The 144,179-nt window shown below is 37.5% G+C and overlaps 1 protein-coding gene across 1 annotated transcript; it reads right to left on the bottom strand.

The window, feature by feature from the left end:
* Nucleotides 1-90,900: 90,900 nt before the first annotated feature.
* On the bottom strand, nucleotides 90,901-137,260 carry LOC721629 (uncharacterized). The gene is given in 9 exon segments (XM_077994101.1): nucleotides 90,901-91,018; nucleotides 95,608-95,755; nucleotides 99,910-100,041; nucleotides 101,971-102,165; nucleotides 104,701-104,823; nucleotides 109,936-110,073; nucleotides 118,432-118,554; nucleotides 120,207-120,326; nucleotides 137,101-137,260. Coding segments are annotated over 9 exon segments (1,257 nt in total).
* Between the last annotated feature and the right edge of the window lie 6,919 nt (nucleotides 137,261-144,179).

Here is a 144,179-nt window from a genome sequence, read left to right as displayed (position 1 = left end):
AATATCTAGTGTCAAAAACTTACATATAATATGAATGTCTCTTACAAATTAGGGACCTCAACTGTTCCCAATTTGGATTGTTTTTCTTTGCCATGTGTCTCTGTCTTAGCAAGTATAAGAGTGTGTGTGTGTGTGTGTCTCTCTCTCTCTATATGTATGCATATGTATATTACATATATTATGTTATATAATATATGTAGGTATATTATGTGTACATATATGTTATATAACACATATAGGAATATTATGTGTACATATATTATGTTATATAATATATGTGCATATAATATATATACAAAATATATATTTGTAATAATCTTGAGTATATAAAGCCCATTCTAGAATATTAGCTAAAGTTCCTGTACATAAATATGAGATTCATTATGCTCATATCTTCAAATATTCATTTGTATATTTATTAATTTGTTTGGTTATTTTTTGCAACTTCATTCCACAAATTCGAGATGCTTACCAAAATATACATAAATACACAAAGATAAAATAAATATCTGTTGAGAATCACGTAGAAGGGAAAATATGGTAATAATATAAAATAAAAATCATATTTTTTGGAACATTTAAGAAGTGAGTTGCAAATTTGGCTCTACCCTACTAAGCTGTCAAAGCAAATGGAAAGTGCTTAGGTACAAGATCACAACTTTCTTAAGACCAAAGTACCCCCAGTGTTCAGAGAAATCACAGCTTTGAAAATGCTTTGGCAGGAGGACATTTCTTCCACTTACTCTCTTTCAAGAACAAATAGAAAGGAACCAGACAGAACGTTGCTTAAGAAATGTTTATAGGTTGGCCTTAACTGAAAGATAATTTGCCAATTGAGGCCTCAGGAGGCACTATCCACTAGGTGTCGGTTGTCTGCTACCTGGAGCCAGGTTTTGTCTTGTCGTTTATTCTCAATATAGCAGAGCGCTGAGGCCTGCAGGGCACTTAAACAGAAAAATTACCCTCCTACAAAGCAGACAAAGCAACTGACTGACCAGGAAACATAAGCACTTTGGGTGTCTTTAGCACATAACAGTGTAGTACCCTGTCTAGTTACAAACTTAGCTATCATTCATCCAAATGAAGGAATCTCAAATGAAGGTATTTCACGATCTAGTTCACTCATGTTGAGGTGTGTGTTAAGGCAGTACTTCCATCTTTATTTTAAGATCTGTTGGAGGTACTTTTTTAATTCATAAGATTACAGGATAAAGCACAAAAACACAAATGTGCAGTTCAATGGACGATCACAAATACTCATTCATAACACCCATGTCAAAAATACAGTGTTGCCAGGACTGACTTCCCCACAATGCACTCTCCTGCTCATTGCCTCTTTTATCTTCCCTAGAAATTATCATAACTGTGGCTTCACATGTGAGGGTTTCATCCTGAGTAACTCTCACCTGAAGCGTCAGAGGAGTCAGAGTATATGACTATGGGTCGAGTTATTTGGGTTAAGCAAAACTATATAAATATTTTTAAAATGGCAGATCTGAAAAAAGAAAAAACAAAATATACTTGGTAACCATATCCTCAGAGTGTCTAAGTCTGTGCATTTGTAAGGGCTCTTCAATCTAGTGCCTTAAACTTCATGTCAATAGTTGTTTTTGTGATAAGTAGTTAATTTAAGGTCTTTGGCTTTTAGGAAACTGTTTACTTTTTGGTGAGCAGGAAAACCACTTACTTTTGAGATAGGAAATTGCTGAGCATAAATGAAATTGTGGAACTTTAGACAATGAGTTTGACACTGTGAACACAGTAATCTCAAGTCTGCTCTGATCTTGGCAAACGTATTTTCTAATACTGACTTGAGTCTAGCGTTGCTGGGGCAAGGGGGGTTATCACCAAAAAGATCTCTTTGGCTACTTTCACTGTCTTTAGCTGTCAACCAAACTCCTACATAGATATTTTTCAACCTAGAATTTAGATCAGTTTGTGTTTGCTGTTAGTACTATAAATTAGGAAGTAAAATAATTGCAACATTTACTGTTTAATTGCAGTTCTTAAAAACTCCAGTTCTCAGCTTTAGTACTTTTGCTACCAGTATTGGGCCTTGGAATGATCAGCATATCCACTCCATAATAGGCAATAATAACTTACTTTGACTTCAGTCGGCCCCAGTGAAGCTAGGAGGGCAGATACAGGTGCCAATCATGGTGTCACAGATGCCACGATTCAGGCACTTACACATCTTTTGGCAATATGGACTATACGTGCCTTTTGGGTATCCTGTTAAAGAAGAACAAAACCATATGTGGTATTGTAACTTACAGCAATCAGTGTTTAAATTCACACCAGTAGACATGTGGTTAACTCAACATTCCAATTTCTACTGGTATTTCAATCACCTTCAAGCTGTTGATTCAAGGCATGGAGCTATCTGAGGATAACTGAGATGATACAGATAATTATTAGTATTTGATGCTGCCTGTTAATAAGGTATGACTTAACTTTGCGCTTCCTTGGGAATCTACCTACTTTTAAAAAGTGCTTAGACAATTCACTGAACAAGGTTATCTGATTTCTACCTAGATAAGTTCATTATTTTACATATTTAAGTGCTATAGTTTGTCTTGTCTGGAATTACCTGGGTTTAATACATGTAATAATTGAAAACGAAACCAAATATAGAGGATGCCTCTTCATTTTCTGTTAGTTTTTCAATTTTCTACTTTCATATCCAGGGAGGTACGGCCTACCATGATGATACTGTGTAAGAGATAAATAATGGCCAAAGAATGCTTTTTGTTGAGATTCAAAATTTTATAATCCACACTCATATCCTATCTTCAAACCCAAAATTCTCATCTTGAGTCTCAGATTTGCTTTTAGACTCAAAGAGTAACTGCTTCTTTCCTCCTTTTTCATTCCAGTTAAAAATGAAATTCTCCATTATGGAGATGGAAACCAACACTTAAAAACTGTTCATACCAAAGGTTATTTATCTGTACAGCTGTTGTATTTCTTTACTGCTTTCTGTGAAAAACAATGGGTTTATTTCATATTCCCTCCTGTCATTTCCTCCCATCAAGGGATGTCAGTTTTCATAGCTAATTGCCCTCTTTTTTCGTGCACAGCATTTTTTTTAGTCCTCCCAAGTAGTTCTTTTTCTCTCTCACTTATAACAATTTGAGTGTACTGAAAACAAAATCAATGAGGGTACCTAAAAACAAAATTAGTGATTTTTTAAAAAAAGTCTCCATCTCCTTCTCTTCTACCATTCACCAAGATATAAAATGCTTCTTTCACATCCATTTGGGTCAGTTTTGAGAACATAAGTATTTACAGTTTTTATTAAATTACTAATATAGTAAAATACATGTGATGCTGAAAAAGAACATTTGGTTGCTTGAGATTAGAGAAAAATGCATGAAACAAGCTGAAAATATGGCAATTGAAACCTTAAAGTCTGATGTGTACTGCTGGCCTGTTGCTTTCAAAAAAGGAGATTAAATTAATAAGAGTTGACTGGTGTAGAAAACTCTCCAGTGGTATTACTGTGAAAGGAAAGATAACATGAATTTCTATGCAAGTAAGGAAAGGAGCAACACAACGAAGAGTGAAACTTGTGTTGTAATGGAGGAAAATGTTACGCTTTAGATATAATCACAAGTATCAAAGAATCAGTATCTCAGTTGAAAGGAAAAAAACAGCTTGTGTAATTGATGAATTTAAATAACTGATATAGGTGAAGGTCTAGATTTTGAGATAATTTTCATGTGAATCAGTTACTTAGAAAACATAATTTTCCTCTGATATGAAGCTATTTTCCAAACTTTCTTAATGACGGTTTTATATTTCATAGAATCACCCTGTGTGGTTCTTTCTTCATATCTATATGTGTATATATATATGTGTGTGTGTGTATATATGTTATATATATATTTGAACATCATCTGATTTTTAGCCTTCAACTTAATTATACTTTTGAAATTGGGAAACTGAATGTGGTAAAATTAATGTACTAATAAGTGAGCCATCTGTTTGAAAAACAGTATCTGTGCTAACCTCTTAGTCCCCAAACTCATTAAATTTGTATCAAGAGTATGATATGTGTTTATAGATGTGCTGATGACGTTTGTTTTCCAATAGTAAATTATTTTATTGACAATTTCACTTTCCTATTCAATTCTGTGCCACGTGAAGTTTGAATTCTGGAATCACGCACACAGCATTTGCTAAAATGTTCGCTAAATTTAACAAGAAAACAAGAAAACGCACACCCAGGATTTTACTTGGCTCGTCCCTTCCCTCATTTCCTAAATCCATTTTGATCTTTACTTGGCCTTTACTCTATCCTTTACAATTCTTTCTTCCTGGAAATTTTGTATTTCTGCCAAGCTGTGTTTAGTTACTTTCCATTATAAGGTGACTATCTTTTCCCATCCTTGCACATCCCCTTCTCTTGAATTCTCATTCCAAGAAGCTTGGATGGGAATTTACAGTTTTGATTTGTTTAACTATTAAAGGTTAAATGCCAAGCCCCTTTGCTACTGTATAATATTATTATGTGAATGGCCTTTGGTACTATGATTAAAAACTTAAAACAAACAAGGCTATGACTGCATCCTGACATACATAGCTACCAAGAAATGAAAAGCGTGCATCTGTTTTCCAGAGTCTGTTTTCTCAGTATTTGACCAGGTTACTCAGATACACCAGCCATTGTTATGCTGTTTGGCTTTATTCTTAAAAGGAGATACTGACATTTGGTCTGTCTGAGTTTTTATTGCTATGAGCAATAGCATTAAAGCTCAAGTTCTGTGAATGTCTTGATATCTTTCTCTTGGCACTGGTGACTACTGTGTGGCCCATGCTTTTCAAAGTATTCTATACCAAGTGTGGGGGTGTTCTTATGAATACTGTTAAAAGAAGTGACCATAGTTATAGAGGACTCTAATGCCTTAAATAGCCTTAAAGAAAGTGACTGTAAATAGAACGTATTGCATACAGGTTGGAGAAATAAAAGGTTTCCAGGGTCTGTGGTCACTTTAAAACCTCTTATTGGCCATAAAATACATAGCACTATGAGTTTACATCTAACAGGAATTGTTGTTTTTCCTACATGCTATCCACAAGTTAGGATGGACCCATCTAGCCTCTGAATTATAAACAAGTGATGAGATTCTACTGTACGTTTGTCTGCTTCCTCTGACCTCTGCTGAGAGGAAATTTGGATTCTCCATTCTGAACTTAGGAACATGAAAGCCCAGTTGTTCTTGGCTGCCGAAAGTTTTGTTTCTAAGCCAGCTACACCTTTTATGGATATTTTCTTGAATCTTTTTTCATAGTCCTGTAATTATAGTGGATGTTGCCAAGGAGTCCTTGCAGTCACATCCAACCACGTGTTGCATGGAAATAAGCCAATTTGACTAGTCAGGGAGCAGTTCCCTGACTCAGCCAGCCTCACTTTTTATGAGGTAAAGCTACCCTCCTACACCTAAAGGTAGCTTGCCTTCTGAAATAAAAGTGCAACTCAGTTACATGTAACTTGATATTATTTTATTAAGACAAAACATCCTTGATATAAAGAAGAAATTCTTTCTGAGACATTTGAATCAAATGTAGGAAATAACTTTCTTTCTTCCAATACAAGGATGCTTGAAATTTGCCATGACCAGAAACTAATAGAAATTGACTAATTTTATATTTTAGTTCTTCATTTTAAGTTTGAATAACTTCAGTGGTTATAGATCCCAAGCAATCAGTAATTGAACACATTTTCATACATGCTTAATTGTGTTTTTAGCTGGTCATGTTTAAAATTAGGAAAAAATAGGGAAGTAATATTCAAAATATATACTCAATGGCTTATAGAAAACTAAAATCAATAGCTTGACCAGGAGTCTATATTTTTGGTTTGAGGAGAAAAATCCCCAAATTATTCATACCCTTGTAGACTTAGGAAAGTAAAAGGAATCTGCTATAGCAATGACTAGAGAAGAGAGTAGCAGTCGCCAAGTTGGGGGAAAAATTAAATCTATAAAAAGTACATTATAAATAATTACAAGCTTAAAAAATAAGTAGCTGGCTGAACATTTTAACATGCTCTTTGGGACTTTTTTTTTTTTTGCATTCTTCTATAACCATTTTCAATGTTAAAATATCCTTAAAAAATCACTGTAAGGTGTTTGGTCTAGGGACTATTCTTTTTTATTACACAATAAGGAGCCAACTGGCATTTGGTCATTTAAGCTAGTCACCATTTTCATTTCAGAATAACAATTTGCTTAATTTAATTTAATTGTTCCTAAGCAGACCCTGGAATTAACTTACTTTGTGAATCAATTGAAATATATAGTAGTTTGTTGTATGTCGATTTATAAAAATAAGTTTATGTTTTCTCATTTTTTTCTTTCTCTTTTTTTATCTCTTTCTTTTCATGTTGGATATTTGTGAAGAACTTGGGGATATTTTGAATAGACAAGGCAAAATAGAAGAATGAGTTACACACAAAAAAAGTGTATGTTTTCAACTATTCAAATATAAATTCTTACAGAATTTGCTATGAATTAGAAGCTTGAATTAACATTTGTCCTTTGGTATTCTGAGTGCTGACCCACCCTACCAGTGCCTCTTCAATAAATTACAGCTGAGCACAGAACACGCACACGGAGAAGACAGTGGTTTCCATGGTAGCCAGGCAGACAGGTGCATCTCCCTGTGACTGGGTGACAGTCCTGATTCTTGGCTGAACACTGACATACCTGGTTACAGTCCTTTCTATATGTGCCTGGTGGACAAACTAAGGGGAAGAGGAAATGTAAGCCCAATGAATTAAATTTGTCTGCGTAAATATAGCTCTAAAAGTGAAAGCAGGGAAAAATTTATTAAATAAGACCATTGCCTACAGAAGTGTGCTGCCCTTTGGGATTTAGGTTTCATTAAATTTATTTGGGGATTACTTCACTGTTTGATTTTGTTTTGTTCAGTCAATTTGTGACCGACTGTCAAGGGCCAGTTGCAATTTTCTTGTCACGGAAAAAATCATACGGTAATGTCAGGTAAAATCAACTAAAATAATAGTATAATTCATGAGGGACCACATATCTGGATAAAGATTTTTTTTTCTGGTGCAGCCAGTTTAAACTCTCAAGGTTGTTTCTCTTTGCACATTAGCATGCATTGTATTTGTGTCACCTGTCAGCCACTCTGCTGGGTTCTGCTGTTTTCCTTTTACAGACTGTGCAACGAAAACTTCCCTCCAATTTTTAAATAACGTCATGACCAAAAAAAAAAAAAAAAAAAAAAAAAGGGTTTCTGGGTAGTTTTCAGCAATAAAATGAAGTCAAGTAGACGTTTTGAGTTTCATGGTTGTATCTTCATGAGAATTCAAGCAAATTCAGTGAAAAAAAAATCAGCCAAGTTGGTCTTTAGGTCCCACAGACCTAAAATTGAATAATAATCATTAGACCAACCATCTTATTACCTTGGTGCTTTAGCATCAGGAGTACATGAAAGAATTAACATTATTGTTTTGTTCACTGCATCCATGTTTTTGTTTACTGTTCTTGTATGCCTGTGGTATCTCTTGTATTCTTAGCATCCATTATCCCTAATAATATTTAATCTTACAGTTTTAAGTAAAAACAACAGTAATGTAGAAATTCCATTGGTTGCTTGCTTAGTATTAAAAACAAAGTGATAGGGTTCCAAGATGGCCGAATAGGAACAGTTCCAGGATACAGCTCCCAGCATGAGCGACACAGAAGACAGGTGATTTCTGCATTTCTAACTGAGGTACGTGGTTCATCTCACTGGGGTGTGTCAGACACTGGGTGCAGGACAGCGGGTGCTGCCCACTGAGCGAGAGCTGAAGCAGAGCGAGGCATTGCCTCACCCAGGAATTGCAGGGGGGTAAGGGAATTCCCTTTCCTAGTCAAGGGAAACTGTGACACACAGCACCTGGAAAATCGGGACACTCCCACCCCAATACTGTGCTTTTCCAAGGGTCTAAGCAAATGGCACACCAGGAGATTATATCCCGTGCCTGGATCAGGGGGTCCCACCCCCACGGGGCCTCCCTCATTGCTAACACAGCAGTCTGAGATCTAACTGCAAGGCGGCCTTTGCTGAGGCTTGAGTAGGTAAATAAAGTGGCTGGGAAGCTCAAACTGGGTGGAGTGCATGGCAGCTCAAGGAGGCCTGCCTGCTCCTGTAGACTCCACTTCTGGGGACAGGGCATAGCTAAACAAAAGGCAGCAGAAACCTCTGCAGATTTAAATGTCCCTGTCTGACAGCTTTGAAGAGAGTAGTGGTTCTCCCAGCATGGCGTTTGAGATCTGAGAACGGACAGACTGCCTCCTCAAGTGGGTCCCTGACTCCCAAGTAGCCTAACTGTGAGGAACCCCCCAGTAGGGACAGACTGACACCTCACATGGCCGGGTACCCCTCTGAGATGAAGCTTTCAGAGGAACGATCAGGCAGCAACATTTGCTGTTTAGCAATATTCACATTTCTGCAGCCTCTGCTGCTGATACCCAGGCAAACAGGGTCTGGAGTGGACCATCAGCAAACTCCAATAGACCTGCAGCTGAGGGTCCTGACTGTTAGAAGGAAAACTAACAAACATAAAGGACATCCCCACCAAAACCCCATCTGTACATCACCATCATCAAAGACCAAAGGTAGATAAAACCACAAAGATGGGGAAAAAACAGAGCAGAAAAGCTGAAAATTCTAAAAATCAGAGTGCCTTTCCCCTTCCAAAGGAATGCAACTCCTCACCAGCAATGGGACAAAGCTGGAAGGAGAATGACTTTGACAATTTGAGACAAGAAGGCTTTAGACCATCAAACTTCTCTGAACTAAAGGAGGAAGTTCGAATCCATCGCAAAGAAGCTAAAAACCTTGAAAAAAGATTAGATGAATGGCTAACTAGAATAACCAATATAGAGAAGTCCTTAAATGACCTGACAGAGCTGAAAACCATGGCACGAGAACTACGTGACAAATGCACAGCTTCAGTAACCGATTAGATCAATTGGAAGAAAGGGTATCAGTGATTGAAGATCAAATGAATGAAATGAAGCGAGAAGAGAAGTTTAGAGAAAAAATGAGTAAAAAGAAATGAACAAAGCCTCCAAGAAATATGGGACTATGTGAAAAGACCAAATCTACATTTGATTGGTGTACCTGAAAGTGACAGGGAGAATGAAACCAAGTTGGAAAACACTCCGCAGGATATTATCCAGGAGAATTTCCCCAACCTAGCAAGGCAGGCCAATATTCAAATTCAGGAAATACAGAGAATGCCACAAAGATGCTCCTCAAGAAGAGCAACCCCAAGACACATTATTGTCAGATTCACATAAGTCGAAATGAAGGGAAAAATGATAAGGGCAGCCAGAGAGAAAGGTTGGGTTACCCACAAAAGGAAGTCCATCAGACTAACAGCGGATCCCTCGGCAGAAACTCTACAAGCCAGAAGTGAGTGGGGGTCAATATTCAACATTCTTAAAGAAAAAAATTTTCAACCCAGAATTTCATATCCAGCCAAACTAAGTTTCATAAGTGAAGGAGAAATAAAATCCTTTCCAGACAAGCAAATGCTGAGAGATTTTGTCACCACCAGGCCTACCCTACAAGAACCCCTGAAGGAAGCACTAAATATGGAAAGGAACAACCGGTACCAGCCACTGCAAAAACATGCCAAAATGTAAAGACCATCGATGCTAGGAAGAAACGGCATCAACTAACGAGCAAAATAACCAGCTAACATCATAATGACATGATCAAATTCACACATAACAATATTAACCTTAAATGTAAACTGGCTAAATGCTCCAATTAAAAGACACAGACTGGCAAATTGGATAAAGAGTCAAGACCCATCAGTGTGCTGTATTCAGGAGACCCATCTCATGTGCAGGGACACACATAGGCTCAAAATGAAGGGATGGAGGAAGATCTACCAAGCAAATGGAAAACAAAAAAAGGCAGGGGTTGCAATCCTGGTCTCTGATAAAACAGACTTTAAACCAACAAACATCAAAAGAGACAAAAAGGCCATTACATAATGGTAAAGGGATCAATTCAACGGGAAGAGTTAACTATCCTAAATATACATGCACCCAATACAGGAGCACCCAGATTCATAAAGCAAGTCCTTAGAGACTACAAAGAGACTTAGACTCCCACATAATGATAATGGGAGATGTTAACACCCCACTGTCAACATTAGACAGATCAACGAGGCAGAAAGTTAACAAGGATATCCAGGAATTGAACTCAACTCTGCACCAAGCAGACTTAATAGACATCTATAGAACTCTCCACCCAAAATCAATAGAATACACATTCTTCTCAGCACCACATTGCACTTATTCCAAAACTGACTACACAGTCGGAAGTAAAGCACTCTTCAGCAATTGTAAAAGAACAGAAATTATAACAAACTGTCTCTCAGACCACAGTGCAATCAAACTAGAACTCAGGATTAAGAAACTCATTCAAAACCTCTCAACTACATGGAAACTGAAAAACCTGCTCCTGAATGACTACTGGGTACATAACGAAATGAAGGCAGAAATAAAGATGTTCTTTGAAACCAATGAGAACAAAGATACAACATACCAGAATCTCTGGGACACATTTAAAGCAGTGTGCAGAGGGAAATGTATAGCACTAAATGCCCACAAGAGAATGCAGGAAAGATCTAAAATTGAAACCCTAACATCACAATTAAAAGAACTAGAGAAGCAAGAGCAAACATATACAAAAGCTAGCAGAAGGTAAGAAATAACTAAGATCAGAGCAGAACTGAAGGAGATAGAGACACAAAATGTCCTTCAAAAAATCAATGAATCCAGGAGCTGGTTTTTTGAAAAGATCAACAAAATTGATAGACTGCTAGCAAGACTAATAAAGAAGAAAAGAGAGAAGAATCAAATAGATGCAATAAAAAATGATAAAGGGGATATTACCACCAACACCACAGAAATACAAACTACCATCAGAGAATACTATAAACACCACTACACAAATAAACTAGAAAATCTAGAAGAAATGGATACATTCCTGGACACATACACTCTCCCAAGACTAGGAAGAAGTTGAATCCCTGAATAGACCAATAACAGGCTCCAAAATTGAGGCAATAATTAACCAAAAAAAGTCCAGGACCAGACAGATTCACAGCCGAATTTTACCAGAGGTACAAGGAGGAGCTGGTAACATTCCTTCTAAAACTACTCCAATAAATAGGAAAAGAGGGAATCTTCCCTAACTCATTTTATGAAGCCAACATCATCCTGATACCAAAGCCTGGCAGAGACACAACAAAGAAAGAGAATTTTAGACCAATATCCCTGATGAACATTGATGCAAAACTCCTCAATAAAATACTGGCAAACCGAATCCAGCGGCACATCAAAAAGCTTATCCAACATGATCAAGTGGGCTTCATCCCTGGGATGCAAGGCTGGTTCAACATACGCAAATCAATAAATGTAATCCAGCATATAAACAGAACCAAAGACAAAAACCACATTATTATCTCAATAGATGCAGAAAAGGTCTCTTACAAAATTCAACAGCCCTTAATGCTGAAAACTTCAATAAGTTCGGTATTGATGGAATGTCTCTCAAAATAATAAGAGCTATTTATGACAAACCCACAGCCAATATCATACTGAATGGGGAAAAACTGGAAGCATTCCCTTTGAAAACTGGCACAGACAGGGATGCCCACTCTCACCACTCCTATTCCACATAGTGTTGGAAGTTCTGGCCAGGGCAATCAGGCAGGAGAAAGAAATAAAGGATATTCAGTTAGGAAAACAGGAAGTCAAATTGTCCCTGTTTGCAGATGACATGATTGTATGTTTAGAAAACCCTATAGTCTCAGCCCAAAATCTCCTTAAGTTGATCAGCAACTTCACCAAAGTCTCAGGATAAAAAATCAATGTGCAAAAATCACAAGCATTCTTATACACCAATAATAGACAAACAGACAGCCAAATCATGAATGAACTCCCATTCACAATTGCTTCAAAGAGATTAAAATACCTAGGAATCCAACTTACAAGGGATATGAAGGACCTCTTCAAGGAGAACTATAAACCACTGCTCAATGAAATAAAAGAGGACACAAACAAACGGCAGAACATTACAGGCTCATAGACAGGAAGAATCAAGATCGTGAAAATGGCCATACTGCCCAAGATAATTTATAGATTCAATGCCATCCCCATTAAGCTACCAATGATTTTCTTCACAGAATTGGAAAAACCTACTTTAAAGTTCATATGGAACCAAAAAAGAGCCTGCATTGCCAAGACAATCGTAAGCCAAAAGAACAAAGCTGGAGGCATCATGCTACCTGACTTTAAACTATACTACAAGGCTACAGTAACCAAAACAGCATGGTACTGGTACCAAAACAGAGATACAAACCAATGGAACAGAACAGAGCCCTTAGAAATAGTATCACAGATCTACAACCATCTGATCTTTGACAAACCTGACAAAAACAAGAAATGGGGAAAGGATTCCGTATTTAATAAATGGTGCTGGGAAAACTGGCTCATATGTAGAAAGCTAAAACTGGATCCCTTCCTTACACCTTATATGAAAATTATTTCAAGATGGATTAGAGACTTAAATGTTAGATGTCAAACCATAAAAACCCTAGAAAAACTTAGGCAATACCATTCAGGACATAGGCATGGGCAAAGACTTCATGTCTAAAACACCAAAAGCAATGACAACAAAAGCCAAAATTGACAAATGGGATCAAATTAAACTAAAGAGTTTCTGCACAGCAAAAGAAACTACCATCAGAGTGAACAGGCAACCTACAGAATGGGAGAAAATTTTTGCAATCTACTCATCTGACAAAGGGCTAATATCCAGAACCTACAAAGAACTCAAACAAATTTACAAGAAAAAAAATGAACAACCCCATCAAAAAGTGGGCAAAGGATATGAACAGACATTTCTCAAAAGAAGACATGCATACAGCCAACAGACACATGAAAAAATGCTCATCATCACTGGCCATCAGAGAAATGCAAATCAAAACCACAATGAGATACCATCTCACACCAGTTAGAATGGCAATCTTTAAAAAGTCAGGAAACAACAGGTGCTGGAGAGGATATGGAGAAATAGGAACACCTTTACACTGTTGGTGGGACTGTAAACTAGTTCAACTATTGTGGAAGACAGTGTGGTGATTCCTCAAGGATCTAGAACTAGAAAGACCATTTGACCCAGCCATCCCATTACTGGGTATATACTCAAAGGATTATAAATCATGCTGCTATAAAGACACATGCACACATATGTTTATTGCAGCACTATTCACAATAGCAAAGACTTGGAACCAACCCAAGTGTCCACCAATGATAGACTGGATTAAGAAAATGTGGCACATATACACCATGGAATGCTATGCAGCCACAAAAAAAGGATGAGTTCATATCTTTTGTAGGGACATGGGATGCAGCTGGAAACCATCATTCTGAGCAAACTATCTCAAGGACAGAAAACCAAACACTGCATGTTCTCACTCATGGTGGGAATTGAACAATGAGAACACTTGGACACAGGAAGGGGAACATCACACACCAAGGCCTGTCGTGGGGTGGGGGGAGAGGGTAGGGATAGCATTAGGAGATATACCTACTGTAAATGACGAGTTAATGGGTGCAGCACACCAACATGGCACATGTATACATATGTATCAAACCTGCATGTTGTGCACATGTACCCTAGAACTTAAAGTATAATAAAAAAATAAGTATAAAAACAAAGCAATAGATGAAACATTGGGTGATTAAGGCAAAAAAAAATCTTTTTTTCTCCCATTCTTGATTGGAACATGCACAAATATAAAAGCATTAGGTGGACTCTGACTCAGTATCTGAATGGTTATTTTTATATCTGCTGTGAGTCTAGACATCTTTTTATCTAAGAGTCACTAATTGTTCAAATATTTATCAATAAAGTATTCATCCTGAACTTGCCAGATACACCAAAAAGTACACCACGTGGCTTTACTGTCTGGAAAGTTTGGTTAATAAGTGGCTAAGAAGAGAACTGACCATGCTATGTCTGAGGTAGCTGGGAGTGGATGCACGTGATGTTCTTACTTCCTCTATCTCATTGTCATTAAACACATGAGGGCATCAGCTACATTCCACTGTGCCTTGATGAAAGGAACCACCTCATGGGAGGTTTCTAACATGAAAGGCCAGTAAACAATAATTTTAAAAAGTAGAAATATGTTTCACTAGAGGCTTCTGAAAGCTTTAGAAACCAAGAGCTGAAGTTATTACAAATTCTTCCCATCATTGGGAAGATCTGTTTTTGCCACAGAATAAATGAGCCTAAAACTTGATCTTCCCATAGCAAATATGCCCACAAATCACTGTGTTCTGAGGAGATTGTACTAAAAAGAGAAAGTGGCTGTGCTGAACACAATAGGGTTTGTGTAATAAATGCTAGTATTCCAATCTATTTAGCCATTCCCCAACTCGAGGTATGGAGCTGAATGGCATAGGTCTTTGAAGGAAGGGTCGTTTGGGCTGGTGTGCTTTGAGAGAGAGAGAACTGTCGTGCAAATTGTGCTGGTCTGAAAGTATCCAGTGAAGACAGCCTGGTCCAAAGGAAATTGCAGGAACTTTGGGTTAGGCAGGCCCAACACTGCCATTGACCTGATCTCTGGTATTAAAGTTATTTGAGCTCTAAGACCCTCAGTTTTCTATTCTATAAAATGAGATTAATATAATCTATCTTACAGATTTTTATGAGGAGTAACACAGTTGAAATAGTAACATATAGGAATCTCATAGTGCCTCAACAAAGTTTATTTCCTTTCCATGAAAACCTTTATATTTAAAAATCAGAATCAACTGTTCAACAAAGGTGCTGTATATGGACGAGCAACATAGAAAACGTCAGCAAAATTATTGAGGAAAATCATTTAATATTTAAAGACCATCTTTACATGTATCTGCTATTCAGGGAAAATTATTTCTTAAAAACAAACATTGAAATTACTTGATGTAAAGTTTCAGAAACACATATAAATTAAATGTATCCATATTCTCATTAATTTCCAATGTCCGGGGCTTTATGAAACTATTCACACATGTTAATCACTTCTCCATACCAAAAGGAACCCAGGCGCATCTTTAGCTTTGAATTGAAATACGGAGGAATCAAAATTGTAGAATATAGGAATAATTTACTCCTGAGCAATTTGACCTCTTAGTGCTCTCATAGTTCTCAAGTGGATTTTCAAACCTAACTGAAGGAAGTTACAATTTGTTTTGCAAAGCAATAATATGAAAATGGAAATAAAGACATAAAAGCAAGAAAAAACATTCTGAATATTACCCAAAAATAATTTTTGAGAATACAGTATTTCTTATATTAGTCATCCTGAAAATTGTCCATCAATTATTACCCAACTAAATACTAATGACTTTGAGACTTCAGAGGAAATCAAAGCCTGATAGCTTCATGGTCTCCGCAAGAGATGGTAAGTAACAAAAACAAAAGCAATCACTCTTGTTAGTTTATTGTCTCATGCTTCTAGATGGACTACATTGTAGTACACGGTTTCAGTTAATCTTACAAGACATGCAGAATTCTGAATCTTTTCATTCAGCCAAGAAATATTCTCTGAATACCTACTACGTGCCAGGTTCACAACAGTGAGTGAAACCAGACATAATTCTTGTACCCTTTAAGCTTGTCATAGTGAAGAGAAACACGATTAAATAATCATTCAAATAAATACGTAATTTAAACAAGTAAGAAGGGTGCAGAGTGCCCTGAGGAAAATAGTATCAGGGACCCCAATTTAGACTGGCAGGGGTGGGATGGAGGTGTTTAGTTCCAGATATTCTCTCTGAGGAGATCACTATTTCACTGGCATCTAAAACACTAGACAGAGTGTAAAAGCTTACATAGAGATGGGCCGGGCGCGGCGGCTCAAGCCTGTAATCCCACCCCTTTTGGAGGCTGAGGCGGGCAGATCATGAGGTCAGGAGATCAAGACCATCCTGGCTAACACAGTGAAACCCCGACTCTACTAAAAAATACAAAAAATTAGCCGGGCGAGGTGGTGGGCGCCTGTAGTCCCAGCTACTCGGGAGGCTGAGGCAGGAGAATGGCGTAAACCCAGGAGGCAGAGCTTACAATGAGTGAGATCGCGCCACTGCACTCCAGCCTGGGCGACAGAGTGACAGAGAGAGACTTTGTCTCAAAAAAAAAAAAAAAAAAAGAATATATAGAGATAAGGGGAAGAGGAGGAAGAAAGAGTAGGGAGGAGGAAACAATTCCAGAGGGAAAACACTGGATACATATGAGTTACTGATATGACTCTTAAGGATACATAGGCAAAGGTAAATGCATGTCAGACAATGATCAACTTACATTGTTATAAACATTTTTTGGGTCTTCTTATTTTTTCTTTTTCAGCATTAGAGAAAAAACTGTATTAATCAAATGACAACATTTTTTCAGCAGGCTCAAATTAAGCAAAACTCTATAGAATATACATCAGTTTTAGTGATGTCCTATCAAAAAGCAGAATGAATTATAATTATGATAATATTTTAGCATATTATCAGATATCCACCTGCAGGAATTCCCATGTGTAGTGGCAATACATTTTTTAAAATTATTTTGTTTTTTATTTCAATAGGTTTTTGGGGAACAGGTGGTGTTTGGTTGCATGAATAATTTCTTTAGTGGTGATTTCTTATAAACATTTCTATATTAGTGTCCTACGGCTGCTGTAACAAATTACCACTAATATGCATTTACAATTTAGTGTTGTTAAACAATATAAATATATTATCTCATGATGTGGAAGGTCAGAAATATAAATCACATTATTGAGGAGGACTATGTTCCTTCTGGAGGCTTGGGGGAAAAATTGATTTTCTTGCTTTTTCCAGTGTCTAGAAGCCACCAACATTCCTTAGCTTGTGACATCTTCGTCCATCTTTGAATCCAGCAGCTTAGCTTCTCTCTTCTCTGATCTCCTTATAAAATCTTTCATAATCACATTGGGCCTACTCAAATAATCTAGGAAATTCTCCCCATTACATGATGCTTAACTTGATCACATCTGCAAAGTCCCTTTTCTATGTAAGGTAATGTATTCATGTTCCAGGAATTAGGACATGGGCATCTTGAGGGGCCATTTTTCAGCCTGCCATGATCTCTGTATTCTCAACTGTTTTAAGTAGCTTCTGATTCGTCTCTTAGAGACCATGTAATCATGTAGGGTAGTGTTCTTAACAATAGCCTGATGTACAACTCTTTATAGACATGAATACAAATATGATATTTTTAAAAACTATCTGACATAAAACTACATGGACAAATTATGACCAATTATTTTTAAAATTTTACTTAGTTAATGGATGCAAAAGAAAAGTTTTAATACAATGTCACATTGAAAAGGACTTAAGATTCTTGGGATAAGGTCAGGAGCCAATACAAATTTTGAAAGCAGCTTGAGACTTTCAGAGACATGTAAAAGGAAACTCAGAAAGAAGACCTGTGAATTAAAAAGAAAAATTTCCCAAGGTAAAACTTAAAGAAATGAAGGACTAACTGTAGATCACAGTAGAAGTCTATACACCAGAAACTACTTGCCTCCTTTAGTCGTCTGTATAACATTACTGCCCTGTTTTTTTAAAAAAAGACTTTAAGGGCACCCCACTATCTAGATAACAGCATGTGCCTTTTGCGTGAAGTCTTCTTTAAGCAGTTGCTATTGTGCATATAATATGACAAGCAAACACTAAATCACTTGCACGAATGACCTGGCCAATAAGTGACAAAACCAGGAACAGAACCAGGTTACTCTCAGAAATGAGCTCTGAGCTTTTTCCACTCTCTCAGGGCTTCTTCTTAGGAAGTGAGAGGTACAATATTATATAACCTTGAAGAGATCACAAAGGCAGATAACAGGCGAAGTTGTGGTTTAACTTGCTGGGTAGGAAAATCAGCCTGAAAAGCTTTACATTAATTTCTAATTCATCTTGTTTACTAATTAGCCATCCATGCCACCAGAAGAACTGGTCAGACCAGTTCGAAATAATGTAGCTAATACTTCTGCCTAGTTAAAATCATTCTGGGGAACTAGATGAACACAAAACCTCTATTGATAGCATCTGTATAGATTTAAGGTATTTCTCCATATTAAAGGTATATTTTACTCTGAATTAATCTGTTAATGTATTAAAAAATAATAAATAGTGACTGTTTTGACTTAGAATATAAATCATTTTGACTATGAAGATATAACCTAAATATGGGTAAATACCCCAAAAAATTGGAAAGGGAAAAATTATTGTTTTGATTTATTGACTTCTCAGTAATTTCACTGATTTTCATTAAAATTGAGAATCAGCTTTGCTAAGATTCAAGTTTAGACAAAGTCAACTAGAGAAAGAAGTTAGTTAATCTTCATAAATATTGCACCTCGCCTAGTTAAATACTTGTACTTTATGCTTCTGAGAAATAATAATTATTTTCTTCAAGGTGACTTCTGAAAGGCGATTACTTTTCCATCAAATTTAAAGATAAATGAGATATTAACTAGAGAATTTAAATAATATATCCTTATTGAATTATTTTATTTATGGCCTTATCTAATATTGCCAATGAACAATATTTCTAGCTGGCAAATATTTTATGAGATGGTATATAGAAACAGTACATATAAGAATATGCAATGAATTGATTTTTTGTTAAATTAGGACTGTTTTAGAATTTGACATGGCATGGAATACCAACTTGTAGTAAGACCCTGTTCAGCCTGGCAAGAAGATACATTGTGTCTTCTTGTATCTTGTGTCTAAGATCACATTCCCTCCACTGTGCCAATTACAAAGTCCATGGCCATATATACCAGCACAATGTCTCTAACAAGCTAAATAAGCATATGCAGAAAGAAAAGTGTTTTGGTTTGTTAAAAGAACTATCCAACACCCTGCCGGTTTAAAAAAAAAAAAAAAAAAAAAAAAGCCTATGACTTTCACGATGGGCAGAGGGGTGTATTCAAATTTCATTTAATATTTTGCTTTCCACAAATTGGGATTGACCTTTTCTGGTTTATGACAGCATTTTTTGCCCAGGTCTTTATCAGAGGCCTGGAACCACTGGGGTGATAGATCAGCTGTCATCCATCCGTTCCTCAGAATGTCTTTGTATTAAACTAATGGTCCAGCAGAGCAGCCAGTCTGACAGGCAGGTTATTTATTTGCAATCTGGTAAAAGAACTGACAACTTCATTGTTTTAATTGTTCATTTTTCATCGGTTGATGCATTAGCTCACCCGGATCTTTATGCCTCAGTCAGAGAATAAATACATGGGAGTCACGACACCAGAATGACTGGGTCCCTCTTAAAGTTCAAGAAGCTGCAGCTAGCCTCAGTGCTAGCTGTGATTACCAGCAGCCAATGTGCATTTGGGGACTTTTTTGGGCTTATCTCTGCTCTGCATCTCTTTCCTCTCTTTCAGGAAGACCTATGATGTCAGCTACTGATCTGATTGTTTCTTGAAACAATGTTCCTGGTTCTCACAGCCTATTAAAGGAGAAAGACTGGAGTGGGCTGAGAGTCTCCACAGCTCAATGAGGGTGGGGGCCTGACAGACAGTCATAGAAGTAGAGGCCTAGAGTCCTCACATATCATGATATCATGGAGAATAGATTTAGTTCAGGCCAGTGTCTCTCAGAATCACTGGCAAGCTTTTTGCTAAAAGTGCATGGCCTGGCCTCCCCTGGGTGATTCTAATTTAGTGACTCTCTGGTGGAAATTGTATATGTATACATATATATATGTCTCTCTGTGTGTGTGTGTGTGTATATACATACACTATACACTATATATACATATATAGCATATATATGTACATATACATATACACATACACACTGTGTGTGTATATATATACACATACACACTGTGTGTGTGTATATATATACACATATACTGTATATACTAGATGACCAACTAGGAAGCATAGTTTTTTATATATATATACACACACACACACACATAAAATTATGTTTCCTAGTCATCCAATAAATAATGTCCAATAGACAATTTTTATTAGCCATAAATATAAATGTATATTTATGTTAAATATAAATTTAATGTATACATATTTTTGAATCCTATAATTTAACTGTTAGTTGAGAACCACTGATCTGGAGTCTAGACCAGCACCCTCAATCTACGGATATAAGATATGTAATAGATTGAATCACTGAATCAAGGACATAGCTAATTAGTAGCAAAGCTAGAACTAGAACCCAGGCATCTGGACCTTTGGGACAATGCGCTTTTTATTCTCAATATCAGATACTATTCTCCAGAAACAACTGAGACACTGGTTCTATCAATGGTTTTTGCACATGCTAATGTATCAAGGCACAATAAGGATGTCTCCATTTGCTCTCAAAGCTCATCTCAAAAGTTGGCCTTTAGAAAGCAGAGGACAACTCAACAGTTCAGTTACAACCATGGAGGGGGTTCCTGTGAAACTACTGGCACCCACATTTTATTATTACTTTACTGCTTTCCTTCACATTAACATTGAGAACACTTCTAGGAGGGAGGCAACATTTTAGTGTTCTCAATGCATCTGACACCTCACATAGAGCCTAAAATATGGAAGGCACTCAATCAATGCTTGGAGGAGAGAGAAAGGAAAGAAGAAAGAAACAAAAGAAGGGAGGCAAGCAGGCAAGCAGGCAAACTTCTCTAATACAATATACATGATCGTGTAAAAAGCTTGTTCTATAAAAAGTCAGAACACCGTCTCCCTGTATGCTGTGTTTATACATTCATTTGATTATTAAACAATTATTCAATATTTACTATGGATCACGATCCTGTGCTTGGCACTGATGACATAAAATTGAATAAAATTAGTGTTTGCAGCCGGGCGCGGTGGCTCACTCCTGTAATCCCAGCACTTGGGAGGCTGAGATGGTGGATCACCTGAAGTAAGGAGTTCAAGATCAGTCTGGCCAACATGGCAAAACCCTGTCGCTACTAAAAATACAAAGATTAGCCAGGCATGGTGGTGGACACCTGTAATCCCAGCTACTTGGGAGCGCTGAGGCAGGGGAATCGCTGGAACCTGGGAGGTAGAGTATGCAGTGAGCTGAGATGGTGCCATTGCACTCCCGCCCCCATCAAGAGAGAGAGACTCTGTGTCAACAGACTGATTCAGGAAGATATGTGAAAAATTAACACAGAACAATCTGACAAGTGCTACTAACAGAGACTTGTAAAAAGGATGAAAGCATCCTAAATAATAGTCAACCCCATCAGGAGGGAATTAGGGTGTCCTTACATGGTAGCATTAGAATTGGGGCTAGAAGAGTGAGTAAAAATTCACCAGTCAGAAGAAATAGTGTAAATAAGTAAAGTATTTTATTGAAAGTCATAATTACATTTGCTTCATGGCTACAGGACAGGATTTGGGGACATGTCTGATGTTGGAGAGTTGTGTGGCTCCTTAAAAGTGACGAGTTTTTAACACCTTGCTGAAAGCTTAATCTTAGGCACGTAGGTGGCCATAGGAATGTCATGATCAGACTGATGACAAAGTGCATATTGGATTGGAGGATGGTAGCCCAATTGGGGCCATTGCTGGCATTCCAGCAAGAGATAACATGAAGCAGAACCAGAGATCTGGAAAAGAACGGGGACAGAAGCTATGCCAAAAGATCTTTTTGAGGTGTTACGGAAAGTACCGATGACAGATTGTGTAAAAAACCAGAGGAGAGGCTCTATCTGTTCCTAACTATTTATTCCATTGTTTGTTGTCATTGTTTATTCTTGCCATATGACCTCTCTCTTCTAAAATGGTCTAAGATTCTCACATTCTAGTTATGAATAGATTAAACAATATTAAGACACTGACTTTAGAAGGCTACAGCAAATAGTCACATCTGAATCAACATGCGGACTTCCTTATGTTTATAAAAACAGGCTTTTTCAGCTTGCCTTTTTAGTAGGAGCACTGACTAGAGAAGGTACAAGACAGAGCAGAGGCATTGTAAGAGATACAGATTGTGGACGTTCCAGGGGCTGAAGGTTGGGAAGCAACATGAGCATGTGAATCAGAAAAGAGGGATGGTCCTAAGGCAATGGCTCTAGGACAGGTCCTGAAAATAAGCTCTACCTGGTTCATTCCTTTTAGGCTTGCTTTCTGAGTATATGCTCATCTAGGAAACAATTCCTAAGGAAATGTTCATAGTGTTTCAGTGCTGAATTCAAAGTGATAATGTTCCTTTTTGCAATGGGCACCTTATGTACTATTGTTAGCATGGCATCCCCAAGGGCACTGATGACAGCTGCTGTTTCATTTGTGAAATTTGCTGGTTGCTGTACTCCAAATGTGTGGATAGTGCCCATAAATACCTAGCAACAGTTTCCCCTATCAGTGCTCCAGACAAAAACTGAACGATGAATCTAAATTCTGAAACATTAAAATTTTAATATAATGCTAATAGATTATATGAATACTCCTGGAAGATATATACCCATCCAGTAAAACCAAGGGTTAATTTATTCACGCATGTTTTCCATTTTTTCTTGTATTTTCTCCAGCTGCTAAAAGGTAAAAATAAGTAGCATGGTCAAAATACCTGTGGTGAGGATACTAACCATCAGCAAATTTTCAGAATGCATGAACTCAAGGGAGGAAGGGGTAAAAGAGAAATTTGCAGAAATAGAAGGTAAAAATGATGAGATATCAGTTTAACAAAGTAATACCATGGAGACTAGAGGAAAGGATCACAATGAAAATAGTTGACATTTTCTGAGTATCTACTATGTGTCAGGCATTGTTCTAAACTCTCTGCCTGTATTATCTCATTTGATGACCAAAACAACCACTTGAGGGAACAACTATTATTATTTTCATTTTACAGAGGAAAGTAAGGAAACTAATGTGAAGTCATTGGTCTAAAGTTTATATAGTCGGAGTCAGCATTCTTACTCCTGATAAGATACTGTGTCCCAGAAATTACTACAAATACACTAACAGAAGACTATGAACATACCATATTGATTTATGGGCACTTGCAGAAGGATCTATGACCCATGTCCTTACTTCATTTCAAAGAATCAGTATAGTTCAGTGAGAAGAGGTCTGGAAGAACTGCTGAGTTATTGATTCTTGCCTGTGTTACCCTAAAAATGTTACCTTGTCTCTGAGGACCATATTGCCCCATTTAGTTTTAAAATTAAAATATTTTTGAAATAAAAATGATCAGTAAAGCATCACTAATAACAGGAATCTGGTACAATCTACTCATTGTGTGTATATAACAAGTTGGTCCTGCTATATGTAAAACCATAGTAACTGACAAGTTAGATTAGATCCTATAATTTTCTTTCCTATGAAACAGTTAGCCATTAAGTTTGAAATGCTATGTGACCAGTAATGACTTTCTTCAAGATATGTGGAATTTAAAGGACAGGAGTTGTACACAAAAAAAAGGAATACCCATGTTCAATGCCCTGAGTTAGTGGATTGCAGCAATCATACTTGAGGCAAGAATTCTCCTTCAAAATGGTAATGAAAGTGTTAGCAATATCCACTTAGAACTCAAACAGGCTAGGTAATGAGCAATATGGTAATTAGACAAGAAGGGGCCAGGAAGAGGAGGTGCTTACTTAGTAGGAAAGAAGCTCTCGAATCCAAAATACCTGAGTGTTTGTGATTCAACTCAAGAATCTTAATGCTCCCTGAAATGTATATGCAAGAATACATTTAGAATACTTACAGAATATGGGAGGTAAAAGCAGCATAGTTAATAGTAACTATCTCCTCTTTTCAGAGTTGCTACCAGAGAGAGGCACTTGCTTTTATACTATGATCCTGGAATGTTAATTTTGAGTATCCATATAAAATAAATCTTTAATAAAAAGATTTATTTATATCATCATGAAGGTCAACTGAAAGTCAACAAATAATAATTCAATATACTAATGAAATTTCTTTATCAGAGACCAGTTCAAATTCTGACCTGCGCAGGTTCTGTTTGGCCATTTGAGTATTATCCCCTCTTTATCACTATGGATAAATAAATGGAAAAAAATAGAACTAGAGAAGTACCAGTTAACGTTACTTTGCATGATGCAATACAATCTAATAACCATAGGAGAGTAAGTAGATTCTTGTCAGTTCAAATCACAGAATCATGTTTTCAGGTCATGGCTTGTGAAAACATATGCCCTTTTCTTGACACTGGTATTTTAAAGAAGGATATAAATATTCACACATAAGTGTCTAATAAAGATTCATTCAATTTGCAAATATTAATTCAGTGCTTAATATGCCACAGGTACTAAGGTTATGTGGGAAAAGCTCAAAGTTGACTAGATGTCAGGGGTTTCTTTATTTCAGTCACTTCTTTGTCTGAATTCCTTACGAACAAGAACAAGATGCTTGAGGCAATTGTACCCTAACTTTTATGAATTGTTCATCTCAACTTCAGCTACTTTAACTGCCAACTCTTCAAAATAAACTCCAATTCAATTAGTAATAAAATATTATAACTCTCAATGAAGCTCTCTCCCTTCCTAGTGGCAGTTTACTTGGTCTAAAGTAAGAGATTGAAATGAACTATGTACTTCATTTTATCACTCTCTTTTTACATATTGTCTTGAATAAGTCACATTCTTTCTTAATAATTGGAAAGCATTATCGTTTGTGTCCTGGGAATGACTAGAGAAGCTTTTAATATTATTAAGTCTGGATCAAATCAATCCAGTGTAACTTGGGCATGGGACTAATGTTTCTTTAACCACACCCCCTTCTTACCAATTATTCACAACTATATTGGTGGCCCTGTTAGAAAATCCTTGCCATCTATGATCAGAGGTTGCAGAAACAGGCCACTGTTATACATTTTGCTGACAACCTTTGAACCAAGCTGCCAAGTCAAAGCTTATTGTACAATCTTAAAATCCAAATGATGATTCATTGTTTGCAAACAGAGAGACAGATTACCATTGTTAACTTGACCTTAGCCTCTAACTCTGAGTCAAAAATGCTTAAAGACCTGGGCATCTTAACGGGAGCAAGACATAAATCAAATTACCTTCAACACCACAAAGCAATGAATGGTTGGCATCTTACAAACTGCAAAGTGCAGTGGGTTTTCCTTGGAAGATGAAGTTGAAACTGATGACAAAAGACCCCATTACTTAATTGAGTTTAATAAAATATGAAGGAACAAACTTTGCCATAGGTTCAAATAGTTTGATGAATAAATAGGGTCATTCTGAGAGCTTGCTAACTGCATAGTTCTTGGGGACAAAGTTTTTCTGATTATGAGTGAAACAACAAAAGGGAAACTATCCGGAAACGTAAGTAATATTGTCTCAACTTCCTTGCTGCAACCAAATGAAATTAGTTATTTATATTTTGTAGTGGGTTTACTTGCAAGATTTAGATGAAGATGAGAGGGGAGGGAGCAAAAAGGTTGCTAACAGGGAGACAAGGGGAAAGAATCTGGTCTGCAAAAGACAAGCTTAATTTTGGTAAATGAAAGCAGTGCAGTGAAGTTGGTTAGGCGGGAGTTAAGGCCGGGCCAAACATGATCTTCAAATAAAAATTTTACAAGTATGTTAAATTTCATCATGTCATGAGTTAGACTACAATTTCCTTAAATGTTGGTTGAACTGAACTGAGGCAGTGTGGATCCACAACTGAGGAAAAGAAAGACTTGGAAGTTTCAATAATAACAGGTCATTATTGCTTTTGGTGTAAGATACCAACTCTGTTTTTTCCACTGAGTTTTAGCTAGAAACCAGAGGTAGAAACTAAAATGCATATATGATTTTTTGAAATGCTTATAAAATTCAGTTTTGGGGTTTCTTTTTACTTTTCCAATATTTGAGCAAAAGTTTATGAAATTGTTCATATTTATTGCATTCACTTCCTTATATACTCAAATGAAGTATATTTGAGTATATAATGCTCAAGGCTGTAGGCTTTGTCTTGAATTTCTAAGACCATTTGCTATCCATAGAAGTCCCTGTATTCCTCTTGTAATGAATCCAGTTTTATTTTTATTGTTATTTTTTTTGTTGTTTGTTTTTTTTTTTTTTTTTGAGTTGGAGTCTTGCTCTTGTTACCCAGGCTGGAGTACAATGGCACCATCTGGGCTCACTGCAACCTCTGCCTCCTGGGTTCAAGCGATTCTCCTGCCTCAGCCTCCTGAGTAGCTGGGCTTACAGGTACCTACCACCATGCCTGGCTAATTTTTGTATTTTTAGTAGAGATGGGTTTTTGCCATGTTGCCCAGGCTGGTCTCGAACTCCTGATCTCATGATCCACCTGCCTCAGCATCCAAATGTATTTCTATTTTTATTTATTATTATTATTATTTTTTTTTGAGACAGAGTTCCACTCTTGTTGCCCAGGCTGGAGGGCAATGGCGCCATCTTGGCTCACTGCAACCTCTGCCTCCCGGGTTCAAGCAATTCTCCTGCCTCAGCCTCCCAAGTAGCTGGAATTACAGGCACGTGCCACCATGCCCAGCTAATTTTGTATTTTTAGTAGAGACAAGGTTTCTCCATGTTGGTCAGACTGGTCTCAAAGTCCTGACCTTAGGTGATCCGCCTGCCTTGGCCTCACGAAGTGCTGGGATTACAGGTGTGATAATCAAGTGTTTTAACCCTCTGTTCAAAATGTGTGCAGCTCATGATGCTGCTGTAGAATCTTTATTTCCATGGGCATCCATTTGATCATAGCACTCAGATTGGAGGTGCTCCCAGACATTCACTCCCGCTCCAAATTCTTTAGAAATCACATTATGAAACCATAAAGCTTCCAGCCTTGGAATAAAATCCAGTTTTTAAAACCAAACTAAATCAAAGTTAAATGTTGAAAAAGTTTAAGATCGTTAAAAGATAACACTGATTCCAATATTCTAGAAGGTTATATTTGTTATTTACTTTTCTGCTTCAGACCTGGGAGAGGGTAGGACTCTGTTATGAGTCTGGATGTGAATGATGATTCAATATTATTACTCTTGATGTCTCTATAAAAGCAATGGTTTTGTAAAACATTATTGAAAATTATTCTAGAAAAAACTATTTTTTCTACACAAACAGCAAATAAGTCCTTCAGAAAGTTCTTCCCAAAATACTTTGTAATCCAATGTTTCCAACCGAAGATGATATGTTCCAGAAACACTACAGATATTTCTCCTTTTAATAGTCTGCCAAAGGGTAAGCTCTTGTGAAATTTGAAGTGTTTAAACATTGGCACAAGCTAGTTATTTAGAAGCACATTGGCATTTCTTTGTGCCTCTGGAGAATGCAACTTAATACAAAGTGGCATTCAAGCACACCTGAGGATGCTAACAGCATGCATATGCACCTAAGGATACTAGCAGGATACAAACACAACTAAGGATGCCAGTACATTCATGTACCTCTTATGTGACCTTATCAACCTGCTGTCAAAAGCACTGGTTGAAACATAAAAATGTCAGTTTTTCATGTGATTATTTTGTCTAACCTAACTGGTCTGATTTTTTTCTTTTGAATTACTGAACTGATTAGCTACACCATGGTATGAGGTAGAGGCTGTCGTTTAAAAGATTGGAACTAAACAACTTATTTCCCAAAATATCAACGTAAAGATGTTTTTAAGTAGATATTTTGAAAGTTGACACTAGAATAGGATGTAAGAAACTTCTTATTTGAATGTATGTTCATTAACCGGAATTTTATTCATTTTTAACTGCAGGAATTTATTGGATAATATGGGGGGAGTTGAAAACTACAAGTGTGACACCCCCATGTTCATGAGGTGGAACGGCTCTGTCTACTCTGTTGCTGTCTTTGACTCCAACCCCAGTCAGGGAGGCACTGAGAAGTCCTTCAGATAGACTGACAGTCACACACTTGATGACAATTCCAGCCACAAAAATCCACCTAAACAAGTTGAAAATGGAAAATAACAAATCAGCTTCTTTCTCTCTCTTTTTTCTTTTTTTTTTCTTTTTCTTTTTTTTTTTTGAGACGGAGTCTCGCTCTGTCACCCAGGCTGGAGTGCAGTGGCCGGATCTCAGCTCACTGCAAGCTCCGCCTCCCGGGTTCACGCCATTCTCCTGCCTCAGCCTCCCGAGTAGCTGGGACTACAGGCGCCCGCCACCTCGCCCGGCTAGTTTTTTGTATTTTTTAGTAGAGACGGGGTTTCACCGTGTTAGCCAGGATGGTCTCGATCTCCCGACCTCGTGATCCGCCCGTCTCGGCCTCCCAAAGTGCTGGGATTACAGGCTTGAGCCACCGCGCCCGGCCTCTTTTTTCTTTAATACAGAACCTGTTTCTGTGTACTACTTTAGTATATGGCAAATTAACCAACTTTGTTTCTAGGCTTCTGGGCATATACTTTTCAGCCACTTGGAAACCTTTAATTTTTAAAAATAGTTTCGTCAATCATGTTTAAAAGCATTTGACCCTCTGTCAAATTATTCATTACACCTCTAACATGAAGCATGGAGAATTTTATGCACAATATCTGTTATGGAGAATATAGAACATAAGAAATATTCAGTCCAAAGGTTATTTTACACAACTGATAAGACATTACTTCACAGTTGGAGCTTTTAATCCAAAATCACATTTTTCAACACAAAAACTATAGCACAAGGATGAAATAAATTCAAGTTTATCTATACAAGTCTCTTTTCTTTCTGATTGGTATAAATGCATTTTTATTAAATTATTTTTTTATAACAACATTCACACTCAGGAATTCATCCTATATACATAACTCATTTCTCACAAACAAAAATCATATCCATGTAAATAACTAACTCATTTTTCCTAGTTCATATATATTTTCCTTTTGTAGCAATGCCATATTTTTAAGTTCACAAATTGGCGGCTAATGACAACAATCCCACTTCATTTCATCTCCTTTTTCTCAAATAATTTAATTAATAACTAAAAATGGAAATAGGACAATCTAAAAACTCAGAGATCACAGAATAAGAAATGATTGAGGCCTGTAAGTTACACTGATTTTTATCTGGTTGGGGTAGGAGACAGGAAGGAGGGGGCTGTGTCTTCACAGTCTAACAAAATCCACATATCCACAAAAGCTGGAATGTGGATTTAGAACATACTATTCTAAAGCTTGAAGCATAAGTGACAAAAACAAAATAAAACAAAAACAATCAAATGAAACACCCAGAGAAAACACAAACCGTTACATAAAAACAAACAAACAAAAACACAGTGCTACTCTAGTACCTCTAATACTACTTCACCATCTTATTTTTCTACATCTGGAATTTTGCATTTACATAGAGCCAGAGATGGTCCATGAAAGCAGGCACAGAAACCACCTATGAAATATTCAGTACTTGAAAATACATCTCCTGCTCACCACTCCTTAAAGTATCCCCTTAAGAGAAGCTCTCCTTTGATGCACTCTCCACACCTCGGTAGATATATTCAACTAATATGAAAATTCAGAATATTTCACTCCCTGTAGAGACTGCTGAGACAAAACTAAACATAGTTAGGTGGCAGGTGAAAGGAGGAAAGAAGCACTCAGATGGGAAAAACATGGGGATGGTTGCAGCGTCAGTAGACGTGTCTTGCCTGCTTTGCGCTTTTCCAAAACGGGCTTGTCACTTGATGGGATAGTTAGTTTTAGGTCATGTACAATATATATGGCTATCACTGAAATAACCAGGTTTTCCTCAAAGGAAAGTGAACAAAGCTGGTTCAGTAAACTAGCCAGCTTCTGTTGTAATTATTTTCAATCTGCTACTTCGGGTGTATATTTAACCTAGTAATAAAAATATTTTGTTAGGAAAAAAATACTTGACATTTCAATTCTGGGCATTTTGTTCTTTGCTAAAAACTGAGAGGAAAGGGTGGGTGTTGTAGTTTAGAATAAAAATAAAAGAATGGGCAAATTGTGATAGACAATCTCTAAGGAGAAAGGAAAAAACAGGCTTGGAAGGTTAAGTAAAATTTAGATAAGACAATTCAAGTTTCTTTATTGAAGTTCTTTAAACTAATGCTCACAGTAACGAAGAATTAAAAAGAACATTGTCCAAACATTCAGTCTAATTTGTATGATAGAAATACTAATGTCTGACCACCTTATTTTATAGAGTTTTTATAATAAACAAAAATTTTCAAATGATATAAAATTATTATAGCAACGACTAAGCGCTTGCTTAGATATAGCACTGGTTTTACTCTCATTAGTTTATGGAAGCCAGGTCAGTTTGCCCGAAGATGACTTTTCTGGTCACTCTGCTTCCATTTTTGAAAGTAAAAAAAAGAAATTAATAGGGACAGTTAAATAATTAATTGGAGTAAGTTATCACAGACCTAGAATTTTTTTTTAAACTACTGCCAAGATACTATTTCTTTCCTTTCATAGACTGGCAAAAGTTACAAGGTTTGACATACACAGTATTTGTCAGAGTCAAAGCTAAATGTACTTTCACACCTATATGGTGTGAGTGTAATTCAGTGAAACCTTCTTTTCTGAGGGGGATAGACATAGTTTTAAACAAATAAGCTCTATAATTATGCAGCTAGGGAATTTAACATATAGAGAAATTATATCTGTGCAAAGAAAAAAATGCAAGATTTTTAACTGCAGCATTGTTTTTAATAGCAAAAGACTAAAAACAATCTAAATATTTATAAGGGATTTATTAATGCCTTTTAGGGACATACAAAATAATACTCTGAAACCATATACAAGAAAAGGCAGGTCTGTGTAGACTGATTATAGAAAGATGCCTACAATATATGGTTAGTGAATAAACAAAGAAGCAAAACATAAAATAAATCTTTAGTGAAATCACATTGTGCAAAAAAAATATATATGATAAGCTTAAATGTGGAAAGAACTCCAGCACACTTTGAAGGTGGTTATGTTTGGGGGGGAGAGGGAACCAGCAGGGAATCTTTCACTGTACACACTTATGCATCCATCATTTTTTCAAATTATTCTTTGAAAACATGTGATAATATCACATATTTATGATATGTATAAGATATATGAAACATCAAGTTTGAGGAGAAAATAATAGCATTTACTTTTTTTTTTTTTTTTTGAGCTTGAATCCAAATTTAAAAGAATGAAGGAGCTATGGCCCTCTTGTGGAGAACTTCAGTAATGCACCTTTCTTAAAAGTCCCAATGTCTAAATTTATAGGTAGAAACAACTAGAATTTTATATCATTTAATATGACAACATATATAAAATTCAATGCCATTGAATGTAGTTCTTTCAAAATCTTGGAAACATCTTTGTACAATTCGAACTTACGATACGTTTTCTGTGTGCAACACGATGGTACCTACATAGTTGCATTTCATGGCAAAGGTCTGAGCACGCCAGCTTGCTGTGAGAGTATATTTGCTAGCATACATGATTCAATTACAGCAAATGCTGACCTCTAATAATTACAAAAGCTTGTTGCTAATTAAAAAACAGTCGTTGCTTGTGCCAATCTCTACACTAAGATCTATGTAGACAGCTGTCAACTCGAAACTGAATCACTGTATGTGAATAATGAAGGTGCTTATTTTCATGGGCTAATCTAAAACATTTCTAACAAGAGAAAATATTTCAAAACTATATATGGCTATGTCAACCGCTGAATTCCCTCGGTCCGGTTGAAGGCGTGCAGAGTTTCCTGTCAACTTGTGCTCCGAAGCAGAACAGTCTCCGACCCGACCACTGTGGCTTGCTCCATATTAACTATTGGCTACCTTGGAAATGTACCGTCTCTCATTGTAAAACTCCCCAAAGGGCAATTCAAATCACATTTAGAATTTCCTATTTACATTGCAATAGCCATGGCAGAAGTTTGAATGTCACAGTACAAATCTGGTACCAAATGCTGAACATGTTCAGCGGATTCAGTTTCAGAATTCACTTCGCATGAGCATATTTTCATCAAGTGAAAGAGGGAGGGAGTGTCATGGGATAAGATCATGATATGAACTCTGGACTTAACTCTTTATCATCTTTAACAAGTAAACTAGTGTTTTCGCCTAGGCAAAAAAGAATTTACCAGACTAGATTACATAATAACCCTGCCTTTTAAACTCTTATGCAGAAAAATCAAGTGAGAACAGACCACTAGTGTTTTCAGTTAAATTTCATGTGTGATAAAGGGAAATTTGGTTAGGACAGCTTAGCAAATAGAGGCAACTTTCTTGAAGAGGCAATTATTTTCCTAGACAACTAATGAAGGTTGTTAATTATTTTGCTTCCTCAATAGGAAATATATTAGGACATCATTTTTATCTTTTAATTTTTTTTAATATATGAATTTATAGAAGTAGATTTTTCAAAGTAAATAAACTGACATCATTTTCAGCAAACTTTGTTTTGTGTGCTTTGTTTTGCCTTTAAAAAATTCTAATAAATGATCTTCAAGAAGAAAATGTTATTCTAACTGAACACAGTCACACGCATGCATGGGATCTTAATCTCCAGATTCCTCAGTTCACCCAACTGAGGTGAACTTGAATGAGCTCATCTAGACAAAGCTGGAAGTTAAAACTGGCATTGAGTAATGCTATTTCATGTAAATGGCTGGGTGGTTGAATTCACCTCTGCCCAATTTTTCCTGTTTCGGACGTGTACATTTATTTGCAGTAAATGGTGATATGCCTAGCAATTTATTACAATCTAACATTAAAACAATTTATTCTGACCTGTCTGAAGCTTGTTTAAAGATAAACTGTACCAAAAGACAATGTGTAATTATCATAGACTTCCAGGCTCAGGAAAAAATATAGTCTTATTATTTGGAATTTAAACAGTTATGGAAAAAATAACAGAGGCGTCTCTTGGCTAAGATTGTCTTTGAACAGTCCTGAATTTGGAGACATAAATTTTTGCCTTAATTTGAAAACTGATAGAATCCACATGGGTCTTGAACTATGTGTGTCCAAATATATCTGAAGAGACAAGATCTATCATTTTGTGGCCTATTCTCAACTCAGGTAGGAGAAAATAAAACATAGCTTGTTATTCACTATACATTGGGGAGAAATTTATTTTTCTTTAAACTTTTGAGTTTATTAAAACACTTGAAACCAGTCACTTATATTGGGTTTTGATAACAGGTTCGCATATTAGATTACTCCATTGGATTGAAGCTTACACTTTTTTGAAGAACTAGGACAAATATTTTTGGATACCCAAACTTCATTCCATAAGTTTTGTTTCTAGTATCAAACCAAACAAGAAAGGGGAAAAGCAGCTTTTGTTAGATGCCAGCTTCAAAAAAGATAAAAGGTAGATTAGAGAATCATATAAATTAAGATAGTTACTCTTTAACAATTTTTATGGTGGTCTTAAGCATTATTCAGTACCAACTTGTTTAAGCATATTATTTTAAACCTCAGTGCCATCTAGTTAAAGACATTCTATAACAGCCTTACCATACACAGTGTGTACCATGGTATAATGGGAAAATAAGGGATTGGTGAGATTTGGCTTCCATCCTAGCTCTGCAAAATAAAGATGACAATACTTACCACACATTGTGCTGTCAGGCATTAGAGATAATGTTCAAACAACAGCTGGCCCAGGCCCTGGCATAAAGCTGGCAACAATAGCAATAAGTAACTTTATTCCTAACAAGCAAGTAAGTTAAAGGACAAAGGTCAAAGACAAGAGCCTAGAGCTGCCAGAAGAAAAAGTATAAAAGTCACTGTTAGAACTCATCCTTCTTATGCAAGTTCTAAACTTTAATTTTTAATTCAACAACCATGTTTCCCAGCCTTTACTGATGTTCTATTAATGGATAGATTTTCCAAAAGGAAGAAATTACTCAGCCAAATTTTTCATTATGTTTCTCATTATGTAGAAACTATAGCGCATCAGCATTTAATGTGAGTGGCCCTTTCTTGTTGTTGTTGTTTGTTTGTTTGTTTTTGAGACGTAGTCTCGCTCTGTCACCCAGGCTAGAGTGAAATGGCATGACCTTGGCTCACTGCAACCTCTGCCTCCTGGGTTCAAGTGATTCTCCTGCCTCAGCCCCTTAAGTAACTGGGACTATAGGCATGTGCCAACACATCCAGCTTTGTTTTTTGTATTTTTAGTAGAGATGGGGTTTCACCATGTTGGTCAGGTTGGTCTCAATCTCCTGACCTCGTGATCCACCTGCCTCGGCCTCCCAAAGTGCTGGAATTACAGGCATGAGCCACCATGCCAGGCCTTGAATGGTTCTTTTATAACATAAGCCAGATCATGTTACTTCTCTGCTCAGAGCCCTTCAGTGGTGTGCCAATTTCATTCAACTAAAAGCCAAGTCTTACAATGGCCCCCAAGACCCTATATAGCAACCCTTCCCCTCTACTTCTCTGACTTCATTTCTATAGCTCTTGTCTCCTGTGTCTCCACTTCTGACTCACTGGCCTCTGGCTGTTCTTAACTTCCTCATCTTGACTCAAATCCTGCCTTCTCAAGGAGGTCCACCCTGACCACTCTATTTAACACTATAAAATGTTTTACTTACACTGTGGTCCCAATCCCCTTTACATTACCCTGTCCTACTTTGTCTTTTTCTGGTAGTATTTATCACCTTCTATTGTGCTATAAAATGCACTTATTTATTATGCTTATTCTTCATTATATATTTCCTCTTGCTGGAATATAAAAAGAGAGTAGTGCTCTTTATTTTGTTCATAGGTGTATCCCAACTGATCCCAAGATTAGCATTTGGCACCTAGAAAAATGGGCACAGAATATTAACCAGCAATTCATGGAAGAGTACACTTGAAGAGACAATGTATGAAAAGGTGCAAAACCTCACTGGCAATCAGAGAAGGCTGATACAAGGTAGACAATAAAGTAATGCAACTACAGCTTTCACATAACTGATTTGCTTACTTTGGAGAACAATTTGAAATTATTTAACAAAGTTTACAATGCAGTATCCTATGACCCAGCAAATTCACGGCTGGTAGAAACCCTAAATAAACCCTACCACATGTGCACAAGGGGATATGCAGAGAAATGTTTGTTGAAAAGCCATTGGCCATACTAGACAATTAAAAACAACCTCTATCTCCCTTTAGAATGGAAAGCAAAGTTTTGGCTCATTCATACAAAAGGGCATTTACACATTTAAAAGAAATGGACATTGTCAACATATATAAATACAAACTAAATTCCAAAGCAATGTTGAGTGGAAAAACAAGTTGTGGGTTGAGAATTATAATATGATGTTGTTTATTAATCAGTGATTAAAAGCCAACAGAACAAGACTATAAGTTGTGAACTGAATACACTGTTATCTTCTTAACTCTGTATAATGCTCTGCAGCTTATGAAGCCCTCCCACGTATTCCAGCACATTCTCTGTCTCTTGGTATCAAGTACTTTCCTTCTCACCCGGTTTTTGAGTCAGCTCCAAGTTTAGATGAAGTTCAGTGATTTTGCCCCAGGTACAACGAATAGCACGTTGTGACTCGGAACTCTGCTTCCACATTGGTTTCACATAAACAGGCTTGTTTCAGTTGACTACAGCAGGGAGAGAGCTGCCCTAAATTTCCAAAGTTACACACAATGTTTGCATTAAATAATTTAGGTCATTACAGTTCAGCCATGACTTTTTTAAAGGGCTATTTTCATAGACGTTATCTTGTTCTGTGTGACATATCTCTAGCAATAGACCATTTACTTGTTATTTGCAGATAGAGGTCTCAATTTTTGTGGAAATAGAACCACACTATGGTTCCCAAATGCTAGATTATCAGAACCAAGATTTCTAGATATAATCTAAATTTTTGAAGCGTTAATTACATAAACAGTTCACTTGGACATTTTCTAGAATTGCAACAACTTCGTTATTTGAAACAGAGCAAAAAAAAAAATCAATTTCTAAATGCTCAATAAGTACATTTTTTCTGTTTGAAACATTCCAATTTTTCATGAAATGCTTTACTTAAGATGGAAATGACCTAGAAGCTTCCTGGCTCCCAGCGTAAATTCTTCCCTTTTCACATGTGGACGTCTCTTTTATAGTAAACACTGACAGGATGAGATTAGGTTGGTCCTCTACAAAAGAAGACCAATTGTTTAGAGGAAACTGTCTACATTCTTCAACTTCACCTAAAGGCCTTCTCACTATAACTCTTAGTTACAATGGTTCTGATCTGATTTTCCTAAGCCAAATGTTAGCCAGCTTGGTTTCTGGGGTTATTAACCTGAGTCCATAGGTTAATCTCAGGGGTTTCATGATCTCTCTGAAATTGTTAGTAAAAATGAATGTGTATATATGTTTTCATAGGAAGAATTTCCCTAGCTTTCAACAGATCCCCTAAGATATTTAGCTCTCCCTCCCCCAAATTCAAAACTAACATTTTAAAAACTGGGCACTGCTTCCAGAAGTAGCTTTCACAGAGTGCAGAAGATGCTGATTCCTTGACTCAGTCCCCAGGAGATCTGATTCTGTTAGACTGTGGTGAAATTCAGGAATCTGCATTTTGAAAAAGTACCTCAATACATCCTGATGCATGAGACCACACTAATGTACAGAATAAAATTGAATTTTTATAGTGTTGTCTTCAAATCACTTCCCCTATCTAATCTTTCTTATCTTATTTCTTCTATGGCTCATGCTGCTTTACATACATTCAACTCATTAATTCTCTCATTTATTCTCGAATTCAAATAGTTACTAAATTCATTATAGGGGTTATGTGCTAGGCCTCAAAGATACAATGGTTGGCAGATACTGTAGCCTCAAGAAAACACTAGGTTTTGATATGTTCACATCTTATCTCCTCTTCCTGCACCAGATAAGTGCTTATTAGTTCTAGGAGACCCAGTTCAAACATTAACTACTCTGTGTAGTCGTTCTAGATCTGTTGGGACAGATTACTTAGCCAAAGAGAAAGGTACCTGGGTTCAACAGAGGTGCCAGCCTGCTCCACCCAGAGAAGTACACTTTGGGAGAACCAGTGGGGAGGAGCCTGAGCTGCTGGAACCTATTCCCTATGGATTCAGGGCAAATAGGTGTAGAAAAGTAAAAGACCTCTGGACTGCAAAAGTGTTTCTCTTCACTGAGTAGAAGTGTGGTGTCCTCTCCCCCAAAGAAATATATAAAGCAAATTTTAACTGTGTCCTAACTTATTGTGTAATGTCTTCACTATTCAAATTCAATGTATATCTTGCTGAAAGATGTGAAGTGGCTTATTGTGCAACAAATTACTCAATTGGTTAGAAAATGGCCAGATACTATTTATGAAATATTTGTACTGGTTGGAAGATGGTCCCTCTAAATCATCATGGGAGAAATTAAATAATTTACCAAAATTAAAAAAAGAGTGCCTGAAGGTAGAAATACCCCTAAGGACAGCCAGAAACAAAGGAGAGGAGAGGACGGACCATCATCATCCCTGGAAACTCTGCTCTGACCTTAATTACACTGTCATGCAATTACTGACTTTGGGTCCTGGTGCCTGGACTCTTCCTGTTCAGGAGTTACACAGAAATCTTCATTGTATCTGTCTGGTTGTCTCCAGTTAAAAAGGCCAAATTCCTAATAATATTTGTTGAGTAGATGAGAAAAACATTATATTTTAATCCCTACCAAGAGTACAGTTGTCTCTCCTTATTTGCGGTTTTGCTTTCTATGGTTTCAGTTACCTATGGTCCTGTCGTCTGAAAATACAAAATGGAGATGTCACCGAAGTGGTGAGGCAGAAGCAAGCTTGCTTCACTTTCCCCCCAAAAGAGCAAAACAAATACACAATGCTGAGATTATCACTAGCAACATCCCAAAATTTAAATGTGCTAGGGAGGCCAGGTGCGGTGGCTCTCGCCTGTAATACCAGCACTGTGGGAGGCCAAAGTGGGCAGATCATTTGAGCCCAGGGGTTTGAGACCAGCCTGTGCAACGTGGTGAAACCTTGTCTCTACTAAAAGTACAAAAAATTAGCCAGGTGTGGTGACACACACCTGTAGTCCCAGCTACTCGAGAGGCTGAGGTAGAATTGTTTGAGCCCTGGAGGCAGAGGTTGCAGTGAGCCAAGTTCGTGCCACTGCACTCCAGTCTGGGTGACTGAGTGAGACCCTGTCTCAAATAAATAAATAAATGAGGAAATAGCTCCTGGGGCTACAGAGAATCAAGAGTCTTTGTTCAAATGGCAAAGAATTGGACTTTTATATCTGGTAGGCCATTTTCCTATTCTGCTAGGCCCCAAGCCTGTGGAAAATTCCCCCTCCCTCACTTGGGGCTACTATACTAGAAAAAGAGAGATTGAAGTGGACATCCAGCTTTCCCACTGTGTTGTGTTCCCTAGCAGGAGACCTGTTCCCGCCTCAACCCACAGGGAATATTTGCAGGGCCTGAAGGGAAACATATCCCTGAGGACAGCTAGAGACAAAGGTGGGAGGCGGGACTACCATCCCCAGCCCTGGAAACTCTGCTCTGTGTCTTGCCCAAAAGATATGACAAATCAGAGTGGCCGTTCAGCAGCCCCAAACCTTAGGAGGTACATTCCAAGGGTCCCCTAGGCATAAAACTCTAGCCAGCCTTCCCATACTTCTAGCATATCCCCTTTGGGACCTCCCAAATATGGAATGGGTAGCATTCCAAATGTTGCTAAAGCCAAAGCAAATCTGGCTTTAAGACTTCATCTATTGCTGAAAAGGAGGCAGTGACCTAGCAAAAAACACATTCAATTGCAAAAAAATCTCTAAGCAAACATATCCAATAAAAACCCAAACAGGCCAGACAGAGAAGACTGAAATAAATAACTTCCCCTTTAATACAAAGACACAGATGTACATCCACAAGTAACAACAGCAAATTGTTGGAGAGGAACCACGACCTTCCCAAATGGCCAAAGCAAGGAGCCAGTGATTGCTCCTAATAAGATAGTAACAGGTGAGCTCTCAAGATTTCAAAATAGCGGTTTCAAGAAAACTCAGTAATATCTAAGATAACAGGAAAATAATTCAGAAGTATTCAGAGAATTTTAACAAAGAGATTGAAATAATTATTAAAAATCAAATAGAAATCATGGAACTGAGAAATATATTTGCCGAAGTAAAAAATTTATTAGAGGCTCTCAGCAGCAGAATGGATTAAGCTGAGGAAAGAATCAGTACACTCAAAGACAGGCTATTTGAAAATACACGAAAAATAGTCAAAGGCAAAAAACAATTAAAAGAAATGAGGAACACCTATAAGACGTACAGAATTACATCAAAGAGCAAATTTAGGAATTGTTTGTGTTCAAGAGGGAGTTGAGCAAGAGCAAAGGGGTAAAAAGCTTACTCAAATAATAGCAGAAAACTTTCCAAAACTTGAGAAAGATATAAACATCCAAGTATAGGAATGTTAGAGAACATAAAACAGATTTGACCCAGGTAAGACTACTTCGAGGTATATAATAATCAAACTCTCAAAAGTCAAGGACAAAGAGAGCATCCTAAAAAGCAGCAAGAGAAATAAAGCAAATAACATATAAAGAAGCTCCAATTTGTCTAGCAACAGATTTCTCAATTAAAGCCATACAGCCTAGGAGGGAGTGGGAGGATATATTCGAAGTACTGAAAGAAAGAAAGAAAACATTATCCAACAATACTGTATCCAGCAAAGCTATCCTTCAAATAAAAAGGAGAGATAGTCTTTCAAATAAAACCTGAAGGAATTTATCACCAGCAGATTCACCTTACAAGAAATGCTAAAGGGGGTGCTTCAATATGAAAGAAAAAATATTAATGTGCAAAAATAAAACATTTGAAAATATAAAACCCACTGGTAAAAGTAAGTACACAAGTACTTGTGGCATGCAATTCACGTAACTCTAGTATCAAGACTAAGAGACACATATGTCAAAAACAAATATGTCTTTGTGACCAAAGACAAGTTGTCATCTGTTTAAAATAACTTGCTATATCTATAGAATGTTTGTTGTAAGCCTTATGGTAATCATAAAGCAAAAACCTAGAATAAATTCACTAAAAATAAAAAGTAATGAATTAAAGTATACTACCAGAGAAAATAATTACACCACAAAGAAAAGAGAAAGAAGAGAGGAGCTACAAAGCCACCAGGAAACAAATAACGAAATGACAGTAGTAAGTCCTTACTTATTCATAATAACCATAAATGTAAATAGACTCAATTATCCAATGAAAAGACATAGAGTAGCTGAGTGCACAAAAAAATAAGACTCAAATGTATACTGCTTACAAAAAACAAATCTCACTCGAAAAGCCACAAATACCCGGAAAGTGAAGGGAGAGAAAAAGACATTTCATGCAAATTGAAACGAAAAAGGAGCAGGAGTAGCTATATTTGTATCAGGTAAAATGCATCACAAGCCAAAGACTGTACAAAAGACAAAGAAGGTCCAAAGAGTCAATTCAGTAAGAAGACATAGCAATTATAATGCCTATGCACCCAACACAGCAGCGCCCAAGTATATAAAACAAACATTAATAGATCTAAAGTGAGAGAAAGCCTGCAGTATCATAACAGGAGGGGACTTTACCAACCTACTTTCAGTAATGGACAGATAATCTATGCAGAAAATCAACCAAGCAGTGTAAGAGTTAAACTACACACTAGACCAAATAGGGTTAACTGACATATACAGAACTTTTCACCCAGTTGCTGCAGAATATACATTCTTTTCATGAGCACATGGAACAGTCTCCAGAAAAGACCATATCTCAGGACACAAAACAAATCTAAAAAATTCCAAAAAAGTATAATTATCTTAATTATCTTTTCTGACTACAATGGAATAAAACAGGAAGTCAAAAACAAGAGAAACCTTGGAAACTATATGAACACATGTTAATTAACGTACTCCAGAATGATCAATGGGCCAATGAATAAATTAAGAATAAAATTTAAAAATATTTTGAAACAAATGAAAAAAGAACTACAACATATAAAAATCTATGGGATACAGTAAAAGCAGTGCTAAAAGGAAAGTTTATAGCAACAAATGAAAGTAGAAAGACTTCAAATAAAGAACCTAATCATGTACCTTCAGGAACTAAAAAAGCAACAAAGAACTAAACTCACATTTAGTAGAAAGAAAGAAATAAAAGACCAGACATAAATGAAATTGAGACTTAAATAAACACAAAATAGGCCGGGCGCGGTGGCTCACGCCTGTAATCCCAGCACTTTGGGAGGCCGAGGCGGGCGGATCACAAGGTCAGGAGATCGAGACCATCCTGGCTAACACTGTGAAACCCCGTCTCTACTAAAAATGCAAAAAATTAGCCGGGCGAGGCGGCGGGCGCCTGTAGTCCCAGCTACTCGGGAGGCTGAGGCAGGAGAATGGCGTGAACCGGCGAGGCGGAGCTTGCAGTGAGCCGAGATCGCGCCACTGCACTCCAGCCTGGGCAACTAAGCGAGACTCTGTCTCAAAAAAAAAAAAAAAAAAAAAAAAAACACAAAATATCAGCAAAATGAAAAGTTGACTTTTTGAAAAGATAAACAAAATGAACAAGCCTTTATTTAGACTAAGAAAAAAGAGAGAAGACCCAAATAAATAAAATCAGAAATATTAGAGGAGACATAACTGATACTACAGAAATTCAGAGAAGCATTACAGACTCTTACAAACAAGTACATGACAACAAATTGGAAAATCTGGGAAAAATGGGTAAATTACTGGAAATACATAAACTACCAAGATTGAACCATGAAGAAATAAAAAATCTGAACAAACCAATAGTAAATAATGAGATCAAAGGCACAATAAAAGTCTCCCATCAAAGAAAAGTTCAGGACCTGATAGTTTCACTGCTGAATTATTCCAAACATTTAAAAATCTAATACCAATTCTACTAAAACTCTTCAGCCAGGTGCTGTGGCTCACGCTTGTAATTCCAGCACTTTGGGAGGCCAAGGCGGGTGGATCACCTGACGTCAGGAGTTCGAGACCAGCCTGGCCCCTGTCTCTGCTAAAAATATAAAAATTAGCTGGATGTGGTGGCATGCATCTGTAATCCCAGCTACTCAGGAGGCTGAGGCAGGAGAATTACTTGAACCCAGGAGGCAGAGGTTGCAGTAAGCTGAGATCACACCACTGCACTCTAGCCTGGGCGACAGAGCAAGACTGTGTCTCAAAACAAATAAATAAACAACTCTTCAAAAAAAGTGAAGAAAGAGGTAGCTCATTCTACAAGACCAGTATTACCCTGGTAGTACCAAAACGAGGCAAGGATACAACAACAAAAAGAAAACTACAGTCCAATATACCTGATTAACATAAATGCAAAAATCCTCAACAAAACATAAGCAAACTGAATTCAACAACACATTTAAAAGATTATTCACCAGCATCATCAAATGGAATTCATTCCAGGGATGCAAGGATGGTTTAACATATGCAAATCATAAATGTTATACATAACATTAATAGAATAAAAAAAAATGTGATGATTCAATGGATCCCGAGAAAGCATTCTATAAAATTTGACATTCCTTTGTGATAAAAACACTTAACCAACTGGGGATAGAAGAAATATAATCTCAAAACAATAAAGGCCACATACGACATACTCAAAGTAACATCATACTAAATAAGGAGAAATTGAAATCCTTTACTCTAAAATCTGAAACAAGACAAGGATGCCCACTTATACCATTTTTGTTTAACATAATACTGGAAATTCTAGCCAGAGTAATCAGGCAAGAGAAAAAAATAAAGTGCATTCAGATTGGAAAGGAAGAAGTCAGATTATCCTGGTTTGCAGGCAATATGATTTCATATTTAGAAAATCCTAAAGATTCCACCAAAAAATTCTTAGAACTGATGAACAACTTCAGTAAATTTGCAGGATATAAAACCAGTATACTAAAATCATTAGTATTATATGCCACATCAGTGAATAATACGAAAAAGAAATTAAGAAATTTACAATGACTATAACATTATAAAATACATAGAAATAAATTGAACTAAAGACATAAAAGATCTCTCCAAAGAAAACAATAAAACATCGATGAAAAACAATTGAAGAGGACACAACAAATGGAAAGACATTCTGTGATCATGTAATGAAAAATTTAATGTTGTTTAAATGTCAATACTATCCAAAGCAATCTACATATTCAATGCAATCCCTACCAAAATACCAGTGACATTCTTCAAAGAAATAGGAAAACAATCCTAAAATTTCTACAGAAGCACAAAAGACCTTGAATTGCTACAGCAATCCTGAGCAAAATGAACAAAAGTGGAGGCATCACACTACGTGACTTCAAAATATACTACAAAGATACAGCATGGTATCTGGCATGGTAGTGACATAAAAAGAGACATACAGACCAATGGAACAGAATAGAAAATCCAGATATAAATCCACACATTTACAGTCAACTCATTTTTGTCAAACACACAAAGAACACACTTTGGGGAAAAGACAGGCTCTTCAATGTATAGTGGTAGGAAAACTAGATAATCATGTGCAGAAGAATGTACATATGTATACGGTGAAAGATATGAAGATTTTGTATATGGAGATATACAAAAACCAACTTAAAGTGGATTAAAGGACATAAATGTAATAAGACCTGACACTACAAAACTATTACAAGAAAACACTGAAAAGATGCTACAGGACATCGGGCTAAGCAAGGGGCAGGACCTCAAAAGTATAGAAAACAAAAGCAAAAATAGACAAACGAGACTATATCAAGCAAAAAGCTTCGATATAGCAAGGGAATCAACCAATAAATGGAAGAGACAATGCACGGCACGGGAGAAAATGTTTGTGATCCATCCTTTTGACAAGGGATAAACAACCAGAATATATATGAATCTCAAAAATAAACAAACAAACAAAAACCCAGAAAACAAATAATCCAATTAAAAATGGACAAAAGATCTGAATAGTAATTTCTCAAAAGAAGACATAAAAATGGCCCATAAGTGTATAAAAATTACACATCATTAATGATCAAGAAATGCAAAGGGAAACCACAGTGAGTTATCATCTCACCTCAGTTACATTGGTTTTATCTGAAAGACAAGGAATAGCAGATGTTGGCAAGATTGTATAGAAAGGGGAACCCTTTTACACTGTTGCTAGGAAGGTAAGTTAATAAAACTATTCTGGAAAATGACATGGGAGTTCTTAAAAATACAAAATATAGAACTACCATAGGATCCAGCAATTTCACTACTGGATATATATCCAAAAGAAAGGAGATCAATATATCAGAGAGATATCTACAGTCTCACGTTTATTGCAGCACTATTCACAATAGCCAAAATATGGAATCAACCTACGAGGCCAACGATGGATACAGAACCTGTGGTATATTTACACAATGGAATATTATTCAGTCATAAAAAAGAATGAAATCCTGTCATTTGCAGCAATATGAGTGGATAGAACTGGTGGTCATAATGTTAAGTGAAATAAGCCAGGCACAGAAAGACAAGTATCTCATGTTTTCTCTCATATGTTGGAGGCAATAAAGGTGATCTTATAAAGAGTAGATTTGTGGTTACCAGAGGCCATGAAAGGCCAGGGTTGGAGGAGAGGGAATAAAGTGAGATTGACTTATATGAACAAAAATATAGTTAGATTATGGAAATAAGACCTGGTGTTTGACAAATCAGTAAGGTGACTATAGTAAGCAATGATCTGTTGCATATTTCAAAATATCTAGAGGATAATAATTAAGATATTTCCAGTATAAAGGAAAGATAAATGTTTAAGGAGACAGATATCCCACTTACCCTGATCTGATCAATTTATATTATATGACTGTATCAAGATGTAACATATAGCCCCAAAATATGTACTTCTTATGTATCAAACATTTAAGAAAACTTGAAAATTCTAAATTGAAATCAATTAAATAAAAATTCTAGAAGTAAAAAATTCGTAAGTTTTAAATTGCATGCGATTCTTAGTGTGATGAAATCTGACACCCTCCCAAATCTTTCTGCTCTCTCCCACTGGGAACTTGAATCATCCCTTTGTTCAGAGTACTCGCCCCATAGACTCTACCTGCTTCCTAGTCACTTAGTAGCCTCCTAAGTTTTTAGATTGACTCTGGCAGTATCACAATGTTTGTGACCAAGTAACCCTTATTTTACTTCATAATGACCCCAATGCACAAGAGTAGTTATGTTTGCATATTATTATAATTGTTCCATTTTATTATTATTGTTAATATCTTACTGTGCCTGTTTATAAATTAAACTTTATTGTACATATGTATGGATAGAAAAAACATAGTATATATATAGTTTGGTACTATCTGTGGTTTCAGGCATCCACTGGGTATACTGAAACATATACATTAAGGGTAAGTGGGGACTACGGAATATGCATTTTTTATGAGATAATCTTGAAACTCTAAAATCCATGAGGAAGAAAAGTAAAGGATCCCCATGTTCAGAATCCTAACCACAATGATATTCTATAGGTCAAGGTAGTTGGGGTAGGAGCTCTTCATTAAGTCTGGAAATGGTCTGAAAAACTAGCTTCTGTTGTGCCAAGGGATGGGGACATTGGCCCCAAGTGACCAGAATGATCTTCAGCTCGGTGTGTACATTGTAATTTAACCCAGAATTAGTTGTATCATTCTTAAACAAACTATCTTCAGCACAGCCACTGAAATTTTACTAGATTTGGAAAGAAACCACAGAGAAAAACCAAGGTTCTATCTAAAGTTATTCTTAAAGCCTTTTCAGAAAACCTCCAACTTGCAATGATATAAGACAGCACTTTCTGAATCTTGGACACAGCGAGGACAGTTGAGGATTAAGCTGCAGAGACCGCGCCTTATATAGAAAATTATCTCAGTAACACTTGACCAATACTTATTCTTCTATTAGTTCAGCTGCTATTTATTAAGCACTCCTTTCATAGCCAGGGATAAAAAAAAATTAAAATCTGATTTTTGTTCTAATTGAGTGCCTAATTTTATTCCTAATCTTGATATTTTTAAGTATTTTATATGTCCCTAAGAATAACCTACAATACAAGTAATTCGTATATTCTCAGTATTTTTATTTTGCATGTGCTGTGAAATTTGTAAGATCTTGAAAGATTTTTAAATTCTGTGAAAACATGTTTCACGTTTGTAAAAATACCAAACATTCTCTTCTATAAAGCATGGCACTTTAGAGATGTGCTTTTTGAATTCGGGCACCTTTCAGATTTTTTACTTTTACTCAGTTTGAAGCTACTTCGTTATCAAATAAAATATTTCCCCCATGTGTTGAGATGCTAGGTTTCCATGCTGTTTATATATTCAATGCAATCCCTACCAAAATACCAATTACACTCTTCAAAGAAATAGGAAAACAATCCTAAAATTTCTATGGAAGCACAAACAAGGAGAAGGAGAGTAAGAAGAGGAAGACAAAGGATATGCATTTACACATACAAAGATGAAAAAGCACGGACACAAATCACTTCAACACCAGACATGCATATGTTCATAAATGTGTGCTGAGGTTGATAACCACAATTTTCCTTAACTGTTTACCCCAGAAACAAGATTCTGGAGGTCAGTAGATGGAAACAAACTGGCAGATATGTTTTCATTTATTTATACATGAACTTAAACTTGAATTCATACTTTAAAATTTTGATATTTTACATAAAAATTATTCTTTCTGACTTTTCATATTATGAATATCAGAAGTCCTAGCAGCACAGGGCCAACCTTTCTGCATAGCCACAGACAACTGAGTTGGGAAGCAGTTTAGTGTCTGGCTCTAATGACAGGGCATGGAGTCTCCAATTCATACCATCTCATCCTTCTTTAACATTCTTAAAGCCTGGGAGGCTTTCTAATTTGTAGCTTATATTTAGTGTGTATATAAAAACTATATTTTAGTTTATATTTAGCTTATATACAAAAACTATATTTTTAATGTATGAAAAGTGGTCTTGTATATAATATACATTCATAATTGACTGTGTTCCAATAATCCCAAAAGGTTGAAAGATTTATTCCTGATTGGCTGTAGCAACTCTTTCAGGTGCAGTTAAATAGGGAAGAAAGAGAGCCGATAGGGCAGTTGATGGGAACGGGAACCACCCCAGATCAGATGACCGGCTTCTTCCTTCCCAGGGAGGGCTTCAGGGTGCTAGTCAACCAAACTGATAGGAAGCCCTGGCACCTTTGTCTTTCACTCCTCTGTGGATTTTTGTTGTTGTTGTTGTTGTTGTTTGTTTTTTTAGGGGCCAGAAGCAGGTGGCTAAATTTAGCACTATCTAGGGAAATGTGTGTTAATCTCTCCCAAGAGAGATGTGATTGTCTTTAACAGTGGTTCTCAAATTTTAACAAGCATCAGAATCACCTGGGAGGGCTTCTTAAAACAGATTTCTGGGCCCCATTTCCAGAATTTCTTATTCAGTGCATGGGGTGGAGCTGAATAACTGGCATTTCTAACACGTTTCCCAAGAATATTCATGCTGCTGGTCTAGGAACCGAGTTTGAGAGCCACTTGCCTATTGACATCTGTAAGGAATTTTTTAGATTCTTCTGGATGCTTTAAATGCTATATTTATTCAGAAAAGGTCAATTAAGGTAGCACCTGCTAGCAAAGTTCTTGATGGTATTCACTTAGCAGAAGCTGAATTCATGAAGAACTACAAATAATTATTAGCTTATATTACCACCTCTTACATGTCTGCCCCAGTAATATCTCCCGTGAGAATCCATACACTACCTATATTGTAACAGAACAAACGACCAAAAAATAAGAGAAAATACTTCAATTATCATTTCCTTTTTTGTAAGAGGCCATTTCTTTGATTTTTTTTAATTGAAAAGGATCTTTGAAACCACATGGTGGCAGTGTAATCACATGAGTGAGTCTCACGGTGCCAGAGTTGAGTTTCTGAACCCATTATAAATTGAGATAATTCTGAAAGCTAAGCATCTGCGATTTTGGCGTAAAAATTATTGGCCTGTAAAGTATAAATGACAAGTTATAGTCATATACCTCTACAAAAGGCTCAAAGCTTTCAATATTTTTACAATGCCTTAGACAGAATATGTTTTTCCCCTTTGCTGTTTCACAGTCACAAGAACAGCAACAGATCATTTCATGCATGAGCTATGTAACAAATTCAATCCAAAATAACTTGTGCTTCAGTTTAGTAAATTACTGTGCGATAGCAGATTCACTTCTACGTTTTAGTCATTTTTGAAAAGTAAATTTATTTTTTTCTTTAGTATTGTTTAATTTTAGGTATTTGCTTACTCCATGTTTCTCCCAACCAAGTAAAATTGAACTTCCTTAGATTTGATTACTAAAGTATCTATTTAGGTCCTTCCTTTCTTTTTTTTTTTTTTTTTTTGAGACTGAGTCTGGCTCTGTCGCCCAGGCTGGAGTGCAGTGGCCGGATCTCAGCTCACTGCAAGCTCCGCCTCCCGGGTTTACGCCATTCTCCTGCCTCAGCCTCCGGAGTAGCTGGGACCACAGGCGCCTGCCACCTCGCCCGGCTAGTTTTTTGTATTTTTTAGTAGAGACGGGGTTTCACCGTGTTAGCCAGGATGGTCTCGATCTCCTGACCTTGTGATCCGCCCGTCTCAGCCTCCCAAAGTGCTGGGATTACAGGCTTGAGCCACCGTGCCCAGCTTAGGTCCTTCCTTTCTAAAGTAAGATTTTTAACGATGGCATTGAGTCTTTGGTTGATTTTATTTTGGCTGGTTGACTATTAGTCTGTGTGCTGTAATCCAGATAGTTCCAGTGTAATATAAGGACACAGAATTCTTAGAAGAACAGGGTGCTGTTCAAGTGCAGGGCATATTTAGCTCTTCCACTCCCTGTTGTATAACAAAATATTCCACACTATTTGCAGAAGTGGCAGTTTCCTTTAGGTAGGAGGGCCGGTTTAATATTAAATATTGAAAATCCTCCCTTATTTGCATCTTGATATAGTGCTTTTCATCACCCAAGCAACAGAAACCATCAAATAAGACCTTTGCAGGTGCCAATAGCTATGGGTGTCAACAGAAGAGAACAATTAATCTAGAAACCTCCCTTGCAATAAAAGATTTCTGAGGTCCACTTTGCTGACAAAATCTATCTTTTCCAAAGGTGATGGTTCTTAAAGACATCAGTATATGGACTTCAAAAGAAGAAGAAGAGGAAGAAAGAAGAAGGAAGTAGGAAGAAGGAGAAGGAGAAGGAGGAGGAGGAAGAGGAGGAGAAGGAGGAAGAGGAGGAGGAGGAGAGTAGAAAGAGGAACAGAAGGAGGAGGAGGAAGAGGAAAAGGAGGAGGAGAAGGAGAATGAGAAGAAGAGTAGGAAGGGAAAGAGAAGGAGGAGGAAGAGGAAAAGGAAGAGGAGACGGTAGAGGAGAGGGAGGAGGAGGAGGAGAAGGACAGTAGGAAAAGGAAGAGAAAGAAGAGGAGGAGGAAGAGGAGGAGGAGAAGGAAGAGAAGGAGAAGAGTAGAAACAGGAAAGGAGAGAATAGGGGTGGAGCAAGATGGCCGAATAGGAACAGCTCCAGTCTCCAGCTCCCAGCGCGAGCGACACAGAAGACAGGTGATTTCTGCATTATCAACTGAGGTACTGGGTTCATCTCACTGGGGAGTGCCGGACAATCGGTGCTGGTCAGCTGCTACAGCCCGACCAGCGAGAGCGGAAGCAGGGGGAGGCATTGCCTCACCTGGGAAGCGCAAGGGGGAAGGGAATCCCTTTTCCTAGCCAGGGGAACTGAGACACACAACACCTGGAAAATCGGGTAACTCCCACCCCAATACTGTGCTTTAAGCAAACGGGCATACCAGGAGATTGTATCCCACACCTGGCCGGGAGGGTCCCACGCCCATGGAGCCTTCCTTATTGCTAGCACAGCCGTCTGCAATCCAACCACAAGGCAGCAGCGAGGCTGGGGAAGGGGTGCCTGCCATTGCTGAGGCTTAAGTAGGTAAACAAAGCCCTGGGAAGATCGAACTGGGTGGAGCCCACAGCAGTTCAAGGAGGCCTGCCAGTCTCTGTAGACTCCACCTCTGGGGACAGGGCACAGCTAAACAACAAAAACAACAACAATAAAAAGCAGCAGAAACCTCTGCAGATGCAAGCGACTCTGTCTGACAGCTTTGAAGAGAGTGGTGGATCTCCCAACACGGAGGTTGAGATCTGATAACGGACAGACTGCCTGCTCAAGTGGGTCCCTGACCCCTGAGTAGCCTAAATGGGAGACATCCCCCACTAGGGGCAGACCGACACCCCACACCTCACACAGTGGAGTACACCCCTGAGAGGAAGCTTCCAAAGCAAGAATCAGACAGGTACACTCGCTGTTCAGCAGTATTCTATCTTCTGCAGCCTCTGCTGCAGACACCCAGGCAAACAGAGTCTGGAGTGGACCTCAAGCAATCTCCAACAGACCTACAGCTGAGGGTCCTGACTGTTAGAAGGAAAACTAACAAACAGGAAGGACACCCACACCAAAACCCCATCAGTATGTCACCATCATCAAAGACCAGAGGCAGATAAAATCACAAAGATGGGGAAAAAGCAGGGCAGAAAAGCTAGAAATTCAAAAAATAAGGGCGTGTTTCCCCCTCCAAAGGAATGCAGCTCATCGCCAGCAACGGATCAAAGCTGGAAAGAGAATGACTTTGACGAGATGAGAGAAGAAGGCTTCAGTCCATCAAATTTCTCAGAGCTAAAGGAGGAATTACATACCCAGCGCAAAGAAACTAAAAGTCTTGAAAAAAGAGTGGAAGAATTGATGACCAGAATAATTAATGCAGAGAAGGCCATAAACGAATGAACAGAGATGAAAACCATGACATGAGAAATACGTGACAAATGCACAAGCTTCAGTAACCGACTCGATCAACTGGAAGAAAGAATATCAGCGATTGAGGATCAAATGAATGAAATGAAGCGAGAAGAGAAATCGAAAGAAAAAAGAAGAAAAAGAAATGAACAAAGCCTGCAAGAAGTATGGGTTTATGTAAAAAGACCAAATCTATGTCTGATTGGGGTGCCTGAAAGTGAGGGGGAAAATGGAACCAAGTTGGAAAACACTCTTCAGGATATCATCCAGGAGAACTTCCCCAACCTAGTAGGGCAGGCCAACATTCAAATTCAGGAAATACAGAGAATGCCACAAAGATACTCCACGAGAAGAGCAACTCCAAGACACATAATTGCCAGATTCACCAAAGTTGAAATGAAGGAAAAAATCTTAAGGGCAGCCAGAGAGAAAGGTCGGGTTACCCACAAAGGGAAGCCCATCAGAATAACAGCAGATCTCTCGGCAGAAACTCTCCAAGCCAGAAGAGAGTGGGGGCCAATATTCAACATTCTTAAAGAAAAGAATTTTCAACCCAGAATTTCATATCCAGCCAAACTAAGTTTCATAAGTGAAGGAGAAATAAAATCCTTTCCAGATAAGCAAATGCTTAGAGATTTTGTCACCACCGGGCCTGCCTTACAAGAGACCCTGAAGGAAGCACTAAACATGGAAAGGAACAACCGGTACCAGCCATTGCAAAAACATGCCAAAATGTAAAGACCATCGAGGCTAGGAAGAAACTGCATCAACTAACGAGCAAAATAACCAGTTAATATCATAATGGCAGGATCAAGTTCACACATAACAATCTTAACCTTAAATGTAAATGGACTAAATGCTCCAATTAAAAGACACAGACTGGCAAACTGGATAAAGAGTCAAGACCCATCAGTTTGCTGTATTCAGGAGACCCATCTCACATGCAGAGACATACATAGGCTCAAAATAAAGGGATGGAGGAAGATCTACCAAGCAAATAGAGAACAAAAAAAAGCAGGGGTTGCAATACTAGTCTCTGATAAAACAGACTTTAAACCATCAAAGATCAAAAGAGACAAAGAAAGCCATTACATAATGGTAAAGGGATCAATTCAACAGGAAGCTAACTATCCTAAATACATAAGCACCCAATACAGGAGCACCCAGATTCATAAAGCAAGTCCTTAGAGACTTACAAAGAGACTTAGACTCCCATACAATAATAGCGGGAGACTTCAACACCTCACTGTCAACATTAGACAGATCAACGAGACAGAAAGTTAACAAGGATATCCAGGAATTGAACTCATCTCTGCAGCAAGCAGACCTAATAGACATCTATAGAACTCTCCACCCCAAAGCAACAGAATATACATTTTTCTCAGCACCACATCCCACTTATTCCAAAATTGACCACGTAAATGGAAGTAAAGAACTCCTCAGCAAAAGTACAAGAACAGAAATTATAACAAACTGTCTCTCAGACCACAGTGCAATCAAACTAGAACTCAGGACTAAGAAACTCAATCAAAACCGCTCAACTACATGGAAACTGAATAATCTGCTCCTGAATGACTACTGGGTACACAACGAAATGAAGGCAGAAATAAAGATGTTCTTTGAAACCAATGAGAACAAAGATATAACATACTAGAATCTCTGGGACACATTTAAAGCAGTGTGTACAGGGAAATTTATAGCACTAAATGCCCACAAAAGAAAGCTGGAAAGATCTAAAATTGACACTCTAACATCACAATTAAAAGAACTAGAGAAGCAAGAGCAAACACATTCAAAAGCTAGCAGAAGGCAAGAAATAACTAAGATCAGAGCAGAACTGAAGGAGATAGAGACACAAAAAACCCTCCAAAAAATCAATGAATCCAGAAGTTGGTTTTTTGAAAAGATCAACAAAATTGATAGACCTCTAGCAAGACTATTAAAGAAGAAAAGAGAGAAGAATCAAATAGACGCAATAAAAAATGATAAAGGGGATATCATCACCGACCCCACAGAAATACAAACTACCATCAGAGAATACTATAAACACCTCTATGCAAATAAACTAGAAAATCTAGAAGAAATGGATAATTTCCTGGACACTTACACTCTCCCAAGACTAAGCCAGGAGAAGATGAATCCCTGAATAGACCAATAGCAGGCTCTGAAATTGAGGCAATAATTAATAGCCTACCAACCAAAAAGAGTCCAGGACCAGATGGATTCGCAGCTGAATTCTACCAGAGGTCCAAGGAGGAGCTGGTACCATTCCTTCTGAAACTATTCCAATCAATAGAAGAAGAGGGAATCCTCCCTAACTCATTTTATGAGGCCAACATCATCCTGATACCAAAGCCTGGCAGAGACACAACAAAAAAAGAGAATTTTAGACCAATATCCCTGATGAACATCAATGCAAAAATCCTCAATAAAATACTGGCAAACTGAATCCAGCAGCACATCAAAAAGCTTATCGACCATGATCAAGTTGGCTTCATCCCTGGGATGCAAGGCTGGTTCAACATACGCAAATCAATAAACGTAATCCAGCATATAAACAGAACCAAAGACAAAAACCACATGATTATCTCAATAGATGCAGAAAAGGCCTTTGACAAAATGCAACAGCCCTTCATGCTAAAAACTCTCAATAAATTCGGTATTGATGGAACGTATCTCAAAATAATAAGAGCTATTTATGACAAACCCACAGCCAATATCATACTGAATGGGCAAAAACTGGAAGCATTCCCTTTGAAAACTGGCACAAGACAGGGATGCCCTCTCCCACCACTCCTATTCAACATAGTGTTGGAAGTTCTGGCTAGGGCAATCAGGCAAGAGAAAGAAATCAAGGCTATTCAGTTAGGAAAAGAAGAAGTCACATTGTCCCTGTTTGCAGATGACATGATTGTATATTTAGAAAACCCCATTGTCTCAGCCCAAAATCTCCTTAAGCTGGTAAGAAACTTCAGCAAAATCTCAAGATACAAAATTAATGTTCAAAAATCACAAGCATTCTTATACACCAGTAACAGACAAACAGAGAGCCAAATCATGAATGAACTCTCATTCACAATTGCTTCAACGAAAATAAAATACCTAGGAATCCAACTTACAAGGGATGTAAAGGACCTCTTCAAGAACTACAAACCACTGCTCAGTGAAATAAAAGAGGACATAAACAAATGGAAGAACATACCATGCTCATGGATAGGAAGAATCAATATCGTGAAAATGGCCATACTGCCCAAGGTAATTTACAGATTCAATGCCATCCCCATCAAGCTACCAATGAGTTTCTTCACAGAATTGGAAAAAACTGCTTTAAAGTTCATATGGAACCAAAAAAGAGCCCGCATCTCCAAGACAATCCTAAGTCAAAAGAACAAAGCTGGAGACATCACACTACCTGACTTCAAACTATACTACAAGGCTACAGTAATGAAAACAGCATGGTACTGGTACCAAAACAGAGATATAGACCAATGGAACAGAACAGAGTCCTCAGAAATAATACCACACATCTACAGCCATCTGATCTTTGACAAACCTGAGAGAAACAAGAAATGGGGAAAGGATTCCCTATTTAATAAATGGTGCTGGGAAAATTGGCTAGCCATAAGTAGAAAGCTGAAACTGGATCCTTTCCTTACTCCTTATACGAAAATTAATTCAAGATGGATTAGAGACTTAAATGTTAGACCTAATAGCATAAAAACCCTAGAAGAAACCCTAGGTAATACTATTCAAGACATAGGCATGGGCAAGGACTTCATGTCTAAAACACCAAAAGCAATGACAACAAAAGCCAAAATTGACAAATGGGATCTAATTAAACTAAAGAGCTTCTGCACAGCAAAAGAAACTACCATCAGGGTGAACAGGCAGCCTACAGAATGGGAGAAAATTTTTGCAATCTACTCATCAGACAAAGGGCTAATATCCAGAACCTACAAAGAACTCAAACAAATTTACAAAAAAAAAAAAAAACAAACAACCTCATCAAAAAGTGGGCAAAGGGTATGAATAGACATTTCTCAAAAGAGGACATTCATACAGCCAACAGACACATGAAAAAATGCTCATCATCACTGGCCATCAGAGAAATGCAAATCAAAACCACAATGAGATACCATCTCACACCAGTTAGAATGGGAATCATTAAAAAGTCAGGAAACAACAGGTGCTGGAGAGGATGTGGAGAAATAGGAACACTTTTACACTGTTGGTGGGATTGTAAACTAGTTCAACCATTATGGAAAACAGTATGGCGATTCCTCAAGGATCTAGAACTAGAAGTACCATATGACCCAGCCATCCCATTACTGGGTATATACCCAAAGGATTATAAATCATGCTGCTATAAAGACACATGCACACGTATGTTTATTGTGGCACTATTCACAATAGCAAAGACTTGGAATCAACCCAAATGTCCATCAGTGACAAACTGGATTAAGAAAATGTGGCACATATACACCATGGAATACTATGCAGTCATCAAAAAGGATGAGTTTGTGTCCTTTGTAGGGACATGGATGCAGCTGGAAACCATCATTCTCAGCAAACTATCGCAAGAACAGAAAACCAAACACCGCATGTTCTCACTCATAGGTGGAAACTGAACAATGAGATCACTTGGACTCGGGAAGGGGAGCATCACACACTGGGGCCTATCACGGGGAGGGGGGAGGCGGGAGGGATTGCATTGGGAGTTATACCTGATGTAAATGACGAGTTGATGGGTGCTGACGAGTTGATGGGTGCAGCACAGCAACATGGCACAAGTATACATATGTAACAAACCTGCACATTATGCACATGTACCCTAGAACTTAAAGTATAATTAAAAAAAAAAAAAGAAACAGGAAAGGAAAGAGGAGGATGAAGAGGAGGAGGAGGAAGAGAAAGAGAGTAGTAAGAGGGAGAGAAGGAGGAGGAGGAGGAGAAGAAGGAGGGGGAGAAAGTGGAGAAGGAGAAGGAGAAGGAAAGTAGGAAGAGGAAGAGAGCAGGAGGAGGAGGAGAAGGAAGAGGAAAGAAGAAGGATGATGACGAGGAGAGTAGGAAGGGGAAGAGGAGGAGGAAGAGGAGAAGAAGCAGGAGGAGGAGATGGAGGAGGAGGAAAGGGGAGGAGGAAAAGGAAGAGGAGGAGAAGGAGGAGGAGGGGAAGGAGAAGAAGGAGGAGGAGAAGAAGGAGACAGACATGGAGGAGGAAGAGAAGGAGAGTAGGTAGAGGAAGAGAAGGAGGAGGAAGAGTAGAAGAAGGAGAAGAAAGAGAAGGAGAGGAAGAAGAGGAAGAGAAGGAGGAGGAGGAAGAAGAGGAGGAGGAGGAAGAAGAGGAGAAGGAGGAGAAAGAGAGTAGGAAAAGAAAAGGAGGAGGAGGAGAAAAAGAAGGAGAAGTAGAAGGAGAGAAGGAGGAGGAAGAGGAGAAGAAGAAGGAGGAGGAAAAGAAGGAGAAGGAGGATAAAGAGTAGGAAGAGGAAGAGGAGGAGGAGGAGAAGGAGGAGAGTAGCAAGAGGAAGAGAAGAAGGAGAAGGACAGTAGGAAGAGGAAGAGAAGGAGGAGGAGGAGTGCAGGAAGAGGAAGAGAAGGAAGATGAGGAGAAGGAGCAGAAGGAAAAGGAGAGTAGGAAGAAGAATAGAAGTAGGAGAAGGAGGAAAAGGACGAGGAGAAAGAGAAGGAGGAGGAGGAGAAGGAGTGTAGGAAGAGGAGGAGAGGGAGGAGGAGAAGGAAGACGAGAAGGAGGAGGAGGAAAAGGAGGAGGAGGAGAGTAGGAAGAGGAAGAGAAGGAGGAGGGGAAGGAGGAAGACGAGGAGGAGGAAGAGGAGGAGGGGAGTAGGAAGAGGAAGAGAAGGAGGAGGAGGAAGAGGAGAAGGAGACGCACATGGAGAAGGAAGAGGAGAAGGAGAAGGAGAGTAGGAAGAGGAAGAGAAGGAGGAGAAGGAGAAGGAGAAGGAGGAGGAGGAGGAGAAGGAGAGTAGGAGGAGGAGGAGGAGAAGGAGAGTAGGAAGAGGAAGAGAAAGAGGAGGAGGAGGAGAAGAAGGAGGGGGAGAAAGTGGACGAGGAGGAGGAGGAGAAGGAGACTAGGAAGAGGAAGAGAAGGAGGAGGAGAAGGATGAGGAGGAGGAAGAGGAAGAATTGGAAGAAGGAGGGACACAAAAATGTCCCTATATAACCTTCTGAATATATTCAGACTTCTCACACCACCAGAAGCATTTAATTCTGATTCTGGCTGCTGAACTTACATTCTAGATAAAAGGTTTCCTTTGGGTATTTTGAATGAGACACAGTACTCTCTGGGAATACACCATGACAGAAATTTCCCCAAATGCAGGGATCTGAGGGGGGAAGGTGTATTAACCTAGAAAAAGATAAGACTTAAGATCTAAAATCATCCTTGTAAATGCAGACTAGAGAAGTCATTAAAATGTTTTTTTTGAAGATATAGCTATAATATGGACACCATGTGCTGCACTTTATTGCCACATGTGTTAGGTGGAATAGGAGCTCAGAGAGCCTGTAAGAGCAGTAGTGCTTCACAGTACAGCAACAGCATCTACAGTTTCAAAGGTTACAGCTCCCCAGGTCCTCATTGCAATTGATGGGCTGCACACAGTGTTCAGAATTTCTCATTTGTCCCACATCATTCAGGTTTTTCACCTGCTCTCCTAGTTGAGTTATTCCATACTCAGTCTGCTTGTTGCATATAAGTGCTCAAATTTCATTCTCTTCCAAATCTCAAAATTAAATATTTTAAAGGATGAATATTAAAATATGAAAATATTACACTCTGCAAAAAATTAATGTCATGCATACATTCAGCCATATACAGATTCAAGTGTATGTGAGATAGGCACTATTATTCTCATTTTGGATATAAAGAAATTGAGTCTTAAGAAAGGTCGAGTAACTTTTCCAAGATGACACAGTCACTAATCCCAGCAGGGCTGGGATTCTTATGTAGATAGGTCTAATAACTTTAAATCTCATATTCTTAATCACTAACAGGGTTTGAAGCACTTCTCAGTTGCTACACTTCCCACCTTCCAAACTAGTTATTCTTTTTCTTCTAGACACTTTATCCATACGAAAAAGTTATTTCAATATTCAGGCAACTTTTCCCAAAGAGAAACAAATATTCTATATTTTTTGTCCCAGTCTATATAACAGGCAGTCTATAAAAAGTAGAATCTTTCTCCATGTAAATGCTACTGATTTTTAATAATGACACATGTTAACCATTAAAGAACATTCCATGTAATATTTATATGCATAATATGTATTAGCAATATGATGTTAGACAGTTACAATTTTATCAAAGTATAATTACTGGGATTACTACACGAGCTATAATTCTTTTTGACAATTCAATCAGGCTTCCAAAATTTCAAAAGAAGTTTAACTTGCCTCATGGATTGATTTATTCATTATTTATACCTTGTCTATTTCAAAAATGATTTAAAATAACTCACACACACAAAAGAGACCCATAAAATAGAATCGTTAAAGCAAGGATGAAAGAACAATTGTCATGCAATAAAAGGGACAAGAGAGTTATGCCAGAAACCTTAGATTAAAGAAAATTACTGTGATCAGGCATGCTTTAGCTGTGAGTTCCTAGATATCAAAACAAAAACAAATGAACAAATTAAAATATAGTTCCTTACAATAAAAATACTAACTTTTTAGAAAAGACACATATCTTTGTGCAGTTAAATGTAAAATGTTTTGCATGTGGTAAGAGGTAGAAGTCAAGATTAATGTTTTTTCTTTATGAATATTCAATGAACCCAGCACCATTTATAGAATATATCCACTTAATGTACTCACTGCACTGCAGTGTTCTCCCTGTCATAAACCAATTGATCTACATAAGTGGGTCATTTTCTGGACTTTTTATTATGTTTCAGTGTTCTCTTTATTCATATTTGAACCAATAATGTATTATGTTAATTACTATAGCATTATCTAGCATTGAAAGTTGTCAGCTCTGTTCTTACTCTTCAAGATTTCTTGGCTCCTCTTGGATCTTTTTTTTTTTTTTCATACATTTTAGAGTAAGCTTACTGATTCAAAATGCTGCAGAAATCTTAATTATGATTGAGTTAGAATTATATATCATTCCCAATCCTTGGCCATGGTATATGCCTCTATTTTTTTAGGTCTTCTGTAATTTTCTCTCAATAATATTTTGAGGTTTTATTTAGGCATTATACATCTTGCATCTAATTTGCTTTTCTATTTTATACATATCTAATATGATTATAAATGTCTTTTAAAACTTCATTTTTGTTTGTTTTTGATATACAGAAATACAATTAGTCTATTTATTGACATAGTACCTAGTGACCTTGCTAAAGTTACTTATTAGATCTAATAGTGTATAGCTTCTTTTAGATTTCATAGACAAATAATTATGTCATCTAGGAATAATAGCAGTTTAATATCTTTATTTCCAGTAAGTCTTTTTCTTATTAGGCTAGACAGGACCTCCAGCGAAATACTGAAAAGTGGTGAAAGCAGCATCCTTGTCCTGTTTTCCTGATCCCAGGGGATGCTTTCAGCATTTTGCCACCAAGTATCATCTTTGCTATATGTATGTTTACAGATGGTCCTAAAAAATCTGATTTAAGAAGTTTTATTTATTTCTTCATTTGCTAAAATAAAGTGTGTATATGTGTGGGTGTGTTTTATTGTAATGAGTGTTGAATTTTATCACACACCTTTTTGTATCTGTTAATATGATCATATAGTTTTGTCCTATTTTTTCACTAATAATATGGTGCACAACACTGATTAGTTTTCAGTTGCAAAACCATGTTTGAATTCCTGTTATAAATCATCTTGGGCAAGGCATATTATCCTTTATATGTATTGCTAGATAGGTTGTAGAATTAAATGTAAAAGGTAAGACAAGAAAGGTTTGAGAAAAAAAATAAGTGAATATATTATTGGCCTTGAATAGGCAAAGGATTCTCAACAGGGCTCAAAAAGATGAAACACAAAAATAACAAAATGATAAATTCTGCCATATTAAAATTAAGAACCTCTTCACTAAAAGACATTATTAACAGAGTGTAACTGTATGTCACAGTATGGGAGAAAATATTTGTAATACATATATCTTACAAAGAACCAGATTCATAACATAGAAAGAAATTCTACAAACAAACAATAAGAGGCAGAAACCATACATTAAAAATGGGCACAATACTGGAATAAGAATTTCACAAAAGAGAAAATCCAAATGACAATAAACATAAGAAAATGAAATAGATGTCATTAATTATCAGGAGAGTATAAATTAAAATCACAATGAGTTAACATTACACACACACAGCTAGAATGACTAAAATGAATACACATGAAATCAAATGTTTTCATGGACAGAACAACTGGAGTGTTGGACATAAAAGGACACATTTATGTAAACACTTCTGGAAAACTCACAGTATCTTACTAAATGTCAATATCTGCATGCCATATGATGCAGGAATTTTACTATCAGGTGTATACCTCACAGAAATACATAAGGTACTTACAAAATCTTTGTAAAGAAATGTTCGGAGCAGGTTTGTGTATATTAGTCAAAAACTGATGTTAGTTGTTTGATGATAGTTTCTTAAAAGTACAGATTGACTTTACATGTTGTCATTTCTTATACTGATTTTTGATTTAAAAAATTAAGCACAAAATAGTGAATCATTGTGCCATGAAGGCAATTCTCTGGGAAATTAATGAGGTCTCTCTATACAGTTTTCTGATAATCAAATTTAATTCGGAGATAGGATTAGCAGTGTTTCTCTAACTTTAACATGCATAGAACTGCCTAGGAGATTGACTCAAAATGGAGATACATTGCCTCTACTCCCAAAGAACCTAATTCAGCAGGACTGAGGAAGGGCCAAGGTTTGTATTTTTGACAGGTATTCCAGTAACAACATTTGTAAAATACTGAACTAAAACTGTACAGATGTTTTTTTGCAAATCCTAGTACGTATGTATGTTTCTTAACTCAAAATAGAAGTTTAACTGCACATACCTAGGATATTTGGTACTTTTATTTTTAACTTCTCTCAGAATGAGAGTGAACAACAAATAAAGCTTGAATATAGAATCTCATATTTTAAATATCTTTGGAAAATAAAAAATACATGAACTAAAAATAATCACATATAGTTTACCGATTCTAATATAAAACTTCTATTGCAAGCAGAGGGTTAGGTTACATCTGTTATAGGAAAGGGGTCTGGATCCAGACCCCAAGAGAAGGTTCTTGAATTTCACATAAGAAAGATTCCAGGGCGAGTCCACGGTACAAAGAGAAAGCAAGTTTATTAAGAAAGTAAAGGAATAAAAGAATGGCTACTCCATAGACAGGGCAGCCCTGAAGGCTGCTGGTTGTCTATTTTTATGGTTGTTTCTTGATGATATTTTAAACAAGGGGTGGATTATCCATGCCTCCCCTTTTTAGACCCTATAGGGTAACTTCCTAATGTTGCCATGGCATTTGTAAACTCTTTGGGAGCGTAGCAGTGAGGATGACCAGAGGTTACTCTCGTGGCCATTTTGGTTTTAGTGGGATTTGGCCGGCTCCTTTACTGCAACCTGTTTTATTAAAAAGGTCTTTATCACTTGTACTTTGTGCTGACCTCCTGTCTCATCCTGTGACTTAGAATGCCTTAATCATCTGGAATGCAGCCCAGTAGGTTTCCGACTTTTTTTTACTGAGCTCCTATTTAAGATGGAGTTGCTCTGTTTTACATGCCTCTGACACATCTACAAAAGTTGTACAATTAAATGTCACTCTAATGTAAACATCTCCTCTCGACACATGCACACACTTAAATTGCAATCCAAGTAGCTAACTTTGGATCCGCAACAATAAACAAGTTAAACAAAGTAACGAACAAAACAAATCTCAGTAAGATCACATTGGTTTCTTAGGATTTTGTATGTTCCTGTGTCGTGTCTCTCACTGTAGTTCACAAATCTTCATTTGGTTATGGAAGTGACCACGGGATGGAAGGCATGATCCTGAGTTGGAGGGAAGAATAAGCAATAGCTCTCAAAGCACAAAGGGCCAAATAACCTGTTTTCATGCAAATATACTCATAACAAACAAAGCAAGGCAAAAGGAATCCTGAAGACACAAGATCTGTAGGCAGAATAATTGATAAAACTGTATTATTCTGAAACTGCCCAAGAGGCATCAGCAAGTCTTTATAGGTCCTTTATGATCACTGTTATAAGTGATCATATATATCACATATATGTTATAACTGCTGGAAATAACACACGGCAGTAATAAACCATGGGTAGCTACAGAGGCAGGCATACCATTTACTTTACCAAACGTGGTTGATTTTTCCTCTGTAGTCTCCTCTTAATAATATGAGCTCCAAAGTGAAGTCTGTGTCTAGATTTATGAAGTAAGTAAAAATGGGGAGGTCCCAGCTCTTCATGCACACCAGAAGCTCTGTAATCATGCAACAGCTTGCTGGGCAGAGGATGTGGCTACACCTCTGTTTTCCATACATTAGCTAGGCCTGTTGGTGCTCATTAAATTCTTAATGAAGATGACAACACCACAACTGATGGAGGATTATACATGCAGCTATCCCAGGTGTAAAATTATGGGCCAGATTTTGAGCCCTCTATTGCTGAGCCTATGGAATTTTTATCAGAACCACCACATAAAAAAGATGCATAAATATGCTTATTAACATCCTCACCTAGATTTCCCTTCCATTGTCTTCCACATTTCCCTTCCACATCTCCTCCTCTGGGTAGTGACCTTTGGAATAATCAGCAACCTCAGTAAACAACCATAAGGTGGTACCTCAGAGTGCTAAAGAATAACAAGGATGCTGGAATGCTGGCACAAGTGAAGTAGGAAATGTGTATACACACACATATGTGAATATATATACATATACATATGTGTATACATTTAAATCCATATATACATGCATATACATACATTTATAAACACACACATGAAAGAAAACAAGAAGAAACACTTTGAGAACATACTATTTAAGAAATCAAGACTCCATTACATAGGGAAAATATATCTATTAAGCCAAATGTTGCAGAAATGTATTAACCAGTACAGAACATCATTATGAAGCTGTCTAGTTTTCTTTCTTTCCCTTCCTTCCTTCCTTCCTTCCTTCCTTCCTTCCTTCCTTCCTTCCTTCCTTCCTTCCTTCCTTCCTTCCTTCCTTCCTTTCTTCCTTCCTTCTTTCCTTCCTTCCTTCTTTCCTTCCTTCCTTTCTTTTTCTTTCTTTCTCTCTCTCTCTCTTTCTTTCGTTCTTTCCCTCTTTTTTTTTTTTTTCTGAGATGGAGTTTCACTCTTGTCACACAGGCTGGAGTGCCATGGCACAATCTCAGTTCACTGCAACCTCTGCCTCCCGGGTTCAAGCGATTCACCTGCCTCAGCCTCCCGAGTAGCTGGGATTACAGGCGCCTGCCACCACGCCCAGCTAATTTTTGTATTTTTAGTAGAGATGGGGTTTCACCACATTGGCCAGGCTGGTCTAAAACTCCTGACCTCAGGTGATCCACCCACCTCAGCCTCCCCAAGTGCTAGGATTACAGGTGTGAGTCATCGCACCCGGCCTGTCTAGTTGTGTTTCTTAAATGCTGTTTCAATAGGTAACTTCACAGAGGGTTAGAGCTTACTCAAAACTTCAAAACCTCACATCTTGCTTTTGACCTGTGGTGCTTACCATGAGTGAGTTGGTGTAATCTAGTATATGAGGGAACTTCCGTATTGCCCCTCATCATCTGAAAAAGCAATTGGGGTTGACTGTAAAACTGACCCCAATTCTGTACCCAGATGTGTATCTTTTCTCTTTATAATGTGACTTTCAACTCCTGCCTTGAAGTGGTGGACTTTATTTCCTCACCTCTTGAATCTGGGCTAGGAGTGTGACTTGCTTTGGCCAAAAGACTGCAGCAAGAAGTGATGATGTGCCAGTTCTGAGACTAGACCTTAAGACCAGCCAGCCACATCTTGGACCAGCCAGGCCCAGCTGGCCTGCCAGCTGACCACAGACATATGAGAGTACAGAGTCTGGCCTAGACCAGCACAGCTGTCCAGTTTATTCATGGATTCATGAAAAATAATAATTTCTGTTTCATGTCATTACATTTGGGGACAATGTGTGATACAGCAATAGCTCCACGATTTTGCTCAACATTATAGTGGATAAGTTACCTATCTAAGAAAAGGATATTTTGGAGTCTTAGATTATAGCCACCATTATCGCTTTTGCTATCTCATGTGAGGTATAGTCCTTAGTACTCCATAAAATTACTGTAACTAATGACTTCAGGAATCCATATTTCTGCTATGACACTTTACCTAAATAGGAGGTCTGGTTCTAACCATGGAGACACTAGCTTCTTGCCATTGATCCTTTACACTAAAAAAGGTAGCTCAAAGGAGGAGCAAGCAGTCATTACAGAAGGCAGCGGGAAGATTAAAAGTGATCCGGACATGGGATTTGGATGAAAAGTGGGTTGCATCATGAATAGGCAAATTCTCTAGCAACCTTTTCATCCTCAACTGGCACTTTGAACTGAAATCAACCTCCAAAGCTCAAAGTAAAATGCATTCAGAAAAATGACTAGGACCTTTAAATTCTGCAGATTTACTGCTAGCCCAGGGGTAGCTTCCACATGAAACCCTCTCCATATTTCCATGAAGAGAAAGGCAATAGTGGGGAAGGAGCCGGGGAGGTGCAGTCAAAGCTATTACTACTTTTAAACACTGTCACGTGTGTTTCTATAGCCCAGTCCCCAAATACCACCATCACTAGTTGCAAAGAAACATAAAATTTAAATGAGAATGAATTTCACACTTGAGGCAACAGGCAGCTTTACATTTGGATATGACATTCAGAGCTATGTAAAAATACTACTTTGCATACAGATTATTGAACGCTTTGCCTTGGAAACCAAATCATGTGCTGTATGCCAGGACCAAGGGAAAACAGGCAATGCTGACTGGCAGACTCTTTAATTCAAATTCCAGAATTCCAAGAAGAAACGATAATTTCCCCCTAAAACATGTATTACAAAGAAAGGAAACCAGTAAACCTTTGGGGATAGACTTTCAAGCATGTACAATGAGACAAATACCCTTTGAAAGACAGAGAAATTATCATTTCCCCAAAATTGGTAGTAAAAGTAACTAAAAGAATTTGCATAATCATGCTAAGTAATATAGTATAGTTCACTAAATTAACTTTTTAAAGAAGTTTTTGGAAAATGATATCTGAATACTTTAAAAATTAATTGGCATAATAAAAGTAACTAGTTGTTGAAGATGTACCCTCAGAAGACTTTTTTTATGTTGTAACCCTGGTCTGCACAACAATTTGTCAACATAAGCATTACTGTTATTCTGATTCAAAAGATGAAGAAAATGAAAGGAAAATAATACATAATTCACCCAAGGTCACATTTGAAATACATTTTCACTTAAAGAATTTTAACGCATTTAAGCCTCCTTTCACATTTATTATTATTTGTTGTTTTACTGGCTCTGTGAACATATCAATGTCAGAATTATCTAAGAATCAAAACAGACTCCTCTAGGTCTTGCTTTTCATCCCCATCTCTCTTTTCTAATACTTCAAAAATCTTAAAATTCTTCTATTCTTTATTTAGACATCTATTTCTGATTTATCTTCTTAGTCTCAAACTCTTGCCCAGCCAAATTTCGTGGTTACATTCAATGAGAACAACATACAGATTTTAGATGGGGAAGACTTCATAACTGACACAGCTTCCGCTTGGTCTGCCAGTTGTCAAACTACATAAGGTTAAGGAGTTACATATGGTTAAGGAGTTAACCTTATATAAGGTTAAGGAGTTGCTCGTCTTTCCTTACGGACATTCCTCTATAGCAAATCTTTTTCTCTGCATGCATATTGTCATCACTGTCTCATTTAATTGTTAAAGACACTCGAGTTAATGTTTATGTGTATGTATTTTCATAAAAGAGAATTCAGTGTTAGTAGAAAAGGTAGAGTCACTATGCATTCTTTTACAGAGTAGATGCATTTTAATTCAGATAACTGAATACCACTCAAACTCTTTGACCTCAAATCTGACATATAATTAATCTTTAATGAGTTATTAATACTCTTTGCAAAGTTTTAAAATGCCTTGCCAGAGACTAATAAAATTATTAAAATTTGAAAAATTAGCCCTGAACAGATGAGTGGGATATTTTACTGTCTTGTCAGGTGGATAATGTACTTGCATGCTAAGCTGTGGGACTGTGCCACTTTGCAAAGGGTGGCATTTGCAAACATTTGCATGAAACTCTGAAGACCATTTATCATCGAATGCATAATCTTTTCATGTTTTCAGCCAGATTTGTCTTACTTTTAATTTTCAAAAATCTAGAATAGAGGAGAAAAAAATACATAAAATCCAAAATAGTGCAACTATACAACTGCACATTACTCATTATAGAGAACACATAGTTCAAGTTTGATGGCAATAATAATTTAAGAGACTAAATATAACTGAAATTGGCTTCTTTACTATTTCAGCAATACTGTAATATTTAAGTAGGCATCATTGATTTCTGCTAATTTTCCAAGTTTGAACAAGATAATAAATGTAAAAATATTTTGTAAAGAATAAAGCATTAAATAATTTTTAAATAATATGATTATTAAAGATATAAATCAGACTGCTGATCATATAGTTTAAATTATAGACATGGTCTTTGAAATGCAAACTTCTACATACACTATATATGAACATTCTACCACTGTCATTTTTCATTCTGCTAAATTTAAATTAAAATTTAGTAACATACACTTGAAGTATACAGTGGATATTTTCAGATTCTATTGTGTAATAAAACATATTTTCCTGGTAATAGCTAACACACATTATCCTTGTGGGAATACATAGGCAATTTCAATGATTTTTCAAGATTTGAAAAATACCAGGTTGAGCTTCCAAGACACATTTATTATGTGGATACGCTCACAAAGGTAGACAAACAGGAAGTCTGAGTTTTTTGCGCTGTGCTAAAGTAAGGCACATTGAGTAGTCTATAGGTTTTTTTTCCTTTCTTCTTCATATTCAGACAGTTGATTAATGATGGCACAAAAACAGTGAGAGCGACAGTATCTTAAAATAGCAGAAGAATTTTTTTCCCCCCAGTTTCTCTGGCCTGTCAGTTTTGTAATAGAAAAAAAGCAAATACAGTATCTCAGACTGAGCATCACTATTGTCTCTGAAGCCAACAGGCAGTTATTTATTCCAACTTGGAAATAACTACTATTATCAATCAGGCATTTAAAATTGAGCCACTTCAAACTGTTTGGAAATTGATTTAATACACATATTTCATCTGATTTTCCCTCCATATTCAATCTCCCTCTGGGCCCAGGAGATGGAAATTATTTGTAATATAGTCACAGACATTTTCCTTCAATATATTTCTAGAAAATGAACTACATAAGAAAGCTATAAATATATTATAGTTATGTAATTCTGTGTCACCAGTTGTAAGACACTCCCTAATTTCAGAGATGTTAAAATGTCAAAGAATTATAACAAAGAATGCGTAATATAAATATGATATATGTGTGTAAGTAAGAGTGTGTGCGAGAGAGAGAGAGAGCGGGAGAGGGGGAGAGAGAGGTTGAGAGGGAGAAAGATAAATTAAGACTTGACAATAGAAAAAATATTAAATGAGTTAAAAGTTACTTTCAGAAGTATCTATCAGTACAATTAGTTAAATATTCTTTGCAAGTTTTATGTGAAAGCAAATTTCCAGGTATTTGATTTCATTTCAATTTTTTTTTTTTTTTTGAGACAGTCCCTCTCTCTCACCAGGCTGGAGTGCAGTGGTGCAATCCCAGTTCACTGCAACCTCCAACTCCCTGGTTCAAGTGATTCTCCTGCCTCAGCCTCCTGAGTAGCTAGGATTATAGGCACACTCCACCGTGCCCAGCTAATTTTTGTATTTTTAGTAGAGACGGGGTTTCACCATGTTGGCCAGTATGGTCTTGATCTCCTGACCTTGTGATCTGCCGGCGTTGGCCTCCGAAAGTGCTGGGATTACAGGCGTGAGCCACCGCACCCAGCCCTCATTTCGATAGTATTAACTCTCATGGATTAGAATCCTTCCTACTATGATTACACTGGACTTGACCTTCTAAAATGTGAGAGATTGAGATTGAATAAGATTCATCAATAGGCAAATGACACAGGTTGATGCCCAGGAGAGATAATGTATTTTGCAGAGTCAAAGACGACTTTATAAACATTCCATTGATAGAGAAAAAAAATTGACTAGCCATTTTGTTTGCTTCAATATCAAACTTGAAAAATTTTTCCTTACTTTCCATTTGTTTCTTACCACCAACATACATTCCAATCTCTTTCCACTGAATGTGTTTTCTTTTTTTCCCCAAATTACCAAGTTCTAAATCTAAATTCCTTCATGAGTCCTCTATTTTTTGCTTTGTTTAAACAGCAGGTGAGACAGTGATTATCTTTTCTTCTTGAAAACCATCCTTCTCAGGAATTTTTTATCTGAGTTCTCTTGTCTTTTCCACCTTTCTAAAGCAGGAATCACAAATACAAGTCCCTAAGGAACAAGCAGGCGATACACAGGAGTAAGTAGGTGAAGTCTCAGCAGGTGAAACACGAAGAAGTGGTAGGGACCATGACCAACCAGAAAGCACCTGCCCCACCTAAAGAAGTAAGAGTTCATTCAATGTGGCCATTTGTTCCCACACAGAAACACAGGTCCAGTGTTCCTACATTTTCTGATCTTTTAAAATATTGAATCACCTATTTTAAAATGAATTTGCCTGTCATTCAAAACACATCTACAAGTCAAATTTAGTTTTAAGGCTGCGAGTTTGTATGTAAATCTTGGTTTCATTCACTGGTCTCTCTTCCTATATATCCTCCTAAATGTAGGGAATGTATTGAGTTCCTGCTCACGTGCTCTTGGCTTTCTCTTTTAGAGTTTTCTACTTAGTCATCTCACAAACCCGTATCTATTACAAAGCTCCCATGTCTACAATCCTAGTTTTAATCTTTCTTTGGAGTTCTTTGGAACTGATTTTCCAATATATTATTGTTCATGCATGTTCTGCTCAGCATAACTCAAATTATGCTACCAAACAACTTTTATTTTTGGTTTCTAGCATCACCCTGTTTCTTGTACAGCTTAAAATGCCAGTCGCCTTTGTCTTCTACATCTATTCACTAAAACCTGTTCAAAGCATGTGTGCATATGTGTACACTGTTTTGAGAGGTAGCATTGAACAACGTTTAAGATCAGTTATGGGAATCAAACCACATGTGTTCCAATCCTAATTTCCTCACTTACTAACCATGTGGGCTTGAGTAAGTTAGTTTATCTCTCTGTGCTTCACTTTACTTACTTGACCTGGAAATTGGGATAACGACAGAACACACCTCATAAGATTATGAGGATAAAAAGAGTATTGACTAGATAGTAGGATAGAGAATGGATGTTTTTTGTTGCCCCAGATTTCCAAAAGAAACCTAAAATCAATGTGTGCCAGACAATTTATTCAGGTCTCACTAAGTACTGTTAGTCTAGTTTTGTGATTCTTAGCTTTTCAGCCATTTTGAGGGTATATAAAAATGCTATGGATTAATTTTTAAAGATTGGTAGAGATTTTATTAAGGAGAGAGGTTCTTATTAATCTATAATTTAGTGTGTAATACAATGTGCTGAATGCCCTTCAAGGAGTAAAACATATATGAAGCTATATTAATCCTCATAAAAATCTCCTGAGAAGTCCTTTATTAGTCCCATTTTAGAGATGAGGAAACTAAGGCAACTTAAAGACCTACATAATTTAACAGACAGCCTAAGTGAACAAGCTAGGAGAAGAGGGCAAGTGATCTGACCCCCATTTGCAGATTTTCATTACCTTGCTGGACAGCACCTTTGGAGCTGTCAGAGGACTGCTGATTTCTTCCTCCCCTCTCCATGCAGTAATTTCCTCTTGCCTTCAACCAAAGGAGAGGGCTTTTTTTTTTTTTTTGACGGAGTCTCGCTCTGTCGCCCAGGCTGGAGCGTAGTGGTGCCATCTTGGATCACTGCAAGCTCCGCCTCTCAGGTTCACGCCATTCTCCTGCCTCAGTCTCCGGAGTAGCTGGGACTACAAGCGCCCGCCACCACGTCCAGATAATTTTTTTGTTTTTTTGTTTTTTTTTGTAGAGACGGGGTTTCACCGTGTTAGCCAGGATGGTCTCGATCTCCTGACCTCATGATCCACCCGCCTCGGCCTCCCAAAGTGCTGGGATTACAGGCGTGAGCCACCGCGCCTGGCCAGGAGAGGGCTTTGAGAGAATCACTCAGAGAGCTTAATATGAGCCTCCTGGAAATTGGAAGATTCATGAGCTGGTATCTGACCTGCTTCTGAAGATGAGAGACTACAGAATGACACTTCGACAACCTGCAAAGTAAAAGAGCACATTTCCTACAGGTTGGATAGTGGCCCCACAGAAGTTATCCTTGAAGAGGATGCCCCTAGAAGGGGGTGGAGGTCAAGAGTAAGATGAGGCCAGAGTGAAGAAGTCCACCATTTCTTTCTTCCCCACTTTGAGCTTGTGCTAGACCTGGCTAGCCAAGGGAACAAGCTTTATATTTGATTAGAAATTGAAGTTTTGATACTTTTAATTGAATTATACAACAAAAATTGAGTGACTAGAAAAGTTTTGTGAGTTTTCTGGAACTTTATTCATAACCAGAGAAGCATGAATCAACAGAGATGCCGAACAGAGCAGACATATAATGACGTGCTGTACAATATGACTGAGTTCATATTCATTTACCCCTCAAAAACAGTTAGATCCTTCTCATTACTTCCAAATCAAAAACAAAGCCTAAATCTCTTAATGTATCATCAGGGCTTTTCATCATTTCACCATTATTCTAGGCCTTTTATCTTCATTTCCCACCACATACAAACCACTCCATTTATATCTTATATATGCATATTTTTTCACACCATTAGGCCATTGTTCATGCTAATACCTCTACCTGGGATGAACACTATACCAGCCTACTCTTGTAATTTTTACCCATCCTTTAGGATTTGGATAATATCCCACCTCTTGAAGAAAGTGTCAGGCCTCTGAGCCCAAGCCTGTATGTTTACATCCAGATGGCCTGAAGCAACTGAAGAATCACAAAAAAAAGTTAAAATGGCTGGTTCTTGCCTTAACTGATGACATTCCACCATTGTGATTTGTTCCTGCCCCAACTTAACCAACAGATTAACCTTGTGAAATTCCTTCTCCTGGACAATAAGTCTCAGAAGCTGCCCCACGGAGCACCTTGTGACCCCCGCTCCTGCCTGCAAGAGAAAAACCCCCATTGACTGTAATTTTCCACTACCCACCCAAATCCTATAAAACTGCCCCACCCCCATCTTCCTTGTTGACTCTATTTGGACTCAGCCCATCTGCACTCAGGTGATTAAAAAGCTTTATTGCTCACACAAAGCCTCTTTGGTGGTCTCTTCACACAGACGCGCGTGACATTTGGTGCCAAAGACCCAGGACAGGGGGGCTCCTTCAGGAGATCGGTCCCCTGTCCTCACCCTCACTCTGTGAGGAGATCCACCTATGACCTCAGGTCCTCAGACCAACCAGCCCAAGGGATATCTCACCAACTTCAAATTGGGTTAAGTGGTGTTTTCATTGTCTTCTCCAGCCTCTCTCGCTACCCTTCAATCTCTCCCTTCCCTTAATTTCAGTTCCTTTCCGTTTCTGGTAGAGACAGAGGAGACACATTTTATCTGTGAACCCAAGACTCCAGCACCAGTCGCAGACTCAGGAAGACAGTATTCCTTTGGTATTTAATCACTGTGGGGATGCCTGCCTGATTATTCACCCACACTTCAGAGGTGTCTGATCACTGCAGGGATGCCTGCCTTGATCCTTCACCTTGGTGGAAAGCACCACCTCCCCTGGGGGGCAAGTACCTCCCATCCCCTCTCTCTGTATCTCTACTCTTCTCTTTTCTCTGGGCTTGCCTCCTTCACTATGGGCAACCTTCTACCCTCCATTCCTCTTTCTTCTCCCTTAGCCTGTGTTCTCAAGAACTTAAAACCTCTTCAACTCTCACCTGACCTAAAACCTAAGTGTCTTATTTTCTTCTGCAACATCGCTTGGCCCCAATATAAATTGACAATGGCTCTAAATAGCCAGAAAATGGCACTTTCGATTTCTCCATCCTACAAGATCTAGATAATTCTTGTTGTAAAATTGGCAAATGGTCTGAGGTGCCTGACGTCCAGGCATTCTTTTACACATCAGTCCCTCCCTAGTCTCTGCTCCCAATGTGACTCGCCCAAAATCTTGTTCTTTCTTTCCTGTCTGTTCCTTCATTCTCCAACCCACGCTTTGAGTCATTTGAATCCTCCTTTATTACGGACCCATCTGACCACTCCCCTCCTCCCCAGGCTGCTCCTTGCCAGGCCGAACTAGGTCCCAATTCTTTTTCGGCCTCTGCTCCCCCACCCTATAATCCTTTAATCACCTCCCCTCCCCACACCTGGTCTGCCTTATAGTTTTGTTCTGCGACTAGCCCTGCCCCACCTACCCAACAATTTCCTCTTAAAGAGGTGGCTGGAGCTGAAGGCATAGTCAAAGTTAAAGCTCTTTTTCTTTATCTGACCTCTCCCGAATCAGTTAGCATTTAGGCTTTTTTTAATCAAATATAAAAACCCAGCCCAGTTCATGGCCCGTTTGGCAACAACCCTTAGACACTTTACTGCCCTAGACTCGAGACAGAAGGCCGTCTTATTCTTAATATGCATTTTATTACCCAATCTGCTCCTGATATTAGAAAAAGCTCCAAAAATTAGATTCCGATCCTCAAACCCCACAACAGGACTTAACCTCGCCTTCAAGGTATACAATAGAGAAGAGTGGCAATTAGGCAATTACTTGCCTCCGCTATGAGACAAACCCCAGCCACATCTCCAGCACACAAGAACTTCAAAATGCCTGAAACACAGTAGCCAGGCATTCCTTCAGGACCTCCTCCCCCAGGATTTTGCTTCAAGTGCCAGAAATCTGGCCACTGGGCCAAGGAATGCCCGCAGCCCAGGATTCCTCCTAAGCCGTGTCCCATCTCTGTGGGACACCACTGGAAACCAGACTGTCCAACTTGCCTGGCAGCCACTCCCAGAGCCTCTGGAACTCTGGTGCAAGGCTCTCGGACTGACTCCTTCCCAGATCTTCTCGGCTTAGTGGCTGAAAACTGACACTGCCCGATTGCCTCGGAAGCCTTCTGGACCATCACAGATGTTTTGGGTAGCTCTTAGAGTGCAGGGTAAGTCTGTCCTCTTCTTAATCAACACAGAGGTTACCCACTCCACGTTACCTTCTTTCAAGGGCCTGTTTCCCTTGCCTCCATAACTGTTGTGGCTATTGACGGCCAGGCGCTTCTAAACCTCTTAAAATTCCCTAACTCTAGCGCCAACTTGGAAAACATTCTTTTATGCACTCCTTTTTAGTTATCCCCACCTGCCTACCTCCCTTATTAGGTCGAGACATTTTAACTAAATTATCTGCTTTCCTGATTATTCGTGGGCTACAGCCACACCTCATTGCTGCCCTTTGTCCCGGTTTGAAGCCTCCTTTGCATCCTCCCATTGTGTCTCCCTACCTTAATCCACAAGTACAAGATACTTCTACTCCTACCTTGGTGACAGATCATGCACCCCTTATCATCCCATTAAAACCTAATCACCCTTACCCTCTCAATGCCAATATCCCATCCCACAGCAGGCTTTAAAAAGGTTAAAGCCTGTTATCACCTGCCTGTTACAGCATGGGCTTCTAAGGCCTATAAACTCTCCTTACAATTCCCCCATTTTACCTGTCCAAAAACCAGACAAGTCTTACAGGTGAGTTCAGGATCTGCGCCTTATCAACTAAATTGTCTTGCTTGTCCAACCCAGGGTGCCAAACCCATGTACTCTCCTATCCTCAGTACCTCCCTCCACAACCCATTATTCTGTTCTGGATCTCAAAGATGCTTTCTTTACTATTCGGTTACACCCTTAATCCCAGCCTCTCTTTGCTTTGACTTGGACTGACCCTGACACCCATCAGTCTCAGCAACTTACCTGGGCTGTACTGCCACAAGGCTTCAGGGACAGCCCCCATTACTTCAGTTAAGCCCCAATTTTTTCCTCATCCATTACCTATCTCAGCATAATTCTTCATGAAAACACATGTGCTCTCCCTGCTGATCATGTCTGGCTTATCTGCCAAACCCCAACCCCTTCTACAAAGCGGCAACTCCTTTCCTTCCTAGGCATGGTTAGGTACTTTCACCTTTGGATATCTGGTTTTGTCATCCTGACTAAACCATTAAATAAACTCACAAAAGAAAACCTAGCTGACCCCATAGATCCTAAATTTTCCCCAGTCCTCTTTCCGTTCCTTTTAAACAGCCCTAGAAGCTGCTCCCACAGTAGCTCTCCCTAACTCATCCCAACCCTTTTTCATTACACACAGTTGAAGTGCAGGGCTGTGCAGCTGGAATTCTTACACAAGAGCCAGGACCACGTTCTGTAGCCTTTCTGTCCAAACAACTTGACCTTACTGCTTTAGGCTGGCCCCCACATTATTCCTGATACCACATCTGAACCCCATGACTGTATCTCTAATCCACATGGCATTCTCCCCATTTCCCCATATTTTCCTCTTTCCTGTTCCCCACCCAGACCACACTTGGTTTATTAATGGTAGTTCTAAAAGGCTCAATCGCCAATCACCAGCAAAGGCAGGCTATGCTATAGTGTCTTCCACATCTATCATTGAGGCTATGGCCCCGCCCCCTTCCACTACCTCTCAACTAGCTAAACTCATTGCCTTAACTCAAGTCCTCATTCTTGCAAAAGAACTACTTGTCAATATCTACAGTGATTCCAAGTATGACTTCCACATCCTTCACCACCATGCTGTTATATGGGCAGAAAGAAGTTTCCTCACTACACAAGGGTCCTCCATCATTAATGCCTCCCTAATAAAAAATTCTTCTTAATGCTGCTTTACTTCCAAAAAAAAAAAAAGCTGGAGCCATTCACTGCAAAGGCCATCAAACAGCCTCAGACCCCATTGCTCAAGGCAACAATTATGCTGATAAGACAGCTAAAAAAGCAGCCAGTATTCCTACTTCTCTCCCTCAAGGCCAGTTTTTCTCCTTCTCATCAATCACTCCTATTTACCCTCTCCTTTCCCACAGGGTCTGTCTCCTGTCTCCCTATACCTCCAAACTTCCTTTAACAGCCCTCACCTTTACCCTCCTGAAGATTGATTTCCACCTATCAATCCCTCTCCACTCAAGACAAATGGTTCTTGGACCAAGGAAAATATCTCCTTCTAGCCTCACAGGCCCATTCTATTCTGTCATCGTTTCATAACCTTTTCCATTTAGGTTACAAGCCACTAGCCCATCTCTTAGAACCTCTCATTTCCTTTCCATCGTGGAAATCTAGCCTCAAAGAAATCACTTCTCAGCATTCCATCTGCTATTCTGCTATTCCAGGGGTTGTTCAGGCCCCCTCCCTTCCCTGCACATCCAACTTGGGGATTTGCCCCTGTCCAGGACTGGCAAATTGACTTTACTCACATGCCCTGAGTCAGGAGACTAAAATACATCTTGGTCTGGGTAGACACTTGCACTAGATAAGTAGAGGCCTTTTCCACACGGTCTGAGAAGGCCACTATGGTCATTTCTTCCCTTCTGTCAGACATAATTCCTAGGTTTGGCCTTTCCACCTCTATACGGTCCGATTATGGACTGGCCTTTATTAGTCAAATCACCTAAGCAGTTTCTCAGGCTCTTGGTATTGAGTGGAGCCTTCATACCCCCTACTGTCCTCAATCTTCATGAAAGGTAGAATGAACTAATGGTCTTTTAAAGATACACCTCACCAAGCTCAACCTCCAACTTAAAAAGGACTGGACAGTACTTTTACCTCTTGCCCTTCTCAGAATTAGAACCTGTCCTCAAGATGCTACAAGGTACAGTCCATTTCAACTTTTATATAGATGCACTTTCTTGCTCGGCCCCAACTTCGTCCCAGACACCAACCCTCTAGGCGACTATCTTTGGGCCCTCCAGCAGGATAGTCAGGAAATTCATCAGGTTGCTAATCTTCTTTAGCCTACTCCAGATTCTCAGCTGTATGAAGACACCCTAGCTGGACGATCAGTTCTTGTTAAGAATCTGATCCCTCAAACTCTACAACCTTGATGGATTGGACCCTACTTAGTCATCTATAAAACCCCAACTGCCGTCTGCCTGCAGGATCCTCCCCACTGGGTTCACCATTCCAGAATAAAGCTGTATCCATCAGACAGCCAGCCTGATCTCTCCTCTTCCTCCTAGAAGTCACAAGTACTCACCCCTACTTCCCTTAAACTCACTCGCATTTCTGAAAAGCAGTAATAACCCCTATTAGCCTAATACATCCCTTCATTCTACTAGGTCTATTCATCCTTACCCTACTTTTTGCAACAGGGCTTTACGTAGTCACCCCCACTACTTGGACTCCACCCCAAAAACTTGTCATCCCTACTATCTTCTGTCTAGTCATACTTCTATTCACCGTTCTCAACTACTGATAAATGCCCTGCTCTTGTTTACACTGTTTCTCCAAGCCATCACAGCTGATGTCTCCTGGTGCTATCCCTAAACCGCCACTCTTGACTCCCTCTTGGAGTGGATAGATAATCTTTGCTGGCAGGGCACCCTCCAATACTTTCACCCTGATGAAGTTCTATTCTTTACTTTTATAATCACTCCTATTCTCATTCCCATTCTTATGCCACCCTCTACCTCTCCCCAGCTATCTCCACCACACTATAAATCTCACTCACTCTTTCCTAGTCATTTCTAATCCCTCCTTAGCGAACAACTGTTGTCTTTGCCTTTCCCTTTCTTTCTGCGCCTACACAGCTGTCTGCCTTACATACAGACTGGGCAGCATCCTCTGTCTCCCTATACCTCCAAACTTCCTTTAACAGCCCTCACGTTTACCCTCCTGAAGAACTTTTTTACTTCCTAGACAGGCCCAGCAAGACCTGCCCAGACATTTCACATCAGCAAGCTGCCGCCCTTCTCCGCACTTATTTAAAAAACGTTTCTCCTTATATCAACTCTACTCCCTCCGTATTTGGACTCCTCACAACACAAACTACTATTACTGTGGCTGATCCTTTATGTACCTCTTGGCAAAGACCCACTGGAATTCCCCTGGGTAACCTTTCACCTTCTCAATGTTCCCTCACTCTTCATCTCCAATTGGGGCCTTCCAGCTCTGTATTACAGATAAGTCCTCTATCAATACTGGCAAACTTAAAAACATTAGCAGTTACTACTGCTTAGGCAGACACTTACCCTGTATTTCACTCCATCCTTGGCTACCTTCCCCTTGCTCATCAGACTCTCCTCCCAGGCCCTCTTCTTGTTTGCTTATACCCAGCCCCATAAATAACAGTGAAAGGTTGCTCATAGATACTCAACGTTTTCTCATACACCATGAAAATCAAACCTCCCCCTCTATGCAGTTACCCCATCAGTCCCCATTACAACCTCTGACGGCTATCGCCCTAGCTGGATCCCTTGTACCCAGGAATCTGAGTACAAGACACCTCTTTTAGTACTCCTTCTCACCTTTTTACTTAGCATTTCCAGTTTTGCCTTGCACAAGGTCTCTTCCTCCTCTGTGGATCCTCTACCTACATGTGTCTACCTGCTAACTGGACAGGCACATGCACAGAGTTTTCCTTACTCCCAAAATTCAATTTGAAAATGGGACCAAAGAGCTTCCTGTTCCTCTCATGACACCGACACGACAAAAAAGAGTTATTCCACCAATTCCCTTGCTTGTCGATTTAGGACTTGCTGCCTTCACTATTGCTCTCGATACTGGACTAGCAGGCATTTCAGCCTTTGTCATGACCTTCCATAGCCTCTCTGATGACTTCTCTGCTAACATCATGGACATATCACAAATTTTAAAAAGCTTTATTGCTCATACAAAGCCTGTTTGGTGGTCTCTTCACATGGATGCACACAACAGAAAATCTTTAGGTATTCCCTCTAGTAGGATTAATCACAGTCTGCTATCAAACATCTATTATTTCAATATCTTTTAAAATATAATTAAAATAAGTGATTTACACATCTTCTCATTCATTAAATTGTACATGAATTCCTTGAGGGCAAGATGTTGTCTTAGCTTTTTTAGTATTTCATATAGTGATGGTCTCCAATCTTTTTGGCACAAGGGACCAGTTTTATGGAAGATCATTTTTCTGTGGTCTGGGATGGGGTGGGGAGGATGGTTTTGGGAAGATCTAAGCACATTACATTTATTGTGCACTTTATTTCTATTGTTATTACATTGTAATATGTAATGAAATAATTACACAACTCACCATAATGTAGAATTAGTGGGAGCCCTGAGCTTGTTTCCTGCAATTAGACGGTCCCATCTGGGAGTGATGGCAGACAGTGACAGATCATTGGGCATTAGATTCTCATAAGGAGCATGCAACCTAGATCCCTCACGTGCACAGTTCTGCAGTAGGATTCATGCTCCTATGAGACTCTAATGTCACTATTGATCTGACAGGAGGCGGCACTCAGGCAGTAATGTGAGCAATGGGGAGTAGCTGTAAATATAGATGAAGCTCCACTCACTTGCCCACCATTCAACTCCTGCTGTGTAGGCCTGTTTCTAGCAGTAACAACCTGTGGCCCAGGGGTTGAGGACCCCCACCCGCCGCCCCATATACACCTAACAAATAATAGTACACAAAAGTCTCAATAGATAGTAACAAAATTAAAACTTAATGGGTATTATGACCTGAGACCTTTCTCACTTTCAATGTACTCTGAAAACTTCTCAGGAATATTGACACCATGTGGACCTTTTTAGGATGTTTGCTTGCAAAAGACACAATGATATTTATACACAGTGGCATTAAAAAAAGAAACACATTAGAGAGAAAAGAGTTCTATATGTCAGACTGGTCCTTATATTTGAATATTAAGAAATTATAGTACTAGAATGAATGATGAAAAACAAGTAAATATAAATCATAAGTAGATAAAATTTAATCATAAGTAGATAAAAAATTGCAGAACACAGTGGACTGTGAGTCCAACTAATAACACACAAAGGGTCTGTGTCTATATCTATATGAAAGGTATGTGTATTAGAGGGTAAATTCTGGATGACTTGCTTTGTAGAAATAAGAATTTATTTTGTGCTTTGCCAGATATTCAATTCAGGACTCTAGAAGCAAGCAGGAAGAGTAATCACAGATTACTGTAGGCAGCTAACCAACTATATTTACCTCAACACACAAAGAGGCTTTTAAACACAGTCAGGATTGAGTAGCCCTCTAAAAATGAAAAAAGACTGAGACAACTCAGCATCTGCAGAATGTAGAGAAAAACTGTTAGGTCCTTAGGTTAGGTGATAAACTGGATATATAATCAACTTGTTTTTTAAATTTTTTATGTTTTTGAGATGGAATCACACGCTGTCATCCCGACTGGAATGCAGTGGCATGATCTCGGCTCACTGCAACCTCCACCTCCTGGGTTCAAGCAATTCTTGTGCCTCAGCCTCTGGAGTATCTGGGCTTGCAGGCACCTGCCACCATGCCTGCCTAATTTTTTTATATTTTTAGTGGAGACGGGGTTTCACCATGTTGGCCAGGCTGGTCTCAAACTCCTGACCTCAGATAATTCACCCGCCTTGGCCTCCCAAAGTGCTGAGATTACAGGTGTGAGCCACCGCGCCTGACCCTATAATTAACTTCTGATGTACAGCATCTGTCATCAGGCTTAGTCCAGTTGGACAGGTAGGGACATTGGCTGATATCAAGGTCCCATTGGGAAATGCCATTACTAATGTGGTGTACCAGGCAACTTAGGCTGTAGAAATAGGTTGGATATGTTATATAAGGACAAAACAAACAAACAAAACAAAACAAAAGCAACATCCCTCCACCATTAAACTGTGTATGGGGTATCATAGCATTTGACATTTCAACAATGCTTTTGGCTATGTCAGCAATTATTTTTGCAATCTGCAAAGGTGGGGCCAAAAATAAAGCAACCTTAATGAAATTTCTTGACTGCTAAGTTTTTTTCATGGAATCTTAAATTCCTTTATTTTATCTCAATTTTATAAGCAGGCAGCTACAAAATTAATATTAGCAAGCACTGTCTCATTAGATAGATATGTTATATTGGTATGTACTTTACTGATTATCTAGTCCTCAATTATTAATTACATTACTTCAGACAAATTACTTAATTCTTCCTAGATACAGCCTCCTCATTCATGAAATGGGGGTGAGAATAGTACCAAATTCAGATAGTTGTTCTGCGGTTTAAGTGAGCATGCTGATGAAAAACACAAAACACAGTGTGTAATACAGAGTAGATACTCAGCATGAGCTTTGAGTAATACATCACTATACAGCATGTCTCTACTTACTACATAATGTTATTATTCTCTATACATTGAATTATATATTATATATATTATTATATAGTTGAACTCTTTCCTTTTATATACAGACACTAAAAGTCAGAGACTTTTTTTTTTTTTTTTTTTTTTTAAGTGACTGGATCATTTTATTGAATGGTAAGAAATTTAAAGAGCAAAGAGCTGTTGTAAATTCTACTTGTATTTTTTTTCCTCCAAAACTCCAATCTTGAATTTATTTTTCTTTCACACAGGGGCATTTCTACAGGAACAGGGTGCATGGCTTAACTGCGTTTTCCATCCTAGTCTGTTCCTGTGGACGTCTAGAGAATAAGAATTAACCATCCTTGTCCTCTGCTGGGATGGTTCAGGCTGCCAAGTCATTTCCCAAGCCCATTATGAGAGAGTCCTTTCTTGGGCTAGCTGCTTCAAGTCAGAGACATTTATTCACTTTTTTTTTTTCTGAGATGGAGTCTCACTCTGTCGCCCAGGCTGGAGTGCAATGGCGCAGTCTCAGCTCACTGCCACCTCTGCCTCTCAGGTTCAAGCGATTCTCATGCCTCAGCCTCCTGAGTAGCTGGGATTACAGGTGTGTGCCACCAGGCCCAGCTAATTTTTGTATTTTTAGTAGAGATGGGTTTCACCATGTTGGCCAGGCTGGTCTTGAACTCCTGACCTCAAGTGATCCACCCACCTAGGCCTCCCAAAGTGCTGGGATTACAGGTGTGAGCCACTGCACCCAGCCGAGATTTGTTCACTTTTCTGAGGTAACTCTATGGTATTTAAAAGACATGGTTGCATACATTGAAAGTGAGTATAGAAGGAAATAAATCTGGACTATTGAGATGAAGCTAAGGAATCATCATTGTTTGATGTTAGTCTTCTAACCCATTGAAAAATCTTTCTATGAAAAGTGTTTTCAGAAATGGAGTAGAGACCAATAAAGCTGTGGTGCTACAGCTTTCTTGATTTCCTCTTGCTATCTTAAAAGGATGAGTAATTCAATCCAGTCTAATGAGTATTGGCTACTGGGTATTTTTCAGTATCATAAACGCTGTGTTTTGCAAGTTTTTTTTTTTTTTTACTCAGCAAATTATTTCGATGGAATTTTAAGTTGTCAAAAATGTTCTTTAATTGAACCTAGCAAATCTTTATTGAGTACCCCTTGTATATTGAAAAGGGGTGTACAAAAATTAATGATAAGTAGTCTTAATAGCAGGCAACTAATTATAATACAATATGATTGGTGCTGCTATGGAAGGAAACGCTCTAGAATTTTGTTTGTTTACATATACTTGAAAATAAAAATGCTTGAGGAATAAATGCTTGAGATGATAAAAATGGAAGAAGAAAACACATATTACAGGAAAGAGCAATGAACAATGGCACCATGGTTTAAATGTACATGATGTTGGGGGAATGACTAAAATATGTAGGGTATACGTGAGCATGGTCAAAAGCTGGCTAGAGACAGGCTGATGATGGGTCTTTAGTGCTAGAGACTTCATTATGAACAGTATCAGTAGCTCAAAGAGGTTTATAAAGTAATGACAAGATTAACTTTGTTTTTAATGATCTACTTGAGACACCGGAAGGTAATCAAGTAGAAAAAAAGAACAATTCTTGGCCCCTCTTTAGCAGGTATGTTCTAAAAATGACAGCTAATTTGAATACTAACTTCTCGAAAATACAGATAGGAAGACAAATCTTCTAAAGACCAAATCCACCTCTACCCAACTTAATGGCTTTGTATCAGCTGTACTATGACCCCCTCTCATTCTCTTGGACGATGGGGAGATGAACGCATTGGTAATGAAATACCCATCAGTCCTCAACCACATCCCTATTTTAAAACTGAATTTGCACAATAGCTTTTTGAAAGGCCTGTCAGTGCTGCACTGTCGCCTCTGTCGCACTTCTCTGTGGGAGCTGACATTTTGCTGGTACTTCATCAGGCTGGACCACCTGCTGAGAGCCAGATTGGTAAGGGAAATGCATCTCACTGTGGGAAAGGACAGGAGATGTATTATTTAAATACAATTTATTTTACAGCAACTTTAAAAATCTGATTTACAATTGTTTCAGAGAGGAGGAAGTATCTTGTTGTACCTTAGCTCTTTGTGTTTGGTAATACTTAAGACTTTAATTGCTTTTCTAATTTTTAAAACTTGTTTGCTGTTTTGCCTTGCTTTACACCTTTACACATACTCTTTTACTTCTACCTTAGATAACTGATAACTGTCTTTTCCTTTTCTTCTTCTTCTTCCTTTTTTTTTTTTTTAAACAAAAGTGTATAATTAAGGAAATGTCAGCCCTCATTCGTGCTGGGTGTGGTAGAGGAAGTTGGAAAACAGCTTAGAGGTTGTTAAAGGATTCTCTAGATTGAGTCAAAACCTCAGCTATACGAATTCTAGAGTAAAAGATGAGGAGGCTGTGTTTACACATAAAGCAATTCAATACCTTCTTTTGTCTGTTTTTTGAATCTTTAATCCATTTAGCCAAACAATTGATTTTTGTCTTAAAAATAAAATAGACTATTTAAATAGCAAATTTTTGTTGGTTGGAACTATTTGTTGGTTAATTCAATGAAAAAGATCAATCAGGTTATCTGTTTAGAAACAGTAAAATAAAACTGATACCTGAAAAGTAATAATTTCTTCATATCAAAAGAGAAAGTAAAAGTTAAGAAATTGTTTGGTGTGTTCAGAATACATCAATATTTGCCAGCCAGTGGTATGCTGGATCCGTAACTACCAGCTCGGGAAAGCCAACTGTTACATTTTCAGGAATTTTGCAAGGCATTTGAAATCACCACGGTAGGAGTATTATACCTTGGAAATAGGCAAACACTAAAACCCAGTGCTTTCATCTTTCACAGAGCCTGTTAAACATTTGCCAGCTTAGCACTGAGGAAGGCTTACACCTGTGTTCATTATGGTTTCTATGAAGTTTGATCAAATAGTATTTGAAGCATGGATGTATTTGGAATTAGTATTTCCCTTCCATGTCTTTTCTCCATTCTAATTTTCTCTCCTTTAGTAGTAAAGGGGACTGTTTTATAAGTGCTCCTAAAAAAATAAAAGTAATCACTAAATGACTAAGGAACAGAAAATGAGGTTTCTGAAGAAACAGAAATAAAATATTCAGAGGAAATGTTACTATGTTGTTTTAGGTGTTTATTTTTCAAGAACTCGGGTAGTGCTGATGAGCTATGGTTAATATTCACAATAGGAGTAAAAGGAGAAAATGGTCTTAAATTAAAGAAACAATAAGTTGAATACGACTGAAGGAAAAAATATCTTCACTATTATGGGAACAGTTTAGGCCAACAGAGAATACTTTAAGAATAGATAACTATTTTTCTTGGATATTTAGTCAACAATTGGTCTAAAGATGATGCCATTTTTTTCTCTGATTGCTAAGGAAAAAGTAGTAAACTAGTAAATATGAAAAAGACAGAAATGTATAAAGGAGAAAAATATTCACCCATAGTCCCACCATCTAGAGATGGCCACTGTTTAAAAACTGCTGTCCTCTCTTCTACAATTTCCCATATACATACATAGGTACATGTTCTTACAAATTTGAGTCATTCTCTACATACAGCTTTTAACATCAACTCAATGTCAATTTTTCTGACATTACATATTCTTCTAAAACATGAAACTTAATGGCCTCAGAGGAGTCCAGTGATATGTTATATAATTTGCTCAATCATTCTCCATCTAGTGGGTATTAAGGTTGTTTCTACTTTAAGCTTTTTTTTTTTTGTTATAAATAATGCTGGGATAAAGACAAGGCTAGCAGCCCTTCCCTGATTAGTTGCTAAAAGGCCTGACATATAAGATTTAACTGTCCTTCACAGAGATGATACATTCTTGTGAAGGGTGCGAGAGTGCCTGTGATTCCACCCCCATGGCCATACCACACCATACACATACTGTTTAGGAGGCAAAAACAAAAAACAGCAACAAAAAACCAATCTACCATAATCCAGAGGATTTTTTTTAATACAGTGAAATAAAATATTTGAAAAGATTCTCCCCAAGTATTTGTATTTATAACTTCCAAACAACAGGATTTATTAAAAAGCCAATATATTTAAACATAGCTTTTTGGTCTTCCCTGCCTCTAAAATATATTACTTATATAGCCTATGAGTATTTTTACAGTTCATTATGCAGAGTAACTAGGTTTTAAAATTCTGTGAGCACCATAACAGGATATGTAGAGAAATGTTGTATGCTTTTCTTCAAATACAAGCCACTTTTAAAATGCCACACACATTCTTTGTGAAGTACGCGTGAAGCATTTTTAATGAATTCTATCGTTTGGTTCCATTCATTTTCCTAAATATCTTATTATGGTGATTATATAATTTGTGTTTGTGTCTGTGTGTGTAAAATCAGATAATAGCATGTAATACTAAAATTGGACTGGACTGGGAGTCAGGGAATATTTTTGCGTATTGAATTCAATAGATGTATCATGATCAAATTGCCAATAAAATGTAAATAGTATTACTTATCACTAACAAATCTCTCAGGACTATCATGAAATGTTTTTCTGGAGTTTGAAGTCATAGAAGGAAAGAACCGTAACATAACTATTAAAATTAATATTTTAAAGAATGAGGAGTTTATCTTTTTCTTCACTTGTTTTTAAATGGTCTATTTATATCACTTGACAATTGGAACAGTGTAAACTTTATCACTATCTGTTTAATAATTATTCCATTAAAGTTGAGTTGGACAAGAGAAAATGTCACTTCACTGTGGAAATAGCAAGTAACTACCTTTTGAATATGTAAATTCTTACCTTTAAGCGGCTTTTTTTTTTTTTTTGAAGCAAACAAGTAGGTTAGGGATAGCCAACTGCTTCTCCAGTAAACTATTCTACTGTTTGAAATGCTTGTCAAAAGTGCCAGAATAACAGTTCTAAAATAAAGAATCTTGCTATATACAGAAAGTCATAAAAGATCTAGTCCTATAACTTTTGCCTGAGGGTTCTCCGTGGGGGCAGCAATATTTCCCAAAGTGATCATATGATTAGCTCAGTGCTAAGTACTATTTGCTTACATTTTATATATGTTGTTTCTGATTTTATATATTTGTTGGTTAATGGAAAGGTCCAAACACTGAAAGCTAATTCAAATCACTGTTCACACTTCATAAAATGATAATCACAAATGTTTGCTAATCTTTATTAGACAAATTTGAAATAGTAATGATAAAAAAAAGTAGCATCATTACTATCCAGCCCATAGCTTTCCGCATGTTCTCAAGTCACTGTGTTTCATTGTCAATGGAGTAGAGAAGGTGATACAGGCAGGGTTAGCACAACTTATAAAGAATCACAACCAGAAAACGGCACAGCAGGATAGCGGTTCTACCGTGTCCTTGAAACTAGTTCGGTGTAGCTAATCACTTTTTATCAGTCTCTAATCTGCTTCTATCTGAGATAATTCTAGTCTAGTAGGTTCTTAAAGTGCTGCTTTCAGTATAAATTTGAATAGCATACCACGGTAGATTGCTTCCCAAAATGTCTGCAACCGTATCTCTCAACTTGCGGGTCTTTTGCAATGGGCTTCTGCTACTCTTCTCTTCAGTAGGGTAGAATCTCTTTCTCCTCCCCCTGAACTTGAACTTGCCCCATGACTTGCTTTAACCAATAGAATGTGGTGAAAGTGACAATGTGTGGCTTCTGAGGCAAGGCTTTTCCACCTCACATAGCTTTTGCTTGCGCACTTTTGGAATGCTCCTTCTTTATTATCTTAAAACTGTCATGCTATGGGAAAGTCCAAGTTAACCTTGTGGAAATGTTTTGTGGAGGAAAGGGTAAGTTCCCTGGTTGAGCAGCCCAGCCATGCCCAGTCTGTTCTCAAATATCTACCAGCCAAAGCAGTCACGCGAGTGACCCCAGGGCATGCCAGTAGTATAATCGCCTCACCAACCCATAGAATTAAGGGAAATATTAAATCATTGTTTTAAGCCACAAAGTATTGAGGTAGTTTGTTACACAACAATAAATAGTAGGAATATGCATCCTAACATAGCAATATCTTGTATAGCAGGAAGAAAAAAGCATTTTTAAAGCTAACAGTTTTATTAACTTTGTTGGTTGTTTCGTCTAGGTTTATGACTTACATATGGTACAGGATTTTCCTGTGTAACCAGGAGTGCAGTCACAATTTCCAGTTTTTTGTTGTTGTTGCACTGACCTCCATTTTCACAGGGTGCAGAGGAGAACCAGCACTCTGGTCCCCAGAGGCCATCTGGGCAGACTTATAAAACAAAAAGAGAGAGAAAGAAAGAAACTTGTAAGAAGTCTCAAAATGGTCCAAGATTTCTACTGTTGCCTAACCAAGCTGGAAAAGTGTGTGTGTGTGTGTGTGTGTGTGTGTGTGTGTGTGTGTGTGTGTATGACAGAGCTGTAAGGAAAGAAATATCCTAGTAGCCTCCAAGGATTTATAACACTTCCAAAAGTATTCCCTGAAGAAATCAACATGATGCTATATCTTGTCACTTTGAAAACACAGATACAGAGGTTGGCTTTTTGCTGAAAATGTGGTTTTTCAGACAGTAACAATGGAAGCAATTTTGATATATATCTTTAGCAGCAGTTGCACAGAACAAAAACTGAAAATGAGATGTAATTTGTAAAGGAAGCTCAGGAGGCGTGGCACTCAGGAAGTTGCCCTCAAATATTTGGTTGCCTAAATCCTGTTATCCCAGACTTTGCTTCTTTTGTGAGCTAAAATAATCACACCAGAGGTTTACAAACTGTGTACTTTATGACAGTGTACAATGCATAAGGTGGGAGAAGAGAAACAGTGATCTGCTTTGTTGACTGTTCTTTGAACTAGCAAAGGACAGGTGATGCTGCAGGGACCACTGAGGGCTCAGTGAGAGGTTTCCATGTGTGTTCTTCCATAGAAACCACTGGAATTAGAAACCCGGTGGAAAGCATTTTTTTTTTTTATTCCAAGGAAAACGGTGGAACTTTCTTAAAAATATAACACTTATGAAAAGTTACATCAAATCGAGTTGGGCTGTGAGGTATCTTCTTGTCCTGGCAGTGTCTCTGAATAACAGAATTACAATATTTTCTGGGATATTCATACCCAATCTGTTGATTACTAACTCTGTTAAGCACTTTATGTAAAGTAGCTCATATTTCCAAAAGAGAACCCTATGGCATAAGCAAATTTATTTCCATTTTATATGAGAAACAGAGGCTCCCACAAGTTAAGTGACTTACTCTATATCACAAAGCTTGAACCCAGATCTTCTGGCCTCCGAAACTGGTGCTCTCAGCCACTACACCCAAATTTACTCTACAATACTAGGTACTCAGCATCTTTCAGGCCAGTTAATCTGCTCTTAAAGATTCACCAGAGTTCAAAATTCGAAGTTCATCTGATGTGGAACTCTTCTAAAAAAAAAAAATCTGTCTTTCTTATCATGATCCAGGGGTCGTATGGTGTCAAGGGGCCAGCTGGACCAGAGTCCTCTACATTCTGAGGTCTGCCAGGAGTGGGCATGCAAAATACCCTAGGCTACAAACTGCTCTAAACAAGGCAAAGACACCAGCTGCTTTACTTTTTTCTTTCTTTCTTTCTTTTTTTTTTTTTTTGCTATTTCACAGGTTAGTTGTAGAAACCATTTCTTCTGTTCTTAGAAGTCATTACTGATAAGCTAAATAAGGCCTGGTGCTGATTGCGAAGAATACTGTTCATTAGTGCCATTGAAACAATTTCCAGTCTTTAATTAACTATTCATCTGCAATCTAGACACAGGTTTGGAGTTAAGATTTTTAAAGATATGTCTGTCTCTAGGAGCACTTGGGCTACTTCACTCTTTTAAAAAAGAGAAAGAAAAACAACGGGCCTGATTTTCATCATGCACAACTCTTGGAGAGCTCTTTTTGCCTTGATTTCAACTGCCAATCACAGCAACCACATTCACCTGCAGCAGTCTGATTCATAATTTCATTTTGTGGTTAGACAAAAATATCAGAATTGGACAAAGTTATCTGATTGAAAAATAACATGTTTTCCAGATATTATAGTGACCTCTCTATTTTGCTAATTTACATATAGTTTCAACTCATTTTTCTTCACAGTGGGAATCTCAGAAGCATTTTCCAATAAAGTATATTCAGCAGCTGCTTTAAGAAAATGTTATCAGAATAAATTAAGTTTATCCAGGTTTGTTATATGCCATTGTCTCCTCATACATTGACTTCCAGGGCATGACTTCTCTAGGGGGAAAATGAATAAGGGGCTGACTCTGGGCTTAAAAATCAGTTGAAGCACGAAGATGTTTAGAAATTGTCATGGCACCTACTCTCATACCACATTAAACTTGTTAGTGTCATGTTAGGCTTTGATTTCCCCAACTTCCTTTCCCTAATGCCTAGAAAGTCACAATCCAGCTACCTAAGTAACCTCTGTCCATGAAATCTAGATGGACATCACTGCTCACCCTCTCCAGTTCTATAACCACTAGACAACCTGGAACAGAGAAACTTTCTGTCCATTCAGCTCCAGAAAAGCCCTGCAGACTCTCTGAAGATGGCATTGCAAGGAGAAAATGAGGATACGTGAGTGTCAAAGACCATTTTCAATCCTAGTGCCTGCCTCTATAAGTGGCCCCAACGAGATGATGGTTTCCTTTCAAACCTATTATTTCCTTCTGATTTTACACAAGGTTGTACTAAAGGGAAAAAATGCTGTGATATTTTCCTCTGAAATATAGTAATAAATGCTTAATGCAAAATACATGATAATACAATAAAAATGTATAAAGAATAAAAATGCACATTTATGTATTAAGAAAATATTTATTGAGCAATATCTGTATATCAGGACTGTTTCAGGAGTTTGGGGATACTTGGTTGAACAAAATTTTTAGATACCCTTCACTCATGGGGTTCTGATCATAGCAGGAAAAGACAGGCAATAAATATTTGACATCATAATTAGAGTATGTGCTATATTAGAAAATGATAAGCACTATAGAAAAAGAAAAAAGTTGGGAAACTTACAAGTTACAGTTTTAAGTAGGGTAGTACTGATAAAATTCAGTAAAAAAGTAACATGAGACTTTTCGAAATGTGAAAGAGCTACTTAGGTACCTAGCAAAGAGCATCCTATGAATGCATAAAGTCAGAGACAGTCAATACTGGCATCTTGGAATACCTTTTTCCAAATGGCATATGCATCTACACACACACACATATATATCTATATATGTTACTTGTAATTGTACTATACAATAACTTTTATATTTATAAAAAATGTAGGCTGGGCGCGGTGGCTCACGCCTGTAATCTCAGTACTTTGGGAAGCCGAGGCAGGTGGATCACAAGGTCAGGAGATCGAGACCCTCCTAGCTAACACAGTGAAACCTGTCTCTACTAGACATACAAAAAAAATTAGCCAGGTGTGGTGGCGGACGCCTGTAGTCCCAGCTACTCGGGAGAATGAGGCAGGAGAATGGCATAAACCTGGGAGGCGGAGCTTGCAGTGAGCCGAGATTGTGCCATTGGACTCCAGCCTGGGCGACAGAGTGAGACACCATCTCAAAAAAAAAAAAAAAAAAAAAAAAAAAAAAAGAAAAGAAAAGAAAAGAAAAAGAGAAAGAAAAAAAAAAGTAATACCTACAAATTTGGAAAACCAAAACACCAATAACCATATTAAAAATTTTCAAAGTTTTTCTATAGTTAAGCATTAGCATCTTTGAATTACATTTGTTTGAATGATCAATCCTTAGATATAAATAAAATAATTCTAATTCTGGAAGTTGGTAGTGCCTTGGGTTGATTAGTTCAGTTCAAAGAAGTGGTTGCCTAGCTTTAATCTTTCTGGATATAATTATCTGCAGTGTGATCTTTCTTCCCTTGCTCAAGCTAACAAGGGGACAGGAAGCAGCAGAGGCTAAGAAGACTGCATTAAATAACTTTATTGCCCTATGTCTCAGTTTCCTCACCTGTAAATAGGGGATTAATAGAGCTTATCCATCTTCTGAGGGCACTGGTGGATTAACTAATTAATAATCATATGATGCTGAACAAAGGCTGAGGATTATTATTAGAGAAGAAAAAAACTCTATCATCAGAGCATACCTTTCTGGCATCTGTTGCCTTGGTAACCAGATTTGCAGGTGCAACTACCATTTTTGGCACTGCATTCCAGGGTATTCTTCTCCACACACTGACATTCTGAAGTGCAGCCAGCTCCGTAGGCACCCTTGGGACAGTGTGCAAGCAAATTGAGGCAAAGCGGTCACCTGAAAACCACGCTTTGTTTATTTTAAATTGTTAGTGCATAGGCATGTAGTTCTGTGGGGCCTGATTATGGGGAAAACAAGAGGATCATCCTGACTGCCAAAAAAAAAATAAGGAAACAAATGTCTTTTAAATCAGGCAATTCATTTGCTTTTTGGCAACTGGACGTGAACAGTGAAGCCTGAACTACTTAAAAGGCTTTGGTGCTTCCGGGAGAGAAATTGCTTCTCAATGTGCTCCATTGGTGCCTATAGTTAATATTCTCCAAAGAAAGCTAAGGCCTGCCAGGCCCCATATTCATCCTGCTGCAGCATGGAGATGACGGACAAGCACTTATGAGAAGGCTGGCCGTTATTTTCATTCCCTTCTATTCTATGGTAATCGGAAATAATTTTACATCGTGTAGATAACACAAAGCTTTCATGGTGACAGCAGCGTTATCTTGGCCACATCTTTGGCAAATGGTACTTGCCTTCCTTTCATTATTTTCTCTATGCCATTGAGTATTAGGGATGGAAGGCAGCACAGGAATTCTAATACGAAAAAGTCGCACCTTTGCATTCAGGAAAACATATCCATAGTTTTCTCTTTGAGAAGTGTTACAGCAATTCAATTCCTTTTCTGAAATATCCCTCTGACATTTTTTTCTCCCCTATTACAGATGTCCAAGTGACATATCAAGTAAAAAATCCTTCAAGTTGGCCTCCAGGCTCAAGGTAATTGCATTGTGTGCCCACATAGGCTTTGCTGTAGAAAGCTGCTTAGAGAGAACACTTGACTTTCCAGTGGATGGAAAGAGACATTGGTAGAGATCATTCCAAGTGATGGTTATGATGCCACCATGTAGGACCATCCTAGTCCCAGTTGCCAGGGATAGTACAGAGTTACCTCTAAAGTTAACAGAGTCTTTTTCAGGTTTCCCAATGGAGATAACAAATTATATGATCCTCTATTTCCTTTTCTATGGCTTCCAAGTTTTGGATCCTTTCCTACACCCACCAGGTCCCAGGGTCTCTCAGGCCATTGCCTGCCTTAATGTAGGTCTCTTCTTGCTCATTCCTAAATCCTTGCTCAGGATTGTCCTTCATGCCCTATTCTTTCTGGTTCAGCACATAGAATTATGGTTCAGAAGACAACACAGACACAGAGAAATGCTTAAATGTGACCATTTGTATCTTAAGAACATCTCCTTACTGGAATATATTTGGAAATAAGGAAAAGTGAAAGAAGTAATCTCTCACACAGTGCCCATGCAGGGGTTGTAAGGCATTGAAATGTGTTCACCAAAAATTCATATGTTGAAGTTCTAACCCTTCAGTACTTCAGAATGTAAATTTATTTGAAACGGAATCATTGCAAACATAAGTAGTTAAGATGAAGTCATACTGGAATAGGATGGCCTCTAATTCAATATGACTACTGTCCTTATAAATAGGGAGTATTTGTATGCAGAGACATGTACCATATGAAGATTGAAGTTATGTTGCCACAAGCCAAGGAACTACCAGAAACTAGGAGAGAGGCCTGGGACAGATCTGTCCCTAGCACCTTCAGGGGGTTGTGGACACCTTGATCTTGGATGTCTAGCTTACAGAACTACAAGGCAATAAATTTCTGTGGTTTAAACCATTCAGTTTGTGGTACTTTGTTATGGCGGGACTAAAAAAAGAATATATAGAGTTGCAAACTCAAGTTCCTGAAGTCCAGGAAAGTGATATTAATCAATAAATCTTCAAGTCCAAGCAATAAGGGAGCCACAAAGAACTAGAATGTATCTGTTTTTCCTAAAGATAGTCATATTCACAATGCTAACTACCACCACCACCAACAACACAACAAACATATTTGCTGAATTTTTTCCTGTGCCTCAACTCCTCACAGCATGCAAATGAATAAATATCTACTATGCCAATATTATTAAACCCTAAAAACTTCAACCTGATGTTTCTGAAAAGTTAGCCCTTTAGGTTTTTGACCAGATCAATAATGATTCAATTATTTTTGCCATAATATCTGATGTAACCTTTTTACATATTCTAAAGTTAATACTAAAAGTAGGATGTGTCTTGTTACACTAGGGGAACAATAATACAAATATTATCTTTTTTTCTAGGTCAGTCTTCTTCTCTTGGCATATCCTAGGAGGTATATAACATTCTGGAACATACCATCTGCACCTCTATTGCTCATGGTTTCCCACACCTTTCCCCTTCTCTTCTATGTTGCTTGTCTAAGCCTAATGTTTCCTCATGCTCCAGGTTCAGTGTTCTGAGATGGCTTCACTGACTCTCTTATTGATATATTTATAATTTATCTTTCCTATGGATACGGCTTTTATAAAATAGACAAGAATCATGGACATTCACTAAAAATAAAACATAAGACTCTAAAAGGTGTCTGTTATTAAGAGATGGCTATGGTATTGAGTCGTTCTACGGTTAGAATGTTTTTGTCCTCCCAAAATTCATACGTTAAAATCCTAACTCCCAGGGCTATGGTATTAGCAGTGATTAAGTGATTATGTCATGAAGGTAGGGCTTTCATGAATAAAATTAGTGCTCTTAAAAGAGACCCCAGAGAACTGCCTTGCCCCTTCCACCATGCATGAGAACACAGTGAAAAGATGCCATCTAAGAACCAACAAGTAAGCCCTCCCCAGATACCAAATCTGATGTCTTGATTTTAGTCTTCCCAGTCTCCAGAACTATGAGAAACAAGTATTTGTTGATTGTGTACAACCTGGCTTACGGCATTCTGTTGTAGCAGCCCAAATGGACTAAAATACTGAAGTTCAGTCAGGAAAGATTTTCAGAGGCATTAGTCTGTCAACAAAAAGAGAAGAGGATGTGAAATAGGTAGAGGATCAGGGTGAAGATGGTTTCAGGCTCATAGATACTTGCACATAGCATCAAGGTGGGATGGAGAACATTCAGAATTATCCCACTGGGAGAAATTCCAAAAGTTACTGCTGGGTTCAAGTATTTGTTAGTGATTGTGTTTTCTTGCATCCTTTGAAAAATGTGATTAATAGTCAAAATGCAAAATTAGACATCTTAGAGAATGAGACTGCTTCACCCCGGAACAGAGAAATAAAAGAAACTTGTTCTGGCCCGAGGTATTCAACTTTGGTAAAATATCAAACGTCTATTTAAACAGACTATTAACAATCCACTCCCATTAGTTGAGGTAAATATTAACCAGATGTAAAACAAAATTAGAAACATTTTTCTTTCATTTATCAAAATCTAGATTCTGTAATTCAAAGAGGCTAAATGCTATAATATATTTGTCATATATATAAAACTATAAAAAACATTTTTTACCCTCTTCCTTTGTGTGACAGTAGTCTCTGCACTTTTCTGTGCTTTCATGTTTTACGCACAGAGCAAATTAATTGCCTGCAAGTTACGCAGATGACAAAACCACCTCACACATATGGGTGCCATACATCCTGTGGCAATGGCCATTGTTGGCACAGTTACATTTCCTTTTGCAGTTCTTCCAAAAGAACCCTTTTGTCCATCCTGGAGGGTGAGAGGACAAATGAAGAAAATATTAACCCACATGTAAAACTTGCTAGAGTTATTGTTATAGGAAGTCAGGAGATTGAGAAAGGTGAAACGTTTCTAATCTGGTTGAAGTGAGGCTAGAGAGATCTTTTAAAAACCACCAAGATGATTCTGTATCCTCTGCTTAAAATCCTACAATGACTCGTCATTGCTGTCAGGTCAAAAATACCAAACTTAATAAGACTGGGGCCCCTGAGCTTGCTGACCTCATGTTGCACTACCCTCTGCCTGTCTGCCTGTGCTCCGCTGGCCTCTGCAGGTTTCATAGTGCATCCCATGCCTTCCTGTTGCCTCTTAATCAGGAAAGCCCTTTCCCCACTCTTCCCATGTTTTATCTCTCCACATTTTGCAGGCTTTTGCTTAAATGTCCCTTCTCCATAAGTCTCTGTCCCAGGCTCATACAGTCTGCATTGTCCTCATGGTCTCACCTCCAACCACATATTAATATCTAACTTGTAATCCCTACCAGTATTTGTAATTTATGGTTGCCTTGAACAAAATCACATGTTCCACATGGAAGCACAATAATATATATTTTTTTTCCTTTTTGCTATCATATCATAATGTCTGGTGCCATTCCTTGCAACCACTTAATGTATTTTTTAAATAAATAAATGAACATTGCTCACAAAGATAAGTAACTGAAATGCCAGCAGGAACCTTACTGCATCTCAGAAAGTGAAGTAAACTTGGTTTCCAACTCCCCAATTCCATCAACTGTGAGAAGCTAATAAACTCCTCATGATTTCTGGCAATCCCTAGAGACTTACATCCTCATTGACTCTGTGCCTTCAGCTTTTGTGCCTGTACAATCAGGTTCTTTTTTTGTGCTTTATTAACCCATGTAGGAATTGTTGCCTCTTCACTGGTTTACACACACACACATACACACACACACACACACACACACACACAATCTATGCACAGTACTCATTGGTATTTTGTGAGTTTTTTATCTATCATCTCTTTTTCTCTTTTTCTCTCTACCTCCTCCCCTTTTCTTCTCTAATTTTCATCTGTCTTCCTCCCTGGTTTCCCCAAGGAGCTCCATTGTTCTTCATTTTGTTATGCAGAGAAAATAACTTCTCCTAAGCTCCTACATCTAAACCTGTACACATAAATGTAAGTTTTTGCTCGGTAGAAGAAAAAGGCTTTCTCTGTAAGAGGATTCATCCTGCTTAGATCACAGTTGGAGATTTAAGTATCACTTATTTTGTTGTTACACATGTCATTGTGTAACAACAAATTGTACTCTTTTATATAGAGAGAGACACAGCTTTCACAGCCTTTTACTTCTTCAGAAAAAGGCCATTTTGAAAAATACACATGCAACTTTCACTTAGTTTATTTCCCATTAGAAACCCCAAGAACTTAAGGAGTAATCTTACTGACTGGCACCAGACCTTCCTTCCGTCTTTACAAGTTTTCCCATGAACCCCTGGGGGGCTCTGGCACTGCCCAGTCAGAAGATCATAGGTGCCTCCATTCTGACAATTACAGATGCTGCCACATTCTTTCTCATTGGTCTCTGGAGAACAAGCTATGAAGAAAATAGAGAAGATGAACAAGTAATGGAACATACGTTTTCTGATACAAATGGAGGGAAAAAATAGCTTGTCTTTCTATCAGGATAGATACCAAGTAATTAAAAACTCAGTAGCTTACAGACCCAGGAAAAATTTCTGGCATGTTCCTAGATTGTATAGCATAATCACTCCTGTGGGATTACTGATACAGCTAGTTAAAATAATGATGACTGAAGAAATTGCTAACAAGCTTCAAATGCAAAATTTATCTCATTTCTTAAACTCTAACCCTCACACTTTAAAAGCTACCCAGGCATCTTTGCTGTACAATTCTAACCAACCCTAAGGAGAAACAAACTGCATCTTCTGTTTTGAAAACTGAGGGAAAATGCTTTTAAAATATCATGTATTTTTAACCGGGAATGAATGCAGCTGAGGTTCTCATGGGGGTCCCAAGGTAGTTTGCATTGTCAAAGATAAGGTAAAGTCAGGGAAACAACAGTTTTCATTAGTTTGTTGGTATTTTTGTTTTTAGTGCTCTATAAAAACGATAAATTGGGAAAAATGTCAGTGACCATATTTTAATGTAAGCACATGTAGCTTACATCAAAATAATTTCAGTAATCATTGTAATTGAAATTTTGTCATAATAGGCTAAAAGTTATAAAATTACATTTATAAAATCTGCTCCATTCACCCCCTGTTCCCATTTCAGATGGTAATATGGAACTTGCCTTCTTATTCACCCTTTTCTTTGCTTTCAAGCCATAAGCTGCTATGAAAGGGAAAAAAGGAAAGAATAAAACAAAAAGGAGAGACTAGCAACAAACATTTGCTGTGGCCTATATTATTAATTCACATTTTGTTAGCGTTTGCGTTTTAATAGCAACTACAGAAGGGGCAATTTTAAAAAACTGACCTGCAAAATGAAGCTAAGGAAGTTTAAATGGCTTGCACAGTGTCTGGATTATGGCAAGTCATCAATATAGATAAACCAACACTATAATTTGACACTCCCTCACAAAGTAAATGGCGATTATCGCATAGTCTATAGATTTGCCAAATACTTCATTAGATCAAACAGTGCAGAGATTCTGGGGAAGAAAAATGTAAAACAAACACATGTCCCAAACCACAGCTGGATGATGTAAAAAAAAGTCATAAATCTCTCCTCCCATGTTTTAGTCTACTCATTTGTCATACGAAAAATACTCCTATCTTTCCTTTCCACCAGATAAGAGTCTCACAATAATAAATGATTTCAATATGAAATCTTTCATAAGAAATGGGGTCCTAAAAATGTGCTTTTAAAATTAAATAATATGTGGTCATTTTAAAATTGTTTCAATATAATTATTTGAAGAAACCTCTAAGAAATCAAAGTAGATATTTTCATTATAGACTAATAAATATATTGGGCTAGAAGATCTACTCAATGGGAAAACTGACTTCAAGATCCCTGTTGAAAGTTCTTTTTTTCATTTCTTTTGCTGCATTTGAAAAGCTGACAATCTTAAAAATGTAGCCAATGAATAACTGGTCTCTTCTGCTTATTGTAGATTAAAGGGATTTATTTTTATTATTATTGTTTTTTGTAGAGACTAGGTCTTGCTATGTTGCCCAGACTGGTCTCAAACTCCTGGCCTCAAGTAATCTTCCTGCCTCAGCCTCTCAGAGTGTTGAGATTACAGACATGAGTCAGCACCCTTGGCCAACAGGGATTTTAAAGAAAATATTCCCACTCCCTCTTTTTGTTAAAAAAAAAAAAAAATGAACAATTGTTTCTCGTTTCTCCAAAATGGATTGTTCTGTTTTCATTTTTGTAGAAGACATAAAAGAAGGTTAGAGAGAAAGTGAAAAGAAGATAGAAGTTCTGCTTTCAGGGGTAGACTCCCCTTTATTGCAACATGTAAATATTTAAGAGATCCCCAAAGTTTTCTAAAGCCAAAGAAGATGCCATCTCATTTTTATTTTATCAGCAAGCTCATTTTCAATATTTTAATATTAATTTTATATCAGAGATATTTCATTCTTATGTGTTGGAGATATATTTTTTCATTATTTTATTTTTTAAATTTATTGCTGTTTAAAATATTTTTTATAGTTTTTAATTTTTTATTTAGTTTATTTTATTCTTATTTGAGATATATTTTTTAGTTTTTTTTTATTATGTTAGAGATCAAATATTGGGAGATGCATACTTGCCAATAAAACTTACAATATAAGGTAAATATTGACTTACTAGTAGACATATAATAATTTTTATTTGATCCCAATTTTATATACTTGAGTGTGTCAAGTTGCAGGTCAATATAGCTGGGAGTTTCAACACCAAGTTTTATCCATGTGTTTGAAACTAGGCCGCATAAAACTTAGAAATTAGGCCTTATAAAAAAAGAACTTAAAAAAATTAACACCAGGTGGCTCTGGATAGGGTCCCACCCTGCCTCGATAGGGTCCCACCCTGATAGGGTCCCACCCTGCCAATTCCGGGAAACAACCTCATGGGGTCCCACCCTGCCAATTCCGGGGGTCTCACCCTGCCTCGAAGTTCCCGGAATCAACAACTCCAGGAAAAAAACCTCATAAGGTCCTGCTCTAACCAATTAGAACAAGACACCTTGCTCAGGCCATAGACAGACCCAATTACCACGCGCCTAAAGCTTTGTTTGAATTTCGCGCCATAAGCTGTGTTTGAACTTGTGCTTGCCTATATAAACAGCCTGTAACAAGCAGTCGGGGTCCCAGGGCCAACTTAGAGCTTGGGACCCTAGCGCGCTAGTAATAAATAACTCTCTGCTGTGAATCTCGTGTCGGTGATCCTTCGCGGCGACCCCTGCCCAGGAGGGAATCGACAGTTAGGTTCCAACATGTTCATTCATGCACTGGATGCCTCCAGTATGGAGAAATTCAGAATGAATAAGCATGAATAGGACCTGGCCAGTGAGCTCTCGGTCTAGTAAAGAAGATAGAAAATGAACATAGTGAACTCTAATCCAATGTGGAGAGAAAGAAATTTTTTAATCCACTCAAAACATAAATAGCTATGTTATTCTGAGGCCATTAAGTAAAGCGTCATGCAATAGGCAGCAATAGGCTTCAAGGATGACAGTTTAGCAAAAGGCGCAATGATGAAAGTGCAGCACATTAAGTAGTGAGTGGTTCAGTTTGCTGGAAATAATAGGTTAGGCGAAGAGTTATGACTAGGACAAAAAGCCAAAAAGATTTTTGAGAGTCTGATGGTCACCAGTGACTGGGTAAGATGTATACACTTTATATGAAGGGAAAGGGACAAAATTTTTGAGCAGCAGAGAAACATGATCAGAGGGATGCATGAGGAAGATCCTCAAAACCCTAACTAGTTATCTTGGTTAAACCATTTCACTATGTTATGACTCAAGTTTTGCATCTACATCATATAATAGTAACAACAGCTGTGTTCTTCCCATACGTAGAGAGTTCAAAAGAAAATCTGTTCATATCATCTTCCAAGACAATCACAAAAACTAAGACAAAACATTTATATAAATAGAACTCATAAGATGAATTTAAAAAGAGAAAGAAGAAACAAAGATAGTCAATACATTTTATTTTGTCACTCGGAAGTCTGAACTCCTGAAAGCATACCTTCATTTAAAATATGGAGGAAAGGAATTTTGGGCAGAATCATTTTTAAATCTTTGAACTTACTCATGAGAGACTTGTATTAAAAAAAAAAGTCATTAACTGTGTTAACATATTTTTAAAAAGAAAAAGAACAAAAAAATACAAAAAGCCAAGCAGCAAACAGTCAAGCAAGTCCATTTAAATTGCACTTTGTAGCACAAAGCCTTTCCTTTTCCCTTCATTGGGAATAGCTTGTCAGAGCCTAATGATTTATTTAAATGGAGGGATTTTTATAGGCCTAGAATATTAGGATCCTTTATTAACTTTTACATTCCATGGATAAACGAGAGACAGCATGTCAAGTTTCCTAGGGAACACAAAATCTCCTTTTTAAGTCACATTTTCAGTTTAAAACTTAAGCACTTCATAAGCATTATTTAACCCCAACAAATAAATTGTCTTCTTGTCCTTATCAGTTGCTTACTTTATTAAAATATTTTGGGGAGAACATATGTAAAGGAGTGGTTTGGGGTGCTTGCCCAATTCTCAGGGTGCCACTTACTTTCATTACAAAGAATGCCACCCCAACCTGCTGGGCAGGAGCATTCACTCTTTCCTTCCTGGCTCTTTCCTGCATTCATGCAGTCCTTGCAGCTCAAGCTGCAATTGTGTCCAAAGATGTGATCTAAACAGACTGTAATGTGATACCATCTTAGCTTGCCCACAATCATCTACATAACTAAAAATCAAAATAAAGCTAATTCCCTAAAAAAAAAAAAAGATCCTTGAGCATAGTTCCTAAAGAACCTTTAAAAAGGACAACAGCAAGATACAGCTTTTAAAATAAAGCTTATTTTACTTTTTCCAATTATTACATTGGAATATTGTCCCTAAGAATACTTAGAATCTTTAGGAATTTCTTTTTTAAAAAAGAAATTATCATTGATTTGAGAACAAAAAATATAATCAATGTTCCTGAAATTTTGATGCTTTTTCTTTCAGGATTTTTTAAGTATAGTTTTGTTTTCTGAGTAAATCTTTTTATTAAAATTTAATATGTAGAGAAGTACACAAATCTAAACTGTATACTTCAAACTTCTTTTCACATTGCAAATAACTCATGTAAATGCCACCCACATCAAGATACATAATATTACTAGCAATCCAAAATCTCAAAGGTGACTTGATAATTTTCAATCATTAATTTCATAAATTAAGCACTGTGGTGATCTCTATCCCTTTTTTTGAACTTTTTATAGGTAGAATTGTAAAGTGTGTACTCTTTGGTGTCAAGCTTCTTTCATTCAACACAATGTATGTGAGATTCATGCACATTGTGTATGCAAGAGTTTATTTTTTATGGTTATATAGTATTCTACTGTATTAATGTACCACAATGTATTTATCCATTCTCTTTTTGAGGGACATTATCATATCGAATAAAGGTGGAGAGACATGTATTCAGTTGTTTAAAGCTCATTCCATTTTAACTTTTGTCCTTGTTTCTAGGGTAGGGACTTTAAGATGCCCTAATTGAAAACTTGGCATTTTTACCAAAGCCCTTCTACTTTGGCAGGCCTGAGCTCCATGTTCTGCCTCTCCATCATCATGAAACTGCTGATAAATGTGCTTCACTCTTCAAACTCTTAGCAGCTATCTTTCAGATTCCTGGCACAACCCATTAATTGGCAAATGGCATGAGGAGAAAAGCATCTGAGACCATCCTACTTCTTTGGTCTTCTCTTCTTTGCAGATCTTGGCCACTGAAGTTCTGATTGCTGTTGTTGCTGCCCCCAACTATTTCTCTTCTGACTTTGATTAGCCAAAACATCAGAAGTTTAATTAAGAAACATTAAAGTACTTCTATTTTTATATAGAGACATTTATTGATATTATTATGATTTGACCACTGCATAAAAATATTTCTCCTATTTTTCTGAATACATTCTAAAGCAATCATAAGCTTTGATATTGTTAAAATACAATAAATAGAGGGAGAACAAAAAGAACAGCTCTGTTTTACAAAGGAAAAAAAGAAGAAATGGACTGGCTGCAAACAGTTACTTTTGATAGACATTTACTTTGATCAGAAGTCGATGCTTGAGCTCTGTTGTTTAGATATATAAGAAAACCTGCTCACATTTTGAAGATTTTTTTGGTCCATTTGACCATATTAAACAATTAGTTCTCTGCATTTTAAAACCTAGAAAGGAACTACATTTTAGGGCTATTTAAGGTAAATTTTAACTATCTAAAGTGATTTCTAGTGAGATTTTAATAGAAGAATTAAAAGATCTCAATTTTTCTCCCCATTATGCTAATTTAAAGATATTTTTCTGCTCCATTTTCCTGTATTAACTTCAAGAACACCCCTCCGCACTGCACCCTCAGTTCTACAAGTACCTACACAGCACTCCTTTATTGTACAAATGGAAATAAAAAAGACAAAAGATGATGGATTTCATAGAAAGCTCTGAAGAAGTGACTTTGGCCCTACTTTTCTTGCAAACTTCATATTAAAACATATGATAGCATTAAATATTGATAGTAAAATTGTCTACAAAAATGTAGCAAGTTATCTAAAAATAAAAGTGAGTATAATAAGGTAAATTCTTTTACACACCAAATTTGTGCAAAGCAGTCAGTTCTCTACAAGTATCTTTTTCCTCTTCCTCCTCATCTTCTTCATCTTTGTAGGTGGGAGGCAGAAAGGTAGCAACATAATGAAGCTGTTGAGGTGGGCTCTTGAATAGAAGACCTGGAAACCTCACAACTTCTCATTCCTCTTCTTCTTCCTCTAGCTTATCATCATCTAAAGCTAAGGCCATAGAAGAAAATGTGAGGTTTCAACCTGGTTAAAAGAAGGAAATACTGTGCAAAGGTTGATAGAGAAATGAGAGAGTTTGAACTAGACAGCCAAGGCAGGGGGTGACAGAAGGGTAAAATGCTTTGAGATGGCCATTTCAAAAGTCTATTGTAAATGAAGGTGAGAAGCTGCCGGCACACAGTTAAAACTGTAGCAGAGAGAACAAAAGAAAATAAGGAAAGATCTTAGTCTGTGAAGGCAGAAAGGGGACGGCAGGTTGAGTTAAGAAATATGTGGCCTCCATTGCTCCAGAAGAACAAGATGAAGGTGGAAGTAGTTTAGAAAAGATATTAATACAATAAAATTCTTCAGTGACTTACAGGTGCAAGTTTTTCTGTCATTTCCAATTCTGTAACCTTCTTCACAACTACATTCGTATGTTCCCACAGAATTAATGTAGTTGGTCACAGACTATACTGACATCCAGACACTCATCCACATCTAAGAAAATTTAAACAGTATCTGCTTTTAGGCATTGAGAGATATGATATATTTTATGAAGTAATAGACATATTTGTGTTCCTCTTGTGACCTTTATTAAACAATAACAATGCACTGCCACATAGACAGCAAGCATAGCCCCCTAAACTCTTTCTCAAGTACACTCGGCCAATTATTTTTCCTTCACTCATTTTCAAGTTTATTGTACTACACAGACAAGGTATTTCTGAGACCTTGTTTGTAAGGTTTAGATGAAAAACTTAAAATAAATTCAGGCCGGGCGCGGTGGCTCACGCCTGTAATCCCAGAACTTTGGGAGGCCGAGGCGGGCGGATCACAAGGTCAAGAGATCGAGACCTTCCTGGCTAACATGGTGAAACCCCGTCTCTACTAAAAAATACAAAAAAATTAGGCTGGCGTGGTAGCCGGTTCCTCTAGTCCCGGCTGCTTGGGAGGCTAAGGCAGGAGAATGGCATGAACCCGGGAGGCGGAGCTTGCAGTGAGCTGAGATTGCGCTACTGCACTCTAGCCTGGACGACAGAGGCAGACTCCATCTCAAAAATAAATAAATAAATAAATAAATAAATAAATTCAATGGTCTCAGGCTGTGTACCCTTTTGTAGAATGTTCATTCACTCTCGAATTATTCAACATACATGATAGAAAACTTATTCTAGGTATAAGTCAGTACAAGCTTTGTGGACAATTTTAGAGAAGAAAGAATTTTAGGCCTTGATTGCATGCGACTCACTGGTTTATGACCAAGTCTGAGTCCAGACTTTGGTCAATATGTTCGCAATACTATAAGTTCATGTATGAGCTTCTAAGCTTTACCTCAGATTGTTGATGCCTTTTCCATTTGCATGCGTGTATGCAAGTATGTATGTTCATGCTATACAATCATCTCTTGGCTCATTCTGCTTAAGAGCAGATGGTACATGAAATTTTAAAAATGTTTTTGGCTCTGTTAATTGAATGTAATGTGGTAAATGGCAATATACTCTACTGTGTTTAGTATATATAGATATCATAGTTGTGTGTTCATTGCTGTTATCTTCATTGCAAGGCTGGGGAACTTGGCTATCTATCACCTTTGACAGAATTCTGAAATGTGTTTCTTTAAGCAAAGAAAAACTAATTTCTCAGAGGCATTACAGTCTTATGTAATTTGATTGTTATTGAAATAGATATCAATCTTCTAATCTTTGATTTTAAGAAAAATATGGTTCAAAATAATGGTAACAATAATATAAAATGAAAATTTAAAGATTAAACAATTAAGGTAAACTTTTAAAGTAAATTACAGCAATGGTTACATGAGCTATTCCTAATTGTATAAACAAAGTCAACAAACTCTACTCACTAAATTCAAAGTCTTATATTAAAAAAAAAACAAGCAAAAAATCACCTGAAAGGTAGGTGAACTAATTTTAACATGCAAGTTAAGAAATATAAACGACTCATTTTAAAACTTGCATTAGTTATATTAATATTAGATATGTAGGGATTCTGGTACAGATTTGGACTGTGGCTTGTGAACTGATGATCCTTTTGCTCTTTAACTAAAAAAAAAAAAAAAAAAACTCATTCAAAATGTCTTCCAGTAACCAACTTTCTTATTCCAGTCAAGTTTGCCATAGGTGGTTCCTTGGGCAGTGTGCCTTCCAGAATCTCTCATTTGCCTTTAATATATATTAAATTGTGTGAAAGGGATTATGGACCAATAAATATGATAATAATAATAGCTACTTTTAGTTGAGTAATTTTTCTATGTCGGCCACTGCACTAGGCACTTTACATTTATTATTTTCCTTAATTTCCCCACTAATCCTATTATTGTCATCACTTTACTGATGAGGAGCTAAGATTCATAGCAATTAAAGTCACCCAAGTTTATATGATAGTAAATGGTACAGCCACATAGAAATTCAAGTCTCTTTACTGTGAAAGCCTTCCCTTGCCCACCCTAGCCCTCCACCTCAAACATTTCTCCTGCTTTATTGCCCTATCACATCAATTATTTCTTGTTAAATCTCAGGAATTTACCATCACATCCACAACCATCGGAACTGATCTGAAAGCCTTCCTGACATCTGCATTCGTAGCCTCCTAAATAGCTGATGCAGAGCTGGTCACAGCAGGCTTCTCCATTCTCACATTCATCAAGATCTGAAGGCGAAAAGAACACTGCTGTTACTGCAGAGACAGGAATTTAACGATCCTATAGAAGCACTGAGAAGCTACACTTCTAAATTAAAACCGTTTTACTAATCATTTTCTATTTCTCAGGCCATGTAATATAAACAGCGAAGAAACCTTAACACAAAAATAAGGAGACCCACTTTTGGTTTATGTTTCTTCATGCTTCGTCTATGCCTGTTATTTATTTTAAAAGAATGTAAATAATCTCCAAATGCATCTATAGGCATAGGAAAAGTGATCTCTGCTATTTTTCCAGTTTAAACAGTAATTGGACTGAATAAACAGAGAAGTTGAAGAACAAAAAAACAGCCTAAGAAAAAAGAGCCAAAAAATTCCATTTAGTGAACATTTGACAGCTGCAAAGAGGAGACAGTCTTAGACTCCATAACATGTTTGTTCTTCCAGAACTTCAGATCAAAGAGTATTCGCAAGCAAATGTTCCCAACTGCCTGACTGGGAAGGCAAGTGGTAACTACAGTTCTGAGAGAGGGGAGAAGACTTATTTTAAGTATTATGTTTTAAATTATAGAACATTTCAGAGCATTTGTTTGAATTTCTGAGAGAGGGGAGAAGACTTATTTTAAGTATTATGTTTTAAATTATAGAACATTTCAGAGCATTTGTTTGAATATTTAGATTATACTGTGACTGGGATGAGTGAGGTCTGGGGTTTTTTATTCCATCTGTGACATCATTACCCTGAAATGTCCTGTTAGGTGAGCAGTTTTCTAAGTAAGGATCTTTAAGCCTTCTTTAGCTCTGTTATTTCAGAATTCTACAATCCTGAATGCTTCTTATTAAGATATAACTGCCCTGGGGAAAATAGAAACGCACCAGAAGATGTCAAATTGTAAGTTTTCAGCCAAAGGATAACCTATTTAACCTGAGTTTTGAGGCAATCATTTCCAACATAATTGGCCAAGGAAGTAGCAACGGACAGTTTGCCCCTGCTTTCCTTAGGCTGAACACCTGGGAATTACTTGGTCAGGGTATTTTTGGCTCTAGGCCTTGGTTCAATTCAAACCCCTCTGTTTGTTGAGCTATTAAGGTGAGTGGCCTGTCAGTGCTGAGTTTACAAAATCCTATTGTTCCATAACTACATAAGCAGTCACAGATAAAAAGGGTCAATGTCTCAATTAACCCTGGAAAGGGTATCAACTCAAGAAAATGAAGACAAGAGAAAGAAAGGAAAGAAAATACAATCAGTCAATCAAGGTGAAAGGTCACCATAAAATATCTAAATGGAGGTCATTTAGACATAAAACATTCTTTTTCCCACAAAATGTCAAAAGCAGAGCTACTCACAAAATTATAAATGATATTTTTTCCTTTTTAATATTAAAACTTCCTTTTATTAATCCTTTTGATTAAATAGCATGATGTAGAGAATAAAAAATGTATTAAAAAATTCATTTTCAAGGCTGGGCATAATGGTTCATGCTTATAATCCCAGCAGTTTGGGAGACTGAGGTGGGAGGATCACTTGAGCCGAGAAGTTCAAGGTTGCAGTGAGCAGTGATTTTACTACCTGCACTCCAGCCTGGGTGACAGGACGAGACCCTGTTTCAAAAAACAAACAAACAAACAAACAAACAACATCTAGTAATTTCTAAAGACCAATTATTCACTAGTGTAAAGGTAATTATTCATTTGGAATGTACATATACATATTTTACTTATTTGTCTGAGAACAGATTAATGTCACAGCTGCTTCATAAAAAACAGTCATGCATGAGGGAAATCAAAGGATTTTCTTTTTATCTTATATTAGTATCAACTTTGAAAAAATATATACGAGAATGTACAAAAATTGTGAAAATAAGTCAGCCAGTCAGCACATAGATAATTAAACCTATCCAAAGGCAAAAACTTATTAAGGCTAAAACCTAGAGATGTGTTAATGAAACTAGGCCTCATAAAACTTAGAAACTAGGCCTCATATAGAAAAAATTTACACCAGGTGGCTCTGGATAGGGTCCCACCCTGCCTCGATAGGGACCCACCCTGATAGGGTCCCACCCTGCCAATTCCTGGAAACAACCTCATGGGGTCCCACCCTGCCAATTCCGGGGGTCCCACCCTGCCTCGAAGTTCCCGGAATCAACAACTCCAGGAAAAAACCTCATAAGGTCCTGCTCTAACCAATTTGCATGAGACACCGTGCTCAGGCCATAGCTAGACCCAATCATTTTGCGCCTTAAGCTTTGTTTGAATTTCGCGCCATAAGCTGTGTTTGAACTTGTGTTTGCCTATATAAACAGCCTGTAACAAGCAGTCGGGGTCCCAGGGCCAACTTAGAGCTTGGGACCCTAGCGCGCTAGTAATAAATAACTCTCTGCTGTGAATCTCGTGTCGGTGATCCTTCGCGGCGACCCCTGCCCAGGAGGGAATCGACAGTTCGGTTCCAACATTAACACAATTTGAAAGATAGGTACATAAAATGCAAGTGTCTTACTAGCAATGAAGTCACTAAATTTAACAATTAGCCAGTTATTAGAAAATATTTATTATTTCTAACTTTATTCAGTGACTATGTATAGGGAAGAGATACAGAAGATCAAGTTTTTCACTTTTGATGCTTTTCTGAAATCAGAGCCGAAATGTTTCTGTGTTTTGCCTGGCTGCAATTGGTCCTCTACTTTTGATTAAGGCTAAATTTTTATGTATGGATTAATTTCGGTACAATGGTAAAATATTTGGCATATTGGCCAATTTAGGAAAAATATGATCTTTAGAGAGAAGGACAATTAGAAGAGAAAGTTAAGCAAAACAAAAGAAAATGAAAGATTAAAGAATATTGAGGAAATATTAAGCATAACAAACAAAAACAAGCAAATAAGGTATCATAATTCCTCAATGATGACAAATCACTGCTTTAGGAACTTGGAAGTATTTTCAGAATCAGGACACATAGTAACGTAGGTTAATACTTGCTATTCCTATTTATAGAGGGAAACAAAGATCTAACAAAATAAAATTTAAAAGGAAATTTAGAAAACAGATGATGTTAACAGTGGAAATGGCAAGACATTTTAAGAAAGGCTTGTGATGTAGGAAGAATGGCGTTTCAGATGAGTTCCAAATGAGGATGGCATACATGGGACAAACTAGAAATAGCCCCAGAGGACTGTTAATAGAAAAAGAATCCAAAATGGATCACAAAATGATAGACTGAGGGACTTATTTTCCAATTGTGTGATGCAGTGTTGCTCCTTGCTATTTGAGAACAGGGCATTTTTGAGTCCTGTATGTTTGAAGGCTCTGGTGGTATCTGAGAAGACTTTTTAAAAATCTGAAAAACTTTTAAAAAGCTTAAAAAATAATGTTTTAGATGAAATGAAATTGAATTCTTTATTTACTTATTTTTGAGACAGGGTCTTGCCCTGTCACCCAGGCTGGAGTGCAGTGGTGCAATCAGAGCTCACTGCAGCCTCAATATCCTGGGCTCGAGTGATCCTCTCACTTCAGCCTCCCAAGTAGCTGGGAGTGTACCACCATGCCTGGCTAATTTTTAAATATTTTGTAGAGATGGAGTCTCCTGATGTTGCTCAGGCTGGTCTCAAACTGCTGGACTCAAACAATCCTCCCACCTCAGTCCCCCAAAGTGCTAGGATTACAGGCATGAGACTCAGTGTTTGGCTTGGGTTTTCTTTTTATTGTTGGAAAAATGAAATTAACTTGAGCCATAAACAATATAACATTGTCATAGTGACGGCTGAAATTTCATAAATATGCACTTTTCTACATTTTGACCCTGGCAGATGCTATTTTTTTCTAGTTATAAATAAGAACTTTACTGAATGGTATTTTTCAAAGAATAAAGAAAACACCAAATTTAAGTTGCAAAGAAAAGGTTTGGCAAAATTCCAGTTTCTCTTATCAATACTCAAAAGAGGAACAAACACAGAGACATAGAAGGAAGGAAGGAAAAGGGAGGGAAAAAGAAGCAATCAAGGAAGAAAAGCCTTAATTTTTTCTATGGATACAAATCTTATCAAGGTAGGTAAAAAATAGTAAGCATAGTTTTCATTAAATAATAAGAGGTGAGGAAAGCAATTGGCTTCAATATGTTAACCACTGTAGACTCGAGAACAATATTGAAAGCAATGTTGGACAAATAAATACAATGGCATTCTTTTGAATTTATAAAACCAGAATACTGCAAAATTTCTTGAGTTTCATTCTGTGTCATCACACTGCCGAAGTAAAATGTCCTAAATATTTAAACCATTGAGTTTTTTGTACTTCAAATTTTCTCTATCTAACCATATTGAGTAGCATGAAATGGTCAAAGGATTTTGTATTGTTATTTTTAACAGAGGAAATATTAAGCATAACAAAAGAAAACAAGCAAATAAGGTGTCATAATTCCTGAATGATGACAAATCACTGCTTTAGGGACTTGGAGGTGTTCTCAGAATCAGGGCACATAGTAAGGTAGTTTGATACTTGCTTTCCTATTTATAGTAGATATTCCTTTTTCTCAGGAATGTTTCATTATGAAGCAAAACTGCGGTGCAATTTTATTTTCTTCATTGTCTCAAATGATATAAATTCTATTAATATGTTGAGAAAGTTAGCTATTCAAAATGGATTTGAGCTGGGAATTCCAAAGAATGAATTTTTTTGTCATCTTTTAGAATACAGCTACTTGCCATATCAAAGTTGAACATACATCCCAAACATTATCAAGCTGAAAATCAATGCAAATAATTTAGTTTCTGCTTGAGATAGAGAACACTGGGGTATGTGATAGCATTTGTTGTTGGAATTACAAATTACATTAAATAGTTGGATAGATCACGGAATATTTTCCTGAAATAAATCTATTAAGGGCATATATTTCATTAAAGTGTTTTAAATCTCCTTTAACTTCAAGGTAAATATCTAAATGTAATGGTATCTTCTACCAGGTAATCCTTCTTTTCCATTTATTCAGTAGCCAGAGACACTCTTCAATTTATTTATCTTTACAGTTTGAGAGATGTGGCTCACAGTATAGCCATAAGTAATACAGATTAAAGGGCTAAATGAATCCAGAGCAACTTTTGAATGAAGATGGCATTTACCAAACATTACCTATGCACATTTTCTCATCAGAATCAAGCTGGTGTCCATGGTTACAGGAACAACGGGGAGTACCAATTGCATGTTCATGGTGATGGGAACAACCACCATTGTTCTTTTCACAGCTATTGACAATTTCCAATTCAATCCCTTTCCAAAAAGAGCAAAATAGGATTATTAGCATAACAACAGAGAAACCTGAATATATGTCAATAATGTTTTCTCTATTGAGAGGATGACAAACTTTATTAGAAATCCATCAACACTCTATACATATAAAAGTAAAAGTCTGAGGGTTATTAAGCATTGTAAATGCCTATACCATATTATATACTAATAAACATATAAATGATGTTGAGTAAGTGATACAGAAAGGTAACGATGAATCCACCACTGGTTATTAAACACCTTAAAGGAAACATGTTTTGGGAATTTTCAGTATTTTCAGGGTATAATAGGTGTAATATATATACATATATATTAAATCAATAATCAGAAATCAAATAGGTTGTTTGCCAGCTGACATTTCTGTTCTCGAGCTAATAGAATGTTATTATTTGTGATTTTTAGGGTCTATGAGCACATGAAAATACTGTTACAAAGTAACCTTGGAGCAAAGGTGTAAACATAAACCCAGTGATTTAGTTGATCATGTGTAACTAGGGTCATGTTGATGCACTAATCAGCTTTGATTTATATGAGAATCACTTATTACATAAACAAATTGTTACTGTGAAAATCAATTTGGCTGGTACATGCTACTAATTTCAGGCGTATTGGTGGGCATGAGCTTCAGCAGATGACTGCCAATTGTCCTGAGCACACAGGCATTATAGTCTCTCATTTTCTAAGTGACAAAATGAGAATTACAAAAATGTTTAGAATCCGTGTTAAAATATGGAATTTAGATACTCTGAATGGCATTTTTACCACTGAAGGTCTACCGGTCTTTATTTATGTTGTTTGAACATACCCCTTCTTACTGAGAGTGCCTACACTGATTCATTTCCTCTAAGTCTTAACTCATGAATCATTTAGAAGAAAAAAAGCTGGGGGAAAAAAAGCAACAACAAGACAAGAGTATTTGGGATTGTGACACTCCTTGAAAGCATATGTCACCTCATAAACTGCCTAGACATCTGCTACAATTCCAGAAATCATCCGGCCTAATCCCCGGCATCCAGTCCAGGGCACAGAGCAGCCTCAGATGCTCACAAGCACCCAGGGCACATCCCTGTCATTGTGCCCATCCCATTGTGCCACCATCGTCTTGCACTCCTCAGCTCATAACAGATGTTCAAAATAGGTTTCGAATGATTGAATAACCAAAAGAAGGAGTATGCTAATCAATTTATTGTTAAAAATAAGAACTCCTTTGGGTTTAGAAACAGCTAGTTTAGGACTAATCAAAATCAGAAAGCTAAAGGAAAGCTTAGTGAAGGGAATTGATATTTTTCACGATACATTAACTTATACTCTTCAAGGGAACCTATTTCAAATGATGTCTCTGGTTGTGGTGATTGGGACACACAGATATTTCTGATACAGAATTGAAGTTTTTTTCTGACATATGCTTGCTATTGCCATTCTTACAAAGAGACATTTTTAAGTATTTATGAACTATATTTGGTATCTTAGAGTCTATCAAATTAATCTTCATCATTTCTTAGAGAGAAAAGTAAGGTCAATTGACATGAAATCACTTCATTAACATTTATGGCATTGTTAGTTTTAAAAGCCAGTCTATATTATGCAAGGTATCATATGTACTTATTAATCTAAATATTATGTCTTTAAAGTAACATAATTTTTGCTTAGGATCAGAAAACTGAGGTTCAGAAAGGATAAAAGACTTGCCTAAGGTAGCAGAGCTGGTAAGAATCAAAGCTTTCTAATCCAGAGACGTTTTCCTATATAATATCATTTGTAAAGCGAAAATAGCTAGGTGTGGTGGCTTACACCTCTAATCCCAGCACTTTGGGAGGCCAATGTGTGCAGATCACTAGAGCCCAGGAGTTTGAGACAAGCTTGAGTTACACAGTGAAACCCTGTCTCTACAAAAAAATACAAAAAATTAGCTGGGCATGGTGGCACATTCTTGTAGTCCCAGCTACTCAGAAGGCTGAGAGGTGGGAGGATTGCTTGGGCCGGGGAGGTCGAGGCTGCAGTGAGCTGTGATCTTGCCATTGCACTCTAGCTTGGGTGATAGAACAAACCCCTGTCAAAAAAAAAAAAAAAAAAAAAAAAAAGGAAAGAAAAAGAGAAAATAATTTGACTAGCAATATAATCTATTTCACTGAAATGTAGTGTAATATTTTTCCTAAGAGAAGTTAATGTGACATAATAGAAAAAACACAACATTTAAAGTTGGAAGATCTGACACTTTGTAGCTGTGTAATCTTCAATTATTTTAAATCTCTGATCCTCAGATTTTTTTTCCACTGTTAACAGAGGGATCGAGTTGCACTAAGGTTTGGAAACTAGTGGCCTGCAATTATATGGGATTTGATTATCAAGGTGTTACAAAAGTTGAGAAAATTTTAGGATTTCCACCATTTCATCACAAATTAAAGGTCTCCTATTTTTTTTAAGCCAATAGTCCATGTTACATCCATTCCAAAATATAGCTTGAGAGTCTCTTATAAACTTAAAAATACACCTATCATATGACCTTGTGATGCCAGCCCTAGGTTTTTACTGAAGAGAAAAAGGGTTTTTAAAGCTATGTTCATATAAAAACCTGTATACAAATGTTTATAGCAGTCTCTTCATAATTGCCAAAACCTGGAAACAACTTAAATGTCCTTAAACCAATTGTAGTATATCCATACAATAGAATACTACTCATTGAAGAATAGAACTCTTCATATGAGCAACAACTTGGCTGAATCTTAATGGCATTATATTGAATAAAAGGATACACACAGTTTAAATCCATTTATATGACATTCCCAAGAAAACAAAATTCCAGTGAGGGAGAACACATCAAGTAGATGTCGAAGGTTAGAGGTGGGAAATAAGTGACAAGCCATGGGGAGCACAGGGAGTTTTCTGGGGTTGACAAAACTGTTCTTAATCCTGATTGCAATGGTGGTTACAGAAATCTACATATTTGTTAAAATTGTTATGATTATATACTGAAAATGTTAAATTTACTAAGTAAAAAAATAAATTAAGAGGCAATATAACCCTCCCTAGATTCCACATTTTTCTCCATTTACTGCCACATTGCCGAATTCTTAGAAGCACTTGATACCATTGACCATTTACTTCTCCCAAATTTTTTTCTTCAGAAAATCACATTATCCAAGTTGTCCTTAAACCTTACTGGACATTCTTTTTCAGTCTTTCCTGTCTCTGTGTCACATTCTAGTTACTAAATGTTGGAGTCTACCGTCTCAGTTCCCTCCTGCTCACTCCTCCAGACACCCTCCCTTTGTAGGTGACCCCATTCTTGCTCATGGCTTAAATACTGACATTTACATGTTGACAAGCTGCTCACTCAAGCTCTGACCACCATAAACTTGTAGACTTTTCTATTTAGTTAGAAAATAGATAGAAACTACCTACATGTTATTTCTACTTGGCTCCTTAAACTTCACACGGCAGAAATAGAACTCATGATTTCTAAACATACCCTATATTTCACTTCAAAACCTGTTCTTCTATTGGACTCCCCATTTTGGTAAAAAACATTCTCATTCACCTGTTTTCTAAAGCCAAGAATTCTTCTTGATTTTTCTTTTCCTCACATCCAAATCAGCAATTCATCTCAGCTCTCTCTGCAAAATAAATCTCAAATCTACTGCTACTAGCTTAATTGAAGCCACCACCATAGCTCACCTGAATGACTCTAATCTTGCTTTTACAGACACTCCCTACTGCCCATTCCCTACAGAGTAGCCACAGTAGTTCTTAAACAGTGAAAATCATATGATATTACTGTTTGTTCAAAACCACCCAATGCCTTCTCATCACATTTGGAATAAAATCCAAACCCCTTGTGGTGGCCAAGTCTAGTACAATTTTATTCTTCCCTTTCTCTGCCTACTGCTCTCATCGACTATCTCTATGACTTGTTCATTCTTTTCCAGTCCACACTGGTTTTCTGTTTCCTAAACCATCAAGTTCAGCCCTACCTTAGGGTCTTAGTTATTACTGCTCCTTTTTCTTTGATCTTCTCACTGTATATTAACATTATATAAGATGATAGTATACATTTCTTTGATTGATTTCCTGTTTTCTATCTCCTCTGTAGGAATTTAAGTTCCTTAAAGGCAGGAACTTTGCCTGACTTGTTCATCGTTGTATCTATAGTGTTAGGAACAGTGCCTGGCACATGGTAGGTATTCAGTAAGCATTTGTTGAATAAATCAGTGGGTCTAGTACACTGGCATCACACACCCTCTAGGTGACAGTTAGCTGGAGGCAAGCAATCAAGCAATAGCTGTCCTCTCCAGGCCCAAAACTCCCTCGCCAGTTCAAAACAATCCCTACAATTTCCTATCTTTTATGCTTAGTCTGCCTTACACATTTATATTTATTGCCTGTCTTGTGTTGGTGTTAGAGTTTTGATCCCTGGATTAGGTTATATTTAAAATACTGAAAACTATAATAAATTTGTAATATTAATTGATTTTTTAGGGGGGAAGACAGGTAAAAGTATCCATTTGACAATTTTTACATAGGCTTCTCTTATTCTTGCTATTTTCCAGTGATATTGCATCAATGCAGCTTTAGACTGCTGGTGGTAATTTGATTTAAATATAAGAAATACCATGGTTACTTCTTTAAAGACATATGGGACTAAAAAAAGTGCAAACTCAGATCTATAATACCTACTAGATGCAAGCTGAGATTTTGATTCTTTGATTCAGGTGATAAAAAATGTTTTTATTATAGTACTTTAAAAATCATACTTAAAACATTCTCATAAGTAGCAAATATATTGTTTGCTTGATAGATAAGATGTACATTAAATATGTGTGAAATATGTTAAACTATATTACATATTGCTTGGTAATGTGAAGGAAGCATGCTGTACGTGGAATTTTCCAATTTCTAATTACAAGACACTGATAGCTAATTCATAGTACACTGTGAAGATTCAGTGGTTATACTGCAAAGTGTTTTGAGACCTGCTGAGAAAAAAACCACATAAATATAACACACTGTTCTCTAAAAAAAAAGTATCATTTCAAAATGTACTTTAGATGATGGGCACAAAATTCATTGTTAAATATCATCAGGCTCGGCCGGGCGTGGTGGCTCACGCCTGTAATCCCAGCACTTTGGGAGGCCGAGGAGGGCGGATCACGAGGTCAGGAGATCGAGACCATCCTGGCTAACAAAGTGAAACCCCGTCTCTACTAAAAATACAAAAAATTAGCCGGGCGTGGTGGCGGGCGCCTGTAGTCCCAGCTACTCGTGAGGCTGAGGCAGGAGAATGGCGTGAACCCAGGAGGCTGAGCTTACAGTGAGTGAGAAGAGATCACGCCACTGCACTCCAGCCTGGGCGACAGCGGCAGACTCTGTCTAAAAAACAACAACAACAAAAATACATATATATATATAATCATAGTCTAAAAGGACTTACTCCGTCTACGGGTTTTGAAACAACTCAAAAGACCAGTTTTCACTAGGAAAGATTTGTATTTCAGTTAGTAAATATTGAGGTCTGTTGAGGACTACAGAAAGAGCTTAGCCAAATATTCACAAAAGGAAAATAAATGTAAAAATAAACTTCTACCAAATGTATTCAACTGTAGAGCAAATTTCTTTCCCAAGTAAATTCTACAGAGAGCATGTATGTACCTCCGAACTTATTATCATTAATGACTCCCTCTTTCCTGATAACTGAGGGAGCACCAGTCAGATTGTAAGATGTTTAATTTCATACATTTGTAAAATATACTCATCCCCTATACCTCTGGTCACATTAAAAAGCCAAAAGATTTAAGGCAAAGAAAAATCCTTCCACGCTTTTCTCGGCCTGAAGGGACTCCTTCAGGCATTTGAAGAAAACAAAACAAAACAAAAAAAACCCCTGACTTCAGAGGAAGTTGTACCTTAATTAGTAGTCAAATTTCTCTCCCATCTTATTTAGTTTGCTCTTTAAAGGAAAATATCACTGTAGCAAAAATGCAGTCTTTAAGCAATAAAAATATACCAACAGACCTTAAGGAGTATAGAATTAAAGACACATAGAATTTTATGTCGGAAGGAAGAATGAGGAATTTAGTTACCCTAATAATATCTCTTCATGAAAGAGCTCAGGTAAGAAAGCTTAAATATTTATTTTATATATCACCATCTTTATTTGTTCCTTCATTAAAACTAATAAAGAGACATAATGTTTATAAACACATGATGAAGTTGAAAGGATATTATATCTGATGCAGGAAGACTCTAGTTCAAATCCTAGTTCAGTCACTTATTAATTTTCTGTCATTGAGTTGTTGACTTTGGCACTAAATGGATGATTGATTAATATGTGAAGAACTGAGAAGAGGCTCTTTGGGATTGAGACTCAAAATCAGCATTTCTGTTTTGGTTCTACCAAGTGGGAAATGCCTACCAGTCATGCAGGTAGTGATGCCGAATAGTTAGTTTGGTATATTCACGTGTAGTTAAAAGGAGAGCAGTTCAATAAATTTTACATTGAAAGAAGGGCCAGAGATGTAAAGAAATACTAGAAAAGTGTAATAACACAGAAGTGAAGAGCGTTTCAAGAATGAGGGTAATCAGAAGTGTTGAAAACTACTGAGAGGTCAATTAGGATAAAATTGAAGAAGCTACCATCCAATCTGGTAGCATAGCGGTCATGGGTGACAAGTGGCAGAGTAGAGGTGAAAACTTGATTAGTATGGGCTGATAAGAGAATGAGAAAGGAGACATTGGCTAAAGTCAGATACTAGCTTTTATGAAATATGGACTCATGTGAAAGTACTTTAAAGACAGAAGACACTTGGTCATGTTGTTATGCTGATGAAAATGATGCAGAAGAAAGAACTGATAATTCAGAAAAGAGGGAGATAATTGCAAAAGCAAAGATCTTCAGATGTGAAGAGAGAATGGAATCCAAAGCTCCATGGAGAAGATGACCTTTGATAGTAATAGGGCTACCTTCTTCATATTAATAGGACTGAAGCCTTTCCATGTGATTCTGCAGGAGACTGTTTTAATTGCTACCTTGGATGATAGTTTGCATTTATTATTTGATGACCTAAGAGATGAGATGAGGACAAAGGTCAAAAGGAGGGTGATATAAAGCTTTGGAAGAGAAAGAGATGTTAAACACTTATTTTGATGACGGTAAAAGTAGATAGACATATTCTGATAGTATATGTTTGTCCACCCACGCTGCTTAATCATTTAAATTTATGATCCTGAATTTAAAGCAAAACCAGTTAGTATGGTTGTTTTCAACATAGTAAAATTTACCTTGTAAGGTATAGTTGTGAACTGGAGAAAGAAGGGAAGAAGTCACTGAGAGAAAGATAGAGTCTGAAGATGAAGAAGAAGATGAAGAAGAAAAATGAATTTTTGATGTACCAAGACCTCTGTCTCTTGATGTACCAAGAGTCAGAGATGGATACATCAGCCATAAAAATAAGAAAAAAAAATCTGTCATTCAAAAAAGGACAGAAGTAGAGATGGGTGAGAATGGGAAATGTTGAGGTAGAAAACATTGAACTTGAGGAAATTTGTATCAGATAGATTAAAGCTTAGTAAAGTAGAAAGTGTGCTCATCTGCAGATTAAGTAATGGACCAGTGGGGATGACGTGTGAAGAGAACATAGTTGTAATAGTAACTATAGCTAATAGCTCAGCATATTAACATTTTAATATGTTCCTAAAAAGGGATATATGTAGTTGTATAACTGAGCCTAGGGAGGAAGATGCTAAGGTTATATGACACGGATCATAAATTTTTTGAAGAGAAGGGATAGGGAAATGAATCAGTGGAAGAAAAGACAAAGCAGGGAAGGAGTTGCTCAATAGGCATGATGAAAGGCAATGACGGAGGGAGGGAGAGGGCCAATGTGGAAGATTCTCATTAGAACATCCAATGCATGAGGCATAGTATTGCAGCTTAGAGCTGCTTCTTGTACGGTGGTTCCTTCACTCCTGCTCATTCCTTTGTTTTGTTTTTGAGTTTTACATTGGAGTTATTAGTGTTCAGTAAATATTGCGTGGCAGAACTGACAAAGGAAGGCAGACTTTTTACAAAGATCTACGAACCTAACAGAGCCCCAAGTCAGAAAACCTGAGGTTTAATCCTTGCTAACGACACTACAGATTGTTATTCAAACCATTTTCCATTGACTCTGGGCCTCTGTTTTCTCATCTATAAAATAAAAGGGTTGGATTTTTAAGCCTTCATCCACATCCTTCTCAGGAGCCCTTGCTTTAGCAAGACACACAATGTAATTCTTTTGTTTATTACTCATGTTTAATACATGTAAAATGCCACATATTCCCTGGGCTTTGACTGTTGCCACTCACTGTAACATTGTTTTCTATTAGCTCCCAGCTCAAAGCCAGTGTGGCAGGCACAAGTGAAAGATCCCATAGAGTTTACACAGTGGTGGCCACCGTAAGAAAGACCTTCAGCACACTCATTTATATCTGCAGGAAGACAGACACCACAGCTATGTCTTAGGAGCTGTAATGATGACTTACTGACAAACTAAAATAATGGACTTATGCACCTGCGCCCACTTGACCCCCCACCCCCAACAGTCACTGTAACAGTAAGTACCACATAGGTTCCATATTCTTTATATAAAGGAGCATTTGTAAATAAGCTGACTGCTTCTGACATTACCGCTAGTGTTGGTCTTATGTTCTCAAACACTTCTATTAGAACTTACTAGTATCCATTAATAAGGAAAAAGAGAAAATGAACAAAAATGGGCCTAATCTATTCCTTAATAATACAGGGAAGAAGTCATTGTAATTTGTCTTTAGGACTATCTCCTTGATTTAGATTAGTATGTGTGGCCATGGCAAGGCAGATAAGGGGCCTTCATATTTAGCAATCCATGGTTTGTGTTATACATATGATTGTCACAAGGGAATGCCACTTAGACCCTGATACCCTCTCTCTCTGCTGATACCAATAGTCAATTCTATTCAGTGTAACTTCAGTTGTGTGGCTCAGGTGATCTCTCCTTCCTCCCTTTAAGGGGACAGGTCTCACCAATTTTTTTTTTTTTTTAAACTGGTTCCTCCTCCGTACTATATATCATCCCCACCAGGGTGCTTAAGAGAAATACTCATTCTTCTGATGTATTTGTAATAGAACAGGCAAGCAGTAATTCTGAGGATAGATTTTCTATAAATAATGTATCAGATGTTAAAATAGAAGTTTGAAAGGCAGTAGACAGATAAATATACATATCTATATCTATGTATGCAAACATTTGTCAATTTTCCTCAAATATTTATTTAAGATGATCCTATTCTGTACCAAGTGCGGAGCTAGATAGGTGCTGTGGAAACAGAGGACCAAAGCAGAAATGTTCTCTGTTAGAAAAGTGTGTTTAAAAAATCCACAGAAATTATCATCTTAATTTTGACCTAAAGAAAAAATGAAAACACAAATTTCCATTACTAATTGTTTTTCATAGTTTTTATCAGTCCCATAAGTCATAATTACTTTTGTAATTACTCCAAATTAATGGTTTCTCATTTCATGAAAATATCATGATAAAAAAGTGATTTCTCAAAAGTTATTAAAACAAAGACTGCCCCAGAGAAATGACTTAATTTATCAGTTCTTGTGAGGGAAGAATTTATCACTTTCATCTTTGAATTAAAGTATGTCTGTTTTGCTATTTCTAGGAAAGAGAAATGTGTAATTTTGTATTTATAGAGTTCCTTCCTTTTTGTTTTAATTATTCCTGACTTCTGAAAACACTTATCTGCATATACTTGCTTTTCAAAGGTTATCCCCACCTTCTGTAGCCTATAATAAAAAGCTTCATGTGTGGTTATAGAAGATTTTGAAATATTAATTCTGGAATTCACTTCAGAATGAGAAACAAAAAGTATTAAGTCTGGAACTATCCTATGTCATTTTATAAAATGTTACTAAGAATTTCACTGAAGTTTGATGGTATAAAAATAGCTTTCAAATGATCAAATAAGAATTTAAATGTTCCTTTTTAAGAATAAATGAAAACACCTTTTCTCCTAGCTGTTCTGACTATTCAAAACTGAATTACCACAAAATTTCAAACAATTACACAATTAAGTCATCAGTTTCAGTTTCCTACCTTCACAAATGTTTTTGTCTTCAGACAGCTGGTACCCTGCATGGCAGGCACACCTGGCTGTGCCATTCTCACTCTGACATATGTGAACACATCCATTCCCACCTGTGCAGGGGTCCATCTCTGAAAGCAATTAAGCAACGATAGTGTATAATTCATTGAGCTCAGAAAGATGTACAGAGTGAAAGGATGGACTAAGAAAAGTAAAGAGAGCACTGGGACCAATGTGTTTCTCACATAAAGATGGTAAGGACTCCAGAGAGTCCTTTCCTACTTTCATGTGAAACTCATTTAAAGAAAGCCTTTTAAAAATGTTTGTACAGCTGTTGTTTCTATTTTTGTTATTTAATTGTATATAACAGTTTTACATATTTTGGGGGTACATGTGATATTTTGAAAACTGTATACAATGAATAATGATCAAATCAGGGTAATTGGGATATCCCTCACCTCAAAACATTTATATTTTATTTGTTTTGGGAATATTAAAGCTCTTTTCTTCTAGCTATTTTTAAATATACAATAAATTATTGTTAACTATAATTTCCCTACTGTACTCTTGTACACTAGAGCATATTCCTTCTATCCAACCATGTCTTTCTATTCCATAACCAACTTCTCTTCATCTCCCCACTCCTCTTCCCTTCCCAGTCTACTCTCTACCTCCATGAGACCCCCTTTTATAGCTCCCACATAAGAATGAGAACATGTGATATCTGTTGTTGTGAGCCTGGCTTATTTCACTTAACATAATGGCCTCCAGTTCCACGCATCATACTGCAAATGATAAGGTGGAAAGTTATCTCATGCCCATGGGTTGAGAGACTTAATATTGTTAAAATCTCTATACAAGCCCAAGCTTGATTCCAATGACATTCTTAACAGAAATAGAAAAAAAATCATAAAATATATATGGAACCACAAATGTCTCTGAATAGCTAAAATAATCCTGATCGAAAAGAAGAAAGCTGGAAGCATCACACTCTCTGGTTTCAAATTATACTACACAGCTAAAATAACCCAAACAGCATGATATTGGCATAAAACAGATACCTAGATGAATGGAACAGAATAGAAAATCCAGAAATAAATCCCCACACTTACACTCAGTTGTTTTTGACACAGATACCACGAATACGCATTGGGGGAAAGGACAGTCTCTTTAATAAATGGTGCTGGATAAACTGGATATTCATATGCAGAAAAACGAAACTGGATCTTTATCTTCTACCACACGCAAAAATCAACTAACAATGGGTTAAAGACTTCATTATAAGACTTGAAACTATTAAACTACTAAAACACTAGGAGAATGCTACAGGACGTTGGTCTGAGCAAAGATTTTGGGGGGTAAGACCTCGAAGACCTCGAAAGCACAGACAACAAAACAAAAATAGACAAACAGAATTACAATAAGCTAAGAAACTTTGGCACCGCAAAGAAAACAATTAATAAAGTGAAAAGACAACCTACAGAATGTGAGAAAATACTTACAATCTATCGATCTGACAAGAGATGAATAACCAGGATATGTAAGGAACTAAAAAATCAATAGCAAAAAAACAAAAAATCAATGCAATTAAAAATGGGCAAAAGGCCTGAATGGACATTTCTCAAAAGAAGATATACAAATGGCCAAGAAGTATATGAAAAACTATTCAATTTCACTGATCATCGGGGAAATACAAATGAAAATCACTAGAAGGTATTACCTACCCCAGTTAGAATGGCTGTTATCAAAAAGACAAAAAGTAACAAATGCTAGTGAGGATGTGGAGATGGGGGAATGCCACTACACTGTTGAGAGGAATCTGAAGTAGGATAGTAACTGTAGAAAACAGTGTGGAAGTTCCTCAATAAACTGAAAATAGAACTGCCATATGATCCAGCAGTCCCACTGCTGGGTATATATATTCATAAAAAGGAAACCAGTACGTTGAAGAGGTACCAGTACTCCCACCTTTATTATAGCACTATTCACAACAGCCAAGATATGGAATCAAACTAAGTGTCTATCAGTGGATAAACAGACAAAGAAAATGTGGTTTACATATACAATGAAATATCATTCATCCATAAAATCCTTTTTCATTTTGGATCTGAACCCTCAAATGTGAACAAATTAAATGTAGATAAAAGCCAAAGTGGAGTTAGCTTAATTGCACTCTTCTCCAAAGTTTATCTCCTGCCCTGTGGTACCCAAGTTAAGTAAAGAATCAGCAGGAACTCCTGCAGACTCCTCTGCTCTTTTTCCCCTTCTTTCCCTACCTTTTCTCCTTTGCACAGCAGGATCATTCATAGGTAAAACCTACTACCTTCTCTAGGTTCCCTCTGACTGTGGATAAGAGTTGATAGTGTGAGGAGAAGGAAGACTGGAGAGATGTGGGAGGGCCCTCGCTACAGCTCCTGTGGGGATAGTAATAAAGAAATTAAAATCCCATTGGTATTAAGTAAGCTGGCCTTTCTCCCCTTTACTTGTTCCTGTTTCAATGGATGTTAGTAATATTCTCTAAAAGTTCAAAGTAATGGGTGGCCACACATCCTATATGAGGACTACCTCCATACATTGCTTATTTGTCAGTCATTCTGGTCTGATTCTATGAATCCAGGCTTGTCTATCTTACACACTGCTAGAGTGGGGTAAGATAATTTCCACTCCTGCTCCTCTTCCCATACTTTAAAAAAATAATACAAGGTATAAAAAGAAAAACAATATATATAGTTACCCTGCCCCACATTTATCCAGTTTCAACCCAACCATTATGATATATAAATGCTTTCATTAGTTTCTTGTGAATGTTTCTAGACATTCTTTATGGAAATATAAATAATACAGAACAATATACATTGTTCTACTCCTTGTTTTTTTTGATAGAGAGGGATTGAGTTGAATCTGTAGATTAATATGGGGAGCATTGCCATTTAAACAATAGGATGTCTGATCTATGGACATGAGATATCATTCCATTTGTTTAGATTTTTATTTCAGCAATGTTTCCCAGTTTTCAGTATATCACTTTTGCTCTTATTAAATTTGTTCTTATGCATTTTTTTCTTTTTGATGCTGTTTTAAATGGAATTGTTCCTTAATTTCACTTCTGCATATTTTATGCTAGTATATGAAAATATATTTTTATGTGTTGATCTTGTATCATGCACATTTGTTGATTTTTATTAGTTCTAATAGTTTTTAAAAGCGTATTTTTAAGAATTTTCTACACACAAAATCATGTCATCTGCAAATAGATATTTTACATTTCTTTCAATAGTGATGCCTGCTGTTTGTTTATTTATTTGTTTATTTTGACACAGGGTCTCATTCTCTTGCCCAGGCTGAAGTTCAGTGGTGCGATCATGGCTCACTGCAGCCTCGATCTTCAGGGCTCCAACAATCCTTCCACCTCAGCCTCCTGACAAGCTGGGACTACAGACATGTGTCACCATGCCCAGATAATTTTTGTATTTTTTGTAGAGACGCGTTTTCTTCATGTTGCCCAGGCTGGTCTCGAACTCCTGGTCTCAAGTGATCCGCCTACTTTGGCCTCCCAAATTGCTGGGATTACAGCCATGGCCACCCTGCTCAGCTACATGCTTTTTATTTTCTTATCTCATTGCTCTGTCTGGAACCTCTAGTACAAGGTTGAATAGAAGTGATGTGAACAGACATCCTGTCTTATTCTTGATTTTAGGGGGAAAGCTTTGACTACTTCACAATTAAGTGTGATTTGAGCTGTGGGTTTTTAGTAGATTCCCCTTACCAGGTGAGGAAGTTCTTTTATATTTCTAGTTTGTTCAGCGATCTTATTGTGAAAGGTTGTTGGATTTTTTCAAGTGCCTTTTTCTGTGTCTATTGAGATGATCATGTGGTTTTTGTCCTTTATTCTATTGACATGGTGTATTACATTGTTTTTGGATGTTGAATCAACCTGTTTTCCTGAGATAAAATCCACCTGACCGTAGTGTATAATTAATCCTTTGCATATGTTGTTAGATTTAGTTTCCTAGTATTTTGTAGAAGATCTTTACATCTATACTTATAAGAAATATTATCCTGTAGTTTTTTTTTTTTTTCTTGTGGTATCTTCAGATTATTTTGTATCATGGCAACTTTGGCCTAATGGAATGAGGTAGGAAGTGGTCTCTCTTCTATATTTTGGAGAAATTGTGAACACTTTATATGAATTTTTCTTTAAAAATTTGATATAATTCACTAAAACAATTTGGGCCTGGGTTTTTCTTTGTGGGAAGTTTTAAAATAACTAATCCAATCTCTACTTATGATATGTCTAATTTGAGAAACTAACTTCTCAGATTTTCTATTTCTTGAGAAGGTAGTTTCAGTAATTCATGTCATTCTAGTAATTTGTTCATCTGTTATCTAATTTGTTATCCTACAATTGCTCAAAGGATTCCCTTTTCCTCTTTTTTATTCTGTAGGGTCAGTAAAGAGGTCCTTTCTTTCATTTTTGATTCCAGTAATTTGAATCTTCCCAGTTTTTAAACATACATCTAACTTGAGGTTTTGTCATTTTGACCTTTTCAAAGAATGTAATTTTGCTATCATTGATTTTCTCTGTTGTTTGTCTGTTTTTTACTTTATTATTATATATCTATACTAATCTTTATTATTGCTATCCTTCTACTTGTTTTAGGTTTAGTTTGATCTTGCTTAAGGTGGGAAGTGAATTGATTGACGTAGAATCTTTTTTCTTTTTTACTACAGGCATTGGCAGCTATAATTTCCCTTTATCACTGTATAGCTACATTTCATAAGTATTGTCTAATTTTTTCATGATTTTTTCTTTGACTCATTGCTTATTTTAAAGTGTGCAAGTTACTTTTCTTAGGTTTTTTTTTTAGAGCACTTTTAGTTTTGCAGCAAAATTGTGAGGAAGGTACAGATATTTCCCATACAACCCCTCTTGTCACACATAGATACACACATACATAATCTTCCTTATTATCAACATTACCCACCAGTATGGTACATTTGTTATAATTGATGAACCTACATTGATGCATTATGGTCACCCAAAGTCCGTAGTTTACATCAGGGTTCACTCTTGGTGTTGAACATTCTTTGGGTTGGGATAAATATATAATGCAATGTATCCACCATCATAATATCATACAGAGTATTTTCATTATTCTGAAAATTCTCTGTTCTGCCTCTCTGTTCCAACCCTTGCCAATCACTGATCTTTTTAATATCTCTACAGTTTTGCCTTTTCCAGAATACAGTATAGTTGGAATCATGTGATATATAGCCTTTTCAGATTGGCTTCTGTCACTTAGTAATATGCATTTAAGATTCCTCCATGGTTTTTATAGCTTGCAGCTCATTTCTTTTTAGGGTTGTATAATATTCCATTGTTTGGATGTACCATGGTTCATTGATATAATCACCTATTGAAGGACATGCAATTGCCTCCAAGTTTTGGCAATTATGAGTAAAGCGGCATTAAACATCTATGTGCATATTTTTCTGTGGATGTAAGTTTTCAGCTCTTTTGATTGGATACTAAGGAGCATTATTACTGGATGATTGTTGCTGGATCATATGGTAGGAGTATGTTTAGTTTTGTAATTTTTTTTCAAATTGTTTTCAAATTGTTTTTCAAAGTGCCTATATTATTTTGCATTCCCACCAGCCATGAATAAGAGTTCCAGTAGCTCCACATCCTCATCAGCAATTGATATAATCACTGTTTTGAAATTTGGCCATTCTAACAAGTGTGTAGTGGTATTTCATTGTTTTAATTTGTGTCTCCCAAATGATATGATGTGAAGTATCTTTTTATATGCTCATTTTTCATCTGTGTATATTCTTTGGTGGGGTGCTTCTTAAGATCCTTAAACCATTTTTAATTGGGTTATTTGCTTATCATTGACTTTCAAGTGTTCTTTGTATATTTTAGGTAACAGCTTTTTAATCAGATAAGTCTTTTGTAAATATTTTACTTTAGTATTAGCTTATCTTCTCATTCTCTTAACATTGCCTTTTGTAGAGCAGAAAATTTCAATTTTAATACGGTTTAGCTTATCAATTATTTCTCTCATAGAAGATGTTTTGTTGTATCTAAAATGTGATCGCCAAAGCCAAGGCAATTTAGATTTTCTCCTGTGTTTTCTTCAAGGAGTTTTATAGTTTTGCATTTTACATTTAGATCCATGATCTATTTTGAGTTAATTTTTGTGAAGAGTGTAAGGTCTACATCTCTTATTTTATCTGTCTTTTATTATTATTATTTGCATGTGAATGTCTACTTGTTTGAACCTTATTTGTTGAAAATACTATATTTTCTTCATTGTATTGCCTTTGCTCATTTGTCAAAGGTCAGTTGATGTCTTTGTGTGGGTCTGTGTCTGGACTCCCTGCTCTGCTTCACTGAGCTATTCTTTTACCAGTACCAGGTTATCTAAAATACTATAGCTTTATTGTAAGTCTTTAAGTTGGGTCTTGTCAGTCCTCCAATTTTGTTTTTCTCTTTCAATATTACATTGGGTATTTGGGGTCTTTTCCCTTTCTATTTACAATTTAGAATTAGTTTTTCAATATCCACAAAATAATTTCCTGGAATTTTTATTGAAATTGCATTGGGTCTTCATCACATTGGGAAGAACTAACATCTTGACAATTTTGAGTCTTTCTATTCATGAACATAAAACATTTAATTACTTAGTTCTTTGATGTTCATCAGTTTTGTAGTTTTCTGCATGTAGATTTGGTATTATACTGTTAAATTAAAATTTCACTTATTCATTGCTATATATAGGAAAACAATTTATTAAGCTTATTCTTCATATATATTCTGCAATCTTAGTATAATCACTTATTAGTTCCAGGAGAGTTTTTTATTGTTATTTTGAATTTTCAACATTGATGATCATGCCATCTGTGAAAGAAGACAATTTTATTTCTTACTTTCCAATCTGTATACTTTTTATCTCCTTTTCATGTTTTATTGCATCGGCTAGGAATTCCAGCACAACATTGCAAAGAAGTGGTGAGACGGGATCCTTGGTTTGTTTTTGATATTAGTGAGAAAGTTTACAGTTTCTTACCATTAAGTATGATGTTAGCTGTAAGATTTTTGTAGATTGTTTTCATCAAGTTGACAAAGTTTTCCTTTATTCCTAGTTGACTGAGAGTTTTCATCATGCTGGTTTTGTCAAATGCTTTCCCCCAGTCTATTGATATGATCATGTGATTTTTCTTTTTTAGTCTGTCAATGTGATGAATTGCAATAATTTATTTTCAGATGTGAACCTGTCTTGCCTACATGGAATAAATCCCACTTGATTGTGGCATATAATTTTTTATACATTGTTGGATTTTATTTACTAATATTTTGTTGAGGATTTTTGCATTTGTGTTTATGAAAGATATTGGTTTGCTCTTTAGTTTTCTTGTAATAACTATCTGGTATTGTTGTTAGGGTAATGCTGGTCTTATTGGAAGAATTAGGCTGTATTCATTCTGCTAATGACTTCTAAAAATATTAAAGATAATTTGTATAATTTCTTCTTTAAATGTTTGGTAGAATTCACCAGAACACATCTGGCCTGCTGCTTTCTGTTTTGGGAGGTTATTAATTGATTCAATTTTTTGCTAGACCTGGGACTATTCAGATTGTCTGTTTCTTCTTGTGTGAGTTTTGGCAAACTATGTCTTTCAAGGAATTAGTTCATTTAATGTTAGTTAGCAAATTTGTGCATATAAAGTTGTTCATAGTACTCTTTTTTTTTTTTTTTTTTTTGACACGGAGTCTCACTCTGTCACCCAGGTTGGAGTGCAGTGGCACGATCTCGGCTCACTGCAAGCTCCACCTCCTGGGTTCATGCCATTCTCCTGCCTCAGCCTCCTGAGTAGCTGGGACTACAGGCGCCCGCCATCACGCCCAACTTACATATATATATGTGTGTGTGTGTGTGTGTGTGTATATATGTATGTGTATATATATACATACACATATATATAGTATTTTTAGTAGAGACGGGGTTTCACTGTGTTAGCCAGGATGGTCTTGATCTCCTGACCTTGTGATCTGCTTGCATTGGCCTCTCAAAGTGCTGGGATTACAGGCATCAGCCACTGCGCCTGGTGTGTTCGTAGTATTCTTTAATTATCCTTTTAATGTTCATGCAATATATAGTGATATTCCCTATTCTTTTTTGATAATAGTAATTGATGTCTTCTCTCTTTGTTTTTAGCTATCTTGACTACAACTTAGCGATTTTATTGATCTTTTCAAGAACCAGCTTTAGGTTACATTGTTTTTTCTATTGATTTTATGTTTTGAATTTCATTAATGACTCCTCTAACTTTTTAATTCTATTTTTCTGCTTACTTTGGATTTAATTTGCTCTTTTTTTTCAAGTTTTCGAAAGTGGAAACTTAGATGTTTGAGTTTAGATCTTTCCTTTTTTCTTATATATGCATTCAATGCTATAAATATCTCCCTAAGCACTGCTTTTGCTATATCCCACACATTCTAATAAGATGTGTTATTTTAATATCCAACTGTGTAAATATATTAAGTTGTGTTAGACTATGGATGTTCCAAGTGATTATTTGTATACTTGAATTAATGCTTGTCATATTTGTTGCTATTTCCTTTTGCTGCCTTTGTTCTTTGTTCCTATGTTTGTTTTCTGCTCTTTGCCTTTTGTGGTTTTCATTGAGCATTTTATGTTCCATTTTCTCTTCTTTCTGAGCATATCAGTTTTGCTTCTTTCTTTTTACACTTTTTAGTGGTTGCCCTAGTTTGCAATATACATTTACACCAAATCCAAGTCCACTTTAGAATAACACTATTCTGCTTCACAGGTAGTATGAGTACCCTATAATAACAAAATAATCTTGATATTTCTTTTCCATTACTTGTATAATTGCTGTGATTCATTCCAATTATATATAAGCATGTAAAAAATCTATACACATATTAGCATACATAAGTGAATACACTATTGCTATTATTTTGAACAAACTATTATCTTTAAGAATAAGAAAAATAAATGTTTTTATTTTACTGTTAGTTATTATTTTCCAATGTTATTTCTTTCTTTATGATGATCCAAGTTTTTGAGCTATATTACTTTCCTTCCCTATCCTTTTCTTGCAAAGCAGGTCTAGTAGCAATAAACCACTGTAATTTTTCTTTATCTGAGAAAGTCTTTTTTTCTCCTTCACTTTTGTAGCATAATTTCACAGAGTACAGAATTCTAGGTTGGTGAGATTTTTTTTTTTTTTTTCCTCTCAAGACATGAAAAATTTTACCCTACTCTCCTCTTGCTTGCCTGGTTTCAGAGGAGAAGTTGGATATAATTCTTACCTGTGTTCCTCTAGAAATAAGGTGATTTTTTTCCTCTCACTTCCTTCAGAATTTTTCTTTTATATTTCATTTTAGCACTTATCCTGATTCATTTTCCCTTAGCCTTCTGGATCTGTGATTTGGTGTCCCACATTAATTTGGAAAAAAAATCTAAAGCATTATTATTTTAAATATTTCTCCATTTATTTCACTTTTTTTCTCCTTCTAGTGTTCTGTTTATGTTTATGTTATACCTTTTATAGTTGTCACACACTCTCTGAATATTCTGTTCTGGTTTTTTTGTTTTTTGTTTTTTGTTTTCTACTTTTTGGTCTGTTCTTGAAGCAGCATCATTGTCTGGGGTAAATACTTAAGGTTCGTTGTCTCATGCCAGGGAAATCTAGGACAAGAAGTGAGTTTAAGAGTGGAAGTTTAGAAGATGGCCGAATAGGAACAGCTCCAGTCTCCAACTCCCAGCGCGAGCGACACAGAAGACTGGTGATTTCTGCATTTTCAACTGAGGTACTGGGTTCATCTCACTGGGGAGTGCCAGACGATCGGTGCTGGTCAGCTGCTGCAGCCCAACCAGCGAGAGCTGAAGCAGGGCGAGGCATTGCCTCACCTGGGAAGCACAAGGGGGAAGGGAATCCCTTTACCTAGCCAGGGGAACTGAGACACACAACACCTGGAAAATCGGGTAACTCCCACCCCAATACTGCACTTTAAGCAAACAGGCACACCAGGAGATCATATGCCACACCTGGCCTGGAGGGTCCCACACCCACAGAGCCTCCCTCATTGCTAGTACAGCAGTCTGTGATCTACCTGCAAGGCAGAAGCGAGGCTGGGGGAGGGGCGCCCGCCATTGCTGAGGCTTAAGTAGGTAAACAAAGCCACTGGGAAGCTCGAACTGGGTGGAGCTCACAGCAGATCAAGGAAACCTGCCTGTCTCTGTAGACTCCACCTCTGGGGACAGGGCACAGTAAACAATAACAATCGCAGCAGAAAACTCTGCAGACGCAAACGACTCTGTCTGACAGCTTTGAAGAAAGCAGTGGATCTCCCAACACGGAGGCTGAGATCTGAGAAGGGACAGACTGCCTGCTCAAGTGGGTCCCTGACCCCTGAGCAGCCTAACTGGGAGACATCCCCCACTAGGGGCAGTCTGACACCCCACACCTCACAGGGTGGAGTACACCCCTGAGAGGAAGCTTCCGAAGCTTCCAAAGCAAGAATCAGACAGGTACACTCGCTGTTCAGAAATATTCTATCTTCTGCAGCCTCTGCTGCTGATACCCAGGCAAACAGGGTCTGGAGTGGACCTCAAGCAATCTCCAACAGACCTACAGCTGAGGGTCCTGACTGTTAGAAGGAAAACTATCAAACAGGAAGGACACCTACACCAAAACCCCATCAGTACATCACCATCATCAAACACCAGAGGCAGATAAAACCACAAAGATGGGGAAAAAGCAGGGCAGAAAAGCTGGAAATTCAAAAAATAAGAGCACATCTCCCCTGGCAAAGGAGTGCAGCTCATCGCCAGCAACGGATCAAAGCTGGACGGAGAATGATTTTGATGAGATGAGAGAAGAAGGCTTCAGTCCATCAAATTTCTCAGAGCTAAAGGAGGAATTACGTACCCAGCACAAAGAAACTAAAAATCTTGAAAAAAAAGTGGAAGAATTGATGGCTAGAGTAATCAATGCAGAGAAGGTCATAAACGAAATGAAAGAGATGAAAACCATGACACGAGAAATACGTGACAAATGCACAAGCTTCAGTAACCGACTCGATCAACTGGAAGAAAGAGTATCAGCGATTGAGGATCAAATGAATGAAATGAAGAGAGAAGAGAAACCAAAAGAAAAAAGAAGAAAAAGAAATGAACAAAGCCTGCAAGAAGTATGTGATTATGTAAAAAGACCAAATCTACGTCTGATTGGGGTGCCTGAAAGTGAGGGGGAAAATGGAACCAAGTTGGAAAACACACTTCAGGATATCATCCAGGAGAACTTCCCCAACCTAGTAGGGCAGGCCAACATTCAAATCCAGGAAATACAGAGAACGCCACAAAGATACTCCTCGAGAAGAGCAACTCCAAGACACATAATTGCCAGATTCACCAAAGTTGAAATGAAGGAAAAAATCTTAAGGGCAGCCAGAGAGAAAGGTCGGGTTACCCACAAAGGGAAGCCCATCAGACTAACAGCAGATCTCTCGGCAGAAACTCTCCAAGCCAGAAGAGAGTGGGGGCCAATATTCAACATTCTTAAAGAAAAGAATTTTCAACCCAGAATTTCATATCCAGCCAAACTAAGTTTCATAAGTGAAGGAGAAATAAAATCCTTTACAGATAAGCAAATGCTTAGAGATTTTGTCACCACTAGGCCTGCCTTACAAGAGACCCTGAAGGAAGCACTAAACATGGAAAGGAACAACCGGTACCAGCCATTGCAAAAACATGCCAAAATGTAAAGACCATCGAGGCTAGGAAGAAACTGCATCAACTAACGAGCAAAATAACCACTTAATATCATAATGGCAGGATCAAGTTCACACATAACAATCTTAACCTTAAATGTAAATGGACTAAATGCTCCAATTAAAAGACACAGACTGGCAAACTGGATAAACAGTCAAGACCCATCAGTCTGCTGTATTCAGGAGACCCATCTCACATGCAGAGACATACATAGGCTCAAAATAAAGGGATGGAGGAAGATTTACCAAGCAAATGGAGAACAAAAAAAAGCGGGGGTTGCAATACTAGTCTCTGATAAAACAGACTTTAAACCATCAAAGACCAAAAGAGACAAAGAAGGCCATTACATAATGGTAAAGGGATCAATTCAACAGGAAGAGCTAACTATCCTAAATATATATGCACCCAATACAGGAGCACCCAGATTCATCAAGCAAGTCCTTAGAGACTTACAAAGAGACTTAGACTCCCATACAATAATAATGGGAGACTTCAACACTCCACTGTCAACATTAGACAGATCAACAAGACAGAAAGTTAACAAGGATATCCAGGAATTGAACTCATCTCTGCAGCAAGCAGACCTAATAGACATCTATAGAACTCTCCACCCCAAATCAACAGAATATACATTCTTCTCAGCACCACATCGTACTTACTCCAAAATTGACCATGTAATTGGAAGTAAAGTACTCCTCAGCAAATGTACAAGAACAGAAATTATAACAAACTGTCTCTCAGACCACAGTGCAATCAAACTAGAACTCAGGACTAGGAAACTCAATCAAAACCACTCAACTCCATGGAAACTGAACAACCTACTCCTGAATGACTACTGGGTACATAACGAAATGAAGGCAGAAATAAAGATGTTCTTTGAAACCAATGAGAACAAAGATACAACATACCAGAATCTCTGGGACACATTTAAAGCAGTGTGTAGAGGGAAATTTATAGCACTAAATGCCCACAAGAGACAGCAGAAAAGATCTAAAATTGACACTCTAACATCGCAATTAAAAGAACTAGAGAAGCAAGAGCAAACACATTCGAAAGCTAGCAGAAGGCAAGAAATAACTAAGATCAGAGCAGAACTGAAGGAGATAGAAACACAAAAAACCCTCCAAAAAATCTGTGAATCCAGGAGTTGGTTTTTTGAAAAGATCAACAAAATTGACAGACCACTAGCAAGACTAATAAAGAAGAAAAGAGAGAAGAATCAAATCCACGCAATTAAAAATGATAAAGGGGATATCACCACCAACCCCACAGAAATACAAACTACCATCAGAGAATACTATAAACACCTCTACGCAAATAAACTGGAAAATCTAGAAGAAGTGGATAATTTCCTGGACACTTACACTCTTCCAAGACTAAACCAGGAAGAAGTTGAATCCCTGAATAGACCAATAGCAGGCTCTGAAATTGAGGCAATAATTAATAGCCTACCAACCAAAAAAAGTCCAGGACCAGATGGATTCACAGCTGAATTCTACCAGACGTACAAGGAGGAGTTGGTACCATTCCTTCTGAAACTATTCCAATCAATAGAAAAAGAGGGAATCCTCCCTAACTCATTTTATGAGGCCAACATCATCCTGATACCAAAGCCTGGCAGAGACACAACCAAAAAAGAGAATTTTAGACCAATATCCCTGATGAACATCGATGCAAAAATCCTCAATAAAGTACTGGCAAACCGGATTCAGCAACACATCAAAAAGCTTATCCACCATGATCAAGTGGGCTTCATCCCTGGGATGCAAGGCTGGTTCAACATTCGCAAATCAATAAACATAATCCAGCATATAAACAGAACCAAAGACAAGAACCACATGATTATCTCAATAGATGCAGAAAAGGCTTTTGACAAAATTCAACATCCCTTCATGCTAAAAACGCTCAATAAATTCGGTATTGATGGAACGTACCTCAAAATAATAAGAGCTATCTATGACAAACCCACAGCCAATATCATACTGAATGGGCAAAAACTGGAAAAATTCCCTTTGAAAACTGGCACAACACAGGGATGCCCTCTCTCACCACTCCTATTCAACATAGTGTTGGAAGTTCTGGCTAGGGCAATTAGGCAAGAGAAAGAAATCAAGGGTATTCAGTTAGGAAAAGAAGAAGTCAAATTGTCCCTCTTTGCAGATGACATGATTGTATATTTAGAAAACCCCATTGTCTCAGCCCAAAATCTCCTTAAGCTGATAAGCAACTTCAGCAAAGTCTCAGGATACAAAATTAATGTGCAAAAATCACAAGCATTCTTATACACCAGTAACAGACAAACAGAGAGCCAAATCAGGAATGAACTTCCATTCACAATTGCTTCAAAGAGAATAAAATACCTAGGAATCCAACTTACAAGGGATGTAAAGGACCTCTTCAAGGAGAACTACAAACCACTGCTCAGTGAAATCAAAGAGGACACAAACAAATGGAAGAACATACCATGCTCATGGATAGGAAGAATCAATATCGTGAAAATGGCCATACTGCCCAATGTTATTTATAGATTCAATGCCATCCCCATCAAGCTACCAACGACTTTCTTCACAGAATTGGAAAAAACTGGTTTAAAGTTCATATGGAACCAAAAAAGAGCCCGCATCTCCAAGACAATCCTAAGTCAAAAGAACAAAGCTGGAGGCATCATGCTACCTGACTTCAAACTATACTACAAGGCTACAGTAACCAAAACAGCATGGTACTGGTACCAAAACAGAGATATAGACCAATGGAACAGAACAGAGTCCTCAGAAATAATACCACACATCTACAGCCATCTGATCTTTGACAAACCTGAGAGAAACAAGAAATGGGGAAAGGATTCCCTATTTAATAAATGGTGCTGGGAAAATTGGCTAGCCGTAAGTAGAAAGCTGAAACTGGATCCTTTCCTTACTCCTTATACGAAAATTAATTCAAGATGGATTAGAGACTTAAATGTTAGGCCTAATACCATAAAAATCCTAGAGGAAAACCTAGGTAGTCCATTCAGGACATAGGCATGGGCAAAGACTTCATGTCTAAAACACCAAAAGCAACAGCAGCAAAAGCCAAAATTGACAAATGGGATCTAATTAAACTAAAGAGCTTCTGCACAGCAAAAGAAACTACCATCAGAGTGAACAGGCAACCTATAGAATGGGAGAAAATTTTTGCAATCTACTCATCTGACAAAGGGCTAATATCCAGAACCTACAAAGAACTCAAACAAATTTACAAGAAAAAAACAAACAACCCCATCAAAAAGTGGGCAAAGGATATGAACAGACATTTCTCAAAAGAAGACATTCATACAGCCAACAGACACATGAAAAAATGCTCATCATCACTGGCCATCAGAGAAATGCAAATCAAAACCACAATGAGATACCATCTCACACCAGTTAGAATGGCGATCATTAAAAAGTCAGGAAACAACAGGTGCTGGAGAGGCTGTGGACAAATAGGAACACTTTTACACTGTTGGTGGGATTGTAAACTAGTTCAACCATTATGGAAAACAGTATGGCGATTCCTCAAGGATCTAGAACTAGATGTACCATATGACCCAGCCATCCCATTACTGGGTATATACCCAAAGGATTATAAATTATGCTGCTATAAAGACACATGCACATGTATGTTTATTGCAGCACTATTCACAATAGCAAAGACTTGGAATCAACCCAAATGTCCATCAGTGACAGATTGGATTAAGAAAATGTGGCACATATACACCATGGAATACTATGCAGCCATCAAAAAGGATGAGTTTGTGTCCTTTGTAGGGACATGGATGCAGCTGGAAACCATCATTCTTAGCAAACTATCACAAGAACAGAAAACCAAACACCACATGTTCTCACTCATAGGTGGGAACTGAACAATGAGATCACTTGGACTCAGGAAGGGGAACATCACACACCGGGGCCTATCATGGGGAGGGGGGAGGGGGGAGGGGGGAGGGATTGCATTGGGAGTTATACCTGATGTAAATGACGAGTTGATGGGTGCAGCACACCAACAAGGCACAAGTATACATATGTAACAAACCTGCACGTTATGCACATGTACCCTACAACTTAAAGTATAATAATAATAAATAAATTAAAAAAAAAAAAAGAGTGGATGTTTAATAGGCAAAAGAAAGAGAATAGCTTTCTCTTCTGCAGAGAGAGAGGGGCTCCCGAGCAGGTCCTCCAGTTCTGTGATGAAATGCACCGGGTTTTATAGACAAGCTTGAGGAGGTGGTGTCTGATTTACATAGGGCTCAAAAGGTTGGTCGTTGGACCAGGTGTGCCATTTACATAGCAGGTGAAGAAGCTGGCTACCCCACCGTAATCTTTTATCATGCAAATGAGTTCTCTACCTGTCCTGTTACATTAGGTCTGTTCCTTACTGTTCACACGGTTGACAAAGAAAGGGAAGATGGAGTCCCATGTTGAACATGTCTGGCCTCCAGGTGGCCTTTTCCTATTGTCAAAGCTGCTGGCATTTACCTGTGAAAGCTTCTAGCTTGCTTTTCTATATCTGCAGTTCGATTTTTCAGGCTGCATTTTGTTTGAAAAAAAAAATGATTTGAGGTTGCTTTTTGGTAAAAGGGAAGCCTTACAGAGGACTTTCTTACTGTGATGGTTAATACTGAGTGTCAACTTGATTGGATTGAAGCATGCAAAGTATTGATCCTGGGTATGTCTGTTCGGGTGTTGGTGTTGCCAAGGAGATTAACATTTGAGTCAGTGGGCTAGGAAAGGCAGACCCACTCTTAATCTGGGTGGGCACCATCTGTGCTGTATGCAGCCTTCATCCTTCTCCTGTGCTTTCTCCTGTGCTGTATGCTTCTGCCCTCAAACATCAGACTCCAAGTTCTGCAGCTTTGGGACTCAGACTGGCTTCCTTGCTTCTCAGCTTGCAGATGGCCTATTGTGGTACCTTGTGATCATGTGATCATACTACTTAATAAACTCATATATATATATATATATATATGTATATGTATGTATATCCTACTAGTTGGTCCCTCTAGAGAACCCTAATACACTTACCCTCACTAACTGCCTAAATAATTTCTTTTAAGCTACTGTATCATTCTCATTACTTGTCGTTTTGAAGGTTTTTATTGTTATAGCCTCAAGCTCAGAGATTCTTTCCTCAGCTGTGTCCAGTCTACTAATAAGCTCATCAAAAGCATTCTTCACTTCTGTCACAGTGTTTTTGATCTGTAGCATTTCTCTTTGCTTCTTTCCTAGGATTTCCATCTCTATGCTCACATTTGCCCATCTGTTCTTGCATGCTGTCTACTTGATCTATTAGAGCCCTTAGCGTGTTTTTCATTGTTGTTTAAAATTTCAGGTTCAATCATTTCAAAATCCCTGCCATATCTGGTTCTGATGCTTACTCTATTTCTTCAAATTCTTTTTTTTTTTCCTCGTAATTTTTTCTTCATAGTTAGAAACGATTTACCATGTAAATGGAACTGCTGAAAATAGGCCTTCAGTAATATCTCGTTAAGGGACGAGGGGTGGGAAAGCATTCTGTGGACTTATGATTAGATCTCAATGTTTTAGTGAGCCTCTGGACTATGTCTCTGGACTGTGAACCTCCCAATAGTCTCAATTTCTCAGTCCCCCTTCCTTTCCATGAGATAAGATGGCTAGATTTGGGTATTTCCCTTCCCACATGTCAGTTAGGCTCTGACGAAACCTCAGCAGGCAAGGCTCTGTTTGAATAGCTTCTCCTGAGGGCAGGCCTTGTTAAAGAGCAGAGTACTCTGGTGTATTTCCTCTCCCTGTACTTGAAACACAAGGGAAGTCTTCCTCCAGTATTTACTATGAGAACCTGGTCATTACTCTTGCAGGTTAAACTCATATACCCCACCTCTTCTTGACAGGATTCCATTGGGATATACAAGTCTCAGATTTGTCCTCTCTGAGCCTCCAGCAATTTATCAATCATAGTTCAGGTTTTTATACCTGGCACTGGTTCCTGCAGCAGTACTGCTTGTAAGTCTCTGCTATGGTAAGCCACGAGTCCCTGTATTCATCTTACTGTCTCTCCAGTCTTGTGGGTAGCAGTTTGTTCTGTATCCTCACCTCTCTGATGAATCCTAGAAAATTTGTTATTTTTCAGTCTGTTCAGTTTTTTAACTTGTTAGAAAACTGGATGGAGCAGAGACTTCCAGGCTCCTTATATGGAGTATTAAAAGTAGATTTAAGAACCGTTAAATCCTTCTCCTTGCTTCCTTACATAATATATTGTGGAGATCCTTTCACTTTAGAGCATAAAGAATACTTTGTTTTAGTCTGTTTTTATATTTTTATTACCTTCTGTTGTATGAATATATCATCATTTATTTAAACCTTCACCTTTTAATGGATATTTGGGTTGTTCCCAGTCTTTTGCTATTACAAACAGTGGTTGAAAGAATAGATATATCTAGATTTAATTTTACATAGGTGGAAATGTATATAAATTAAATTCCTAGGTCGAACATCAGAGGACATACATGTTTGCAATTAGATGTTTGAAAGCTTGAATTTCTCTTGCTTGTGACTGTACATGTTGACCTTTCCATTAGCAAAGTAAGTGTTTTCCCACATTTTGACAGATTCTGTCATTAAAATTTTGTGGTTTTAAACATCTAATAAATAAAAAGATATTTCATGGTAGTTCCAATTCATAAGTCATATATTTGGAGTGACATAGAACTCATACATCTAATAGTTATTTTTATTTCCACTGTATGCCTCTTGGTGTCTTTTGCATCTTGTTCCATTGATTACATTATCTTTTTTTTTTTTAATTTATTTATTATTATTATACTTTAAGTTGTAGGGTACATGTGCATAACGTGCAGGTTTGTTACATATGTATACTTGTGTCATGTTGGTGTGCTGCACCCATCAACTCGTCATTTACATCAGGTATAACTCCCAGAGCAATCCCTCCCCCCTACCCCTTCCCCATGATAGGCCCCGGTGTGTGATGTTCCTCTTCCCGAGTCCAAGTGATCTCATTGTTCAGTTCCCACCTATGAGTGAGAACATGTGGTGTTTGGTTTTCTGTTCTTGTGATAGTTTGCTAAGAATGATGGTTTCCAGCTGCATCCATGTCCCTACAAAGGACACAAACTCATCCTTTTTGATGGCTGCATAGTATTCCATGGTGTATATGTGCCACATTTTCTTAATCCAATCTGTCACTGAGACATTTGGGTTGATTCCAAGTCTTTGCTATTGTGAATAGTGCCGCAATAAACATACATGTGCATGTGTCTTTATAGCAGCATAACTTATAGTCCTTTGGGTATATACCCAGTAATGGGATGGCTGGGTCATATGGTACATCTAGTTCTAGATCCTTGAGGAATCGCCATACGGTTTTCCATAATGGTTGAACTAGTTTACAATCCCACCAACAGTGTAAAAGTGTTCCTATTTCTCCACATCCTCTCCAGCACCTGTTGTTTCCTGACTTTTTAATGATCGCCATTCTAACTGGTGTGAGATGGTATCTCATTGTGGTTTTGATTTGCATTTCTCTGATGGCCAGTGATGATGAGCATTTTTTCATGTGTCTGTTGGCTGTATGAATGTCTTCTTTTGAGAAATGTCTGTTCATATCCTTTGCCCATATTTGATGGGGTTGTTTGTTTTTTTCTTGTAAATTTGTTTGAGTTCTTTGTAGGTTCTGGATATTAGCCCTTTGTCAGATGAGTAGATTGCAAAAATTTTCTCCCATTCTGTAGGTTGCCTGTTCACTCTGATGGTAGTTTCTTTTGCTGTGCAGAAGCTCTTTAGTTTAATTAGATCCCATTTGTCAATTTTGGCTTTTGCTGCTGTTGCTTTTGGTGTTTTAGACATGAAGTCTTTGCCCATGCCTATGTCCTGAATGGACTACCTAGGTTTTCCTCTAGGATTTTTATGGTATTAGGCCTAACATTTAAGTCTCTAATCCATCTTGAATTAATTTTCGTATAAGGAGTAAGGAAAGGATCCAGTTTCAGCTTTCTACTTATGGCTAGCCAATTTTCTCAGCACCATTTATTAAATAGGGAATCCTTTCCCCATTTCTTGTTTCTCTCAGGTTTGTCAAAGATCAGATGGCTGTAGATGTGTGGTATTATTCCTGAGGACTCTGTTCTGTTCCATTGGTCTATATCTCTGTTTTGGTACCAGTACCATGCTGTTTTGGTTACTGTAGCCTTGTAGTATAGTTCGAAGTCAGGTAGCGTGATGCCTCCAGCTTTGTTCTTTTGACTTAGGATTGTCTTGGAGATATGGGCTCTTTTTTGGTTCCATATGAACTTTAAAGCAGTTTTTTCCAATTCTGTAAAGAAACTCATTGGTAGCTTGATGGGGATGGCATTGAATCTATAAATTACCTTGGGCAGTATGGCCATTTTCATGATATTGATTCTTCCTATCCATGAGCATGGTATGTTCTTCCATTTGTTTGTGTCCTCTTTGATTTCACTGAGCAGTGGTTTGTAGTTCTCCTTGAAGAGGTCCTTTACATCCCTTGTAAGTTGGATTCCTAGGTATTTTATTCTCTTTGAAGCAATTGTGAATGGAAGTTCATTCCTGATTTGGCTCTCTGTTTGTCTGTTACTGGTGTATAAGAATGCTTGTGATTTTTGCACATTAATTTTGTATCCTGAGACTTTGCTGAAGTTGCTTATCAGCTTAAGGAGATTTTGGGCTGAGACAATGGGGTTTTCTAAATATACAATCATGTCATCTGCAAAGAGGGACAATTTGACTTCTTCTTTTCCTAACTGAATACCCTTGATTTCTTTCTCTTGCCTAATTGCCCTAGCCAGAACTTCCAACACTATGTTGAATAGGAGTGGTGAGAGAGGGCATCCCTGTGTTGTGCCAGTTTTCAAAGGGAATTTTTCCAGGTTTTGCCCATTCAGTATGATATTGGCTGTGGGTTTGTCATAGATAGCTCTTATTATTTTGAGGTACGTTCCATTATACCGAATTTATTGAGCGTTTTTAGCATGAAGGGATGTTGAATTTTGTCAAAAGCCTTTTCTGCATCTATTGAGATAATCATGTGGTTCTTGTCTTTGGTTCTGTTTATATGCTGGATTATGTTTATTGATTTGCGAATGTTGAACCAGCCTTGCATCCCAGGGATGAAGCTCACTTGATCATGGTGGATAAGCTTTTTGATGTGCTGCTTAATCCGGTTTGCCAGTATTTTATTGAGGATTTTTGCATCAATGTTCATCAGGGATATTGGTCTAAAATTCTCTTTTTTGGTTGTGTCTCTGCCAGGCTTTGGTATCAGGATGATGTTGGCCTCATAAAATGAGTTAGGGAGGATTCCCTCTTTTTCTATTGATTGGAATAGTTTCAGAAGGAATGGTACCAACTCCTCCTTGTACGTCTGGTAGAATTCAGCTGTGAATCCATCTGGTCCTGGACGTTTTTTGGTTGGTAGGCTATTAATTATTGCCTCAATTTCAGAGCCTGCTATTGGTCTATTCAGGGATTCAACTTCTTCCTGGTTTAGCCTTGGAAGAGTGTAAGTGTCCAGGAAATTATCCACTTCTTCTAGATTTTCCAGTTTATTTGCGTAGAGGTGTTTATAGTATTCTCTGATGGTAGTTTGTATTTCTGTGGGGTTGGTGGTGATATCCCCTTTATCATTTTTAATTGCGTGGATTTGATTCTTCTCTCTTTTCTTCTTTATTAGTCTTGCTAGTGGTCTGTCAATTTTGTTGATCTTTTCAAAAAACCAACTCCTGGACTCACGGATTTTTTGGAGGGTTTTTTGTGTTTCTATCTCCTTCAGTTCTGCTCTGATCTTAGTTATTTCTTGCCTTCTGCTAGCTTTCGAATGTGTTTGCTCTTGCTTCTCTAGTTCTTTTAATTGCGATGTTAGAGTGTCAATTTTAGATCACACACTGCTTTAAATGTGTCCCAGAGACTCTGGTATGTTGTATCTTTGTTCTCATTGGTTTCAAAGAACATCTTTATTTCTGCCTTCATTTCGTTATGTACCCAGTAGTCATTCAGGAGCAGGTTGTTCAGTTTCCATGTAGTTGAGCGGTTTTGATTGAGTTTCCTAGTCCTGAGTTCTAGTTTGATTGCACTGTGGTCTGAGAGACAGTTTGTTATAATTTCTGTTCTTGTACATTTGCTGAGGAGTGCTTTACTTCCAATTACGTGGTCAATTTTGCAGTAAGTACGATGTGGTGCTGAGAAGAATGTATATTCTGTTGATTTGGGGTGGAGAGTTCTATAGATGTCTATTAGGTCTGCTTGCTGCAGAGGTGAGTTCAATTCCTGGATATCCTTGTTAACTTTCTGTCTCGTTGATCTGTCTAATGTTGACAGTGGAGTGTTGAAGTCTCCCATTATTATTGTATGGGAGTCTAAGTCTCTTTGTAAGTCTCTAAGGACTTGCTTGATGAATCTGGGTGCTCCTGTATTGGGTGCATATATATTTAGGTTAGTTAGCTCTTCCTGTTGAATTGATCCCTTTACCATTATGTAATGGCCTTCTTTGTCTCTTTTGATCTTTGATGGTTTAAAGTCTGTTTTATCAGAGACTAGTATTGCAACCCCCGCTTTTTTTTGTTCTCCATTTGCTTGGTAAATCTTCCTCCATCCCTTTATTTTGAGCCTATGTATGTCTCTGCATGTGAGATGGGTCTCCTGAATACAGCAGACTGATGGGTCTTGACTGTTTATCCAGTTTGCCAGTCTGTGTCTTTTAATTGGAGCATTTAGTCCATTTACATTTAAGGTTAAGATTGTTATGTGTGAACTTGATCCTGCCATTATGATATTAAGTGGTTATTTTGCTCGTTAGTTGATGCAGTTTCTTCCTAGCCTCGATGGTCTTTACATTTTGGCATGTTTTTGCAATGGCTGGTACTGGTTGTTCCTTTCCATGTTTAGTGCTTCCTTCAGGGTCTCTTGTAAGGCAGGCCTAGTGGTGACAAAATCTCTAAGCATTTGCTTATCTGTAAAGGATTTTATTTCTCCTTCACTTATGAAACTTAGTTTGGCTGGATATGAAATTCTGGGTTGAAAATTCTTTTCTTTGGTTTTTTTTTTATAATTTTTTTTAATTTATTTATTATTATTATACTTTAAGTTGTAGGGTACATGTGCATAACGTGCAGGTTTGTTACATATGTATACCTGTGTCATGTTGCTGTGCTGCACCCATCAACTCGTCATTTACATCAGGTATAACTCCCAATGCAATCCCTCCCCCCTCCCTGCTCCCCATGATAGGCCCCGGTGTGTGATGTTCCCGTCTCTGAGTCCAAGTGATCTCATTGTTCAGTTCCCACCTATGAGTGAGAACATGTGGTGTTTGGTTTTCTGTTCTTGTGATAGTTTGCTAAGAATGATGGTTTCCAGCTGCATCCATGTCCCTACAAAGGACACAAACTCATCCTTTTTGATGGCTGCATAGTATTCCATGGTGTATATGTGCCACATTTTCTTAATCCAATCTGTCACTGATGGACATTTGGGTTGATTCCAAGTCTTTGCTATTGTGAATAGTGCTGCAATAAACATACGTGTGCATGTGTCTTTATAGCAGCATAATTTATAATCCTTTGGGTATATACCCAGTAATGGGATGGCTGGGTCATATGATACATCTTGTTCTAGATCCTTGAGGAATTGCCATACTGTTTTCCATAATGGTTGAACTAGTTTACAATCCCACCAACAGTGTAAAAGTGTTCCTATTTCTCCACATCCTCTCCAGCATCTGTTGTTTCCTGACTTTTTAATGATCGCCATTCTAACTGGTGTGAGATGGTATCTCATTGTGGTTTTGATTTGCATTTCTCTGATGGCCAGTGATGATGAGCATTTTTTCATGTGTCTGTTGGCTGTATGAATGTCTGAACTCAAACAAATTTACAAGAAAAAAACAAACAACCCCATCAGAAAGTGGGCAAAGGATATGAACAGACATTTCTTAAAATTCTTTTCTTTAAGAATGTTGAATATTGGCCCCCACTCTCTTCTGGCTTGGAGAGTTTCTGCCGAGAGATCTGCTGTTAGTCTGATGGGCTTCCCTTTGTGGGTAACCCGACCTTTCTCTCTGGCTGCCCTTAAGATTTTTTCCTGCATTTCAACTTTGGTGAATCTGGCAATTATGTGTCTTGGAGTTGCTCTTCTCGAGGAGTATCTT

The sequence above is a fragment of the Macaca mulatta genome, chromosome 2, assembly GCF_049350105.2.
Source record: "Macaca mulatta isolate MMU2019108-1 chromosome 2, T2T-MMU8v2.0, whole genome shotgun sequence".
Taxonomy (NCBI): Eukaryota; Metazoa; Chordata; class Mammalia; order Primates; family Cercopithecidae; genus Macaca; species Macaca mulatta.
Note: the sequence above shows the minus strand (reverse complement) of the source record. Positions and strands in the feature narration are given on the sequence as shown.